Genomic DNA, 144179 nt, shown 5'->3' on the forward strand with positions numbered 1-144179 from the left:
CAGTTGCTTCTCCCCTCACTGGCCGGGCCAAGTATCTCATTTGCATACAGGTGGACAGTGTAGTGCGCTGGAATCATATTGGTTGTCGCCCATGCCATGCCTTTTGTCCTCCCAGCCTCATAATTCCAGAGGTGGACACAAAGCAGCGCTTCGCTTCAAAGAGGCTGGCTTGGTTGCACCTGGAAGTTCACCCAGAATGAGGAGGGAACCTGCCTGCTATGGCCACCGCCACCACAGATGGCCTATCTGGGACAAACACAGTAAGGAGGCCTGTTACGGCCCGGTGTCCAATTTCAACATGAAAGTGTCAGGACCACAATGTAGTTATCTTTCCACACCGGCAACACAAAGTGCATGGTGGGAGAAAGAGGTTGGGGGAGGGTCATTATTAATTTATTAGCAGGGGCTAAAGTGGGACTTGCATTTCAACTTTCCCCCCTCTGGTACGTGCTCGGATGGTGGCCAGCGTGCGACCAGGGTTTGGCGTTACTTTGTGTGACTGTCTGACATTTCTCCATTGATTCGACAGAGCCTTCGACTTTGTTTGTGGAGTAGGGGAGAGAGGGGTAAGTTGAGCCACCTCTTGTTTCTAGGAAACCATACACAAAATGAATCATGTGACCAAATATTTAGGAAGAGGGCTTCATATCAGCATGAAAGTGCATCCTTGTAGCTGTGTGGGCTAATATAGTCAAAATGTTTGTCACTGTACCACTGAGAAAAGGTCATTACAGGGAGCTGCAGCAGAGTTCTCTCTGTATTGCATACAGCAACATCAAAATCACTAGTTTCCCCAATATAGAACTGGAATAAAGTTCAATGTAATTGTCGAACCAGAGAGGACTGCCCAACATTTACTACACCATAACTAATCTCTACCTCTCACCCCAGACCCAACTGTTGTTGTTAGACTTGTGATGTGCAGTTGCCGTGAGGGCAGAGAGGTTGCACTTGGTTAGCTGATGCGTTCACTTGAACTACCCCCCCACCCTAATCGAGTCCACTCTCCTCAAAAGGGTATGTATGACTTTGTCTAATGATTACAATTCCACCTTGAAAAGAAAATACCAACACAAATATTGCCATGACAATTACACTTCACTCCACTGGTGTCAAATATTTAGCATTGGACATGTGAGCGACCAAGAGCACTTTACTACACCTCCCCCTCCCCTCCCCCCACACGAGACACAGCGTGCAATTCAGTATTGTATGAATCTATGTGAGTGTTCAAGAGCCAAGGAGTGAGAGAAAGAAAATTCACCTGATCAGAGCACTTGTCTCCTACTGGACCTTCTATCATTTCTTTCTCCTTGGGTGTGGAAATGGGGCAAAAAACTCAAACACCTTTTTGTGTTTATCAAAAAGAAGGCTGTGAAGTGCTACAGGGTACAAAAGTAAATTGGCAAAATGTAGATTTAAGGTGCTCTGGTTATTGATAATTAAATTTAAAAAACAAGGACAACCAATGCACCCTTAAGTTTAGAATATTCTGTTCCATTGAACATTCCATTGAACGTTCCATTGAACGTGGTTGATTTTTTTTAAATATATCGGAGATACTTCTACCATACTCATGTTATAACCATACTCATGTCATCCTCTACCATACTCTAGTTACAACATATACTCTTGTCATACTGATGTTATACCATAGTCATTCACTTTTGCTGGCTTCTCTGTTCAGCAATACACGGTGGAAGGATAGGTGCGGGTGGAAGGATGTTGTGTGGGATTTTGCATGTTACTGTTGTAAAGAGTTCTCTTGAAGGTCTCATACGGTTAGCCAGAGAAATTAAAGGACAATTGAAAAAAAATACATGATTTAGGCATCAACCCTCTTTTATTTACACTTAATGCAGTTCAATGAAACAGTTAGTGCACATGCAAAATATAATATTTAAATATATATATTTGCACCAAGTGCCATAAGTAGGTTTTTTGAAATTGTGAAATATTTTAAAAAGAACAATTACGAAATCAAGTTAAACATATAAAACATGAAATATTACTCAAACAACACGGACCACAATGAATTCACTCCAAATAAAGCAGAAAAACTCTGATAAGAAACATTGACACTTAACTTTGTCGATATAATTTCTCAGAGAATAAATTCAAAGAAAACACTAATTCCGTGTAAGACACAAAAAAAAATTCACAATTGAACAAATTGCTTTGCAGTATAACCGACAATAAATGCATAAACTAAAATAAATCATGGGCGTTAAATAGAAATTACAATTTAAACTCCCTTTCTTGAGAACATAAGCAACAACTGATATTGTCACAACCTCGTTGCTAGTAATGGATACTGAAAATACTCGTCAAGCATTTAAATTGTCAAATAAAATGAAAAATAGATTTATTTTTTGTCTTGCTCTCATCTATCACAAAACAATATTCCATGCTCTCAGAAAGGTACCGTTGAAAAAAAAAAGATTGCAGTTGCAATTTCAAGACAGAGTACCCAAAAAAGTGGTATCAAACAAGTATGTATTGAAAGGGAGATATAAGATGCATTCTATCCCAAAGAGAACTCCACCGAAATTGACACTTCCGATATTCATGGAACGTTTGATATGTTAGTGCCTTACGGGCATGCCAGCACGCGCGAAATGCAGATTTTTGTTGTTGTTTATTCTTCTTCACATAGTCCATCGATGCTGTATGCGCTACAATGATGCAGCGTGACATGCCTACTTGCCACACGGTGATAGAGGTATAATCGTCGCATGGTGTTAGTATGGTAGTATCCAGCATTGACATGATTGAGAGACCATCAGTGCTGGCAATGTTTTTAAGAAATTTGGACTCTTCACCAAAAAACTGTTGATGGCTTATAGGTTTCAGTTAAAGGCGCAATCTGTATGTTCTGTCTTTCAATGGTAATTCGATTAATGATATGTACCCAACTTGGTACAACTGTCTTACTCCATCATAACCCCAAATCTACAATTTATTAATCCATGATGTATCATCTTTGTCGTAAACAATGCATAGCTACAAAATATTTCCTATAATGATCATGTCGCTCTCACTGACTGTCGCTCCATGCATCTGTAGGTCAGTCTATGAATTTCAGAGGGGTTACTTCGAAGCCCCATCCCTCACTTTTCCAAACAAAGTGACTAGGCTGTTAAAATTACAGATTGGGCCAGTGAAAGGGTTTGATACCTTATGACATAAGGCACCAATGTACTGCTATGTAAACTTATACAGAGTATCAGTCCTTAAACACATGAGTTACAGCTGTACAAATCAAGACCATCCAAAAGGTAGGAGGTAAGCGCCAACAACTTTTGGTGGAGTTCTCAGTTAAGATTTTGTCTTAGCAGGGACAATGCATGGTCAATGAATCTACCAAAATCTAACTCATCTGGATTTGAATGAAGGCAGACATCAAATAAAAGATTGTCTCATAGGAACAAAGGCAGAGGGGACAGTGTGTTCAAGTCTGGGGTTATAGATTTAAAGCTGGACTCCTTAATGGTTAAACAGTCACGTCCGTTTTTGATATTACAACAAGAAGTCACTGCAAACAACGAACACTGTTTTTCCCCTCCGGACATCATTGCACGCACGATAGAACATCAGAATATGTACTGCACTTTTTAAAACCACGTTGGGGCAACGCTCCTCACCTCCACTTAGGCAACAAAACAATAACAACGTCCATGGAGCGGACAGTGGCGGACATCGTTTCCCCTACAGTGGACTCCATCTTTACGGGAGAAACTGTAATGGTTAAGACAACTAAGTTACAATAGTTCCCTGATAACACTTTTAGCCTTCGAAGCCTAACCCAATTTCACTTTAGAAATACTTACCATGATTCAATCAGCGGCGCAAAGGAAGAACAAAACTCATACATGTTAAAGCCTTCAAGAGCGAAAGAAAAATGTGTCTGTTCTGCTATTTGTATAAACTGTAAAACTATCTAGCTAACTAGCATGAGTATAGGGTCATCTTTTTCCCCCTCTAAAATCAATTCTAGCCATTCCAGCAAAAACCATGCAATCCTGATACTTGATTGACGAATGATTCCAAATAGAGGAAGAATAATTTGTGAAAACTACATGCTCAGGGGAAAGGGCCCACCTTGGCTATGGAAGACCGCAGTCAAGTCCTTTTGAGGTCAATAGGACTTTGATCAAGTCCCCCCCCCCCCCTTTACAATGTTATGGTAAGGCAAACACGCCTGGTTAAAACTATTTAACAGTTTACCTTGCTATCTAACAGCATCATCATTACTGATATACTCCATCTATCCACACACCATTATTAGAGAGGTCACTCATTTCAACTTGATATACCTGGGCTTTACTCTGATTTCCCCACAACTTTTCCTACACCCGGAATGTTCTGACCGACATGGATCAAGGTTGAGTTACTGTGACTAAATATTGAGTTTGAACAACGGCTGTGCTACTCACACGGCGAACATAGCAGTGGACTAGAGTGTATTAGTTGCATCTCAAATCTGTCAGGAAATGTATGGTTGATGTAACAGTGCAGTAAGAGCCTTACAGATTAATTGTTCATTCGAAAGAAACTGTGGCTTGTAACAGTTGGACCATCAAACCAGCTGGCTGGGCAAAGAAATACATTATTTTCTAGTGGTAAACTGGTTCTCTGTCTGAGAAGACATCAGATAAAAGGCAATTCCATGGTGACGGAATTACGCCGAGTCTCAGATTTCTCACTTTACAATGTATGCCAAACAAAAACTTTGATATCAAAGTTTAACAAACCATACAACTCTATGCACAATGACTGCTTTGATTAATTTACACAGTACATAAAAAAAGGAAAAACTGCAGATTAAAGTTTGGTAAAAAAATTAGTAAAATCTCCCTCAGTTTTACTCGGTTACCAAAATTTGTATCTGCACAGTTCTTCCTGTGAATGTGTTTTTGTAAAATGTTCAGTGGAAATTATTTAAAGTAGTTGTGTTAAACTTTGAAATCATAGGTTTTTGTTAAGTATACATTTGAAAGTGAAAAATCTGAGTTACCCGTCATCATGGAATTGCCACTAACCAAATATAACTGGCCTCTTTTACAACTCTGGGAAACCGAGCCAGTCTTCCACAAATGTAAACAAAGCTCATGTATAATATTTTGATGTTACATCAACTGCTACGTTAAGACTTACGTGGCTATGGAATGATGACACCCAGAATGCAATTACAGGCCAATTCAGATAAAGCTTAACCCAATGTGATCAAAGTTAAACTAGGTAGCTAGCTGTACAAGTCCAAAACAAGTGAACGACTATGTATTAAGAACTTGCTGTTTCCGTATTCTACCAACTACTAGACCTTGCTGTTAAGCCTTCGGTTAGGAAGCCAAGATAGTTATTTTCAAGCCAATAGTATATTTTCAAATCGTTCTGAAATTGAATTATAATTGCTAACTATTTGGTTTTGATTCTTATATTGCCAACGCTTCATTGATTTTTAACAACTTATTGTGGAAGGAGCCATGAATCCACACACTAATATGTTGCTAAAAGAAAGCTTTTTCATGAGAAGATGTGTCAATTCACCATTTAGGACTTCAACAGGTCATAATATTTGAAAACTATATAGAAATGTTACTACATCACCACCATACACAATGGTTAAAAAGTCTATGGCTAAGACGGTGCAGAATGGTGATCCCTGAATGTTACCTCGTCAAGGGGGGAAACCGTTTGGACCTGAGATGTTAAGCAAGTGCTTTTGAGATTGATTGTTGTCTTAAGCTCCATCTGTCCGAAATAGGGTTGCAAATCCCAGAACCATTCCCAAAATTCTCAGGGTTTTCAGAAATCCCGGTTGGAGGATTTCCAGTAAAACTGAAGGGAATCATCAAGGAGGGAATCCTCCAACCGGGATATCTGAAAAACCTGTGAAAACCTGTTTTTCAACCCTAGTTTCAAACCACCATAAACTTGGATAGCTGCTGTTGTTGATTTCTGTGGAAATGGGGGTGTTTTGAAGAGGTCTGGCCAAAACAGGCATAGGGAAAAGAGGGGTCTGTCTAACTGTTGGGCCATGTCTCTCAGATTCACAGGTTAAAAAGCGCAACCATTTTACTTCAAGCCTCACAGACGGTGCTGGTATCAACAAAACTCTTCCGCCCCTGCCGTCAGGTTCAAAACAACAAGGGAGATCACAAAACACAGCGCTAAGGGCTCCGGGTGCTGTTCCAGGAAGTTGGGTCAAGTAGCATGCTAAACTTCCTCTTACATGTTACAAGCTAGGTTTTCAGTTTCCTAAAACAAAACTCCCATTGACCCTGCTCAAAAACAATGTCTGAGATATACATAACGCTCTTGATCTCGGGCAATATCGGTGAAGCCTTCCTGCTAACACGCACGTATAATTGTGAGAGCAATTGTCCACCAGAGGGTTCTCACAATTAATAATATAGTGGTTACTAGTGTTATCAAAATGCTCAGTATCATGATACTCAGAAGTATCAGGATATTACAATACTTTCGAGTATTGTGATACTGAGTACTATGGTGCTGGTATAGTGACAACATTAGTTGCTGTAATAAATCTCCCCAGTGTAGAGGTAGGTCATATTCCCGTGGTAGTTAAAAGAAGCCTCTATCGAACGTACAATTTAATGTGACCTCGTAGGAGCACACAGTAGTGACACCCCTGGATTCAATGCAATGCTTACAACTTATCTAATCGCCTCTGCTAACTGAAATGTTGGTTTGTTTTAAAATCAGACCATGATCAAACTACCAGCTCTCAAGTATTGCTTAGAGAAGTGTTTCCCAATCCCGGTCCTGGTGGATCCAAAAGGTGAGCAGATTTGTGTTTTAGCCCAGCAATAACCCAACTGACCATCAAGCCATAATAATTAGTGGAATCAGGTATGTTAGTGCTGGGCTGGGATAAAATCGGCACCACTCCAAGACTGGGAAACACTGGCTTCGAGGCTGAGTAGATCGTGAAGAAAGTAAGCAAGGCGCGCCTGGACCAGCTGCAGTAATCAAACAGACTCAGCAACGGCCATCGTATGTAATAAGCCCTGGCACTGACTAAGCAACAACATTTTTGCATTCCTGGAACATGATCCAATCAACGGTAGACGAGCAGCTCCGAACGAGAGCGCTACCATGTAGCCATCTTCGTGAGATTGCACCCTGGACCTCTCAGTGAGGAAAAGGTAATACATTTACAGTGAAAACTAACAACGAAAAGTGCTGCTGGCCATCAGCATATGGCAAGTTTTAGAGGAAAAGTAGTAAAGACCAAGTAAAAATAAAAAGAATGAGACAAACCTCTGAAAAATAACAGTTAGTAACAAGAAAAAACGGTCGCCCTGGGGCCAACATATATGGATATGGGCAAAGGCGAAGGGATTGGGAGTAGATTGAAGTTGTCCCTAACCACTGACAAAGGGTCAGATTTTTCTCTCCATCCCCCTAATTGTATAGATTAGGCTTAGGGGTTAGGGTCATTGATCCCAGATCTGTGGTTAACTGCAACTTCCACCTCAGGCTGAAGGGGGCAGGGACGGGGACAGGTGTTGGGTGGGTTAAACGTTGGTGGAGATCTTGTACTTGGGCGACATGTTGTTGTGGAACCAGATGAAACTGAAGATGACGCCCATGGTCTTGGGGATGCTCTCATCATAGGCAAAGGTCATGGCCTCGTGGAGGGGCACCTTGACCACCTCGATCAGCTCGCCCTCCTGTGGCTCGCCGCCGCCCTCACCCACACAGTTCTCGTCCGACACCTCGGCGTAGAACATGGTCTGCTTGGCACCCGTCACGCCTACACCGGACCTGCAGAGAGAGGTTACACACACGGTCAAAGGACCGTAAGTCTATTTGCACCAGGTTAGCATTTCACACAGCAATGCGAAACAGAGAAGCATGCACAGCTAGGTCACTAGCTCTTCCGACAGCAATAACCCTACAACTAATTGTTTCTTCTCACCACGGCTGTATAAAAATGACCCCTACTATGCTAGTTCCTACTTCGCATACTTTCCCCCCCAGTCTTAGTTTGATAACTGGTAGTTTGATCATGGTCTGATTTACAAAGAAATCAACATTTCACTTAGCAGAGACGATTAGACAAGTTGTAAGCATTGCATTGAATCCAGGGGTGTTGTTGCAGATATGCCATGTCCCTTAATTACAAACTAGTATGGGATCCGTAAATATGAACGTTAAATTATAATAGCCTAGTTTAACCAAGGAGAAAGCGCTGCGCTATATAGGGAGAAAGACAGGGTCCTTCCTGGCTAGCCATGATTGGCTGAGAATGGCAGGGATGGACATGATTTGTCGGTCATGTCTATAACTCCACATGTCACAGGCTTCTGTCGCTCTACTGGCATTGACACTTTCCCCCCATTTTTTTTTTTATATTGACACCATTTACATGTTTTATATTGCTACTGCGCTGTTGAGGAAGTAAGCATTTCACTGTACCGTTTACACCTGCTGTATCCTGGTCATGCGAACAAATAAACATTTTCATTTCATATACAGTGTGTTTACCAGAGACAATAATGTGAAGAAAAACATGACCTGCACCAAAGTCAGGTTAAAGGCTAAGGACTATATAAAGTGTATTTTTTACATGGAGTTATTCCTTATTGTAGGCTACTACTTTAAATCTGGAAATATTTTGGTTGTTTTCTACACTACCTCACTCTTCCTCTGTTTAGCATATAGTCATAGACAGTCACATGTTTTACATGTGCATTCTTAAAAAGATGGGTGGACTAAAGGCATCCATCCGTATGCTTACCATCCGAAACGGTTTGTGCATATATGACGACATCTTTGTTTGTTTTAGTCTATTTTCCCCCAGCTGTTCGCGCACACAACATTTCTCCTCTAGGCAACCCGAAGTTCGGAAGCAGAAGTCTACGCCCCTTCGTCAGTGGTTGGTCAACAGTAGGGATTCTTCAATGAAGTGTTTGTTGTCATTCTTGTTTTCATGCACATTTTCTCACTGGAGAAATAGTGCACCAAATATCTTAGTTAGATTTAAAATGTTGCAACCAAGACCACCTCGGCAAAAACGTAAAAAATAATGACAGACTTCTTGAGTTCCCTTATTAATTCTGACAATTTTGAGGAAGTGTATACTGGCTACGGCGTCAAGATGGGCAAACAGCACTATTAACGCCTTTTTCTTGTTTTTCAAGCGAGGGTCTTTATACTTGCCATTCTAAAGAAGATAGTCTCTCTCCCCAAAAAAATTCTTGTTGGTTTTTCTTTGTATTTTCTCCTACCATATCGTGTTATATTCTCCTATATTATTTTAACATTTATACAAACTTCAAAGTGTTTTCTTAAAGGTGTGAACGATGCTAAATGGGTGTAAACAAAGAAGAGCTCTCTAGCAAGTGTGAAAACACCGCAAACATCTTCTAAGGGCTTTTCCTCAAAACTGGGTTTACAAGTGTATAAACTTTCAACGCAGCATAGCTTCCCAATGGTACACCAATTGTCATGTATTATATAGATATACCATTACAAAGCTCTGGAACTGAAATTTGTAAAATGTATTTTTTTATTTTATTACATAAGCTCACATATAGGTGTGCAGACCATTGAACCCTTTTAACCTTGACAAACATTCAACCTGAATGTGATCAGGATGGCACAGGAAACAATATTATACTGGTTTAGGGGTAATTCAATCTCCATAACGCATAAACAGAGAATGGTGTCAGCATAGCAAGAAAAATCACATCCTTGGAATAAAATAGGGTAAAATATTTATTAAAGCAGTGTTACAAAAAGAAGTGTTACAAATTTAATTTAAATTTTACTACTCTGGAATCAATTGTCCCAGCTTACGGCTGAGACCTCACACACAGACAACATTCGTTTGTCTGGCTCTTGTTTTGCCACTATGGAAGAATTCAAACATCCATTGTTAGCCAGTCGTGCACCCAAAGGGGCTGGGGCCTGTGGGCGCCTGTCACCACGGAAGCACCCAGAGCACAGTGTTTCAAGCTAAGTACTTTTGTCAGGCACTCCCTCATAGGGGGCCATGGGGTTAGCCATGGGGGTTAAGACGATACCCATCTAATAAGACGGGAAGAAACCTACACATAACAATGCCGATAAACACACCGCCACAAGTCGTGGAGCTGGTGGGGTCAAATCAAAGGCATGTTTGGAGAACGGAAGTCTTCACTCTCCAGGTGGGGGAACATAGGTAGGGAGGGAGGAGCGGCTACGTATCTCAGCTGTTTTCCGTTGCCGTGTTCTACAGTGTCAGAGTACAGACCGCCGTTTGTAATTGTTTGAAACCATCTTTGGAAATCATGATGGATGGATAGTTGGTACTCCAAAGGCTCTGGTTTACCATCTCCTTTTCCTGTTAGTCTTACCTACATGAATAAATGAAACTACAACACTACCATTCAAACAATACAACTGAGTGGATTTAAAAAAATAAACTAAGCTTTATATCACTTTATGAACAAGCTGGTGATGGCTCAAACATGCAGTTAAGGTCAAATAGCTGGTTAAGGTTGGTGCTAATGTACAGTGTGTTGTAAATGTCTGTGTTAATGAAAAGCGCGCTACAAAAAACTATTTTATTAAGGCCCAATGCAGTCTTTTTAATTGTATTTTTAAAATCATCACTGTATGTCTAATAGAGCAGTGTGTGTATTTAATGAAAATAACTCCAAATATAGTTATCATTTTTCCATGACCCTCCTTTTGCCATTTACTTGTTTGTTTTTTTGTTGATATTTTTCTTAAAACTTCATTGTTGGTTAGGGGCTTGTAAGTAAGCATTTCACTGTAAGGTCTACTACACCCGTTGTATTCGGCGCATGTGACAAATAGAATTTGATTTGGGCGTGTTGATACAAATTTTTATACACTTACATACCCAGCCCTGATTGGCAGACAGGATCATCTAGACCCCTCAAACTCAACTCTGGACCATGAAGCCAGTTCCACAGGGTACACTAGGTGGGTGCAATTAATTATCAGGTAGAATTTTTTTTAAACCAGCAGGCTCCGGACCTCGTAGGGTAAGAGTTGAATACCCCTGGTCTAGACTCTAGAGCAGGACTGGGCAACCCCGAGGGCCTGATTGGTGTCACACTTTCTCCACCCTAGCAAACACAGCTGATTAATCAAATTGCATTGAAGATCATGATTAGGTGATTATTGGAGTCAGCTGTGCTAGCTGGGGCAAAACTGACACCAATCAGGCCCTCGAGGACTGGAATTGAACACCCCTGCTCTAGAGAGTACCATGTGTACCCTTTCAAAGTAGGAGGATACATATGCAAATAAAAGATGACTGGTCATTGTTCAGAATAATCAGATCAGATTGTCATGCTGTGGGCCAAAAAAAAGTATAATTAAAGCTTACACTAAAAGGGCATTCTCAGAATTTTCACTATTTCATTGTTAATTTCGACCTCATACAAAAACAGGAAAATCACATTTCACTGGACTGCTCCTTTAAATGAGTCAACATGGAGTCACCACTTGTACCGCGATAGACAACAGCGAAGTGGAAGGAGATAAGTGTAAACGAACACCATTGTTATTGACGTAGAAAAGCTATGTTACAGATGCAGATGGGACTTCAGCAGGTTATTTTGCCATAGGTTCGTGGGTGGACAGGGAAATGCAAGCAAATGCTCATGCAAATATCAAGGAGAACGCTTGTCTGTCCTTTAAACTTGATGTGAACACCAAGGTTCCCGTCGTTCCGCTTTGTTTGGGGGGGGTGGTGAAGAGTCACTCTCTTAACGTATTTTAAGTGCTTTATTGACAGATACATGTGAAACTAAGTGGGAGATGGGAGAGGAGAGACAGTCCGAAGGGAGCACACAGGGATTGAACATTGTCTCCAGCGGGGAGCCACACGTGCATGGAGCCAAGAGTGTTACCAACTGACCAAGGTTCCTCACCCCATGGCTCAGTTGATTGGATCGAGGTGCTTAAGCCGGGGTGGTGCCAGTGAATTGTTAGGGTGCGTTCACAACGAGCAACGCAGGGTAAAATGACAGCGCCAACTCAATGTACTTAAATGGGAAGGTGCGTTGGAGTGGTGAAGGGGTAGGGTCTTGCTTGCATGAGATTGCGCTAAACGCACATCAAACTACACATAGCACATACTCCTCCGTCAGCTCTACATGCGACTGCGTCGCCAGTGTGAATGCGTCGCCAGTGTGAATGCGCCCTTACCCAAGATTGAGCTTCAGTTAGTCACATATTTGTCGATTGTGAAGAACATTTGCCACGGAACATCTGGATGCATGCATGACTCCTATCTACGCACACCAAAATTACAATCTGTTTCTCTGAATTGCCCTGTGAAAGCCTAACACTACGATGGTATTTTATAACTGAGCTAGTCATGTTGGAAAAAGAACAAGCATTCAAATTATGCCCTACTGATAATAATGGTGTGGTGTGATGACGGGGATGGAGGGCTGCGTTTCAAACAAAACAACTACAAGTCCCTCAACAGCACAGCTAGGAATGCTCAAAAGAGCATCTTATAGTTGAAATCATAAAAGGAACTGTGCACACTTTGGAGAGGTGTGTGGCCACTTGAAGGCCTCAGTTAGTCCTTGGTCTTATGTTGCATCTACTCCACATTCTTCAGGAATATTCTTATCATGTTACTGAATGTATCAAGAGTATTTTCAGATTTCGTTATCAACAAATACAGTGAAAAGTACAGAATATAAAATGCACACAAAATCTAAAGTGCAATGGATTCAGTCTTATATCAGGTGAACAGCAGTGTCCTCAACCTTGGTCTAATAACTTCTCCACCTCCAAACTGTTCCTTTTCAATTGCTACCATGCGTATGCATTTTTCATAGGCCAATTCCCACGAGTTTAAAGGGTTACTGAGGGTCCTTTGGTCATATCAGAAGGGGTGCCTTCGCTCAAGTAAAAGAAAGATTTTGAATGTTATATAATTTGTGGGCATCTCAGGAGATGTTCAATAGATTCCCGGGGTCATTTCATGTTTCATGTGTATCTGAGCTCTTGCCGTTCACGCAGGCAGAAATACAACCGGTCTGACATAGCATTGTGATGAAGCCACTCTCACTATACCGGAAGTTAATAGGAAGATTACTCTTAGATTGTGAAAACTACTATCATACTGTACATGTCAGGTTTCTGGCCAATGTCATAACGCAGGAGGTTGTCGGCTCTTGAATGAGCCATTGATCATATTTCTGCAATATTTCTACCTCGAGAAATTTGTAATTTAACAGAAGGTCTACCACATTTCTCCTATTTGTCTGCCTCTTCAGTCCAGGGTGCAAAATGCATGGTGCCGTTGCAAATGTCAGACTCAACTTTGAGAAGCACACAATCTGCAGGTTGAACATGGCGAGATTGTAGACTCCTAAATTGATAGTGCAGTTTGTTAGGTGGTTGTACAGCTAACTAGCTACTTCACATGATGATATTGACTTTAGCATTATTGTGTGTAGCTACGTTTGCTAGCTACTTATCTAGCCAGCCAGCCCTTAGAGAGCATTGTGGTTTTTGTAGTCGACTTGAGTGAGCTGCAACAGATTTTCACAACGATTTTCCAGTTGCAACCAACCTTATAATAACAACAAAATTAAACATTTGTAGCTTCCCACAATAAGTTGGGTGAATTTTGGCCTTACTTATGGTGCCATCTATTTTGTGAAGTGCACCAGTCCCTCCTGCAGCAAAGCACCCCCACAAGATGATGCTGCCACCCCCATGCTTCACGGTTGGGATGGTGGTCTTTGGCTTGCAAGCCTCCCCCTTTTTCCTCCAAACATAACGATGGTCATTATGGCCAAACAGTTATATTTTTGTTTCATCAGACCAGAGGACATTTCTCCAAAATGTATAATCTTTGTTCCCATGTGCAGTTGTAAACCGGAGTCTGGCTTTATGGCGGTTTTGGAGCAGTGGTTTCTTCCTTGCTGAGCAGCCTTTCAGGATATGTCGATATAGGACTTGTTTTACTGTGGATATAGATACTTTTGTACCCATTTCCTCTAGCATCTTCACAAGGTCCTTTGTTGTTGTTCTGGGATTAATTTGCACTTTTTCGTACCATGGTACATTCATCTCTAGGAGACAGAACGCATCTCCTTCCTGAGCAGTATGACGGCTGCCTGGTCCCATGGTGTTTATACTCGCGTACTATTGTTTGTACAGATGAACGTGGTACCTTCAGGCATTTAGAAATTGCTCCCAAGGATGAACCAGACTTGAAGGTCTACAAAAAAAAAACTGAGGTCTTGCCTGATTTCTTTTGATTTTCCCATGATGTCAAGCAGAGAGGCACTGAGTTTAAAGGTAGGTCTTGAAATACATCCACAGGAACACCTCCAATTGACTCAAATTATGTCAGTTAGCCTATCAAATTTCTAAAGCCATTACATAATTTTCTGGAATTTTCCAAGCTGTTTAAAGGCACAGTCAACTTAGTGTATGTAAACGTCTGATCAACTGGAATTGTGATAGTGAATTTTAAGTGAAATAATCTGTAAACAATTGTTGTAAAAATGACTTGTGTCATGCACAAAGTAGATGTCCTAACCGACTTGCCAAAACTATAGTTTGTTAACAAGAAATTTGTGAAGTGGTTGAAAAACGAGTTTTAAATGACTCCAACCTAAGCGTATGTAAACTTCCGACTTCAACTGTATGTTGCATAGCCGCACAATGTCTATTGGAATGCGCATGCTCGTATGCATATGTGTGTCTGCTTGTATGCGCCTGTATGAAGTAATGGGTGTGTTGAGCCACACTGTGTAGGATGAACACGGCAATAGACGCTGATCTTGGCTCAGTTTTGCATTTTCCTCACTAACGGTTAACCTCTCTAGGCTAGGGGGCGGTATTTTCACGTCTGGATGAAAAGCGTGCCCAAAGTAAACTGCCTGCTACTCAGGCCCAGAAGCTAGGATATGCATATTATTAGTAGATTTGGATAGAAAACACACTGAAGTTTGTAAAACGGTTTGAATGATGTCTGTAAGTATTACAGAACTTATTTGGCAGGCGAAACCCCGAGGACAAACCATTGAGGATTTTTGTTGAGGTGACAGTGTTTTCAAATGGGTTTTCTATGTGGATCTAGATTTCTAAGGCACTTGCTTGCAGTTCCTATCGCTTCAACGATGTCAACAGTCTTTAGAAATTGGTTGATGTTTGTCCTTTGTGTAATGAAGAAGTAGGGCTGTTCAGACTGAGGGTCGAGTCTAGTGTACTGTTGTGGTTGGGGCGCGCGACCTGAAAGCTCGCTCCACTTTGTTTTTATCCGCTATTAAACGCAGTTTATCCCGTCTTAAATTTTATCGATTATTTTACGTAAAAAAATACTTAAAGTTGTATTAGGAAATTTGTTTGAAATGTTTGGACAAAGATTACAGGTAACTTATTAGATATTTTGTAGTCATGTTGCGCGAGTTGGAACTGGATCAAACGCGCCAAATAAATTGACATTTTGGAGATATAACGATGGAATTAATCGAACAAAAGGACCATTTGTGATGTTTATGGGACATATTGGAGTGCCAACAGAAGAAGCTCTTCAAAGGTAAGGCATGAATTATATCTTTATTTCTGAGTTTTGTGTCACGCCTGGCGGGATGAAATATGATTGTCTGTTTGTTTGATGGGGTGCTGTCTTCAGATAATAGCATGGTTTGCTTTCGCCGTAAAGCCTTTTTGAAATCTGACACGTTGGCTGGATTAACAAGAAGTAAAGCTTTAATTTGGTGTATTGCACTTGTGATTGTATGAAAGTGAAATATTTCGAATAACTTAATTTGAATTTGGCGCTCTGCCATTTCACCGGATGTTGTCAAATCGATCCCGTTAACGGGATTTGATCCCTAAAGTTTTTAAGGTTAAGATTAGGGGAGTGGAAGCTGATCCTAGATGTGTACCTAGGGGAAACTTCACCTCGAAGCCATAGGTACACACACACCTGTACGAGGTGATCCTCCGCAGCTTGGCGACTGGCACGTCGTAGCCGCACTCCTCCAGCACCTCCTGCCTGGCGATCTCTTCCAGCGACAGGTCAGCCTTGTCCACCAGGCCCGCGCATAGCTCGTAGGTCATCCCCACTGAGCCTGGGGGCGTCTCCCCGCCCCCGACCGCAGCCCCCTCTTTCTCCTCCGTCGCCTGCTCGCCCGAGTCAGGTGCCTTGGGCTTGGTCCTCTCCCACTCGCACATGTACACAGCTGCAGGAGGAGAGAGGGAGAGTGGGTGGAGAGAGTGAGAGGGTAGAGCTAGACAGCAACAGATGTTACAGTATAGTGACAGCGACTTGGGAGGCCTATATACCTTTTTCTCAGTGATGTATCGTTCCTTTCACTTCTTGACAATTGAGACTGTGATAGTACGTTCATATCAAAGTCTACGTTTTAATCCTTCAAATAGGCCACAATTGAGATATAATAATTGTCTGAAACGTTGTTTCTGTGAACTGCATGTCTAGTAAAATCCTACCCCTATAAAATCATGAAAAGCATAACCCCTAAACTCATTAAAAAAAACTTACTGGTGGAAGGAAAAACCATAATAAGAGTGCGATAAAAATAGGGTGACACATTTACTTTATTCAAACAAATCAGCTTTCGACCAAAAACGCCTGTGAGCGATTTTGTCGCCTCACAATGGCCTCCAAACAAAGGCTGACCTTTTTAGACACATTGTTTCTCAAGCAAATGGGAAAAAAGTACCTAAATGCATCCCAAATGGCACCCTATTCCCTTCATAGTGCACTACTTTGACCAGAGCCCTAAGTAGTGCACAATACAGGGAATAGGTTGTCATTTGAGACACAGACATTCAATGCGAGGCCTTCCTTCCATTCTGTGGAGCGCACTGTCCCCAGCGCCTTAGCGGCGAACAAAGGACGTTCCCTGCCTCGCATAGTAACGGGGGCCTTTTGGGCACTATTACACAAGGAAGCATTGTGTTCAGAGGTGAGCTGGAGTAAACAAATGCATCCAGTGCTTTTTCATAGAGTGCAGACATGAGGTGTGTTTGTATGAAATTAAACTGGAAGATAAAATCAAATCAAAGTCTTCTGGTCGCGTACACAGTTTAGCAGGTGTTATGACAGTGCAGCGAAATGCTTACGTTGCAAGCTCCTAACAATGCAGTCAAATGTCAAGCAATTCAAATGTAATTAAAAAAAATAATAATAATCAAGAATACTGCACTGTAGCAGTATTAAAATGCAACCTATACATACAGTGCATTCGAAAAGCATTCAGACCCCATAACCTTTTGTTATGTTACAGCCTTATTCTAATTTTTTTTTTTTTTAATACCCCATAATAACAAAGCAAAAATAGATTTTTAGAAATTTGTTCAAATTTATAAAATATAAATAACTAAAATAGCACATTTACATAAGTATTCAGACTCTTTACTCAGTATTTTGTTGAAGCACGATTACATCCTCGAGTTTTCTTGGGTACGATGCTACAAGCTTGGCACACCTACATTTGGGGAGTTTCTCCCATTCTTCTCTGAAGATCCTCTCAAGCTCTGTCAGGTTGGATGGGGAGTGTCGCTGCACAGCTATTTTCAGATCTCTCCAGAGATGTTCGAACGGATTTAAGTCTGGGCTCTGGCTTGGCCACTTAAGGACATGCAGAGACTTGTCCCGAAGCCAATCCTGCGTTGTCTTGTCTGTGTGCTTAGGGTTGTTGTCCTGTTGAAAGGTGAACCTTCGCCCCAGTCTGAGGTCCTGAGCAGGTTTTCATCAATGATCTCTTTTTACATTGCTCTGTTCATCTTTCCCTTGATCCTGACTAGTCTCCCAGTCCCTGCCGCTGAAAAACATCCCCCAGCATGATGCTGTCACCACCATGCTTCACCGTAGGTATGGTATTGGCCAGATGAGAGGTGCCTGGTTTCCTCCAGACATGACACTTGGCATTCAGGCCAAAGAGTTCAATCTTGGCCAGAGAATCTTGTTTCTCATGATCAGAGTCCTTTAGGTGCCTTTCGGCAAACTCTAAGTGGTTTGTCATGTGCATTTTATTGAGAAGTGGCTTCTGTCGGGCCAATCTACCATAAAGGCCTGATTGGTGGAGTGCTGCAGAGACGGGAGTAACTTCCAGTAGGACAACCATCTCCACAAAGGAACTCTGGAGCGCTGTCAGAGTGACCTCCGTGTGTGTGTGCACTGCTCCGCTTATGACACATCAAAAATGGAAGACGGATGAGATCTGCATCTCATTGTAACCTGCACCAAAGACATTACTGATGGGACCGCCATGGCTTTAGCAACCTTCCCTAGAATCAGTTAAGCGGGTGAGATATGGGCCCCATTCCATTTTGGTCCCTATCCCCTACCCTTTGACACAAACTCTTCAGGGTTTGCAGATCTAAGAGGACGGGATACATGTAAGCACCCAATCCTTCTACATAATATGGGGAATTCCCCACAGCCTACCACAAGCAGCCGAAAATAATATATAATTAACCGCCTGTTTTCCCCCCTCATCGGTCCACACCAGGGTTGGGTTAAATTCCATTACAATTCCATTTACATTCACAAAGAAATCGCCCCCAACCCTGGTGAATACCACAGGGGTGGCGGGAGATGAAGGTAGGCGTTAGCTGATGGAATGGAACAGGGCCGCGTGCCATGGGATGACTAATGGCTTTTAAAGCCTTGATGGGGCGGTGCACCAGCCGGGTGGAGAGTCCATCAGCATTTTTCACAGTAGTAGACAAGACTCGACAGTGCCAGACAGATCCCAGGCCACGTGGCAGGGGGCATATTGTTGCACTTGACACGCTCAAGTGGGAGTTCAGCATAATACACAGGTGTTGGGTAAGAAGCTTGGAATGTGACAATAGCAGGGTTTCCCCACAGGGATAAAGCAAGGTTGTGGTGGGTTCCAATCAGACCCACGCCCTTCTAACACACTTTCTCTGCCTTACTTTCCTGCCCCGCTTCACTCTCTTAATAAAAAATATATGGTAAGGGATGTGAATTTCCAGTCCTTAGAAAGAAAGAAAAACTGTCCTTGTGGATGAAAGATGATTTGAGCAAAAAAGGGGGTATTACCTGGGCGGAACTGCTTGACCAAGACGAAGCAGTGCGAGGTGGTGTTGAAGATCAGAACCGAAACACTGGAAAGAAAAGGGAGCAGAGAAAAAGAGCGAATTTATTCAGTTTGATTCACTCATTATGTTTCGGGGATGAATACGTGAGAATCACAAAGGTTTATTGATTCAAAATTATATTGGTTGCTGTACCGGTACCCCCTGTATTAGCATTGATACTGTTATTTTATTGTTGCTCTAATCATTTGTTATTTTTCTATTTTTGTTATTTTTCTTTATTTTTTTACTTCAGTTTATTTTAGTAAATACTTTAAACACTTATTTTTCTTAAAACTGCATTGTTGGTTAAGGGCTTGTAAGTCAGTGTTTCACTGTACACTACTGTAAGGTCTACTACACCTGTTGTATTCGGCGCATGTGACAAATACAACTGATTTGATTAAATAAACTAAATTAACTATATTACATCATCATACGCAGTGGGACAACTTCCTGCTTACAGAAATCAACGAAATACATATCTACCCAGACTGCCCCGATTGCATGTGCCCAATGTAGCCATGTGAGGGCACAAAGTGGGAAGAATATTCGCTACTTGAATTACGTTGTTCTAGTCTCTAAGTAGGTAAGAACCCTGCTATTTTGATGATACTGTTGAGTGTTAACCCTTCACACTCTTACCTGTATACGTGTTGAAAATGGCGCCTAAATTGGAACGTAGTGGTTGTACAGTAACATCCTATACATGAAGCCAGAGCTCGGTCTCTACGATTCACAGCGCTCTATGGGTTTTGACTGACAGCCGTTCTAAACTTGAGCACCATGCGCAACAAGAAGTTACCCCAATCCCTCCCGGTAATTGGGCAACTTTAGCAAATTTCTTGTTGTCCGAGTCAGGGAAATGCTGTAAATGAAGAGGACTCAATGTATTTTGAAAGATGAGATGTTGAGGCGCTGTGATGCCAAACACCCGTGAGTCCAAATGTGCACTTCACAATTCCATATCATAAAACTCATGTCATATACACTTTCAACGTTTATGATCACCATGTTTGATGTACAGTTACAAAATGAAAGGTTATCATACCCTGGGTTGTTATGAACAGAATGAGCCTTTTTGTTTAATGTGAAGAAACGTCACAGCGGCACATGCACCTGAATGCACCCATGTCTCCTTTCTATGTGCCTCAAAATTACGATCTGTTTCTTTAAATTTTCTTATGAAACTCTCACACCAAGATCGTATTTTATAAACTTAGCTAGTCAGGTGTATCTCACTGATCATCCCTAAAGCCAAAACCTCATTTGGACGCCTTTCCTTCCAGTTCTCTGCTGCCTGCGACTGGAACGAATTGCAAAAATCTCTGAAGTTGGAGACTTTTATCTCCCTCAACAACTTTAAAAATCTGCTATCCGAGCAGCTAACCGATCGCTGCAGCTGTACATAGTCCATCTGTAAACTACCCACCCAATTTACCTACCTCACCCCCATACTGCTTTAATTTATTTACTTTTCTGCTCTTTTGCACACCAGCATCTCTTCTTGCACATGATCATCTGATGATTTATCACTCCAGTGTTAATCTGCTAAATTGTAATTATTCGATTTATTGCCTACCTCATGCCTTTTGCACACATTGTATATAGATTCTCTTTTTCTACCATGTTATTGACTTGTCTATTGTTTACTCCATGTGTAACTCTGTGTTGTTGTCTGTTCACACTGCTATGCTTTATCTTGGCCAGGTCGCAGTTGCAAATGAGAACTTGTTCTCAACTAGCCTACCTGGTTAAATAAAGGTGAAATAAAAAATAAAAAAATAAAAATGTTGGCAGTAGTGACGCTTTGAATTCCAATTTCGCCTAAATGGCACCAAAAAATGTATCCCTTTTTATTTTCCTACCACAATCTGTTTTTAAGACGAAACTGAAAAATAACTTGTGTAGAAAGTAAATCATGCCCACCTGACCCAGATTGTGATTATATAACGGACTGTATTTGGATTGCGTAAACAACAGTAATTGTGTGATGGCAGGGTTGTTCCAAACAAAACAACTAAACCCAACAAAAAAAGAACCGGCCCTTTTTCAGGACCCTGTCTTTCAAAGATATTTAGATTTTTACAAATTAACGTCACAGATCTTCATTGTAAAGGGTTTAAACACTGTTCCCATGCTTGTTCAATGAACCATAAATAATTAATGAACATGCACCTGTGGAACGGTCATTAAGACACTAACAGCTTATAGACGGTAGGCAATTAAGGTCACAGTTATGAAAACTTAGGACATTAAGAGGCCTTTCTACTGACTCTGAAAAACACCAGAAGAACGATGCCCAGGGTCCCTGCTCATCTGCGTGAATGTGCCTTAGGCATGCTGCAAGGACGCATGAGGACTGCAGATGTGGCCAGGGCAATAAATTGGTACATCCGAACATCACAACTGTGGGACAGGTACAGGACGGCAACAACTGCCCGAATTAACACCAGGAACGCACAATCCCTCCATCAGTGCTCAAACTGTCTGTAATAGGCTGAGAGAAGCTTGACTGAGGGCTTGTAGGCCTGTTGTAAGGCAGGTCCTCACCAGACATCTCCGGCAACGTCGTCGCCTATGGTCACAAACCCACCGTCGCTGGACCAGATAGGACTGGCAAAAAGTGCCCTTCACTGACGAGTTGCGGTTTTGTCTCACCAGGGGTGATGGTCGGATTCGCATTAATCATCGAAGGAATGAGCGTTACACCGAGGCCTGTACTCTGGAGGGGGATTGATTTGGAGGTGGAGGGTCCGTCACAGCATCATCGGACTGAGCTTGTTGTCATTGCAGGCAATCTCAATGCTGTGCGTTACATGGAAGACATCCTCCTCCCTCATGTGGTACCCTTCCTGCAGGCTCATCCTGACATGACCCTCCAGCATAACAATGACACCAGCCATACTGCTCGTTCTGTGCGTGATTTCCTGCAAGACAGGAATGTCTGTGTTCTGCCATGGCCAGCGAAGAACCCGGATCTCAATCCCATTGACCACGCCTGGGACCTGTTGGATCGGAGGGTGAGGGCCATTCCCCCCAGAAAATGTCTGGGAACTTGCAGGTGCCTTGGTGGAAGAGTGGGGTAACATCTCAAAGCAAGAACTGGCAAATCCGGTGCAGTCTATGAGGAGGTACTTAATGCAGCTGGTGGCCACAGATACTGACTGTTACTTTTGATTTTGATCTCCCCTTTGTTCAGGGACACATTATACTATTTCTGTTAGTCACATGTCTGTGGAACTTGTTCAGTTTATGTCTCAGTTGTTAAAACTTATATTCATACAAATATTTATACATGTTAAGTTTGCTGAAAATAAATGCAGTTGACAGTTTCTTTTTTTGCTGAGTTTACATGTGTGCTTGCTTAGAGTTCCTCAACGGCACAGCTAGGAGAGCGGAAAAAAAGTACCTTCTAGTTGAAGACTCTTCTTTGATTCATGAAAGTGCATTAGAATTGCTTAGGAACTGTGCACACTTTGGAGAGGTGTGTGGCCACTTGGAGACACCAGTTAGTCCTCTCACTCAAATCCTTGTAACTTTTTGGTCTTGTTGCACCTACCCCACATTTTCCAGAAATAGTCTTGTTATGTTATACTGAATGTATCCAGAATATTTTCAGATTTCACTATCAACAAATGCAGCGAAAAGTACAGTAAATGTAAAATGCTCATAAAATCAACAGTGCAATATTTGGATTCAGTCTTGTGTCAGGTGAACTGTTGTGTACTTAACTTTGGTCTAATAATTTCCCCATCTACAAATTGTTCCCTTTCAATTGCTACCATGGTTATGCATACGTATTTCATATTTCTGTAAGAAACATTTCAATTTAGCCCTATCCATATAGGCCAATTTCCACAAGTGTAAAGGCTAGCTGCACAAAATGAAAACGGATTTGAAACCAAAATTGTGTTACATATTTTTTTTTACATCTATAAATTTTGGCAGTGTAAAATGTCCATGGATAGTCCTCAATTCCAAACTAGTTGGTGTGTGTGTGTGTGTCTTCGTGTCAGTGCAGGATTAACACCTGGGCCAGTATCCACAAAGCTTCTCAGAGTAGGAGTGGTGATCGAGGATCTGTCCATATAATCTTATTCATTATTATCTAAAAGGCCAAACTGATCTTAGATCAGCACTCCTACTCCGAGATGCTTTGTGGATAAGGAACACTACCGCTACCTAGCTCTTCAACCAAGGTGCATGAACTGAGGAGTAAACTGAAGAAGAGAGGAGATTCAGCACATCTTGGAGGACAGTGGAAGTTGGTAAAAAATCTTTTTTATTGTTAAATGTAAAATTATTGCGTTTCAGCTCACCCTGATGAAGGCCAAGAACCAAAATCATGTTGGTTTTACCTTAAACAATAATTAATTTCTCTCATCACCTTCCACTGTCCTCCAAGTTGGTGAAGCTCCTCTCTACTAAAGGGATAGTTCACCCAAAATCCATATTGGTTTCATTACCCTTTAACAGGAAGGGAAACTGGTGAGGGCTAAAAAAGGGAAAGAATATGATCTACATGATCAGTCTGTAAAATAAAAAGTGGTTAATGTGAATCTAACTCACAGCTAAAAATGTAAAGAAAATAATCCAATGTTATTTGTTGCCTAGACTTTACTGCAAATGAAACGCAAGTCTTGAGAAAAAACTATACACTGATATTGCAGTTAACCATGACAGTCTTTATAATAGAATGCTTGTGACCACACACATCTAAATATTGCACTTGGGGAAAAAGCATTAAATTATAAATAGAATGAAACAGGCATTCTATTTTTATTCTATTATAGTGGCCACTATAGTAGACATTGATCAAGTGCAAAAGGCTACATGTGTGCAAAAATAACATTCACTGCGTACATTTTTTAAATAATCCACCCTCACTCAGTGTTACTGTCAAGTTCAACACAACAAAAGCAATATCTTTGGCCTACACTGTACATTATTACATTGTACACTTCCTGCCTGTGGACATCTGTTCTACAATGTGCCAGCAGAGTATGATACCCTTGTTGTTTTTTCTTATACTTATTTGTTACAAAAAACACAAGGAAGGGGTTACATTAAAGTATTAGAACATGAAGGACAAACAATACAGCATCAAGACACTATCAAACATGTATCAGTCTTTCCACAACAGAGCCATCCTTATGTGTGAGGGTGCGTGTGCATGATAGTGATATAAAATTATGTCAGTTTCCTTTTTCATGATCACAATCTTGTGAAACCCAAACCCTCCAAGATCTCACCACAGTTCCCCAATAGCTGTCCCTCAACCATTTGAGACCCCTCCCACGGTTTTATTTTATTTTTTAAATACAATTAATTCCATTCCCCACCCCCAAGAACTCCCCAATGCACCAACAACCAAGATAATGAACTAAAGAGAAAAAAGACAGAAAAGAACAGCAAACAACAATTTACCCTTTGTTGGCATAATTGATCTCTTTCAGGCAGCTACACCTGGCATAACCCTTTTTATCCACTGTATTGAAAAAGTGAGAAAGAGGGGAAGTGTGTGGTGTTCCTTTCACCTCAAATAGTTAGGACATTTTTTACAATGCTTTTTTCTGATCAAAAGTAGTTCATTGCATCCAACCTTGGAGCCCAGTTTCATAATATTACCTTATGTCCCAGCTGCTTGCTGTAGTTTCAAAGTAATCACGAAAAATCGGGCCTTATTTTATGGCATTTTTCACCCTGCCAGCTCCTATTAGTTCTATTGAGCACCGTGGCACCAACTCGCCTTCCGAACGTTCTATTCCCAGCCTAATGTTCTACGCCACAATGCCTGCTTGCTATTGTTGGCAATGAGACCTGACCACGTTGCTGGTAATTAAAATGTAAACAACAAATTACCCATGGAGCTCTGAGGTCATCCCACTGTTTCCTATAGGAAAATATAGGTATATTTAGATTTTTTCAAATATTTCACAAAATTTATATTTAGATTTTTTCAAATTGGACACCATCATCAAACGCTAGCCCCGAAATACAGTTTGCCCTTGGAACGATGAGCTCCCCCCATTGCTTTCCTATGGAGTAGCATGCTGGTATATTTCTGCCAAATATCTCGCACTGTGTATATTTAGATTTTTCAAGTCGGACACCATTTTAAAATCAGGATAATCTCCTCTTTCTAATTACATAAGATTGGGCAGGGTACTCTGCTGTCATCGATCGCTAGACCAGAAATAGTCAAAAGTTGCAATTTCTTCCCTACTTCCTCGTTATGCAGACATAAGCACACTTGGCACCACCGAAGGGGGGGATGTTAACTTTCTACACAAGTTGATATTTTTCAGTTTCGTCCTAAGAACAGGTTGTGGTGGTAAAATAAAAAAAGGGATACATTTTTTGGTGCCATTTAGGCAAAATGGAATTCTAAGCATCACTCCAGTCAGAAGAGGCTCTGCAAATGTTTGATTCCATTCATTTGCTATGTGCTCGTGCTAGTGTTCCAGCTTAGCCAACGCTCTTTTGCCATTTTTCAGCCTTGGGTAAATTTTGACTCGTTCTGTCCAGCCTACTATAGTGGCATCCAGCTTATGCCAGGTCCAGCTCCAGCACACTTGATCCCTTAATCCACTTGTTTAACAAGCAATGCCTCATTTTCCCCTAATTATCTCATTCTGAAAAGTAACCTCATACTGTAGAGAGAAAACATTAGTTAACAGATAGTGGTTAGTTCATTAACTAGTTAACATTTCACACAAATTGTTATGGTCCAGTAAGCAACTTTATTAGCAAGCTAATTTTCACACCATAAACTCAATTATTTGATCACATAAGTTGGTTAATGTTGCTCAACATTTCTCAAACTAGCTAACGGAGAACTCGATCCAGCTAGCAAGATACTTAACAATGCTAACAATACTTGTTCCACCACACTTTCTCCCTCACCTCAAACTTTCCAAATGCCAGTTTTTTGGTTACAGCTCATGAAGTACGCTTCATCACCTTCTCACCCCCATCTCCGATGTCAGGCTTATCACCTAACGTTACCTCTTCGTTATCGTTCAGGGGACGCGCTGCTGTAACTGGCAAGCTGCCTTTCCACTCAAGCGTCTTTCCAGAGCGCTCGCTGATGCTGTAACTAGCAAGCTGGTTGTCTCTTCTCTCTTCAGTCGCGTGCTGCGCTGCATTCTGTTTTGTGAACGATTGGCTGAGCCTTGGATACAGCAGGTTTTGCTCCAAACACGCATCACTCGTTTGCTTACAGCCAGTAGTGATCAAAAGCCCCCACCACAAAAAAAACTTCTCATCGGTGCTACACGAATCACGTAGGTCAACCATTTCGGTTTCAAAACTGCGAATTTCGCCTAAAAAAGGTGACTTGTTTGCATCCCTGCTTTAAACATTCTATGAACAAAGAAAGCAATAATCCATGTTTTGGTTTACCAGGCCACAGTTTCTAAAACCATATTTTTTTGCCATTTGTGGCAAAGTCAATATCCCCAAAAGAAGCATTTTCCATCAATGTTCCCTCAAATTTTTTCATGCACCAAGCAAATGTCTGATCTGCTGACCACAAACTTGACCATTGTGAAAATTCTGTGCAACTTCCAGCGCACCTATACTGTGAACACAGAGGCTGTACCCCCTTTAAGTTACAGTTTTAACAGTGGCCATGTAGGCTACTGTGGCTATTTGATCAGAATCTAGGCCTACCAGAGTGGCCTACAATCAAAAACAGTGGAGAAAATCCATCCCATAACATTTTTACATAGAACAGCTATTTCCATCATTCAGCCTACAGTAGGAGCCAATGTGTGGTGTTCAATGTAGGCATACATTACCTTAAACTTTCGGGGATAAACATGCAGGGCTTGTCAGTAACAAATAATGCTGTTGTGTTTGATGCAAGAAACCATAAAATGCATTATTCTCATACCATTATTACAGAGAATCAGAAATTATGCTACCCTCTGCCTATTGGCTACTTAGCTTATTTGAAAATGTCTCAAAATACAACACTGCCCTATTTAAGACCAAAAAAAAACTTTACCCTACTCGCTTTTCAAAGATGTCTAGAAATGTACACGTTTTGTGCTCTTGTAGGACGCAATCCTTCTCCGATTGCTGACTACAAATGATCTATAACTGTGCTAATAAGTCACTAGCTAGCAAAGGATATGAACAAAACAAGCTCATCTACTCACGACTGCTCATGCTGTAAACACAATTCAGTTAAAAGTAAATGGCACAGATCCATATATGGCAATGGTCTATTTGTATATAGGCCTACTGCAGCTCTGATTGTTTATGCCGCACCAGTTTGTGTAGAGTACGGGCCGAGTAGTGAGTGGCAATGATTATAATCTTACTCGGATGCGTTCTGTCTACAAAAGATTGAACTCTGACTTGAATGCCAAGCGTCACGTCTGGAGGAAACCTGGCACCATTCCTACAGTGAAGCATGGTGGTGGCAGCATCATGCTGTGGGGATGTTTTCAGCGGCAGGTACTGGGAGACTAGTCAGGATCGAGGGAAAGATGAACGGAGCAGAGTACAGAGAGATCCTGCTCCAGAATGCTCAGGACCTCAGACTGGTGCGAAGGTTCACCTTCCAACAGGACTACGCCCCTAAGCACACAGCCAAGACAACGCAGGAGTGGCTTCTGGACAAGTCTCTGAATGTCCTTGAGTGGCCCAGCCAGAGCCCGGACTTAAACCTGATCAAACATCTCTGGAGACACCTGAAAATAGCTGTGCTCTGTCCAACCTGACAGAGCTCGAGGGGATCTGCAAAGGGAGAAACTCCCTAAATACAGGTGTGCCAAGATAACTTTAAAAAGCAGTAGGCTACACGCTAATGTTTGTTGCATAATGCAATTAGCGGGAAAACACCAGTCAAAAGCGCACTGCACATGCGAGCGTTCTCATGTGACAGAGATGGAAATATCCGTTAGAAATGTTGAAAGATGGGAGATCTAAAGATGCAACTAGCATGGGTTGCTAATATAACTAAGATTGTGCCTTTGGACAATGAAAGAATATTACATGAGAGAAATATGTTACTTGTTTCACTGGCATTTGGAAGTCTTCGAAAACAATGCAAGACATGCACCATCATACAGATGGGAGAAAATAGTAGCTCTTTAATAGTGACGTCAAAACCGTTTTTAACACACAATTGCATTTAGAATTGTTGCGCAACGATTGCTCCTGGAGTGAAACGTGCATTTATAAACAGGACCTGTAGCAGCAGCAGCTCTCGCGTTCTTACAGATTTCCCACTCAAACTAGACTATCTGTATGCTGTGTGATAAGAATCATAACGACTAATTAAAACACACATACACACTAATTTAATTTCACTCAATTATGCAAATTAACCTATAGACCGATAAGCTTGACCGGTCAAATGTATTTATGTTGACCGGTGGCAATTTGATTTATCGTTTTAATTTTTTAATTTTTTATCGTCCAAAAGCCAGCTGAAGGAAACCCTGCACATACAGTACACACATAACCATTATAAAAAGGAGCCTGGGTGGGGAAAGGTCTTTATCGCCAGACTTGACGATTGATTTTGGCCTCAGGGCACTGATTAAGAAAGGCTATGTTCCATTTTAGGGCCCTCTATCCCTTCCTTCCTGCCTCCTTTCCATCATCCCTGCTCAAGAAGAGGAAGTCACTTCCTAGGAGCTGAGCCCCTCGCCCTCTCCAGTAGGAGGACGGGAGACTGAGGAAATCAATTCCATTTCAATTCAGTGAATTTAGAAAGTAAACTCAAAAGCTGCATGTTTTTTATTTCCAATGTGGATTTCTGATTTTTGTAGATTTTTTACAAACATTAGATCAAAGTTACCCCAGGCTCTCAGTCCAGTGATAGCAAAAGGAGGAAGGGACATAGGGGCAGTGTACGGTATGGCTAGGCCAGATCTGGGCTGAAGCGGGACAAACCAGCCTGCTGCTTTTACCTCACGGCAGGCCCGGGCTTGTCGACTGTTCAACGCCGCTTCCCCCCAAAACCTGTGCTAATGGTTAAACCGTGGGACAGCTAAACGTGCTCTCTGAACATTTCACGCACAGTTATGCTTGTGGCCTTCTCCGTGGGGCTTCTGGCTAGCCAGTAGGGAATAGTATAGGGTGTTGAGGACAATCCTCTATGAAGAGATGCTTCAACTGGCTCAGTTGGAAGGCGCATGGTTGCTTATAACAGTAGTTGTGGGTTTGAATCCCACATATCCTACTGTATATGTGTTAATTGGATGTCCCTACAGATAAAATGCAAAATCCTCTCCTAAACTACCAAAAGAACAAAAATAATTAAGACTCCAAGAAAATATCTTTAAATTAATGAGATGGGAATGGATGCCCACTCCAAACTAAAATTTAAGAGTGTTCTCTCCCTTTCCAAGTCACACCATTACAACTATTCCCCCCATTCCTTCACCCTTCAGATTGACACCAACTCTGGGCTCTCTCCCCTTGCCTTCCCAGGGCCCGTGGTGAGGACTAGTGCAGCACAAAGGACTGCAGTGGGGCCTGCTGTAGTGGTAGTAATGACATGAACAGATGCTACTTCTAATGGCTATACCCTTCACCGCTCCCCCATTAAAAAACACCCAAACACACATGCAAAAGCCCCCACAAATACACTTTAAAAAAAACAGCACAATAAACACGTGCTGTTACACAAATACTCCAATAAACAAATGTGCTAACATAACACTGAGTTATGTAGGTAAATGCAGTGCATTTGGAAAGTATTCATACCTTGACTTTTACCACATTTTGTTATGTTAGAGCCTAAATCAAAAATGTATTGATTTGTTTTCCGCCCTCAATGACAAAGCAACAACTGTTTTTTAGAAAAAAATATTGTTGATAAAATAAAATAAAACTGAAATGTCAAGGAAGTTTATAGTGTTTATACAGGACGTACCGCCCCCACCTTCTGTCAACCAATTATGTCAATGTGGACCTATACGGAGAAATACAGTGCCCTCCGCATTGTTGCAAAATTTGGAAAGCGCACGTCAGTACAGAGCGTGATTTAGCTTCTGCAAGCCTCCGGAGGTTCCGCAATTGCGTCACACCCTCTGTACAGAGCCTCCGGACAGCATTGTTAGATCAAGCATAAATTGTCTTTCAGCTAGCGCTAGTCGGCTGTACCTACGCCAAAACTCACATAATTTTCATCCTATAGCTTGTTCTCCATCTTCTTTTTAAATAGTGAGCCAACACGTTTTCAGCACTTTTATTTCCATGACTGATCAAAACAAATTCTCTCTCATCTCGACATATAGTGAGCAATATGTTTGGAACATCAAAACCGCTATCAAATCGCGATTTAATAAAAATAAAAAATGGGGAGATTCGTGAGAATCGCAATATATATCGTATCCGCACCTACAGTTGAAGTCGGAAGCTTACATACACTTAGGTTGGAGTCATTAAGACTCGTTTTTCAACCACTCCACAAATTTCTAGTTAACAAACTATAGTTTTGGCAAGTCTGTAAGGACATCTACTTTGTCCATGGACACCAGTAATTTTTCCAACAATTGTTTACAGACAGATTATTTCACTTATAATTCCCTGTATCACAATTCCAGTGGGAAATTCCAGAAAATTATGTCATGGCTTTAGAAGCTTCCGATAGGCTAATTGACATCATTTGAGTGAATTGGAGGTGTACCTGTGGATGTCTTTCAAGGCCTACCTTCAAACGTAGTGCCTCTCTACTTGACATCATGGGAAAATCAAAAGAAATCAGCCAAGACCTCAAAAAAATAATTGTAGACCTCCACAAGCCTGGTTCATCCTTGGGAGCAATTTCCAAACGCCTGAAGGTACCATGTTCATCTGTACAAACAATAGTACACAAGTATAAACACCATGGGACCACGCAGCCATCATACCGCTCAGGAGGGAGACGCGTTCTGTCTTCTAGAGATGAACGTACTTTGGTGCGAAAAGTGAAAATCAATCCCAGAACAACAGCAAAGGACCTTGTGAAGATGCTGGAGGAAACGGGTACAAAAGTATCAGTATCCACAGTAAAACAAGTCCTTTATCGACATAACCTGAAAGGCCGCACAGCAAGGAAGAAGCCACTGCTCCAAAACCGTCATAAAAAAGCCAGACACGGTTTACAACTGCACATGGGGACAAAGATCGCATGTTTTGGAGAAATGTCCTCTGGTCTGATGAAACAAAAATAGAACTGTTTTACCATAATGACCATTGTTATGTTTGGAGGAAAAAGAGGGAGGCTTGCAAGCCTAAGAACACCATTCCAACTATGAAGCACGGGGGTGGCAGAATCATGTGGGGGTGCTTTGCTGCAGGAGGGACTGGTGCACTTCACAAAATAGATGGCATGATGAGAGAGAAAAATGTGGCTATATTGAAGCGACATCAGTCAGGAAGTTAAAGCTTGGTCGCAAATGAGTCTTCCAAATGAACAATGACACCAAGCATACTTCCAAAGTTGAGGTAGAATGGCTTAAGGACAACAAAGTCAAGGTATTGGAGTGGCCATCACAAAGCCCTGACCTCAATCCTATAGAAAATTTGTGGGCAAAACTGAAAAAGCGTGTGCGAGCAAGGAGGCCTACAAACCTAACTCAGTTACACCAGCTCTGTCAGGAGGAATGGGCCAAAACTCATCCAACTTATTGTGGGAAGCTTGTGGAAGTCTACCGGAAACATTTGGCCCAAGTTAAGCAATTTAAAGGCAATGCTACCAAATTCACTCAATTAGTATGTAAACGTCTGACCCACTGGGAATGTGATGAAAGAAATAAAACCAGAAAAATCTACTATTATTCTGACATTTCACATTCTTAAAATAAAGTGGTGATCCTAACTGACCTAAGACAGGGAATTTTCACTAGGACTAAATGTCAGGAATTGTGAAAAACTGAGTTTAAATGTATTTGGCTAAGGTCTATGTGAAATGTAAACTTCCGACTTCAACTGTAAGTACTGTGATATCATATCCTGATATCCCTGGCAATTCCCAGCCCTAATGAACTATCAAATACCCTTTTCACATTATTGTGCCGACCCAAACTGCATTTGCTCAGCTTTTTATTTTTACATTGTGCTTTCTAGCATGGTTCCAGCAACTATGGTGGATAAGTAGGCCTAACCAGGCCAGCACAGCAGTACAATTCAGCTTGGCTCAGCTCAGTTTGAAAATAGTTAAAGATACTGATTGCGCAATACAAAGCCCACCCATATAGATTATCCCATGCAGATACATATTCCAAATCTAAACATATCTATCCAGTGTAGGCTATTTGGGGTTTATGAAAGTATGAGACCCACCACCATCAGCCTCCTATTTTAAGATGCTACCATTTTCCGCTCCCTTTACTCCCTTTCTTTCTATTCCATCCCCTCTCCTCATAAATTTGGTCCCTTTCCCTGACCTTTTTTCAGAGAGGAAACCTGAAACAACCTCCACTTTTACCTTCACATCTTTATTGGAACCCACCCATGTCTTGCCTCCACTTTCAACAAGAATTTCCATACCGTTTTTTGAACACTGATTAAAGGTGCAGGCCAATATTTCTCTCTAATTATAAACATCCGTTTACCCTTTACAAAAAGGACCATTACGCAAACCAACTCCTAGAGGTTAACCCCATGGTCGTGTCATCGTCCACTCTGGAAATGTCTGCAGAGGCACTTCGACTGAAGGCCAGATTCGGATGTGCCAGGGGGGCTTTTCACTGGGAAGTAGGCCCGCATTTTTCAGTTTACTGCTCTTTTCTCCAGATCGCCATTCTTTCCCAGTAAAATTATCTCTCAGGGGTTGGTGAGGGGAGATGCAGGAATGAGGGCTTAAACGGCCCATGAAGTACCCCAAGGGCACAACTACTGCTCTCTGAATAGCAGGTGGGAGCCTGGCGATGTGCTTTGACACTAAGGTGCGATATTACCCTTCCACTGGCCTTGTCGTTCGTTAGGATTTTATAGTCATTGTTCAACAGTGTAATAAGTCCACAATTAAGACCACCTTGTTTCACCCAGAATGTTACTGTATTTTGGCAATTTATAGGGTGGCCATTCTATGAGAAGTGATTGCTTCCTGAAAGGTCAACGACAGACAAGGGAGTCATGATTTGTCTGACACCGGGACCCTCAAAGGTGATACTTATTTGGTGAATTAAAGCTTCTTCGGTGGGAGAGTAGTTTCTACCTTCCTCTGTACTGGTAATGTGGATCACACAGACTTTTTACCCTGCAGTGGGTGGTATTACCATGTGCTTACCATCATCCACTTATTCAGACTGATAAGACTTAAACGAAGCAAAGAGCCCCTTTCAGATATGCATAAGAGACTGACAGCATGCGACCAAAGCTGTGGTGATGAGACTGGAGTGACTTTACTCTGATATAGAAAAATAGTGTCAACACACCTCAGTTTTTAAATCTCCACGATAAATACCCAGAGCTTATATCGACTGAAGGAAGAAATTGTCAGGATGTTTGCTCTTTCCCAAGCTCATTGAAATGGCATTAATATTATATTTTTGAGGTTACTAGGTAACATGTCAAAGTGAACGGTATGGGAAGGCATTGGGAAAAGCGACAGAGGGGAGCCATGTGGGAATTTAAAAGTCTTCACTTCTTGACCACTGACCATTAGGGACTCCTCTCAGCTGACAGCGAGGGCGATGAAACAATTGAAGAGTGTGTGTGTGTCAAGCTCTGGCACAGAATTTTCTCTTACCAACAATGAAACAGGTCAAAGGCAGATAGAAGCTCACCTGTCATGAGTTCGCATGAAGTCCCACGATTTCTTTGTCCCATTCTGTGAACGAAACAAAAACAGAAAACAACAAATGACATTCACATTCTGAAACCATTGTGCTAGGACTAGCTGTCCTACACGTCGGTGGGCTCGGATGGATATCAAATCATCCGTGAACGCATATAAAAGGCTCTTTTGTAAATCCAGGTGTAGACTGGGGAAAGGAACTAAACAAATAAAAACAATGGCTTCACACAAGACATCGGCCTCCTCTTCAGTGCGTCAAACATAGCTACCACATCAATAAACACACTAGCCTACTCCCACAGAAAACATCTTGACGGACAAACAGAAACCAGCATAGCACCTGCACCAAAAAAAGTGCCTATTTACAAAGTCCTTTGGGCTATTGATGAGTCGACTTTGGCGATTGGCAATGCCAAGACTAATCAGAATTAATTTCCTCTCTTGCTATCAGTTTCTGGCTTGGACAGTGTTAAAGCTTGGCACTTGGGAGCCAGGTCCACCAACTGTAGAGCCAGGCCCAGCCAATCAGAATGAGTCTTTCCCCACAAAAAGCCACTCCGCAGGTGAAAAAGCAGGATGTGGAGGTCCTGGGCTGGCGTGGTTGCACGCAGTCTGCAGTTGTGAAGCCGTTTGGACACAATGCCAAATTCTCTAAAACAACATTGCAGGCGGCTTATGGTAGAGAAATTAACATTCAATTCTCTGGACACCGTTCTGTTGGACATTCCTGCAGTAAGCATGCCAATTGCACACTCCCTCAAGACTTGAGACATTAGTGGCATTGTGTTGCCTGACAAAATGGCACATTTTAGAGTGGCCTTTTACGGTCCCTAGTAGAAGGTGCACCCGTGTAATGATTATGTTCAATCAGCTTCTTGATAAGCCACACCTTTTAAGTGGATGGATTATCTTGACAAAGGATAAAATGCCCACTAACAGGGATGGCACAACATTTGAGAGAAACACGTTTTGTGCGTATGGAACATTTCTGGGATATTGTATTTCAGCTCATGAAACATGGGACCAGGACTTTACGTGTTGCATCTATATTTTTGTTCAGTGTGCATATTCTGCCATTGAGCTGAGAGAAAATGTTTTAAAGTAAATTTCTTGCAATTCTATGCATTTTGCCATGGCTTATGCTCTGTTATTTTTCTCAAACATAATAAATACTGCTAAATTAAATAGTTTTGGGAATTTTAAATTCTCCCCGTCTAGCTTTTATTTTGTTGATTGATAGTTGGCAAAGATGATATTATAAAACAAAATAGGTCCATTATCTATTCTACATACTTTATATCTGGTTTCAGTCCTTTTAAGTTTACACAAAGTGTTTTTCTTTCATCCCGAAAATGTATATATTTTTTTTACACTGCTTGGACTTATGAAGCCTGAAAAAACACTTAGGTGGCTCGCCTAAGGATTTCAATCCCTGCCTCTCTCCGCTACAGTTATGTAAACCTCTACGACACACATACACACAGTCCCTTCTTAGGTAAATCTCTGGCATGTTTGATTACTTTGACGCCTGGGGATAGGAATTAAGCAGAGCAGAGCAGCACAAGATGGGGCATGTAGGAGAACACTACTATAATACTAGGCGGAAGGCATGAGTCTTGTATGTACATAAATGCTATTGTATAGCAACACACACCTAAAAACATACTGCAAAACATTGTCACCTAGCACCGGCTCACAATGAACTGTAGCCTACTATGTGAGCGAAAGGGGCTTACTAGTGGGTGAGTATGGAAATTAAAACCCCAGCGGAGGGAGGGCTGTGGGCCTTCACACCTGCAGACTGACAAAATGTCTGTCTGTGTATGTATTTTTTTGTCTCAATAGAAAAATCTATGACAAACTGGCTCAGTGGCTTGCATCATGTCAAATTTGAAATATCTAAAATACTAATTGCAAGATATTGTGATGCTAGTTAAACTCCGCTGTGTAAGAATGGTAGACTGGATATATAGGGGTTGGGTTGCACGATAAGCATTTTGCCCATATTTGGGCTTAGCAGATGCCCATCCTGCCACACCCATCTCAGACTGGACAGGCCCCAACAGAGAGTAGGAGGGTTGGAGGGAGGAAGAAACCCCTGTTAGCTCAGATGACAGGAGTTTACTAGAAAAACTGAAGTAAATGCCAAAGATGCCTCATGTGGGTGTATGCTGGCACTGGATTCAGAACCACCCAGGTTTTTTAAGGACTTTGCAGTGCCAGCACAGGGCAAAATTAAAGGCCACATTCCTTCCCTATGTTGACTCAGATGACAGGCCATCATGGACTTACCCAGCATCCAAGGGCTCCATGCTACTAGTCCTGCTGTTATATGGCGCTATGGCAACCTACTGGACACACTGCTTTTCCTATGCAAGCTTGTTGTTTTATCTATAGGATTCTGTTAGTTATTGATTATCCATCTACCCACACTCTTCTGCTATACAGGAAACAAGCCTATGGCTGGCTAGTCAACTCTTCTGCTCCCGAGTGGCGCAGCAGTCTAAGGCGCTGCATTTCAGTGCTAGAGGCGTCACTACAGACCCTGGTTAGAGTCCAGGCTGTATCACACCTGGCTGTGATTGGGAGGCCGTCAATGTAAATAAGAATTTGTTCTTAACTGACTTGCCTATTTAAATAAAGTTACATTTAAAAAATAATAATAAAAAACACTTGTGATGTTCATTTCATCACAAGTTATAAAAAAATATATCCACAATTTTGATTTTGACAGGACAGGGCCTTTAATGCAAGTCGGGTAACTGACCAGGCAATCTGATGGTTGGTTGGACGGATGGTCGATCCAGGCTGGTTTGGTCATTAGGTGATGATTACAGAAGTTAATTCTCGAGACAGAGACAGTTGACAGGCCATCGGCTCACTGAGCCAAACGAAGCTTTGCAATTTCAGAAACTTATCCCCATGTTATGGTTAAACAACTTCGGCATGACCTAACAAGTCCTTGGTCGTCAACATAAGAGGCTTGATCTGTTAATAAGAAGCTTGCATAATGGCCAATGTGCATCATTAACTGCTGGCTCTAGCGTAAAATGAGAGTGTGGAAAGTGAGTTTGCATACTGCTCCAGCAACCGAAGCGCAGCAAGAGAGGCCATCCGGGTCATGTTTGCTTTAGGGCCCCTTCCGTCATCCCCGATAATGAGTATTTTGGCTCCAAAATGTGGCGGGAATTGCCGTTCGTGCCAGCGAGAAGCACGTCCAAGAGTTATTACCCCAGAGAGCCAACAAATGGCTGAAGACAAACAAAATCTTCTGGCCATCACAACCTTGCGGCGCAATCACAAACCGAGAACGTGTTAAGGTGAACTAGTTCCTAGCGAGGCGCACTCAATGAGTGGTTCAACATCAGCCCTCACCTTTCTGAAAATAAAGTCCTAATCAATTTCATGAGGGAAATTAGAAAGCACATTATAGGCCTGTCTTAGATTATACAGTACCAGTCAAAAGTTTGAACACACCCACTCATTCAAGGGTTTCTTAATTTTGACTATTTTCTATCTTGTAGAATAATAGTGAAGACAACAAAACTATGAAAACACACATATGGAATCATATAGTAACCAAACAAAGTGTTAAAGAAAACTAAATACAATTGAGATTCTTTAAAGTAGCCACCTTACGCCTTGACAGCTTTGCACACTTGGCAGTCTCTCAACCAGCTTCATGAGGAAGGAGTTCCCACATATTCTGAGCACTTGTTGGCTGCTTCTCCTTCACTCTGCAATCCAACTCATCCCAAACCAACTTAATTGGGTTGAGGTTGGGTGATTGTGAAGGCCCAGTCATCTGATGCACTCCATCACTCTCCTTGGTCAAATAGCTCTTACACAGCCTGGAGGTGTGTTTTGAGTCATTGTCCCATTGAAAAACAAATGATACTAAGCACAAACTAGATGGGATGGCGTATCGCTGCAAAATGCTGTGGTAGCCATGCTAGTTAAGTGTGCCTTGAATTCTAAATAAATCAGACCGTTTCACCAGCAAAGCACCCCCACATCACACCACCTCCTCTATGCTTCACTGTGGGAACTCCACATGCGGAGATCATCCGTTCACCTACTCTGCGTGGTGTCCTTTAGTAGTGGTTTCTTTGCAGCAATTCGACCATGAAGGCCTGATTCACGCAGTCTCCTCTGAACAGTTGATGTTGCGATGTGTCTGTTACTTGAACTCTGTGAAGCATTTATTTGGGCTGCAATTTCTGAGGCTGGTAACTCTAATGAACTTATTCTCTGCAGCAGAGGTAACTCTGGGTCTTTTTTTCCTGTGGTGGTCCTCATGAGAGCCAGTTTCATCATAGCGCTTGAGGGTTTTTGCGACTGCACTTGAAGTAAACTTAAGTTCTTGGAATTTTCCGGACAGGCTTATCTTTGTCTCACAATAATGATGGACTGTCGTTTCTCTTCAGTTATTTTAGCTGTTCTTGCCATAATATGGACTTGGTCTTTTACCAAACAGGGCTATCTTCTGTATCCTACCCCTACCTTGTTGTTACAACACAACTTATTGGCTCAAACACATTAAGAAGGAAAGAAAATTCCACAAAATTAACTTTCAACAAGGCACACCTGTTAATTGAGAATAAACACCTCAGTATCATACAATTGCATTTTTTACTTAAATTTAACTAGGCAAGTGAGTTAAGAACAAATTCTTATTTACAATGACGGCCTACCCCGGCCAAACCCGGATGATGCTGGGCCAATTGTGCGCCGCCCTATGGGACTCCCAATCACAGCCAGATGTGATGCAGCCTGGATTCAAACCAGGGACTGCAGTGACACCTCTTGCACGGAGATGCAGTGCCATCGACCGCTGCGCCACTCGGAAGCCCCACAATGGACAAGGGAAGTAAACACAAAAGCCAAGCTGAAGCAACGCGGTTGAGTCTTTTGGAAATGGATAATCAGTATAGTTGACTAAGAAAGCCAGGCTATCAGGTGTGTGCACACCTCAAAGGAATCTACACATATTTGTATAGGTGTGGAAATATATTTTCTCCTGTATGAGACTGGAAAGGGGGAAAGGTTCAAAAGGCATCATTTCACTACAAGCACGTGCTTGCGTGCATAGTTGTGGAGGTGGGCATGTTTAGATCTGCGGGCCTGTTTGGAAGTGAGAAACTGGGAAATTAAAATGGTGACTGGCCCACATAATGACCTGCCTCAGAGGTCATGGTACAAAGCATGATCCATCAAAGCACACTTTTCCAGCTTCTCTACCCAATACAACTGAGCAAATTATTGCATACGCATGTACAAACCAATTACAAAGAAGGGGAAGAATCAGGTTTCTGGAGCATCAATGTCAGACTTAGCTTTTACTGTAAATGACAGTAAATACCCCAGCCCAAATTCAAGGGGAAATGAGAGTCCCGCAGAGAAGCTACAAGTTCAAGCAGAACAGACATGCCAAACGCATGAAAAGCGATGACGAGCACTGAAAGTGAAAGCAGGGTAAATCCACCGCCTCTGTACATGCGCCCTGACATGCTTACGGGAAACGCAGGTATTGACACGAGTTCCCGATACAGTGGAGGCATGTAATTATTGACACAAAATCCTGCAGTGTCAACTAACAGCGCGAGTGTCTGACACGCTTGCTGCGGTTCCTCCCTGGGGCCAAGCCAACTGCACCCTTCTCACTTTCCCTTGGCGAGAGCAAACTACTGATGAGGGAGCCAATGATAGAGCACCTGTCACCATTAAGGTTGAATACGCTTTGCACTTGGGGGCTTTGCAAACATAGTAGGTGGGTGATCACGCAACATTTTAGCATCATTTTTGTAGTATACATTTGATTATGATCTTTTAGTAGCCTCAAGAGTCCAGGAAAGGAACGAGTCAACTCAAAAGATAGAGAGCTGCCAAAGTGTAGGAAACACCAGGTGAAGCTATTTTAGTTCAAGGCATTATGCTGAGAAATTCATCAACCATTAATGATGGGTAACACTGCAATGACAATGCCCCACTGATGCATCTTCAAAAGGCTTGTTCAAATCATGTCAAATGTGGGAATTAGGCTTGTTCTGTAAAAGCCCTTTTATGGCAATGATGTGCAAGAAGCCGTAAGGCAGCTTGTAGAAGTGGGTTTTCTAAGCGACCCTCAGCAAAAGCTATCAAGGCACAGCCAAAGCAATCATCCCTGACCGTACACACTTCCAAGTGTTTGGTGCGCCACGTGCTGTTCCAACTCCTCTTGTCTCCTTCAGTGCCTCTCTGAGGGTTTTCTTTGGCGATGAGGGGACAGCTGGCAAGCTGAGAGGGGTGCGAAAGTGGCACTGTGGGAAGGGTCTTGGCTCAACTGCATGGGGCAACCAGTGGAAGTCGCACGGTGCTGGGAGGCAGGGGGAGGGTATCCGGGTATCAAAGAATGAGCCATGGTGACACAATGAGCTCTTTTGAGAGGCGCAATGGGCCTCTAGGAAGATCAAAGGCGACAGAGTCGAGACCTATGTCAGCTCCAAGACAAATAGGCCAGGTCCATTGGGTGCCTCACACACACACGACAGCCATGTGTTCGATTCAGTGTAGAAATTAGATACTGTCTATTAATAAAAGTGCTTACCTTTGAAATATGTAAGCAGCATAAAAGCAATGAGCCTGTGTCTATACTGCAGTCAGAGTAACCCACCCTACTACAGATTCTAAATGTGCAGTATTGAGGACAACAAAATATAGCTTGGCCTACAGCAAAACTATCATTGTATTCAGAAACAAAAGAATACAGAGCAAGCATCGTTTTCAGACAATCTTCACCTGCATCAACTCCACGTTCCCTCTTTTTATGACTGGTCTCAAGGTGAGGAACTGATGTTCACCTATGAGGGACAACCTGTTCGGGGCCCGCCTGCCTGTCACCCCCCTCCTCTGGTACCCTGTCACTACACCCAGATGGTGGCGGTCCCTCATTAACAGAGGCCACTTACTAGGGCAGCTTGAATAGCCCTTGGGGACCCCGAGAATCACCGGTGACACAGATTGCAATACAGATCACAGGGAAGAGGGGAGCGCAGGGAAGCTGCAGGAACCTTGAAGTTAATGTGGTCCCCCTGACTCAGGGCGCAATAAAGACAGATCCTCGTGTGAATGGGTATTGAAGGGAGGGGGAGCCTTGTTCTTTTAGGTGCTTAAAGTCTAATTACCATCGTTCCCCTAGTTTATAGTGCTTCGACCCCGGCAGCTGCCGAAAATTTCAATTGCTGTCACGCTGCCGGGTACAATGGCAGTCTTTAATTCCAACCATGTGCCATTCAATTTCCCAGGATTTAGGCCCCGCTCCTTGCCGGGCTCCCTGCGAGTGACAGTGGGTGTGTCATGTTTTGAAGCGCTTCTGACACCATTCATGTGTATTCTCATAGTGTGCATCAAGTTTCACACTGGCAAAGAGTGGCATGGTTCCTCACAACTTAATTGGGGACTCAAGCAAGAGGACACCGCAGCCCCTTGTGGCACTCAACCACAAGTAGCCTAACATGGGCAACAGCCTTAGTAACCATCTACATAAAAACTCCCTGCTTCTTATAAAGTCCAGCAAAATTAGAGATGACGACCTGAAAGAGGTTGTCACTTTGTGGAGTGACTACCTGAAAAAGAAAAACATACACCCCCCTCCGTATTCATTTGTACAGTGAAGCCCAAACTTTTTAATTTAGCTCTATACTCTTTTGGATTTGAGATCAAATGTTTTATGGAGGCAACAGTACAGAATGTCACCTTTAATTTCATACATATGTTTTATGTTTAAAAACTAAAGCACTTTATGTATCTAGTCCCCCCATCTGAAGGAATCATAAGTATTTGGACAAATTCCCTTGGTGTATTACATTCTGTCAAAAGTTTAGTATTCCTAGCACGCAATGCCTACATCAAGCTTGTGACTCTACAAACTTGATGGATGCATTTACAGTTTGTTTTGGTTGTGTTACAGATTACATTGTGCCAAATAGAATTTAATGGTAAATAATGTACTGTATAATTTGTCACTTTTATTGTAAATAAGAATAGAAAATGTTTCTGGAAAATAATATGTTTTATTTTATTTCACCTTTATTTAACCAGGTAGGCCAGTTGAGAACAAGTTCTCATTTACAACTGCGACCTGGCCAAGATAAAGTGCGACAAAAACAGAGTTACACACGGAATAAACAAAAGTACCGTCAATAACACAATAGAAAAATATATGTTACAGTGTGTGCAAATGCAAATGGAGGTAAGGCAAAAAAATAGGCCATAGTGGCGAAATAATTACAATTTAGCATTAACACTGGAGTGATAGATGTGTACAGATACTGGGGTGCATAAGAGCAAAAAATTATAATATGGGGATGAGGTAGTTGGGTAGTGCTATATACAGATGGCTGTATACAGGTACAGTGATCGGTAAGCTGCTCTGACAGCTGATGCTTAAAGTTAGAGAGTGAGATACAAGACTCCAGCTTCAGTGATTTTTGCAATTCGTTCCAGTCATTGGCAGCAGAGAACTGGAAGGAAAAGCAGCAAAAGGAGGTGTTGGCTTTGGGGATGACGAGTGAAATATACCTGCTGGAGCGCGTGCTACGGGTGGGTGCTGCTATGGTAACCAGTGAGCTGAGAAGGCGGGGCTTTACCAAGCATTTATAGATGACCTGGAGCCAGTGGGTTTGGCGAAGTATATGTAGCAAGGGCCAGCAAACGAGAGCATACAGGTTGCAGTGGTGGATAGTATATGGGGATTTGGTGACAAAACGCATGGCACTGTGATAGACTGCATCCAATTTGCAAATGACATCACCGAAGTCAAGGATCGGTAGGATAATCAGTTTTACGAGGGTATGTTTGGCAGCATGAGTGAAGGAGGCTTTGAGAAATAGGAAGCCGATTCTAGATTTAATTTTGGATTGGAGATAATTAATGTGAGTCTGGAAGGAGAGTTTACAGTCTAACCAGACACCTAGGTATTTGCAGTTGTCCACATATTCTAAGTCAGAACCGTCCAGAGTAGTGATACTAGGCGGGCGGGCAGCAATCGGTTGAAGAGCATGCATTTAGTTTTACTAGCATTTAAGAGCAGTTGGAGGCCACGGAAAGAGTGTTGTAAGCATTGAAGCTCGTTTGGAGGTTTGTTAACACAGTGTCCAAGGAAGGGCCAGATGTATACAAAATGGTGTCATCTGCGTAGAGGTGGATCAGAGAATCACCAGCAGCAAGAACGACGACATTGATATATTCAGAGAAAAGAGTTGACCCGAGAACTGAACCCTGTGGCATCCCCATTGTGGCGGCCAGAGGTCCAGATAACAAGCCCTCCGATTTAACAAACTGAACTCGCTGAGAAGTAGTTGGTGAACCAGGTGGTGAATCGGGTGAGGCAGTCACTTGAGAAACCAAGGCTATTGAGTCTGCCGATAAGAATGTGGTGATTGACAGAGTCGAAAGCCTTGGATGGTTGATAAAAATGGCTGCACAGTACTGTCTTTCATCTATGGCAGTTATGATATCGTTTAGGACCTTAAGCGGCTGAGGTGCACCCATGGCCAGCTCGGAAACCAGATTGCATAGCGGAGAAGGTACAGTGGGATTCGAAATGGTAGGTGATCTGTTTGTTGACTTGGCTTTCGAAGACTTTAGAAAAGGCAGGGCAGGATGGATATAGGTCTGTAACAGTTTGGGTCTAGAGTGTCTCCCCCTTTGAAGATGGGATGACCGCAGCAGCTTTCCAATCTTTGGGGATATCAGACAATACGAAACAGAGGTTACGAAACAGAAGTTGAACAGGCTAGCAATAGGGGTTGCAATAATTTTAGAAAGAGAGGGTCCAGATTGTCTAGCACAGCTGATTTGTAGGGATCCAGATTTTGCAACTCTTTCCGCACATCAGCTATCTGGATTTTTGTGAAGGAGAAGCAGGGGGGCTGGGCAAGTTGCTGCGGGGGATGCAGAGCCGTTGGCCAGGGTAGGGGTAGCCAGGTGGAAAGCAATTATCGTAGATTTAAATCGGTGATGACCGTGTTTCCTAGCCTCAGAGCAGTTGGGAGGAGGTGCTCTTATTCTCCAAGGACTTTATGGTGTCCCAAAACTTTTTGGAATTAGTGCTACAGGACACAAATTTATTTTTGAGAAAGCTAGCCTTCGCTTTTCCTAACTGACTGTGTATATTGGTTCCTGACGTCCCTGAAAAGTTGCATATCGCGGGGGCTCTTCGTTGCTAATGCAGTAAGCCACAGAATGTTTTTGTGCTGGTCAAGGGCAGTGAAATCTGGAGTGAACCAAGGGCTAGATATGTTCTTAGTTCTACGTTTTTTGAATGGGGCATGCTTATTTAAGATGAGGAAAGCAGTGTTGAAGAACAACCAGGCATCCTCTACTAACGAGATGAGGTCAATATCCTTTCAGGATACCAGGGCCAGGTCGATTAGAAAGGCCTGGTCGCTGAAGTGTTTTAGGGAGCATTTGACAGTGATGAGGGGAGGTCGTTTGACCGCGGGCCCATTACGGACACAGGCAATGAGGCAGTGATCGCTGAGATCCTGGTTGAAGACAGCAGAGGTGTATTTGGAGGGCAAGTTGGTCAGGATGATATCTAAGAGGGCGCCCATGTTTACGGATTTAGGGTTGTACCTGGTAGGTTCCTTGATAATTTGTGTGAAATTGAGGGCATCTAGCTTAGATTTTAGGATGACCGGGGTGCTAAGCATATCCCAGTTTAGGTCACCTAACAGTACGAACTCTGAAGCTAGATGGGGGGCAATTAATTCACATATGGTGTCCAGGGCACAGCTGGGGGCTGAAGGGGGTCTATAACACACAGCAACAGTGAGAGACTTATTTCTGGAAAGGTGGATTTTTAAAAGTAGAAGCTCGAACTGTTTGGGCACAGACCTGGATAGTATCACTCTGCAGTAGATTGCAACTCCGCCCCTTTTGGCAGTTCTATCCTGACAGAAAATGTTGTATTTGGGGATGGAAATTTCTGAAAGTTTGGTGGCCTTCCTAAGGCAGGATTCAGACACAGCTAGGACATCAGGGTTGGCGGAGTTTGCCAAAGAAGTGAATAAAACATTTAGGGAGGAGGCTTCTGATGTTAACATGCATGAAACCAAGGCTTTTACAGTTACAGAAGTCAACAAATGAGAGCACCTGGGGAATAGGTGTAATGCTGGGGGCTACAGGGCCTGGGTTAACCTCTACATCACCAGAGAAACAGAGGAGGAGTAGGATAAGGGTAGAGCTAAAGGCTATAAGAACTTGTCGTCTAGTGCGTTGGGAACTGAGAATAAAAGGAGCCGATTTCTGGGGGTGGTAGAATAGATTCAGGGCATAATGTACAGACAAGGGTATGGTAGGATGTGAGTACAGTGGGGGTAAACATAGGCATTCAGTGACAATGAGTGAACTTGCATCTCTGGAGACACCAGTTAAGCCAGGTGAGGTCTCCCCAATATATTGTAACCTTTATCGTAAATACGAATAGAATATGTTTCTGAACAGTTGTGCATTAATGTGGATGATACCATGATTACGGATAATCATGAATGCATCGTGACTAATAATGAGAGAAAAAAAGACACACAAATATCATACCCCCCAACAATGCTAACCTCCCCTGTTATTGGTAATGGTGAGAGGTTAGCATGATCTTCGTGCATCTGTAACTTTCTCATCATTATTCAAGATTAATTTATGATTATCTGTAATCATGGTAGCATCCACATTAATGTGTTCAGAAACATATTCTACTCGTATTCATGATAAAGGTGAGAATATTATTTACCATAAATGTATATATTGGGCACAATATAATCCAAAACACAACCAAAATAGACTACAAATGCATCCAACAAGTCACTAGCTTTATGTAGTCATTGATTGCATGCTATGAACATGGGACCAAATACCAAACTTTTGCCTAAATGTAATACTCTAAGTGTATTTGTCAAAATACTTCTGACACCTTCAAATACAGATACAAAGTTAATAAACAGTAAAACAGATATGTATGAAAATACTTTAAAATAAAAAGGTGACATTCTGTACTTTCGCCTCATAGAAGTTCTAGCTTTACTGTCCAAATAAATACATAGGGGAATGTACATTTAAGCCTAGGCTATATGAAATAACCGAAGATTAGGCTACCCAAGTAAAACATTTTAATAGGTTCTGGAAATACAGCCTCCACACTGCATTTTTGGGCCTGCTGAGAATATAAACTATGTGGATTGTCGAAATCTCTCGGTGTGCATTGCAAATATTGGGAAATTTGCGATAATGATAATACACATTATAAACTGGGTGGTTCGAGGCCTGAATGTTGATTAGCTGAAGGGCGTGGAATATTAGACCGTATACCAGAGGGTATGACAAAACATTTATTTTTACTGTTCTAATTATGTTGGTAACCAGTTTATAATAGCAATAAGGCACCTCTGGAATTTGTGGTATATTGGCCATATACCACACGTCCTCATGCCTTATTGCTTGAATATAAAATCATCCAGCCAGTCCCTTTAGTTCTGATGGCACACAGGGCATAATATAATAGGGACTACTTTATTAAAGAATTCAGATTAAAATGGTTAATTGGAACACAATGAACAATTAAGCACAGTAGCACCACCTGACAAGAGACGAGAGGGGGTTTCTCAAATAGTCCACGGAGACAATCGGCTGCTTTGTGACGAAGAACTAAGGCGGCGACAAAACAAGCCATAAACACTAATTAAGGAGAGAGCCTCTTAGATTTGTCATTAGCTTCCTTTTTTTGTGAGGGAGAGGGGGAAGAGGGAAGGGAGTAAAACAGAATAAGTGTTTGTGTGTGTATGTTACAGGGGGGAGGCATGGAGGGAAGGATGCAGATGCACTGTGGAGAGAGGGAAGCCTGGGAAGAGATGCCAGCTCCTTTCAATTGAAAGGGGTCCCCCCCTTCGCGCTCCAGAAGACAGAGCTAGGATGAAAGAAATAAGAAAACAGAGGGAGCCTTCCATCCTCTTTTGTCTTCCATCTGCTGTCTTTTGCAACAGTAGGCCTAGCTCCCAAAAATTACCCCCCTGGTCATTCTCTATGCCCTACTTCAGCCTCTTAAGGGGACCTGAGGATAAGGCTACCCCAGGAGAGTTCAACCTCACACCACCACTGCTGGGCCTACCTTCAAACCTTCAATTACTCACCCAACAGGGTCCTCAATTACACAGCTGCTTGATGGGGACAGTCAGAACAAAAGCTTATCTCCTTTCCCACTGGAACAATGTGATGCATTATAAAACAAGTTCTGAGAAATCTGCAATCTGATTGGATGGAATTGGGTTCTATACCTTTAACAATTCCCCGTTATCTGCACTGTCTGAAGTAGCCTAATGACTCGCTGAATTAGTATGTTACGTCAAAGTATCAATACACTCCAAGCCTTGACCCCCCCAAAAATACTGACAATTTCTTTCGCCTCAGATCTGTAACCAGTAGTAACTACAAACGTCAACGAAGGTCATCTTAAAAGAAATCTAATCTAACGTTCCCATCCTCCTCCCCCCCAAATAACATTGTGCCGAGGTGGCATTGCTAGCCAGCGATAGGATTGGAGATCTCAGCCGTTTAAAAAAAAAAACTCAACTAGCAAAATAATTCACAATAGCTAGCTGTACTCGGAGCTTACAGGTATGCAGCTGGTTAGCTAGCTATGATTACACCATGGTCATGTATGTGACAAATAACCATCTAACTAGTGACTAGTTATTTTTCTGTAAACTATGTTCAATGGGGCTTTCTCCATTCTGATTGTTTTATACTGTTCAATCAAACTTCAACCAAACGTTAATGTCATTTGCGATCATTTCCACACTGTCACATAGGGCTGGACAATATGGACAAAAAAATCTAGACCTTATTTTAACCAAATATTGCAAATTACTTATCATTTAGATCTAAACACGTAGGTGAACTGTTGGAATCATGGAAATAGAATGATTATTCTAATTCTATAGTTAGTGTTGTTTGACATGACAACTAATGAAAAGGCCAGGAAGGCTTTCATAGAAATAGGAATTAGAACACTAATAGGATCTCTATGGAGGCATTATTGTGACAAAGTAGTAACCAAAGTGTTGGTGAGCATTTCCCAGGGGAGTGGGACCCTATAGTCTTTGGCTACATTATAAATGTTCTCTCTTACTTCATGTATCTAATATATTCATGCTTATTCATCTCTGATTTAGAAGACACTGTTGTACTAAAAACATGCTGATTTAAGCCTACACCAGCACTGGTGCGCTAACTCACTACATGTATTAGCTAGCTAGCGATTAACATTAGCAGCTTACACAATTTATTTTAGCCACAACTTGATAAGAAAAGAAACTAGCTGTTTGCAGACAGTAAGATACAAAATCTAAGTGTTAATATAGCTTGTGGATTTATATTAAAAAGCAAGGTGGAAAGCAACATCATTGACATGAACATATTGTTGTATCTGCTGCATTGACCATGCAGAGTGAAGAGTGAACGGTCTGCAATTGATCTTGTGGTCGCGCAATAACAACTGCGCTGCGCTCATTGAGTGACAGGGCTTGGTGAGGAGGGAGAGAGACGACTCAAGTAGACTATAAAAACGGAGGGGCGTATCACATTTAAGAAACCAAACATTGAAACACTGCTATAGAAGCTAGTGAAAACCCAACCCGGTCCATGCATCAAAACCAGTATATAGTAAAATACGGTATACAGCCCAGCCCTACTTTTTGGTGGTCTGAGCATCATTGTTTACTGGAACAATCCAGTCTCGCAGGGAAGTGCTAGACAGGATGTAGACACAATGCCCCCAAATGGCGGGCGCAGGAGGAAAAATGGCCCGTCGTCAGCAACATGTCTCCGTCGTACAGTGAGAAAATGTTCCTGCACTGCAGCCTCGTCACCCCTGCAGACAGGTCCTACAGTATGGGAGGCGGCGAGAGCTGGCCTGAGTGTGTGTGGGTGCGTGTGTGAATGGGTGCAACAGTGCTTCACAATGTTGGGAAACATTCATGCTGAACAAAAACAAAACGCAACATGGTCCCATGTTTCATGAGCGGAAATAAATGATCCCAGAAATGCTCCATACGCACAAAAGCTTATTTCTCTAAAATGTTGCTCTATTTTGTTTACATCCCTGTTAGTGAGCATTTCTCCTTCGCCAAGACAATCCATCCACCTGACATGCGTGGCATATCAATAAGCTGATTAAACAGTATGATCATTACACAAGTGCACCTTCTGCTGGGGACAATAAAAGGCCACTAAAATGTGAAAGACAAAGTCGATATTATGTCAAGAGCAACTCAAATAAGCAAAGAGAAATGACAATCCATCATCACTTTAAGACACCAGTCAGTCAGTCAATCCAGAACATTTCAAGAACTTTGAAAGTTTCTTCAAGTGCAGTCGCAAAAACTATCAAGCGCTACCCTCTTAGACCCCGAGTTACCTCTGCTGCAGAGGATAAGTTCATTAGAGTTACCAGCCTAGGAGAGTTGAAATAACATACATCAACATCTGGGTGAACCAGGCCTTCATGGTTGAATTGCTGCAAATAAACCACTACTAAAGGACACCAATGAGAAGAAGAGAAGTGCTTTGTCCAAGAAACATGAGCAATGAAAAGACCGGTGGAAATCTGTCCTTTGGTCAGAATTTTTGGTTCCAACTGCCGTGTCTTTTTGAGAGGCAGAGTAGGTGAACGGATGGTCTCCGCATGTGTAGTTCCCACCGTGAAGCATGGAGGTGGTGGTGTGATGATGTGGGGGTGCTTTGCTGGTGACACTGTCAGTGATTTATTTAGAATTCAAGGCACACTTAACTAGCATGGCTACCACAGAATTCTGCAGTGATATGCCATCCTATCTGGTTTGCGCTTAGGACAATGACCCAACACACCTCCAGGCTGCGTATGGGCTATTTGACCAAGGAGAGTGATGAAGTGCCGCATCAGATGACCTGGCCTCCACAATCCCCCAAACTCAACCAAATTGAGATGGTTTGGGATGAGTCGGTCCGCAGAGTGAAGGAAAAGCAGCCAACAAGTGCACAGCATATGTATCCTTCAAAAGCATTCCAGGAGAAGCTGGTTGAGAGAGTGCCAAGAGTGTGCAAAGCTGTCATCAAGGATATTTGAAGAATATCAAATATATTTAGATTTGTTAAACAGTTTTTTGGTCACTACATGATTCCATGTGTTATTTCATAGTTTTGTTGTCTTCACTATTATAGAAAAGGGTACAAATAAAGAAAAACCCTTGAATGAGTACCGGTAGGTGTTCTAAAACTTTTGACCGGTAGAGCGCGTATGTATAATATATGTATATGTATAATATATATATATATAAATAAAATGATCAGGGACCCAAGGGGATCAATGCACGCACATACACACACATTGACAGGGTCAGAGGTCAACCCTACGGACCACCTGTCTATCAGAGAGGAACCCTCCTGTGCAAACTTAACGAGGCCCACTGCCAGCCACGATGCAGTCTGGTAGTAGCACCCCAGGACTGCACTGGGGCTTACTATCACCCCATTTCCTCCAACTTATCCAGTCTCCACATGGTCTTAAAGGCCCAATGCAGCTGTGTTTATATCAATATCAAATAATTTCTGGGTAACAGTGAAGTGCCTTACTGCAATAGATTTTCAATAAAATGGGCAAAAAGTGGGGAGGGGAAAACTGAAGGTTTGGAACTCTTTGTTATTGGTCTATTAGCGAATTTACCGCAAGGTGATGTAACCATGGAAAGAAAACTTCCGCCCATGCAAACCTACTGATTAGAAGGTCCTGTGTAGTTTGTATTTTTAACCAGCAACTATCAGAAAATAACACTAATCAAATTTTTTGGTTTCATCTGTTGATTGCACTGGGCCTTTAACCATAAGCTACCTCTAATGAGCTCATTGGTAGACGAACGGTGTGGGAAAGAAAGCGTTTCATGGGAAGCGCCACCTTATCTCACTCATTGAGCCCCCATGCATTCATCACCTCCCGCCTGCCACATCTGCCTCCCCTCCCCGCAAATCCCATTTCCTGGGCGTCTATTGAGCGTGCTCAGTGGTGAGGGTCGCCACACGTTTTCCCATGGCCTTCTCACCCCTGTGCCTACCGCCCCAGCCCTCCCCCAGATGAAAAAACACACACTACCCCCACTCACCATTGTCAGTGCCTCAACTGTTGTGCTTCCCCATACACTGATGGATGCACACTGCGGTCCGCTCACCGGCCTTGCCTTAATCCAGCCCCCCACCCTATTTTCCACACACACATACTTGACATCCTAAATTCCAACACACACACAATCTTGAGAGCCTAAACCCCTTCGATAACCCCACTCCACAACACACACCCTTGCTCAGCTTTGATACCACCCCCCCACTCCCCCCAAGAACACCACTGCTGAAGCAGTAGCTGGGGCAGCCTAATCGCTGGGATATGTCGCCTCACGAGACGTAGGTAGTGTCTAACAGCTCCAAACGACCTAACCCACTGGCCGAGCCTCAGAGCTGTGGACTGGGTTTCATTATTCCACTGGTTGCCTAATTAATGGAGTCTTAATCTGGCAGGCCCAACAGTGCCGGCGACTGATCAGGCTACCTGTGCCGAGATGGGCAGGGCGCACCGCGTGTGTGAGAGAGTGAGGTGGAGAAGGAAAAAGTAAAAGAAATAGGGAGAGAGGGTGTCATCATGAATATGTTTAGAATTCAGGATGGCACAAAGGCAGCATAAATTTAGACACGTATTTCACCTTGCTACTGTAGGCAATTCTAACCAAGCATTTAAGCATATTTTTGCTGCTAAACTAAACATTGATCCAAGATTGCTGCATTCTTACTCTAAAAAATATCATACAAAGAGACACAGAATTCCTAGAATGGGTCAGAATCTATACAATTTTACCATATCAACAATGTAGCACGTTCCATTTCACATTATCCATTCTGTAGACCTAGAATAAGTTTTGTACTCCATCACATTGATATAAACATAGTTAGGTTACTCTTTCAATATTTCTATCCAAGAGTTTCGGCACAACACTTCTAAAGTCTCAAGGACCAAGTCAGTGAGGACTAAGCTCTACATGCTTTCCACATGTTTCTCAACTGCCTAAATGGCACCCAGAAATAGCAGGATGATGTTGGTTTACTCTAACAAGGAAACTAGCAAGTCATCCTGGATTCCAGCATCTGTACGGCTTGGTAACGCTTCCTCACTGCGAAATTCAGCAAAAATCTTAGAGCGCGGAATTGGATCACGGAAAGCACCTGATGATGATGCTACCTGACAGGGGACACACAAGGGGGCAGAGGACCTATCTAGGGCTCCTGAAGAGAGAGGGTGCCTACAGGTGGTGAGGAGTGTGAGTGTGGGCAGGAAGGCGGGGTGGGGGAGGCTTCTCAGTGGCAGTGCCAGCAAAGAGTGGGTGGCAGAGCGCTGTGACTCAGTGCTGCGGCTGTTGCTATTGAGACTTAGACTCCTTGGAAGGAAGGAAGCTGGAGAGAAATTGATAAGGGCCCCCTTGAAGCTTTGGTGCCGACTGCCAACAAAAGGAGTAAAACCCCATAGGCCTACATGACTCTCTAGGTAAGCCTCGCGTCCCACCAAGGCCACATAGCCGTCACACTAGCAGCAGTGTGAAGCACACCGCATCCGTGCATACACACACACTCAACACAAAAAACATGATTTTTGGTTCTCTCAAAATGTGATCAATGGAAGGAGGATTATTGACATATATCTCAAAGCAAAATTGAGAAAAGAAATTGAATATGTGGGCCTTACCCAGGCCTCCATGTTTCATCTGTAGGTGCTCTACAGCAACAACAAAAATGGTCATATGAAGCTTTGCCGCTTGCTCTGTAATATGAGTAGCAGGCCTATTTCGTTAAAAAAATACAAAATAGAGATATTGTTGAACATAATATGTGCTAGTTCCAAAGTTATGATGAAATTTGTAAGCAGTGAATGGGAAAACGGATCAGTTATTGATCACTACTTGGAAATAACCAGTTTTTGGATGGACATTAAATAGTGGAAGTCCTCAATGGCAAAGTAGTCAACTGGGTAGGACATCCTATGGGTAAAGGAAAGCTCACACAATGCCATCCAGGTCATCAGGAGGGATCAGCCAATGAATTATACTCATGCGCCAACATTCCACAAGCTCAGTTGGCAGTGGCAATATGCACCCTTTCAGTTTGTTTACCAACACAAAGTAGAAGGGGAAAAATGTACTACTTCAAAATGGAGATGACCTCAATGGCGCTGCCCATGCCCTCAGACGCCATAAGAGAGAGTACCACAGCATTAGTCATAATGCCCTTGAAACCTAGCGGTCCAACAAAGAAATTCTTTCCACCATTTTTCCCATAAGGTATTTTAGAAATACTTGCCTAGTTAAATAAATATTTCATGTAAGTTAAGAACAAATTCTTATTAACAATGTCAACCTACCAAAAGGGAAAAGGGATTAAAAAGAAATACAATATAAAATATAGGACAAAAACACACACCACGACAAGAGTGACAACACTACATATAGAGACCTAAAACAACATAGCAAGGAAGCAACACATGACATCACAGCATGGTAGCAACACAACATTACAAAATGGTAGCAGCACAACATGGTACAAACGTTATTGGGGACAGACAACAGCGCAAAGTAGAAACTGACAGTTGTGGCTGCTTTGTGTGATGTAAGAGTGTCCATGATTGAGTCTTTGAATGAAGAGATTTAGATAATACTGTCCAGTTTGAGTGTTTGTTGCAGCTCGTTCCAGTCGCTAGCTGCAGCGAACTGAAGACGAGTGACACAAGGATGTGTGTGCTTTGGGGACCTTTAACAGAATGTGATTGGCAGAACAGTGTTGTATGCGGAGGATGAGGGCTGCCGTAGATATCGCAGATAGTGGGGAAGTGAGGCCTAAGACGGTTTTATAAATAAGCATCAACCAGTGGGTCTTGCGACAGGTAAACAGATATGACGAATTTACAGAGGAATATAGAGTGCACTGATGTGTCCTATAAGGAGCATTGGTGGCAAATCTGATGGCCGAATGGTAAAAAACATTGAGGTAGTATGTACATGAATGTATAGTTAAAGTGACTATGCATATATAATAAACAGAGATTAGCAGCAGCGTAAGAGAGGGGTTGGGGGGGACGACAACAATGAAAATAATCCGGGTAGCCATTTGATTATAGGTGTTCAGGAGTCTTATGACCTGGAGGTAAAAGCTGTTGAGAAGCCTTTTGGTCCTAGACTTGACGCTCCGGTACCGCCTGCCATGCGGTAGCAGAGAGAACATTCTATGACTGGGGAGGATGGGGACTTTGACAATTTTTAGGTCCTTCCTCTGACACCGCCTGGTGAAGAGGTCCTGGATGGCAGGCAGCTTAGCCCCAGTGATGTACTGGGCCGTACGCAGTACACTCTGTAGTGCCTTGAGGTCGGAGGCCGAGCAGTTGCCGTACCAGGCAGTGACGCAATCAGTCAGGAAGCTCTCGATGTTGCAGCTGTAGAACCTTATGACGATCTGAGGACCAATGCCAAATCTTTTTAGTTTCTTGAGGGGGAACAGGCTTTGTTGTGCCCTCTTCACAACTGCCTTGGTGTGTTTGAACCATTCTAGTTTGTTGGTGATGTGGACACCAACAAACTTGAAGCTCTCAACTAGAGGTCGACCGATTAATCGGAATGGCCGATTAATTAGGGCCCATTTCAAGTTTATAATATTTTTGGACACAGATTTTTTTTTTTTTTTACACCTTTATTTAACTAGGCAAGTCAGTTAAGAACACATTCTTATTTTCAATGACGGCCTAGGAACGGTGGGTTAACTGCCTTGTTCAGGGGCAGAACGACAGATTTTTACCTTGTCAGCTCGGGGATTCAATCTTGCAACCTTACAGTTAACTAGTCCAATGCTCTAACCACCTGCCTTACATTGCACTCCATGAGGAGCCTGCCTGTTACGTGAATGCAGTAAGAAGCCAAGGTAAGTTGCTAGCTAGGATTAAACGTATCTTATAAAAAACAATCAATCAATCATAATCACTAGTTAACTACACATGGTTGATGATATTACTAGTTTATCTAGCGTGTCCTGCGTTGCATATAATCGATGCGGTGCGCATTCACGAAAAAGGACTGTCGTTGCTCCAATGTGTACCTAACCATAAACATCAATGCCTTTCTTAAAATCAATATACAAGTTTATATTTTTAAACCTGCATATTTAGCTAAAATAAATCCAGGTTAGCAGGCAATATTAACCAGGTGAAATTGTGTCACTTCTCTTGCATTCATTGCACGCAGAGTCAGGGTATATGCAACAGTTTGGGCCACCTGGCTCGTTGCTAACTAATTTGCAAGAATTTTACGTAATTATGACATAACATTGAAGGTTGTGCAATGTAACAGAAATATTTAGACTTATGGATGCCACCCGCTAGATAAAATACGGAACGGTTCCGTATTTCACTGAAAGAATAAACGTTTTGTTTTCGAGATGATAGTTTGGACCATATTAATGACCTAAGGCTTGTATTTCTGTGTGTTATTATGTTATAAATAAGTCTATGATTTGATAGAGCAGTCTGCCTGAGCGATGGTAGGCACCAGCAGGCTCGTAAGCATTCATTCAAACAGCACTTTCGTGCATTTTGCCAGCAGCTCTTCGCAATGCTTCAAGCATTGCGCTGTTTATGACTTCAAGCCTATCAACTTCCGAGATTAGGCTGGAGTAACTGATGTGCTAGTTAGTTAGTTAGCGGGGTGCGCGCTAATAGCGTTTCAAACGTCACTCGCTCTGAGACTTGGAGTAGTTGTTCCCCTTGCTCTGCATGGGTAACGCTGCTTCGAGGGTGGCTGGTGTCGATGTGTTCCTGGTTCAAGCCCAGGTAGGAGCGAGGAGACGGACGGAAGCTATACTGTTACACTGGCAATACTAAAGTGCCTATAAGAACATCCAATAGTCAACGGTATATGAAATACAAATCGTATAGACAGAAATAGTCCTTTAATTCCTATAATAACTACAACCTAAAACTTCTTACCTGAGAATATTGAAGACTCATGTTAAAAGGAACCACCATCTTTCATATGTTCTCATGTTCTGAGCAAGGAACTTAAACGTTAGCTTTCTTACATGGCACATATTGCACTTTTACTTTGTTCAACACTTTGTTTGCATTATTTAAACCAAATTGAACATGTTTCATTATTTATTTAAGGCTAAATTGATTTTATTGATGTATTAAGTTCAAATAAGTGTTCATTCAGTATTGTTGTAATTGTCATTATTACAAATAAAAATATATATATTTTATATTTGTTTTAAATCGGCATCGGCTTTTTTGGTCCTCCAATAATCGGTATCGGCGTTGAAAAATAATAAGTCGACCTCTTGTATGCGTGTGCCGCCACTTTCTCCAAATGGAATTCTCGAACCAGGGTTTGAACCTGTTTTTAATTCTCAATTTGTTTATGGGGTGTGTTTGTTAACAATACCACAGAAAATAAGATTCTATACCAATTTACAGAGGCCAGGTCATGAAGGAAGGCTTGCTCATTAAAGTTTTTTTAGCAAGCGTCTATGACAAATCAGGAAAGGTCATGTCACTGAGCAGCCATTACGAATTCAAGGACGTAGAATTGAATCCAAAGCGATTCAACTGCGACATGAAGCATGAAAGATGTATTCCTTTGTCGAATCTTAACCAAAAGCATCAGCCACTAATTAGGCTAATACAAAGAATACAGATCCCATTACAATTATTAGTTTGATTACAACTAAAACATGTCATACAGTAGTTTTTGTATTTGTCATGATTTTAGGTTGATCCCTTCCATTCTGTAGTGTTTGATGCATTCTGAGAAATGTATTTTGTTTCATATTTAACATGTAAGTGAATTATACATTTTAAACCTACAAAGGGATCTTAGAAAATGTCCAGAGAACTGTAATTATTTAAAAAATCCCTTTAAGGCTTGCTTTAAAAAAAAAAAGTTTTTAAATATCTGAACAGCTCTGAGATTGTGAGGAAGGGAGTTCCAAAGGCGTGGTGCATAAAAAAAAAATACTACTCAAATGACACCCATTTTTGCTTTGTAGCACCTTCAGATGAAACATTATGGAGTCTTACAGGCCCAGTGCAGTCAAAATTCAAGTTTTCCTGTGTTTTGTATAACCGATGATTTTTTGATCAGTGTTATTTCCTGATAGTTGCTGGTTGAAAATACAATCTACACAGGACTTCTAATCAGCAGGTTTGCATGGGCGGGAGTTTCGGCTTTCAATGGTGACAACACCATGTGGTAAATTGGTTAATAGACCAATCGCAAAGGGAGTTACAAACCTCTCTGCCAATAACCATTAGTTCAGTTTGACCCTCCCCACTCAGACCACTCCCAGACGTTCCTAGAAAAATTCTTGCTTGAGAAAGGTTATTTTTTTAAAGCAATTTTTGCCCATTTTAATGGAACAATTACAGTAGCTAGGTTTCCATCCAATTGGCGACAAATCCATCATTGGGAAATTGAAAAAAATATGGAACTACCCAGACTTTGCCTAGAGCTGGCCATCTGACCAAACTGAGTAACCGGGCTAGAAGGACCTTGGTCAGGGAGGTGACCAAGAACTCAATGACAGAACTCATTGGCTGAGATGGGAGAACCTGCCAGAAGGTCAACAGTCTCTATAGCACTTCTCCAATCTGGCCTTTCTGGGAGTGGCCAGACAGAAACCACTCCTGAGAAAAAAAAGGTACATGACAGCACAGCTGGAGTTTGCAAAAATGGTACTTGAAAGACTCAGAGAATAAGGCAAAATATTCTGTGGTCTGATGAGTAGGCTTGGGCAACATACCGTATACCAGCTTATTTCGAAATACCGACGGTATGATTTTCAATACCGTTTAAAAATATAGATTATTTTGTGCAGTGCTACGCCACTGCTTATAACTATACATTAAGTATTAGTACTCGAAAATATGTCCAATAAATGATAATCCAGATTAGGGCTCCTGCTAGGCATTTGGTTAGCTAACTTGTTGGCTAAGGGGCTAGATGGCAAGATCAAGCTTTTTGGTTACAACAGAGACATTAAATCCCCTCCTGGATCAAGATCCCTGTTGTCTAAATTGTTTTGTGCGTAAAACAATATACAAATATTTAATAGCCCCCCTTGTGCGCACATTCGTCAATACAATATACCCTGGTGTGGTACAGAAACTGTATGAAAATCTCGATACTGTCCAACTCAATTGATTTCACATTTGGCCTGAATGCAAAGCACTTTTGTCTGGAGACAGACAGGTGGTGAGCTGTGCCTGGTTAACACCATCCCTACCATAAAACATGGTGGTGGCAGCATTATGCTATGGGGATGCGTTTCAGTGGCAGCGACTGGTTGACTGGTAAAGATAGAGGGAACAATAAATGGAGCCAAATACAGGCAAGTCCTTGATGAGAACCTCCCTCAGAGTGCAAACGCCTGATTTACATTCCAACAGGACAATGAGTATGGTTACATGCACACACTAATGTGATTAGTCAGATTAATAACAGTTCAGGCCTAATAATCCTGTTTACATGCACACATTTGAAAATCAGGCTACCTGATGGCACTGATAACTGCTGAAAATCGGCATTCAAAATAAATGTTCTACCACAGCGACCATGTTATTTTTGGGAAGCATATTTGTTCGGACATATACAGTTTGTATGCGAAAACTATTTCTAAGAGGCATAGATTCAGTTGTTTCCGAACTCTCACGTCACTCACACTAAAGAGGGAGGCTCGCTCAGCTGGTGCTAGAACATGCAGATCAAATGAAGGTGCTTACATGTCCAAATCATTTGAAAGATTTGAAAACAGGTGTTTTAAATCTGTATGCTTACTTTAATCTTACACGATTAAGATAAGCAGACAGGTGTTTACATGACTATTGCATAATCTGCCAACATTACAGCATTACGACCAGGAATACGACATTCCCGAAGCGGATGCTTTGTTCGCACCACCCAGGGGAATTGAACTGATTCCAGAGGCAGACCCAAAACAACACCGGCGGAGAAGAGGGATTCGGAGCGGTCTTCTGGTCAGACTTAGGAGGCGCACACACCACCCACCGCTTCCAAATATATTACTTGCTAAATGTTCAGTCCCTGAATAACAAAGTTGACGAGATCAGGGCAATGGTTTCTTTCATCGGGGATTGTTACATACTCCGTTTCACGGAAAGATGGCTCACTCGGGATATACTGTCAGAGTCGGTCCAGCCATCTGGTTCTCAATTTATCGTGCCAACAGGAATAAACATCTCTCCGGGAAGAAGGGCGGGGGTGTATGTTTCATTATTCACGACTCATGGTGTAATTGTAATTAGAAGTTGACTGATTCTGATTTTTCAACACCGATACCGATTATTGGAGGACCAAAAAAAGCCGATGCCGATTTTTACACACACACACATATATTTGTAATAATGACAATTACAACAATAATTAATGCGCAATGAACACTTATTTTAAAATAATACATCAAATCTATTTAGTCTCAAATAAATAATGAAACATGTTCAATTTGGTTTAAATAATGCAAAAACAGTGTTGGAGAAGTAAAAGTGCAATATGTGCCATGTAAAAAAGCTAACGTTCCTTGCTCAGAACATATGAAAGCTGGTGGTTCAATATTCCCAGTTATTCAATATTCCCCGTTAAGAAGTTTTAGGTTGTAGTTATAGGAATTATGACACGTCGACTATTTCTCTCCATTCCATTTGCATTTCATATACCCTTTGACTATTGGATATTCTTATAGGCACTTTAGTATTGCCAGCCTAATCTCGGGAGTTGATAGGCTTGAAGTCATAAACAGTGCTGTGTCAAGCATTGCTAAGAGCTGCTGGCAAAACGCAGTAAAGTGCTGTTTGAATGAATGCTATGAGTCTGCTGCTGCCTACCACCGCTCAGTCAGACTGCTCTATCAAATCAGACTTAATTATAATAAACACAGAAATACAAGCCTTTGGTCATCAATATGGTCAAATCCGGAAACTATCATTTCGAAAAAACATTTTAATCTTTCAGTGAAATACGGAACAGTTCCGTATTTTATAGAACGGGTGGCAACCCTAAGTCTAAATATTGCTGTTACATTGCACAACCTTCAATGTTATGTCATAATTACGTAAAATTCTGGCAAATTAGCTCACAACGAGCCAGGCGGTCCAAACTGTTGCATATACCCAGACTCTGCATTCACTGAACGCAAGAGAAGTGACACAATTTCCCTAGTTAATATTGCCTGCGAACATGAATTTCTTTTAACTAAATATGCAGGTTTAAAAAATATACTTCTGTGTATAGATTTTAAGAACAGGCATTGATGTTTATGGTTAGGTACATTTTTCACGAATGCACTATTGTTAAATCATCATCACCCGTTTGGCGAAGTAGGCTGTGATTCGATGATAAATTAACAGTCACCGCATTGATTATTTGCAACGCAGAACAAGCTAGTTAACCTAGTAACATCATCAACCATGTGTAGTTAAAATTAAATGTTCTAAACAAACTTTGCAGTTGCATCCAAGGCTTATTTCCATGTAAAAATCCCCATGAGCAGTAACATGTGAAGTTTATAGGAGCACATCAAATTGTGTTAAATTAATCTTTAGGAAATTTGTGGTCAGTTCACAAAAATGGTTCGCTCCTACAGAAAGTGAGTCACATGGCAGTGGCTTGCTATATAAAGCAGGTAGACAGGCATCAAGGCATTCATTTACTGTTCGATTGAACATTGGGCAAAACGAGTGGGCAAAGCGAGTGACCTAAGTGACTGAGGGTGTTCGTCGGTGCCAGTCACGCCGGTTCCAGCATCTCAAAAATGGCCGGCCTACTGTGCTTTTCACGCACCGAGAATGGCGCGACAAACAAAAAACATCCAGTCAGCAGCAGCCCAACAGTGGTGTGTAGAACGGCATCTCAGAACGCACAACTTGTTGGTCCTTGTCACGGATGGGCTATTGCAGCAGATGACCATACCGGGTTCCACTCATATCAGCTAAAAACAAGAAGAAGTGTCTCCAGTGGGCACGCAATCACCAACACTGGACAATTGAGGAGTGGAAAAACATTGCCTGCTCCAAGAAATCCCGGTTCCTGTTGCGTCATGCTGATGGCAGTCAGGATTTGGCGTAAGAGGCATGAGTTCATGACCCCATCCTGCCTGATGTCAACGGTACAGGCTGGCGGCAGTGTAATGGTGTGTGGAATGTTTTCCTGGCACACGTTAGGTTCTTGGATACCAATTCAGTAATGTTTGAAGCCACACCTCGTAAAATCCACGCCCTGAAGAATTCAGGCTGTTCTGGAGGTACCGACCTGGTACTAGATTGGTGTACCTAAAACCGGCCACTGAGTGTATATAAATGTTACAACCATTTTACATCCTAAAAATGAGCAACAAACAAAGCCTTTGATTTCTGGTCAAATGGATGGAAAAGGGGTCTTAGAAAACATCTAGCAGAAAAAGTTAAGGAATTAGAAACACTTCAAGTAAAGACCCCTGCCAACTAATATGAATATTCATATTTAGCTTTGCAGAAATGTTTTGCTTTGTGTACGTTTAAGAAATATAGCCTAGTGTCTTGCCATTGTTACCAAAAACCCACATATCTTTAAGACACTACATTTTCTAAATGTTGTTCACAGAAGTAACAAGTTACACCTACCAATCAGTTATAGGCCTTGTGTTTTTACTGATAATTTGGTTTGGGTCACCAGCTACTGTCTTCCCTTCCACTGGAATAGTGTTATGTTCAGGTCATTTGCTTTCTGCTGTGTGGTGGCAAAAGTTCTCTCCCATGAGCCCCCTCTTTCCATTTACTGTAGCCAGCCCCCTCACCCACTAAGCATCGACAATCACTGGACGTCCATGGATGTTGAAAAGTAGGCCTATTTGAAATTTGGTCAGTCCAAATTTTTACCAATCATGGACGTCTCTTTCACAAGTTAAGACAGGACAGTGGAGCACAGTATAGAAAAGTAGAGATATGTCCGTACAACACTGTAGAGTTCAGTACAGTAGAGCACACTAGACTACAGCGTTATTGAATGTATTGTACTTTACAGGACTATACTGTGTTGTCAAAATTTGTGAAACATAGAAGTCCATGATTGGTACAGATTTGGTCCGGTTCAACAAAATGTGGTATTGCTCGGGGCAGAGCTCATTAAAATAATAGCCAGTGTGTAGAATAATACCCAACATGCATTTTTCTACCTTTGCGTACCTAGTAAGGATGCATCACCATGAAAAGAATTACAATAATTCTGCATTTTTGTATAGTACAGATCAGGGACCCATGATGTCATTCTGTTACCTGGTGTTAATCCACTTAACTTACTGTAGTTCAATAACCAAAATAAATTCTTCAAACTCAAGGTGTAATATTTCACATTAAATGTATCCTAGCTGACACCCCGTTCTTTCTACAGACATCTTTGAATCTTAAATTTTGAGTTCTTTGTAAAACGTGGTCACAAAAAACTGAGGGAGATTTTACCATTGCCATTCTGTTACCAAAAACGTGTTAACTTCTTTGGGATAGGGGGGGCTGTTTTCACTTTGGGAAAAAATCGTGCCCAATTTAAACGGCCTCGTACTCCATTCTAGATCGTACAATATGCATAGTATTATTACTATTGGATAGAAAACACTCTCAAATTTCTAAAACCGTTTGAATTATATCTGTGAGTAAAACAGAACTCATTTTGCAGCAAACTTCCTGTCGGGAAGTGAAAAATCTGAACTCGAGGCTCTGTTCCAGGGCCTTCCTATTCATTTGCTTGAAATCTATGGATATACATGCACTTCATACGCCTTCCACTAGATGTCAATAGGCAGTGAGAGAAGAAATGGAGTGTATAGCTTGATCTGAGGTCGAACAAGAGCTCTTGGAATGACGTGACCCCAAATTTCCTTTGTTCAGCAAGGCGCGGGAAGGAACCCTGGATTGCCTTCTGAAAAGCTTTCGTTATAGACGGCTAATATCTCCGGCTTTGATTTTATTTGATACATGTGATAATATCATCGTAAAGTATGTTTTTTCAATATAGTTTTATCAGATTATTAAACGTTTTTCGGGAGTTTTGGCATTTTCCGTTCTCTGCGGTTGGTGAAGATGGACAGCTTCGCGCCACTTGGCTAGCTTTGGTTGCTAATTCGACAGGAGAAAAGGACATTCTAAAACCAAACAACGATTATTCTGGACAAAGGACCCCTTGTACAACATTCTGATGGAAGCTCAGCAAAAGTAGGAACCATTTATGATGTCATTTCATATTTCTGTGGAAAATGTTTAGTACAATTTTCCGCCCTCATTGCAGGCGCTGTCTCGCTATAACGTAAGCTGTATGTCGTACTAAAGTTATTTTTAGAATTCTAACACGGCGATTGCATTAAGAACTAGTGTATCTTTCATTTGCTGTACAACATGTATTTTTTAGTAAAGTTTATGATGAGTTATTTGATTAGATTAGGTGAGTGTCAGAAATATATCCGGATAATTTTGTGCAGTTTGGCTCCGTATTCACATTGAAAAACCACGAGTTGTACCGCTAAATATGCACATTTTCGAACAAAACACATATGTATTGTGTAATATGATGTTATAGGACTGTCATCTGATGATGTTTGTCAAGGTTAGTGAATAGATTTATATCTTTTGCTGTTTTTTTCGCTATCGCTACCTTTGCGGTGAATGAATGTGGTTGTGTGGTTGGCTATTGTAGCAAGCTAATATAATGCTATATAGTGTTTTCGCTGTAAAACACTTTAAAAAAAACAGAAATATTGGCTGGATTCACAAGATGTTTGTCTTTCATTTGCTGTACACCATGTATTTTTCATAAATGTTTTATGATGAGTATTTAGGTATTTCATGTTGGTCTCTGTAATTGTTCTAGCTGCTTTGGTGATATTTGTGATTGTAGCTGCAATGTTAAACTATGATTTATACCTGAAATATGCACATTTTTCTAACAAAACATATGCTATACAATAAATATGTTATCAGACTGTCATCTGATGAAGTTGTTTCTTGGTTAGTGACTAATTCTATCTCTATTTGGGGGTTTTGTGCAAGCTACCTGTGCTGTGAAAGAAATGTCTGTGCTTTTTTGTATTTGGTGGTGAGCTAACAAATATACGTGGTGTTTTCGCTGTAAATCATTTTTTTTAAATCGGACATGTTGGCTGGATTCACAAGATGTTTATCTTTCATTTGCTGTATTGGAATTGTTAATGTGTTAAAGTTAAATATTTAAAAAAATATTTTTTGAATTTCACGCGCTGCCTTTTCAGTGGAATGTGGGGGGGGTTCGGCTAGACAGGTTAAATCCAAATATATTTTATCATTTGAGATTCTCCCAAGTAGCCACCCTTTGCCTTGACAGCTTTTCACAATCTTGGCATTCTCTCAACCAGCTTCATGAGGTAATCATCTGGAATGCATTTCAATTAACAGGTGTGCCTTAACTGTTAATTTGTGGAATTTCTTTCCTTCTTAATGCGTTTGAGCCAACCAGTTGTGTTGTGATATGGTAGAGGTTGTATATAGAAGTTAGCCCTATTTAGTAAAAGACCAAGTCCACATTATGGCAAGAACTGCTAAAGTAAGCTAAGAGAAACGACAGTCCATCTTTACTTCATGACATGAAGGTCAGTCAATCAGGAACAGTTCAAGTACTTCTAAAGTTTATTCAAGTGCAGTCGCAAAAACCATCAAGCACTATGATGAAACTGCCTCTAAATGGGGACTGCCACAGGAAAGAAAGACCCAGAGTTACCTCTGCTGCAGAGGATACGTTCATTAAAGTTTCCAGCCTCAGAAATCGGCAATTAACTCCACCTCAGATTGCAGCCCCAAAGAGTTCAAGTAACAGATACATCTCAACATCAACTGTTCAGAAGAGACTGCGTGAACCAGGCCTTCATGGTTGAATTGCTGCAAAGAAACCACTACTAAAGGACACCAATAAGACTTGCTTTGACCAAGAAACACAAGCAATGGACATTAGACTGGTGGAAATCTGTCCTTTGGTCTGATGAGTACAAATGTTTGATTTGGCCATGGCGGCGAGGTAAATACAATATAGCAAGTAAAACATTGGAATGGTAGATTTGCAGTGGCAGAATGTGCAAAGTAGAAATAATGGGGTGCAAAGGAGCAAAATAAATAAATACAGTATGGGAAGAGGTAGTTGTTTGGGCTAAATTATAGATGGGCTATGTACAGCTGCAGTAATCTGTGAGCTGCTCTGACAGCTGGTGCTTAAAGCTAGTGAGGGAGATAAGTGTTTCCAGTTTCAGAGATTTTTGTAGTTCATTCCAGTCATTGGCAGCAGAGAACTGGAGAAGGAGGAATTGGCTTTGGGGGTGACCAGTGAGTAATACCTGCTGGAGCCCGTGCTACAGGTGGGTGCTGCTATGGTGACCAGCGAGCTGAGATAAGGGGGGACTTTACCTAGCAGGGTCTTGTAGATGACCTGGAGCACACTATTGATTGGACTCGTAACAATACGTGTGATGACCACAAAGTCTGAAGCCCATGTGAAGAACAAGGAAAAGCACCATGTTAGCCAGAGCATGCCTCTTGAAAACGACCATTACTAGTGCAAGCGCATCAGCAGATTCAAGACGAGAATTTATTCAGGACTTTGTGTCTGTGCACGCCGAGTCTGACATCCCCTTAGAAAAACTAAAAGAAAGCTACGGACGTTTCTAGTGAAGCATTGCAAACAGGATGGAGCGTTGCCCGAAAATGAGAGCAGCCGCCATCAAACTCACCTGCCCCGTGTGTTCGACTAACATGACTGCCGTTCTACAAAAGATCAGTGGGAAGAAGTTTGTGGTGTTTGTTGACGAGACAGATGCAAGGGATTGCAGCGTTCTAAACATCATCATTGGTGAGTTAATTTAAGAGCCTATTAATATACCATTGCAATAGCCTACATTTATATTCTGAAATGTGAATTGTCCGCATGCAAATTGTGATATTCCAAACGATGAGCTATCGTGGTGAAATATAGCGATGCATAATGTCAGCAGCTGTTTGCCTCTCCATCTAGCTAACTATCGCTGTATCTGTATTGTGTTTACACTTGAAATGTAAATAACACTTGTCGCAATATTATTTTAGGTTAATACATCATTAAAATTTCCTTATCTTTCATTGCAGGTGATGAAAACCAGTACTTTCTGGTGGATGTCATTGTCATGGACAGATGCAACTACTCAACGTTTTCCCAAGATATACTAGCCTCCCTCCACAGCAACCATCTGAACCTGAATGATGCCTGGGCAGTGGTCACAGATAATGCCTCCTACTGCCTGAAGACATACAAGGAGGATCTGAAAGGAGTGATGCCCAACAGTGTCCATGTAACCGGTCTCTGCCATGTCAATCTGCTGGGTGAGAAATGGCAGCACTACAAATACTTCTCTGAAGTTGCATCACTTGTGACATGGATGAGATCTGTCTTCTTCAAGAAGCCTGCCAGAAAGAGAAGCCTGCCAGAAAGAGAAGATGGGTGAGCTTCCTCATTATGAACGAGTTTGTGCAGACCAAGGCTCATCCTGAAGCAGTGATCTCCAGATGGAATAGCTGGTTTGAGGCAGTGAAGTACCATGTAGGGCATGTTCATCTGTACAGAGTTTTTGTTGGCAGAAAAGTAATCATCCCAGGCAGTCACTAACATCCTCAGCCAGCTGGAAACAGAGAAGGTTGCTGCATCGTTGCATTACTTTTTTTCCCCCATTTAAATTGAAATACTTAGAACTTTTTATTGAAGCACTCGCCTTGATAAAAAAAAAAGTGTAATGTGCTGCATCATTACAAATGTACCTGTTATATCTTATTAAATTGTTGACGTCAATTCATTCACATTATTAGACACTCTTTCTGATAAAAAAGTTATCTTATATCGTAAAAAACACAAAATTCAGGAAAATTCAAACGAAAAAAAAATTATTTGGGAAGGGGAAAAAAATCGAATGGCTTTCATAGGGCCCTACGTACAGTTGAAGTCGGAAGTTTACATACACTTAGGTTGGAGTCATTAAAACTCGTTTTTCAACCACTCCACAAATTTCTTGTTAACAAACTGTAGCTTTTGCAAGTCTGTTAGGACATCTACTTTGCGCATGACGCAAGTAATTCTTCCAACAATTGTTTATAGACTGATTATTTCACTGTATCACAATTCCAGTCGGTCAGAAGTTTACATACACTAAGTTGACTGTGTATTTCAACAGCTTGGAAAATTCCAGAAAATGATTTCATAGCTTTCGAAGCTTCTAATAAGCTAATTTACATAATTTGAGTAAATTGAAGGTGTACCTGTGGATGTCTTTCAAGGCCTACCTTCAAACTCAGTGCCTCTTTGCTTGACATCATGGGAAAATCAAAAGAAATCAGCCAAGATCTCAGAAATAAATGGTAGACCTCCACAAGTCTGGTTCATCCTTGGGAGCAATTTCCAAAACGCCTGAAGGTACCACATTCATCTGTACAAACAATGGTACGCAAGTATAAACACCATGGGACCACAGAGCCATCATCCCGCTCAGGAGGGAGACGCGTTCTGTCTCCTCGAGATGAACGTACTTTGGTGCGAAAAGTGCAAATCAATCCCAGAACAACAGCAAAGGACCTTGTGAAGATGCTGGAGGAAACAGGTACAAAAGTATCTGTATCCACAGTAAAACGAGTCCTATATAGACATAACCTGAAAGGCCGCTCGGCAAGGAAGAAGCCACTGCTCCAAAATCGCCACAAAAAAAGCTAGACAATGGTTTGCAACTGCACATGGGGACAAAGATCGTACTTTTTGGAGAAATGTCCTCTGGTCTGATGAAACAAAAATAGAACTGTTTAGACATAACGACCATCGTTATGTTTGGGGGAAAAAGGGGCTTGCAAGCTGAAGAACATCATTCCAACCGTGAAGCACGGGGGTGGCAGCATCATATTGTGGGGGTGCTTTGCTGCAGGAGGGACTGGTGCACTTCACAAAATAGATGGCATGATGAGGAAGGATAATTATGTGGATATATTGAAGCAGCATCTCAAGACATCAGTCAGGAAGTTAAAGCTTGGTCGCAAATGGGTTTTCCAAATGGACAATGACCCCAAGCATACTTCCAAAGTTGTGGCAAAATGGCTTAAGGACAACAAAGCCAAGGTATTGGAGTGGCCATCACAAAGCCCTGACCTCAATCTCATAGAACAATTGTGGGCTGTCCTGAAAAAGCGTGAGCGAGCAAGGAGGCCTACAACCCTGACTCAGTTACATCAGCTCTGTCAGGAGTAATGGGCCAAAATTCACCAAACTTATAGTGGGAAGCTTGTGGAAGGCTACCTGAATCATTTGACCCAAGTTAAACCATTTAACGGCAATGCTACCAAATACACTCAATTAGTATGTAAACTTCTGACCCACTGGGAATGTATGAAAGAAATAAAAGCTGAAATAAATCATGCCAGGAAATGTGAAAAACTGAGTTGAAATGTATTTGGCTTAGGTGTATGTAAACCTCCAACTTCAACTGTATATGGATGACTTATAAGCCAGGCACATTTAACAGTTTGGATATTGAGTATAGACGGAATTATGTTGGGGTTTCCTCTCCTCAATTTTCTTTGACAATTAGGCTAAGGAAAGGGCTGTTTCCTCATCTCTGCTGCTGCCTCCGCCACATCGTTCTCAATACCAATGTGCTGGTTAACTTTGCTATTATTCACATAGCAACATAGGGAAAGGCGCCAATTCTACATCGCACTTTAGATCATGTTTCAGAACTGCGGACTGAGACCGTATCCAACCCGGGAGAAAGCACATTTGTTATAAAATAACACTAGATGTATTAGTGTTGCACCATTGTATTACATAATATAACCATATTCAAATTTCAGTTTCAAGTCTTAGAGTGGACTGTGCCATTCCTGTGGCCTCCGCAATGGATTAGTCCACTGAGACAGGGGCGAAACAGACAGGTGTCTTGTGCACCATAAAAACATATTGTTTATATGCGACTGCTCAACTAAAGAAATCTTGGGTCGACCAAAAGCCTATGGACCAAACAATCGACCAGTCAACTAAATGGGGTCAGCCCTAGTAAATGTATTATAATGCTTGCATAAATGTCATGCTGAATATATGTTCATGTCATTATCACCAATCAACTGCAATACACAAAAACAATGAATTTAGATGCTAACTAGCTACAGTAACCATAACAGAGTTACTGTATTTAGTTAGTAAGCTAGCTAGCCCGACAGCTACATCCAAAATAATAGTGCTTGTAACAATAACAGCCGAGCTTCGTCTTATCGACTGTGTTAAACATTCCGAACAACATGTAGGCCTGTTATAAGAACAACATTTATTATGAAATGTACAGGCAAATCATTATGGAATCGTGGTCTCTCAGCCTGTATCTTTGGTGCAACTTTAGCAATGCTAGCTAGCTAAGTAGCTAAACCTGCTGCATCTGAAATAAAGCGTTCCCCGATAACAGAAATATAAAGCCTCAGCAACTGTCCATGCAACCATCCAACACTGGAGGCCTATTGGAACTAAAAAAAAGTAAGATGTTTACAAGTAATTCAATACGGAAATATAGGCTATTTGGAAAAGGCACAATAGCTGGTGGGAGTGGTTTTGCTGAATAGAATCATGAGAGTTTGAACATATTTCATAATAACAACCCAAATGTTAAGTGGGCAGAATTGTTCTTTAACTTTTTAGGGCTGCAGGGGCAGTATTGAGTAGCTTGGATGAAAGGTGCCCATTTCAAACGGCCTCGTACTCAATTCTTGCTCGTACAATATGCATATTATTATTACTATTGGATAGAAAACACTCTAGTTTCTAAAACCGTTTGAATTATATCTGTGAGTAAAACAGAACTCATTTTGTAGCAAACTTCCTGAGAGGAAGTGGAAAATCTGAAATCGATGCTCTGTTCCAGGGCATCCCTATTAATTTGCTTGATATGTATTAGTATACATGCACTTCATACACGTTCCACTAGATGTCAATAGGCAGTGAGAGAAGAAATGGAGTGTATAGCTTGATCTGAGGTCGAATAAGAGCTCTTGGCATGACGTGACCCCAATTTCCTGTTTTCAGGAAGGCGCGAGAAGGAACCGGGGATTGCCTTCTGAAAAGCTGTCGTTATAGACGGCTACTATCTCCGGCTTTGATTTTATTTGATAAATGTGACAATATCATCGTAAAGTATGTTTTTTCAATATAGTTTTATCATATTATTGAAATTTTTTCGGAAGGTTAGGCGTGTTGCGTTCGTTCACGAAGGAGAGCTTCGCGCCACTTGGCTAGTCTGCTTGCTAATTCAAGAGGGAAAAAGGCCATTCTAAAACCAAACGATTGTTCCCGACAAAGGACCCCTTTGATCATCAAAAGTAGGACCCATTTATGATGTTATTTCATATATCTGTCGAACATGTTTACTATTAGTTTGCGCCCAGATTTTGTGCGCTCTCTCGCTTATAGCGACGCAAACTAAGCTGGATGTCGTACTGAAGTTATTTTTAGAATTCTAACACGGCAATTGCATTAAGAACTAGTGTATCTATCATTTCCTATACATGTATTTTTTAGTAAAGTTTATGAATAGTTATTTGGTCAGAATAGGTGAGTGTCATAAATATACCCGGACATTCTGGGAAAAAGCTGCTACGTTAGCACAATGTATAACCACGGATTTCAGCTCTAAATATGCACATTTTCGAACAAACCATATATGTATTGTGTAATATGATGTTATAGGACTGTCATTTGATGAAGTTTATGAAGGTTAGTGAAATAATTAATATCTTTTGCTGGTTTTGTCGCTATCGCTACCGATTGCCTTGAATCAATGCTGTTGTGTGGTTGGCTATTGTAGTAAGCTAATTTAACGCTATATTGTGTTTTCGATGTAAAACACTTTTTAAAAAAACGGAAATATTGGCTGGATTCACAAGATGTTTGTCTTTCATTTGCTGTACACCATGTATTTTTCAGAAATGTTTTATGATGAGTATTTAGGTATTTCACGTTGGTGTCTGTAATTACTCTGGCTGCTTCGGTGCTATTTGTGACGGTAGCTGTGATGGTAGCTGCAATGTAAAACTGATTTATACCTCAAATATGCACATTTTTCGAACAAAACATAGATTTATTGTATAACATGTTATAAGACTGTCATCTGATGAAGTTGTTTCTTGGTTAGTTTGGTTGGTTCTTGGTTAGTTTGGTTTTTTGTATTTGGTGGCGAGCTAACATAAATATACGTGGTTTTTTCGCTGTAAAACATTTTAAAAATCGGACATGTTGGCTGGATTCACAAGATGTTTATCTTTCATTTGCTGTATTGGACTTGTTAATGTGTGAAAGTTAAATATTTCTAAAAAATATCTTTTGAATTTCGCACCCTGCACTTGAGCTGGCTGTTGTCATAAGTGTACCGACATCGGGCTTGCAGCCATAAGAATTAAGGTACTTTGCATTGGGCAACTACTGCACCTTGTCAACAAGGACCTCAAATACTAATCTGCACTATACTGTATTCAGTGTTTCCCCTATATTCCCACTGTAATCAGCATGTACTGTTCAGATATTGTAATTCAGTATGATGTCTATGTCTGTATTTTGTTTGTAAACTCAGCAAAAAATAAACTTCCCATTTTCAGGACCCTGTCTTTCAAAGAGGATTTGTAAAGATCCAAATAATTTCACAGATCTTCATTGTAAATGGTTTAAACACTGTTTCCCATGCTTGTTCAATGAACCATAAACAATTACTGAACAATGCACCTGTGGAACGGTCGTTAAGACACTAACAGCTTACAGACGGTAGGCAATTAAGGTCACAGTTATGAAAACTTAGGACACTAAAGAGGCCTTTCTACTGACTCTGAAAAACACCAAAAGAAAGCTGCCCAGGGTCCCTGCTCATCTGCGTGAATGTGCCTTAGGCATGCTGCAAGGAGGCATGAGGACTGCAGATGTGGCCAGGGCAATATATTGCAATGTCCGGACTGTGAGATGCCTAAGACAGCACTACAAGGAGACAGGATGGACAGCTGATCGTACTCGCAGTGGCAGACCATGCGTAACAACACCTGCACAGGATCGGTACATCGAACATCACACCTGCGGGACAGATACAGGACGACAACAACAACTGCCTGAGTTACACCAGGAACGCACAATCCCTCCATCAGTGCTCAGACTGTCCGCAAAAGGCTGAGAGAGGCTGGACTGGGGGCTTGAAGGCCTGTTTTAAGGCAGGTCCTCACCAGACATCACCGGCAACAATGTCGCCTATGGGCACAAACCTACCGTAGCTGGACCAGACAGGACTGGCAAAAAGTGCTCTTCACTGACGAGTCGCGGTTTTGTCTCACCAGGGGTGATGGTCGGATTCGCATTTATCGTCGAAGGAATGAGCGTTACACCGAGGCCTGTACTCTGGAGCGGGATCAATTTGGAGGCGGAGGGTCCGTCATTGTCTGGGGCGGTGGGTCACAGCATCCTCGGACTGAGCTTGTTGTCATTGCAGGCAATCTCAACGCTGTGCGTTACAGGGAAGACCTCCCTCATGTGGTACCCTTCCTGCAGGCTCATCCTGACATGACCCTCCAGCATAACAATGCCACCAGCCATACTGCTCGTTCTGTGAGTGACTTTCTGCAAGACAGGAATGTCAGTGTCCTGCCATGGCCAGCGAAGAGCCCGGTTCTCAATCCCATTGACCACGTCTGGGATGTTGGATCGGAGGGTGAGGATTCAGGCCATTCTCACCAGAAATGTTCGGGAACTCGCAGGTGCCTTGGTGGAAGAGTGGGGTAACATCTCACAGCAAGAACTGGCAAATCTGGTGCAGTCCATGAGGAGGAGATGCACTGCAGTACTTAATGCAGCTGGTGGCCACACCAGATACTGACTGTTACTTTTGATGTTGACCCCCCTTTGTTCAATTTCTGTTAGTCACATGTCTGTGGAACTTGTTCAGTTTATGTCTCAGTTGTTGAATCTTATGTTCATACAAATATTTACATAAGTTTGCTGAAAATAAAACGCAGTTGACAGTGAGAGGACGTTTCTTTTTTTTGCTGAGTTTATATTGTCTATTGCATGCTGGCAGCACATTCTCACTAGGGAAAATTCTGGGTATGTGTAAATGTACTTGGCAGAATGAGGGTGATTCTGATCTCAGAAAAGGTTGAGTGAATGTGATGAAACATTGCCCACCCCAAAGGTAATCACTGCTAAAGAAATCACAGCAGAAAAATGTAGCATTCCTAGAAAGGTCAAAGTAGAGGCTAGAGGCCAGACACTGTAATCCTACATGTCATTGACCTGAGTATAGCTTTCAATTCAGTGTTAACTGCCTAGTCAAAGAATGGCAACCATGCAAAATCTGGTTCCAATAGGGTTATTATAAGTAACTAAATATGCATAATTGCCTGTGACCAGAACTATAGCCTAATCAATGAACACACAGTCAACCACAAAGATAGTCATCTTGAACATCACATGGTCGTTTAAGTGTAGCCAATCCATCTTCCAAACGATGTAGCTAGCTACCCAAATAGTGCAGTTACTAGTGGAATCAATATACCCTAACATGCATTTTAATACACGAGGGAATTTAGCTAACTACAGTAGCTACATAGGTAGCTGCCCTTTAGATTTAATATTTAGGGAGATCAACATTTGAACATCATTTGTGGGCAATAAAATACTGGTGGGTTCGATTCATAAAAGTGGACTTGTGGGTTTCCTGGTTATATCCAAATCAATCACTGGAAGTCGAATATGTTTGCATGCTCAGCATAGCACCCAAATGCTGCATAAACATCCGACCTCAGTCCCACAACAAGCTAGCTAGTTGACTAGCCAGGCTAGCCATCTCTCCGTTTGACACATCTCAAGGTCTTGCCCAACTAGCACCAGAGCTACTGTGCCACTCAACCTACAACAACCATCACCAACAGGGGAAATTCAGATATTGTAGTGGTCAGGTTGTAAATTTCCAGCAAGCTAGCCAGCTAGCTAACTAGCCTGATGTAAAGCATGTGCTCGACATGAGACAGCAACTGATATGTTAGCTAACTACTATACTTGCTTGAATATTTACATTTCATGCAATTGATTTGAGTAAATATTTGGTGGCAGTGGTGATGCATAGTTAATAAAGACGTTAAGTATGGTCATTTAAATATGGTGTACCATCTTTTTATGAAGGTTACGACGTTGATGCTGCACAATAAGGCAAATGCAAAATGAATGGGGGTTGGGCAACTAGCAATAAAAATACATGGTGTCCGCAATTCATGCTGGATGATATAACGCGAGTGGGCTATTTGGACTCACCTGGCTATAGTGCACCCTGAATGGTTTTAGATAATTGGAGCTGGTGCACGGAACGACCTGGATATCATTTATCTGCTCCATAGTTCAGACTGCTAGCTGCCCACCGGTGTTTCTCACCACAACAGAAAGCACAAACCGCAGGTCGTAGTGGAGAATGAGACAAATGCCTACGGATGCCTAGTAAGGACAAAATACTATTTTTTTACATAATTAATTTTTTTAAAGTCGCATAACAGGTTAATGAAAACTCATTGGGTGATGATGAATATTGCATAAACCAAAGTAATACAAATAAATATTATAATTTATGACAAGTGAGTGGGATTAAAACGATATGCAGTGCTTCATATAGTATAATAGAAATTAACCTCACTAGCACAGTGGTGCCTCTACCTATTGTTGGCTGGTGTCCCTTTCCCGCCGACTCAAGTTCTTCGCGCACTTTGCATGCAGAATGTTTGCCGCGCGCGCCTGGCAAGTGCAAGTGTCCTCAACGCGTGCAGCTATACCGCAACCTTCCCGCCGTGACCGAAGGATTATAGATTAATTTCACTTGACTCACCTCCACCTACGCTTTATGTCTGAAATCATCTCATAGGAATTTGTAGAGAACTTCGAAAGCTGTTCAATTTAAGTCACGGGTAGCACACCTGGCTACCGCTGCTTGATTGCACAGCGTTTAACCTCTTGGCTGTGGCAGCTATCAATGGTTATGTTCTTTGGCATGGTCTAAAGTGTAGGAGGCTTTGTTTCACCATAGAGACATTTTGCCCAGGGGAATTTTTATTCAATTGCTAAAGTAGCCTAACAAGTGATAGAAAACAAACCAGACTGATGCACAAATCTGTCCCATCCAAACAGAATTAAGATAGTGACTTAATGGAGGGGTTTAGCGGGGCTGAAGCCCCTGGGCCCAGGCCCGTGGGGTGCCCAAGAGACAGTAAAAGAAGTATATATATTAGGGAAATATATACTGTATATATTATATATACAGTATATATTATATATGTAGTATATATTGTATATTTTTTCACTGCAACCATCAACCACAGGAAGAGTGTAGACAGCCTGCTGCTGCAGCTCTGCTAATCTTCAGACGGGAGGTAGGGGGTTCACGTGGGTAATTGGAGGGCCCTGCCTTAATTGGGTAACTGATTAATAAAACATTTGTGTCTGGTCAATTGTGTGAGCCAGGGGCTAGGCCAAAGCCCGTAGTGGCCCAAGAGGCCCCCCCCCCCCCCCCCCCCCCCCCACCCACTCGACCACAGGAATCTGCTCTCAATGTTCAAAATACATCAGAGAGCATAGTTTAGCCACAAAGGATAAAAGTGTATAAAAAAGTTCTCTGGATTAAGTTTTATCACAAGCGCATACAGGTAACACTTATTTTTCTTAAAACTGAATTGTTGGTTAAGGGCTTGTAAGTAAGCATTTCACTGTAAGGTCTCCTACACCTGTTGTATTCGGGCACATGTGACAAATACAATTTGATTTGTTTTGATTTAAAAGGGTGTTTCGCCACCACGAGCTGTCAGAACAGGTTCAATACGCCCTGCAATAGATTCTTCAAGTGGACCTAAACCATGCCAGGAAAATGCACCCCACACCATAACATATACTTTGTATCCCTTGTTTACTCAAGTATTTCCTTTATGTTGGCAGTTACTGGTACGACCACAGTAGGAAGGCCTCAGTTTGGGCAGAATGTGTGCCAAATATAGGCCACTGCTTGTTGCATTGTGGCCATAGGGATATAATACATAGAAAGGTTTTGTAACCTCTTACCCTAGCAATTTCACTGATAAACTCATTGGTACACTATCAATGGATGCCAGTCCTGACTTGAATGAGAACTGCCATCTATTTATTATATTTATAATGTTGGTTGCTGCTGTCGGTTTGCCTTTTTGAAATTTCAAAATAAAATTGTAGGAAAAAAGCACAGTTTGGAAAGCAAATGTCTACTGCTGAAAAGAGAAGATTAATCTGTCTGTAGAACAATTTTTTGTTCTCAACAACTCCCTATTTGTATCGAAATTCAGCACTGTTTTTCAAAGTAGATAATCTTGAGATAGGCTATTGCCACGACGAGCGCATCGGCCATCACCGTGAGTAACCTATAGCCGTTTTCTTCATCCTTAGGTGTGTCAATGTGCCACTGGAAATGTTATTTAGTAGTCTACTGTAGCAAGGGTTTTTCTTTATTTTTACTATTTTCTACATTGTAGAATAATAGTGAAGACATCAAAACTATTAAATAACACATATGGAATCATGTAGTAACCAAAAAAAGTGTTAAACAAATCAAAATAGATTTTAGATTTTAGATTTTTCAAATAGCCACCCTTTGCCTTGATGACAGCTTTGCAAACTCTTGGCATTCTCTCAACCAGCTTCAACTGGAATGCTTTTCCAACAGTCTTGAAGGAGTTCTCACATATGCTGAGCACTTGTTTGATGTTTTTCCTTCACTCTGCGGTCCAACTCATCCCAAACCATCTCAATTGGGTTGAGGTCGGGTGATTGTGGAGGCCAGGTCTTCTGAAGCAGCACTCCATTACTCTCCTTCTTTGTCAAATAGCCCTTACACAGCCTGGAGGTGTGTTGAGTTACTGTCCTGTTGAAAAACAAATGATTGTCCCACTAAGCGCAAACCAAATTTGGACTCATCAGACCAAAGGACAGATTTTCACTGGTCTGATGTCCATTGCTCGTGTTTCTTGGCCCAAGCAAGTCTCTTCTTCATATTTGTGTCCTTTAGTAGTGGTTTCTTTGCAGCAATTCGACCAGGAAGGCCTGATTCACGCATTCTCCTCTGAACAGATGATATTGAGATGTGTCTGTTACTTGAACTCTGTGAAGCATTTATTTGGGCTGCAATTTCTGAGGCTGGTAACTCTAATGAACTTATTCTCTGCAGCAGAGGTAACTCTGGGTCTTCTTTTCCTGTGGCGGTCCTCATGAGAGCCAGTTTCATCATAGCGCTTGATGGATTTAGCGACTGCACTTGACATTCTCCGGTTTGACTGAACTTCATGTCATAAGTAATGATGGACTGTCGTTTCTCTTTGCTTATTTGAGCGGTTCTTGCCTTAATATGGACTTGGTCTATAGGGCTATCTTCTGTAGACCACCCCTACCTTGTCACAACACAACTGATTGGCTGAAACGCATGAAGGAAAGAAATTTCACAAATTAACTTTTAACAAGGCACACCTGTTAATTGAAATACATTCCAGGTGACTACTTCATGAAGCTGGTTGAGATAATGCCAAGAGTGTGCAAAGCTATCATCAAGGCAAAGGGTGGCTACTTGTAAGAATCTCAAATATAAAATACTTTTTTGGTTACTTCTTGATTCCATATGTGTAATTTCATAGTTTTGACGTCTTCACGATTGTTCTACAATGTAGAAAATAGTAAAACAATAAAGAAAAATCCTTGAATGAGTAGGTGTGTCCAAAATTTTGACTGGTACTGTGCCTTCGGAAAGTATTCAGACCCTTTGACTTTTTCCACATTTGTTGCATTACAGCCTTATTCTAAAATGGATGAAACAATTAAAATAATCCTCAGCAATCTACACACAATACCCCATAGTGACAAAGTTAAAACAGGTGTGTATAATTTTTTTCAATTTTACAAAAAATAAAACACAGAAATACATTATTTACATAAGTATTCAGATACTTTGCTATGAGACTCGAAATTGAGCTCAGGTGCATCCTGTTCCATTGATCATCCTTGAGATTTTTCTACAACTTGATTGAGGTGCACCTATGGTAAATTCAATTGATTGGACATGATTTGGAAAGGCACACACCTGTCTATATAAGGTCCCACAGTTCACAGTGTATGTCAGAGCAAGGATTGTGTCGAGTCACAGATCTGAGGAAGGGTAACAAAATATTTATGCATCATTGAAGGTCCCCAAGAACACAGTGGCCTTCATCATTCTTAAATGGAAGAAGTTTGGAATCACAAAGACTCTTCCTAGAGCTGGCCACTCGGCCAAATTGAGCTATCGGGGGTGAAAGGCCTTGGTCAGGGAGGTGACCAAGAACCCGATGGTCACTCTAACAGAGCTATAGTTCCTCTGTGGAGATGGGAGAACCTTCCAGAAGGACAACCTTCTTGTCAGCACATCACCAATCAGGTCTTTATGGTAGAGTGGCTAGACGGAAGTCACTCCTCAGTAAAAGGCACATGACAGCCCGCTTGGTGTTTGCCAAAAGGCACCTAAAGACTCTCAGACCATGAGAAACAAGATTCGCTGCTCTGATGAAACCAAGACCGAACTCTTTCACCTGAATGCCAAGCGTCATGCCCTACAGTGAAGCTTGGTGTTGGTGGCAGCACCATGCTGTCGGAATGTTTTTCAGCGGTAGGGACTGGGTGACTAGTCAGGATTGAGGGAAAGATGAACGGAGCAAAGTGCAGAGAGATCCTTGATGAAAACCTGCTCCAGAGTACTCAGGACCTCAGACTGGGGCGAAGGTTCACCTTCCAAAAGGACAACGACCCTAAGCACACAGCCAAGACAATGCAGGAGTGGCTTTGAGACAAACCTCTGAATGTCCTTGAGTGGCCCAGCAGGAGCCCGGACTTGAACCCGATCGAACATCTCTGGAGAGACCTGAAAATAGATGTGCAGCAACGCTCCCCATCCAACCTGACATAGCTTGAGAGGATCTGCAGAGAAGAATGGGAGAAAATCCCCAAATATAGGTGTGCCAAGCTTGTAGCATCATACCCAAGAAGACTTGATGCTGTAATCACTGCCAAAGGTGCTTCAACACAGTACTGAGTAAAGGGTCTGAATACGTATGTAAATGTGATCTTTTTTAATAATTTTTTTATTTTACATTTTCCAAAAAAAATCTAAAAACCTGTGTTTGCTTTGTAGATTGATGAGGGGCAAAAAATATTTCTTTAATTTTAGAATAAGGCTTCATTTGGCTATTGTTTTAATTCAAGACCAGATTGATCTCAATTTGTCAGTGCCAGAGTAGCCACTCATTTTGGTCATATGTGTCATATTAGAAAATATTCAACTAATGTCTTCTGTCATGTCAATTAAGTTGTTTTGCATGAAATGTGTTTTTAAAGGACTGGGGAGGGGCCTATAAATAATCCAAAGGTGCATGGATTTGTTTACAGTGGAGAGGTGCTATAAAAAAACAAGGCCCCGGGGCCTATGATTTCTTAATCTGGCCCTGGGGTAGCCTAGAGGTTAAGAGCGTTGGGCCAGTCTTTAAAAAGTCACTGGTTCGAATCCCCGAGCCGATTAGGGGAAATATCTGTGGACGTACACTTGAGCAAGGCTCTTAACCCTAATTCCTTATGTAAGTCACTCTGGATAAGAGCATCTACTAAATGACTAAAATGTACAATTATGTAGCCTATATAAACCCTGGATTGCTGATGCTATGTATTGGCCATTGAGAAGCTTTGAAGCCACCTGTCGGCCATATTGGCACTCCCCAGTATGAGCAGTCCTCCATAGGAATGAATGGAATTTTGCAGTATTTCAAATAAATGTTTCAAGAACAAAATTACATGTCTTTAAGTAAGTTTTGTTGTAGTGGGGGCAGTAACATTAGTAATCGAAAAAAAAATCTACTTCAAGAAAATGTTTTAATATACAGTAGGACATTTTCTATCTATTATTTGTGTGTTTGGCCCACATAATATAAATAGTTGAAAGTATGCATTAAGGTGTCTGTAATATAATAAATGTAGCAAAAACGAATGTAGACATTAATAAATGCATTTCTATAGCTTCCAAAATATATTTTATTACAACAGTGAGGGAATGCCAAGATGAATGCACAGTGGCTTCAACACAGAAGTCACACATAAGTCATCTAGTGTATAGACAAATCATTGGCAGGGTATAGGCCCTTACTTACTACCATACTGTAGACTGTATAGCCTACAACCAGTCTACTGTTTTATTTTGTTGTTGTCTACTGAGTAGGCATACTGTAGTTTCTATATGGTTTGTCATTACTTTAGCATATAGATAATATGGATCCGTCAGTGAAAATCCCACTTTTAAAAGTTCATATATGTATGTTAACTCATACCCAAATAATGTTGTTGACTCATCCTAAAATTGTATTTGTGGCAAAAGCATAAATTGGAGGAAAAACATTTAATAAAAAACAACTCAAACTTGTATCTCAAACAGACCGTTTAAAAAATGGTTGCTATTTCCTCATAGAGGCTGACGTCATCCTCCTGAGGAGGATGAGCTGGCCAATCAGCGGGCTACTTGGATTAATATTTTTTATGACCGGTATAGGCCCACACCATTCTGTTGTTAGGGTACGCCCTCACCATTCCAACACAGAAAAGCTGATTTTTAACATATTTAATTACCATTTTTGGAAGGAAAATTATTTCATTCATATTGTAATTAATAATAGGTCATATTTAATAGAAATCTGGAAGCACTGGACAGCTACTTTAATAGTAATACATAATAGTTGCATTTGTGTGATTGTTATTTTGGTCCTGGCCATAATGAGCTCATACTAAACTGTAATTAATTAGGCCTATTATCATTATGCCAATGCAGCCAATAATCTATAATGCAGGCACGTCTAAACAAAAAATTAACAACTACCCCTTTATAAATCCTATAGTATACCTTATTGTAAAGTGTAGCTTAGATCAGAATGTGCCTAATGCCTCTACCTGACTGAAAAAAAACAAAATTCCGATATTTACAGCACCACACAGGCACACTGGTAGGCCTATCCTACATAAGTCACACTATCCTGCAGCACTTTTGAATCACGCAACCAAAATAAAGTCTCTCTGTTTCCAGCTGATCTGAGCACGTAATTTGCAGCCGGGCAGTCTGAGATATCTCTGACTTCAAAAATACAGAACGATAACGACAATACTGTCAGAGGCCACTAAAGAGATTACTGCTGCGTGAAACCATCCCTGCGATAGATGAAGATGTTATCCCAAATGCTGTTAATTAAAATGGGGGAATATCTTCACATTTTATCACCACACTTGTTCTCTCCACTTCAAGACCCAATAGCATCAACTGTGCTCTCTCGTGCCAGCTCTCTCTCTCTCTCTCTCTCAAAATATAATAAAATAACAGAATATAGTTATCTGATGCTTGTATTACCGTTCAAATAACATATTTCTGTGATGTTCAGTTCAAAGGCAATACATCTGGTTTAAATCGATCTGAGAGGAAGGAAGCCATTAAGTTGTGTGTTTTATCTGACTTTGGGGGTAAGCTGGGGTGTTTAATGGTGACCTCTATTCTCTTATCTGGCCATGCACCTCAGCTTATAATATATTCAAACCAGCTGAAGAAGCTTACTGACTTTCACTGTCTTTCTATTACCCTTACTCTTTCTCTCTCTGTCTCTCTCTTTCCCTCTGTCTCTCTGTTGGTCTTTTTCTTCAGAACAGTGATTGACTTCTGTAGATCGTGAGTGTATGTCCTTCGTTCTACACCAAGGTCAAAGGTGAAAACCATCTCTCATTGTTAAACAACATTTTTTTGTGTGCTCAGACTCGGCATTTGAGGCTTTGCAGCATTGCGATGCACTCTAATAGGTGCCTAAATTTGACTGTCACTGCGTGCTTAGGTACTCTGTGGACCACCTCTCAGAGGGAGCGACAGAAATAGGCGGTAAATGTCCCAGTTTATCTTTGCGGAAATTAAAGCTAAAAATGAGAATGTGATTGGCTCAAATGCCTGGTATGCTGAAGGGCACTTAGTTTGTCTGTTCTCTTCTTGTACTTATCCAACCTAAAATATTTTAGAAATACCATCAGGAAAATTATTTTTGGGGGGGAAATCCCTACAATGGGAAGTCAAACATTGTAAGTTATACCGTGATGTAAACTATCACTGTTATTGACATCATCTGCGCCAATGGTCTAAATCTCCCGGGTGTTTGATTGAGATTGACATATTTTCAGATTTAAGATTCAGAAGTAGAGCGTCAAGCTAAATTGCTCGGTGAAGACGCTGCTGTTAAGAGACAGTTTTTCTCTCAGGTCAAGGTCACATACAGAGAGTATGTAATTGCCCCCTGATCCCTAGAGCATTGTGAGAAATCGGAAATCCCTTCCTCTCCTGAAGCAGGGGTAGGGCAGACTCCGGACTTTTCTCATTTGGGCAAAAGTCTGTCCTCCGTCCTCTCTCCTCTCTCCTCTCTCCTCTCTCCTCCGTGACCCGGAAACCGATAAGTGGTCGAGGAGATTTCAATTCGTTAGTAGACAAACGGAACAGTGTCCTCTACTTGATAGCCACCTTTCATCGAGGCTAGTAATGTGTATCCTACCTGAGTCCTTTGTGGAAGAATTTTGAAATCTGCCACACTCCATTTGAATTAGCTTTTGTTTTGTCAAAGGAGAAAAGAATGCAGACATTTAAAACGATAAGTAGCACATTGGTTTTATCTATAAAATGTATTGCACAACTAACTTAATTCCTTTGATCAGTTTACACATTTATTTTGGGTACCACACCTGTAAACGTAATATACCTGATGACGCTCGAGTGGAGAAGGAAGTCTCATTGCATACAAGCGCATTATGTCTATGTTCCCTCTCCTCACCGCCTTTCCTCAATGACTTTTGACCTTCTTTCAAAAGGAAGCAAAGAAAAGATTGAATAGAGAGGACCCAGCAGTTAAGCAAATCCAATTGAGAAAACGCATCCATCCCCGTCAAACCCAGGGCATATCTCTTATTTTTTTTCCTGAGTGGCAGACCAAAGATATAACAGAGATATATATACGTATATGGAAAATAATAAATGAAAATGTGATATGAACTGAACATATGAAAATACATACATTTTAAGATTGTACCTGTAACAGCCCCCCCCCCTATGAAAAAATGACAAATAATTAAACATTTGCTCACCAAAAAAATAAACAAATAATACTGTATTAACCAACGTGTGTATTTTGTTGTCTTTGTCTTTTGTAGTCTCTGTAAACAAGGAAGATGTTGGCCATTACACGTCAAAAGAAAGATGTCTTCTATGTCTACCAGGTGCCAATTTCACACTTAGAGCTGTCTCTCCATGCCCTTGCTGTACCAGTAGTACTCCCATTTGGATGTATTCTCCCAAAATAACACACAGTACTTCCCAAGGGTCCCTGCTCTATTTTATAAATGGCTATTTTTTATGCCATGCTCTGTCTCAAGCCAAAGCCAAGTACCAGCCCTTCCTTTAAATATTCATCTTCACGCCAGCCATTTTATCCAAAGGGGTTCACAGACTGATAGTATAGTAAAGAGTATAAACAAACCCGTCAACACCCCACACTTTGTCAACTCTCTTCAGTCTCAGCAAAACAATCACACTTTTGAGTAACCACCCAGCCAAGGCACTTAATCCTAATTCGTTCATGTAAATTGCTCTGGATAACAGCGTCTGCAAAATGACTAAAATGCAAATGTAGAGTTACAAGATGACATGGACTCACACCCTGGGTTGTTTTGAACAGAATAAGCCTGTGTTTGTCTATTGTGAAGATCATTTTCTACGGAACGTGCACCTGAATGTACGCATGACTCCTTTCTACTGAGATTGGTTTCTATTTCAAATGATACCCACCTGACCCAGATTGCGATTTATTATGGGTAATTTTTTTATTGCGTAAACACCAACTACAAGTGTGCTTTCTCTAGTCCCTCAACGGCACAGCCTGGAGAGCTCAAAAAAGCACCGTCTTTGAGTCATAAAAGTGCAATGAATTTACTTTGGAACTGTGCACACTTTGTAGAGGTGTGTGGCCACTTGGAGACACCAGTTAGCCCTCTCACTCAAACCCTTGTCATTTTCGTGGCTTATTTTGCACCTACCCCACATTTTCCAGGAATATTCTTATCATGTCACTGAATGTATCCAGATTATTTTCAGATTTCAATATCAACAAATGCGGCGAAAAGTACAGTAAAGGTAAAATTGATAAAAAATCAACAGTGTAATGTTTGGATTCAGTCTTGTGTCAGGTGAACTGTTGTGTCCTCAACTTTGGTCTAATGATTTCTCTATAATCTCCAAACTTTTCCCTTTCAATTGATACCATGCTTATGCATATGCTTTTCATATTTCTTCTGTAAGAGACATTTCCAATATAGCCCTATCCATATAGGCTAATTCCCACAATCGTAAAGGGTTAGCACATGAAACCAAACATGCCGAGAGAAAACAGTGATGTTTCGAAAACATGTCTACTGGCTTGGTTTGAATATGGCAAGGGATCTATCTTTATGGACTAATTCAGTGTTCCCCAACTGGCGGCCCGCCGGCTGAATTTAACCCACGGGTGGTACCCCCCCTCTGTTCCCAAGTATTCCCACGCATAATAGAGATACACGTGGTGGTTATTATTGTCTTAGTCAAATGTTATATCTGTTTGGGCTTCTTGTGGTCTATTTGTCGACAAATGATTTGTAATTATGTTCTGGCCTCCCGACATCCATGCAACAAAAATATCGTCCTGCGGCTGAATCTAGCTGATGATTCCTGCACTAACTGATCTATCATACTGTAGTAAGATGCAGTGTTGGTTCACTCAGAGATGGCAAGGTTGTAGTATTGCACAGTGGTGTAAAGTACTTAAGTAAATATTACTTTAAAGTACTACTTAAGTCGTTTTTTGTGGTATCTGTACTGTACTATTTATGTTTTTGACAACTTTTACTTTTACTTCACTACTTAAGTATATTTAAAACCAAATACTTTTAGACTTTTACTCAAGTTGTCACGCCCTTGTCACGACTTCCGCCGAAGTCGTTGCCTCTCCTTGTTCGGGCGGTGTTCGGCGGACGACGTCACCGGTCTTCTAGCCATCATCGATCTATTTTTCATTTTCCATTGCTTTTGTCTTGTCTTCCCACACACCTGTTTTCAATCCCATCCATTACCTCTTGTGTATTTAACCCTCTGTTTCCCCTCATGTCTTTGTCAGGGATTGTTTTATGTCAACTGTTGTTTATTGGTGTATAGGTGCGCGACGGGTCCTCGTACCCATGTTTATTTTATGTATGTACATTTTCGTGTTTGGAGCATTGTTAAGTGGACATTTATTAAAAGTCTCCATTTACACTCAGTTTAACTCTCCTGCGCCTGACTTCCCTGCCACCTATACACACGGCTCTGACAGCCCTGGCCTTAGTTATCTTTGTTTTCTTTATTATTTTGGTTAGGTCAGGGTGTGACATGGGGGATGTATGTGTTTTGTGTCGTCAGGGGTTTTGTATGTTTATGGGGTGTTTACTAGTCTAGGTGTTTGTATGTCTATGGTTGCCTAGATTGGTTCTCAATTAGAGGCAGCTGTTTATCGTTGTCTCTGATTGGGAACCATATTTAGGCAGCCATATTCCGTTGGGTATTTTGTGGGTTATTGTCTATGTATTTGTTGCTTGTGTCTGCACTCTATATAAATAGCTTCACGTTGTTTTGATTAGTTTGTTTAAGTGTTCTTCGTTTCGTTATTAATAAATAGAAGAATGTATTCGTATCACGCTGCGCATTGGTCCTCCTCTCTTCCTCCATACAACGAACGTGACACAAGTAGCATTTTACTGGGTGACTTTCAATTTTTCTTGAGTCATTTTTACTTTACTTTACTTTTACTCAAGAATGACAATAGGGTACTTTTTCCACCACTGATATTGCGTAGTAAATGGGCAGTATTAATGATAATGTCTTCCACAATGAATGACATACGCAAAGTCTGAGTTGCGTTCTCTTATCTCAACTCTGACTCAAGCCACAAGTGTTCAGGTAATACAGTTTTAATGACATTTGGACAATAACAAATTATTCTAAAAACTCTATCATACATGATCTTAATTTAGCCTCAATTTGGCCTTTCCCACCGTTTTTCCAGAGCTGACACCATATAGCGTGGCCAGCTCGGTGTTCGTGCTAACAATAATACTAATCAGCGTAATCACAACAGTGTTAAGTTGGGCCCGTTCCGAACGTGTTGAGTAACGAGGCAGGAGAGGTGGCCAACCCAACCTTGGGATGCGGACGGATGATGTCACCTGTCCGAACATTCCCAATCTCGGCTAGGCCGGTTTCCTCCTCCTCTGGCGGAGCCCGGGACTCCCACCCTCCATATGGGGACAGGATGTAACACTTTTGCTGGCTGATTTACATCTAAACAAACACAGGCAGACCAAACAATGTTCAGACTGAAAGGGAACGCATGCCTTTCTCCTCGGCCCGGGCCATTTGATATTGGCATATAGGGCCCAGCTGGGAAGGCTGATAAGCGGGGTGGGAGGGGAATCGCTGGTCCAAAAGGATAGCATTGTCCTGGCGCCGCACTGGGCCAACGTAGTGTGAAAGGAGGACCCTTCAAGTTCAAGGAGTATTCACATAAGGATGGAGGGTAGAAGTAGCAAGCGTGCCAGCAATCTGAGAGGTTTGCCAGTTTGAGTCCTAAGTCCGGCAGGAAGAATCTGGTGGATATTTTTTTATTTTATCTTTATTTCACTAGGCAAGTCAGTTAAGATCACATTTTTATTTACAATGACAGCCTACCGGGGAACAGTGGGTTAACTGCCTTGTTCAGGGATAGAACGACATATTTTTACCTTATCAGCTCGGGGATTCAATCCAGCAACCTTTCGGTTACTGGCCCAATGCTCTAACCACTAGGCTACCCCACCTGCCGCCCCGGATATCGTAGATGCCGTCTCCTCCTGTTCTGCTCCAGGGGTGCGGCAACGTGGCAGTTCTCTGAAAAGGAATATGGGGCAATCAAGTATCTTTTTTCAGATCTTCAGAAGATGGCAGGAGGAGAGAGTTATTCACTGTCTGACGCAGTCCCCTGAATTGGCCTTTGAATATGCCTTGCGCAATAGTTTTGAGGATGTTACATAGTTTCACAATCAAAACATACAAAAAGATATCCATTGACGTGTTAATATGCCTGTCTTACACTAGAATTTTTCTGTTAGGAAGAATATGTGCAGAACGTTTATGTACATTTATTTACAAAACCTAATTCCATATTTATTTACATGTACAATTTAATCATTTTCGACAATACATTTCTCAAGAGTGACAGTCAGTGCAGTATAGCCTTTATTAAGAGGACTGAACGAGCAAAGAGCATAGAGAAAGCAGTCTACTTCATGTGCAGTGTAAATGTGTTTAAGCGTTGATATTAGGAGCATGTGAGAGGGTGTGTGTTCTATGTTATAGTCATATGGTATGTGTCTCCGTGTGTCGAGATATTTGCTATCTCAGGGTAGCAGTTGATTGACGCACCCAGACATACTCGTGATACCTGGAGTGACCCTGAGATTGGCACTCATTGGTGGGTGTGAGGGATTGAGATTTATAAACTGGGTAGTTTGAGCCCTGAATGCTGATTGGCTGACAGCCATGGTATAGCCTGGTATAACCGTATACCACGGGTATGACAAAACATTTATTTTTTTACTGTTTTTATTTATTATTTTTTCTCTTTGTTGCCTCTTTGATTAATGCCCTCCTTGCCTGGTCTGTGCGTTTTGGTGGGTGGCACTCTCTTGTCAGGTTTGTTGTGGTGCCATATTCTTTCCACTTTTTAATAGTGGATTTAATGGTGCTCCGTGGTATGTTCAAAGTTTCGGATATTTTTTTATAACCCAACCCTGATCTGTACTTCTCCACAACTTTGTCCCTGACCTGTTTGGAGAGCACCTTGGTGCCACTTGCTTGCTGGTGCCCCTTGCTTAGTGGTGTTGCAGACTCTGGCGCCTTTCAGAACAGGTGTATATATACTGAGATCATGTGACAGATCATGTGACACTTAGATTGCACACAGGTGGACTTTATTTAACTAATTATGTGACTTCTGAAGGTAATTGGTTGCACCAGATCTTATTTAGGGGCTTCATAGCAAAGGGGGTGTCACGATCGTGTGGCGGATTGATGGACCAAAACGCAGCTTTTGGAAAGTAAGCCATCTTCTTTTATTTTTTAAAGATGACGAAAAATAAACACGACACACTTTAACAAAACGAACAAAACAACAAACGACCGTGAAGCTAAATAACGTTGTGCACTTACACACACAGGCTACAAACGTTCTGACATAGACAATTACTCACAACCAATGAGAGCCTATGGCTACCCTAAATAAGGCTCCCAATCAGAGACAACCGAAATCAGCTGTCTCTAATTGGGAACTCATTCAGGCAACCATAGACTCTCCTAGACAACTAAACATACATAGACAACACTAGACACATGTACTCCACACAAACCCATATACTATACCCAACAACCCCTTTACCATAAAAACACCCAAAACCAACAAAACACAAACATTCCCCATGTCACACCCTGACCTAACTAAAATAATAAAGAAAACAAAGAATACTAAGGCCAGGGTGTGACATAACCCCCCCCTTAAGGTGCGAACTCCGGGCGCACCATTACACAGTCTAGGGGAGGGTCTGGGTGGGCTTCCATCCACGGTGGCGGCTCCGGCTCCGGTCGTGGTCCCCACGTCACCACAGTCCCCAAACACCTCCTAGGCTTCCTCCAAATGACCCCCCTCCACATTAACCCCATTGCATTAAGGGGCAGTTCCGGACTAAGGGGCAGCTCCGGACTAAGGGGCAGTACCAGGGTAAGGGGCAGTACCAGGGTAAGGGGCAGCACCAGGGTAAGGGGCAGCACCAGGGTAAGGGGCAGCACCAGGGTAAGGGGCAGCACCAGGGTAAGGGGCAGCTCCGGACTGAGGAATGGCAGCTCCGGACTGAGGAATGGCAGCTCCGGACTGAGGGACTGCAGCTCCGGACTGAAGGACGGCCCATGGCTGGCTGACAGATCTGGCTGCTCATGGCTGGCTAACGGATCTGGCTGCTCATGGCTGGCTGACGGATCTGGCTGCTCATGGCTGGCTGACGGATCTGGCTGCTCATGGCTGGCTGACGGATCTGGCTGCTCATGGCTAGCTGACGGATCTGGCTGCTCATGGCTAGCTGACGGATCTGGCTGCTCATGGCTGGCTGACGGATCTGGCTGCTCATGGCTGGCTGACGGATCTGGCTGCTCATGGCTGGCTGACGGATCTGGCTGCTCATGGCTGGCTGACGGATCTGGCTGCTCATGGCTGGCTGACTGATCTGGCTGCTCCTGTCTGATTGGCGGCTCTGGCAGATCCTGTCTGGTTGGCGGCTCTGGCAGATCCTGTCTGGTTGGCGGCTCTGGCAGATCCTGTCTGACGGACGGCTCTAGCGGCTCCTGTCTGGCTGGCGGCTCTAGCGGCTCCTGTCTGGCTGGCGGCTCAGTGGGCTCATGGCAGACGGGCGGCTTTGCAGGCTCATGGCAGACGGGCGGCTTTGCAGGCTCATTGCAGACGGATGGCTCAGATGGCGCTGGGGAGACGGATGGCTCAGATGGCGCTGGGGAGACGGATGGCTCAGATGGCGCTTGGCAGACGGGCAGTTCAGTCATCGCTGTGCAGACGGCAGACTCCTGCCGGCTGAGGCGCACTGTAGGCCTGGTGCGTGGTGCCGGGACTGGTGGCACCGGGCTGGGGACACGCATCTCAGGGCTAGTGCGGGGAGCAGCAACAGGACGCACAGGACTCTGGGGACACACAGGAGGCTTGGTGCGTGGTTTAGACACTGGTGGTAAAGGGCTGGAGACACGCACCATATAGCTAGTGCGTGGAGGAGGCACTGGTGGTACTGGGTTGGGGCGGGGAGGTGGCGCCGGAAATACCGGACCGTGCAGGCGTACTGGCTCCCTTGAACGCCGAGCCTGCCCAACCTTACCTGGTTGTATGCTCCCCGTCGCCTGACCAGTGCGGGGAGGTGGAATAACCCGCACCGGCCTATGTAGGCGAACCGGGGACACCATGCGTAAGGCTGGTGCCATGTACGCCGGCCCGAGGAGACGCACTGGTGACCAGATGCGTTGGGCCGGCTTCATGACATACGGCTCAACGCTCAGTCTAGCCCGGCCGATACGTGGAGCTGAAATGTACCGAACCGGGCTATGCACGCGTACAGGAGACACCGTGCGCTCTACTGCGTAACACGGTGTCTGCCCGTACTCTCGCTCTCCACGGTAAGTACAGGGAGTAGGCGCAGGTTTCCTACCTGACTTCGCCACACTCCCTTTAAGGCCCCCCCCAAGAAATTTTTGGGTTGTACTCACGGGTTTCCAGCCTTGTCTCCGTGCTGCCTCCTCATATCGCCTCCTCTCGGCTTTAGCTGCCTCCAGCTCTTCACGAGGAAGGCGATATTCTCCCGGTTGAGCCCACGGCCCCTTACCATCCAGTATCTCCTCCCATGTCCATGAATCCTGTGTAGGTAGGTCCTGTTGCCGCTTTCCATGCCGCTTGGTCCTATAATGGTGAGTAATTCTGTCACGATCGTGTGGCGGATTGATGGACCAAAACGCAGCTTTTGGAAAGTAAGCCATCTTCTTTTATTTTTTTAAAGATGACGAAAAATAAACACGACACACTTTAACAAAACGAACAAAACAACAAACGACCGTGAAGCTAAATAACGTTGTGCACTTACACACACAGGCTACAAACGTTCTGACATAGACAATTACTCACAACCAATGAGAGCCTATGGCTACCCTAAATAAGGCTCCCAATCAGAGACAACCGAAATCAGCTGTCTCTAATTGGGAACTCATTCAGGCAACCATAGACTCTCCTAGACAACTAAACATACATAGACAACACTAGACACATGTACTCCACACAAACCCATATACTATACCCAACAACCCCTTTACCATAAAAACACCCAAAACCAACAAAACACAAACATTCCCCATGTCACACCCTGACCTAACTAAAATAATAAAGAAAACAAAGAATACTAAGGCCAGGGTGTGACATAACCCCCCCCTTAAGGTGCGAACTCCGGGCGCACCATTACACAGTCTAGGGGAGGGTCTGGGTGGGCTTCCATCCACGGTGGCGGCTCCGGCTCCGGTCGTGGTCCCCACGTCACCACAGTCCCCAACCACCTCCTAGGCTTCCTCCAAATGACCCCCCTCCACATTAACCCCATTGCATTAAGGGGCAGTTCCGGACTAAGGGGCAGCTCCGGACTAAGGGGCAGTACCAGGGTAAGGGGCAGTACCAGGGTAAGGGGCAGCACCAGGGTAAGGGGCAGCACCAGGGTAAGGGGCAGCACCAGGGTAAGGGGCAGCACCAGGGTAAGGGGCAGCTCCGGACTGAGGAATGGCAGCTCCGGACTGAGGAATGGCAGCTCCGGACTGAGGGACTGCAGCTCCGGACTGAAGGACGGCCCATGGCTGGCTGACAGATCTGGCTGCTCATGGCTGGCTAACGGATCTGGCTGCTCATGGCTGGCTGACGGATCTGGCTGCTCATGGCTGGCTGACGGATCTGGCTGCTCATGGCTGGCTGACGGATCTGGCTGCTCATGGCTGGCTGACGGATCTGGCTGCTCATGGCTAGCTGACGGATCTGGCTGCTCATGGCTAGCTGACGGATCTGGCTGCTCATGGCTAGCTGACGGATCTGGCTGCTCATGGCTAGCTGACGGATCTGGCTGCTCATGGCTAGCTGACGGATCTGGCTGCTCATGGCTGGCTGACGGATCTGGCTGCTCATGGCTGGCTGACGGATCTGGCTGCTCATGGCTGGCTGACTGATCTGGCTGCTCCTGTCTGATTGGCGGCTCTGGCAGATCCTGTCTGGTTGGCGGCTCTGGCAGATCCTGTCTGGTTGGCGGCTCTGGCAGATCCTGTCTGGCTGGCGGCTCTAGCGGCTCCTGTCTGGCTGGCGGCTCTAGCGGCTCCTGTCTGGCTGGCGGCTCTAGCGGCTCCTGTCTGGCTGGCGGCTCAGTGGGCTCATGGCAGACGGGCGGCTTTGCAGGCTCATGGCAGACGGGCGGCTTTGCAGGCTCATTGCAGACGGATGGCTCAGATGGCGCTGGGGAGACGGATGGCTCAGATGGCGCTGGGGAGACGGATGGCTCAGATGGCGCTTGGCAGACGGGCAGTTCAGTCATCGCTGTGCAGACGGCAGACTCCTGCCGGCTGAGGCGCACTGTAGGCCTGGTGCGTGGTGCCGGGACTGGTGGCACCGGGCTGGGGACACGCATCTCAGGGCTAGTGCGGGGAGCAGCAACAGGACGCACAGGACTCTGGGGACACACAGGAGGCTTGGTGCGTGGTTTAGACACTGGTGGTAAAGGGCTGGAGACACGCACCATATAGCTAGTGCGTGGAGGAGGCACTGGTGGTACTGGGTTGGGGCGGGGAGGTGGCGCCGGAAATACCGGACCGTGCAGGCGTACTGGCTCCCTTGAACGCTGAGCCTGCCCAACCTTACCTGGTTGTATGCTCCCCGTCGCCTGACCAGTGCGGGGAGGTGGAATAACCCGCACCGGCCTATGTAGGCGAACCGGGGACACCATGCGTAAGGCTGGTGCCATGTACGCCGGCCCGAGGAGACGCACTGGTGACCAGATGCGTTGGGCCGGCTTCATGACATACGGCTCAACACTCAGTCTAGCCCGGCCGATACGTGGAGCTGAAATGTACCGAACCGGGCTATGCACGCGTACAGGAGACACCGTGCGCTCTACTGCGTAACACGGTGTCTGCCCGTACTCTCGCTCTCCACGGTAAGTACAGGGAGTAGGCGCAGGTTTCCTACCTGACTTCGCCACACTCCCTTTAAGGCCCCCCCCAAGAAATTTTTGGGTTGTACTCACGGGTTTCCAGCCTTGTCTCCGTGCTGCCTCCTCATATCGCCTCCTCTCGGCTTTAGCTGCCTCCAGCTCTTCACGAGGAAGGCGATATTCTCCCGGTTGAGCCCACGGCCCCTTACCATCCAGTATCTCCTCCCATGTCCATGAATCCTGTGTAGGTAGGTCCTGTTGCCGCTTTCCATGCCGCTTGGTCCTATAATGGTGAGTAATTCTGTCACGATCGTGTGGCGGATTGATGGACCAAAACGCAGCTTTTGGAAAGTAAGCCATCTTCTTTTATTTTTTTAAAGATGACGAAAAATAAACACGACACACTTTAACAAAACGAACAAAACAACAAACGACCGTGAAGCTAAATAACGTTGTGCACTTACACACACAGGCTACAAACGTTCTGACATAGACAATTACTCACAACCAATGAGAGCCTATGGCTACCCTAAATAAGGCTCCCAATCAGAGACAACCGAAATCAGCTGTCTCTAATTGGGAACTCATTCAGGCAACCATAGACTCTCCTAGACAACTAAACATACATAGACAACACTAGACACATGTACTCCACACAAACCCATATACTATACCCAACAACCCCTTTACCATAAAAACACCCAAAACCAACAAAACACAAACATTCCCCATGTCACACCCTGACCTAACTAAAATAATAAAGAAAACAAAGAATACTAAGGCCAGGGTGTGACAGGGGGTGAATACATATGCACGCACCACTTTCCGTTTTTATTTTGTATAATTTTTTGAAACATGTTATTTTTTTCATTTCACTTCACCAATTTGGACTATTTTGTGTATGTCCATTGCATGAAATCCAAATAAAAATCAATTTAAATTACAGGTTGTAATGCAACAAAATAGGAAAAACACCAAGGGGGATGAATACTTTTGCAAGGCACTGTACCACACCCCCCCGTGCCTTATTGCTTAAGTATAGCGCTGGAACAGAGCAAAGTGAATAACTCCTGAAAGTAACAGGGTGGTAAACTTGCTTTCACCTATCCAATTACTTACTTACAGTGCTTACTTCAAGGAAGGAAGGATGCAATTCTGTGCGGAGCATACTTTGCAGAGCCATACCCTTTACTTCTCCTGGAAGGCATATTTAGTAGTAGTGCCTAGTGGTTCTACAACATTTTATAACATGGTTAGAGTGGAATCGTTTACCATGCAATGCACTGATCTTTAAAGGGCCCCATTTGGACAGTCCCCACAGGGGCCCAACGCCTTATCTTCTTGCTGGTTCGACCCTGGGACACCCTTCAATGTGCCAATCCCTCAAGCGAGCATCCTGGTTTGAGACCCTTTTCAGGGCCCTTTCCATCACCCCAAATTAGGGCCTGCGGCCGCCTGACGCTAGCCAGGTCCCGACAGGCTTAGCCAGCATGCCAGACATGGAGCCTGCCCGCATCCCATAAACTCACACCTTATTCCTTTCTCTTCTATCCTGTTTTTCTCCTTTTGTTCTTTCTCTCGTTATAAAGCGCCAAGCGTAGTTGGTAGCGTAGTTTATCAGCAAGGGGTCAAGCAGGGGGATTTGAGCTGGGCCCTGGATGAGAGAGCCAGGGCCCCTGGGAATGCACTTAGTAGAGGTGCCTGCTGCACCTCTTGTTAAGAGGCCCGGGGTGTGGAGCTGGACAGTCCGAATCGCTTCAACCTATAGTCTGGACACTCGGTCACCAGTCGCCGCCGCCGGCACAGGAGATGCTCCAGAATCCCAAATAGCACTGTGTGTCATCAGTTGCGATAACATATAATCGAATCCCCATGTTCACTTTCTGTGGTGTAGGGTATTTCAAGAAAGACTGGACTGAAATCATATCTGACTATTTTTGTGTGTGCAAATGTGATCACTTAAAGGCAAGGAATGTTTGAGGACAGGTCCACCATCGTCCAAATTCCAAAATGACACCTGACTAGATGCCTCTATGTGATATAGGATACAAAAAATTATGTAATATATTTTATGTTTGATGGCACTGTAGAGGAACCATGGTGAATATTCACAGTTTATTTTGAGCGGAAGTGGTTATTGGCAGAATAGATTGTGTGGTTGTACCAAGCAGTCTGCCGCCACCTCTCACTTCAAACATGCCTTTCCCTCTCTCTTCTTGTCCGTTTCCAGGTAGGGCTTAAAATAAAGGGAACCTGATCCGTGTGTGTAACTCGTGTTTCGTGGATAGAGGCCCCCAAAGAGCCAGCCCCCATCCCCACTCCCCCACTTTCAACCAGAGGCCTTTGTAATGGAAAACCTCCACTGTTATTTCAACCCTCATATTTTTAGGCAAGGCTACTATTGTTCTCCCTATAGCCTAAGCCAGGATGTGTTAGCCGGAAAGTTCTGAATTCTTGTTTTGTCGTCTTTATTATACTGGAGAATGGCCGCCACACCCACAACCCTTTTGGCCCCCCTGGGTTCTGGGGGGAGAGGAGCAAGGACCCTACAGAGGCTTGTGGGGATTACTAAGCCCTAAGGCTGACGGGACCAATGATCCTTGATCTCTCTATCAATTTACTGGAGGACAGCTGCCCACGTCCAGTCCCCCCTGCGGAGAGAGAATGGCTATTTTATCTGCCCCCACCCCCTAACCCACCCCAGTCCTATTGTCTCTACCCTGAGCTGGTTAAGGAATGTTAGGTAGTACCACACACATTCCGCCTCTCTAGGGTTTGAGGTCTTCATTTGTGTGTGTGTGTGTGTGTGTATATATGAGTGCACATGCGTGACTATGTATCTCTATGTGCCTGTGTGTGAGTGCGTATGCGTGACTGTGTGTGTGTGTACATGCGTGTCTGTTCATCGTAATGGGAACCCATGTCGCCCCTCATCGTTATGGGAACGCATGCCTGCTTGAAAAGTCAAATTGAGAGCTCTCTCTGTAATGTCACGTAACTCAATCTCTGAACTGGGCGCACAGTGGGGGCGTGGCTTGGGGGTGGTTTGGGGGGGTACGGAAAAAGTGACGGATGGGAAAGTTAAGTGTGACACGCGTAACCAACTGAGCAAATGAGATGGCTCTATGGATGAATGTCCCCTACAACTCCAATTCAAGAGGCCACACAGCCACACGCACGAACGCATGCATGCACACACACCACCCAAAACCCAGCCCCTAGTGCATCTCTGAGATCCACTGCGTGAATAGGCACTTGGAGCTCCTAAAGTTATTTGTGTTGGAACTGCAAGCTGATTTGGCAAGTGTTGGGACTGAGGAAGTGTGTGTGTGTGTGTGTGTGTGTGTGTGTGTGTGTGTGTGTGTGTGTGTGTGTGTGTGTGTGTGTGTGTGTGTGTGTGAGTGTGTGTGTGTGTGTGTGTGTGTGTGTGTGTGTGTGGGGGGGTGGGGGTGGGGGTGGGGGTGGGGGTTGAGGTGTAATGACATAGGGGCCTAGCTGCAGCTGGGGTCTTTTACCCTAGCTGTAGAATAATAATTAGTGCTTTGTCTTGTCACCACAGAAGTACGTTAATAACATACCCAGCTAAGGTTGCCTGTTCAGTGTGTGTGTGTGTGTGTGTGTGTGTGTGTGTGTGTGTGTGTGTGTGTGTGTGTGTGTGTGTGTGCATACAGGCCCGTGTGAGATATAGGGAGAACGAGAGTTCATGCTTACTACATTGAGGATTGGGTAGAAGTCACTGTATTGCCCCATCTACAGTAAATTATAAACTGGGTGGTTCGAGCCCTGAATGCTGATTGGCTGACAGTCGTGGTATATCAGACCGTATACAACGGGTATGGCAAAACATGTATTTTTACTGCTCTAATTACATTAATAAACATTGTATAATAGCAATAAGGCACCTCGGGGGTTTGTGGTATATTGCCAATACACGGCTAAGAGCTGGACAGGCACTCCGCGTTGCGTCGTGGAGAAGAACAGCCTTTGGTCGTGATATATTGGCCATATACCACACCCCCTCGTGTCTTATTGCTTAAGTATATCATTCATGGCACACACACACACAGCCTCCTCTTTTTTTGTCTACCCTCTCAACAGTATATGAGCTGACACTAAAAAGAGGAAAAGAAAATAGAACCATGAGCAGCTGGTGGGCCTTCGCACTGACTGTGTGAGACACTTCTTCAGTAAGAGGGAGAGAGGAGGAGAGAGAGAGAAGAAGAGGATGGATCATTTGTTTCCAGTGTGTTTAAAGGTCATGAACAGCCAAAATCATGTTTTTCATGAAATTGGATGATATTTGAAGGAAACCAGATCCTTTGGAAGATTACCCGTAGCTCTTCTGATGAGACATCCATACATCCATAAGCCAATTACAGTGTTTCAAAATATTGTGGGCTATTACATCCCTGTCTCTTGGTTTGTCGCTCATTTTGGGTGTGTAGACTAAAATGTTAGATTTTTCTATTCTTATTATACAGTACTTATTGTGTGAAGGAGTTAAACTATTCCCGTCTGCCAACGCATTATTTGCATTTTCATGTTGTCGAGAAATAAATGGCAACCACATTCTCAATCCTTTTACTGACCTGTGAAAATATACAATCAAACAATTATGTGTGCAATTATATTTATTTTCATGGCTGAAGCAGATGCGTCTGGCCTATGGGACGCACCTTTCATTTGGAACAAATCAGACATTACAGCCCAATCCCCTTGAGTAATTGCAGTCCTCATCACTCATCATACACACCGACACGCACGCTGAATGTGAAGCTGCTACCACGCACGCACGCACGCACGCACGCACGCACACACACACATACACACACACACCAGAGGAGGCTGGTGTGTGGCTAGAATGAATGGAATAAATGGAACGGTATCAAACACATGAAAATCACATGTTTGATACTATGCGTTGGATACCCTTCTATCCATTCCAGCCATTACAATGAGCACGTCCTCCTATATCTCTGCCCATCAGCCTCCTCTGATGCACACACACACACAATACGAGGACTGCAGACAGCAGGTGCAATGAAATCCTTTTGCTCCTAAAGTGAAGAGGCTATGAATGCCATTCATGTGTGATTATTTTTAATGGGAACCCAATTCAAAAATAGACTCTCTCTTACCAAAACAGATTCCCCCTGCCCCCACATTGTGCTACCAACTCCACCTCTTCTCCCTCTTATTCCAGGCTGGCTTGGCGTCACTACAGTGCAAGTCCTAGGCCCGTGTGTTTCCACAGAACTGTGTGAGACTCAGTAATCCCAGTGACATCACTTGCATGTTCTCAAAACATAGGGTGAGAGTGATTTCATGTGTCGTAGTGGTGACTAACAACTATGTTACACTTTTTTTTCAATCGCTCTTGTGCTATTTTTACAAGTATGTGGTGAGTTATTGTCACGGTCGTCGTATGGTGGAAGAGAGGAGGACCAAGGCGCAGTGTGATAACAATACATCTTCTTTTAATTATAACGAAGACGAAACGAAGAACACTGACAAACTATACAAAACAACAAACGAACGTGAAGCTATAAAACGAAAGTGCAGACACAAGCGACTAACGTATGGACATAGACAATCACCCACGAACTACCTAATGAATATGGCTGCCTAAATATGGTTCCCAATCAGAGACAACGATAGACAGCTGTCTCTCATTGAGAACCAATCTAGGCAACCATAGACATACATACACCTAGACTATACACTGCCCCATAAACATACAAACCACTAGACAATACAAAAACACATACATCCCCCATGTCACACCCTGACCTAACTAAAATAATAAAGAAAACAAAGATAACTAAGGCCAGGGCGTGACAGTTATCAAAAGTCTTTGTACAAAATTACAAACTGGTAACACTTGTAACGCAGCAAGTATTGTATTCAAAACACTTTATTGAGCATTCAATTTGTTTGGAGAAATCTTTCACCACACAACCATTGATCCAAAATATACATTTACTGTGGAATACCATGAGAACAATGATTTAAACACTAATACACAACATAATGATACACAATTTATTTATTTTAGAATCTAGATTAATCCAATAGCAAATAAATGCAAAATAAGTGTTTCAAAGTTGCCCATTTAATGTAATATGCTGAGTAAAATACAGACATTGCACTGTTTTTTTACATTAGGTAATACACTTTCCACCTGTATTGTCAACATGTATTGTATTGTTGTGGTCGTGCATGGCTTAGTTAGTAAAATCCTGGCACAAGAAACACCAGAGTTGTGGGTTCTATTCCCACTGGGGTCACATATGAAAATGTGTGGACTCATTGTTGCAACTTAATAGTAATGTAACACCTGTGGTATTACAGCACTGCATTGGTCCATCAAAAAGAGCCCAGCAACTGGATGCAAGTTTACTGTATAGGGGAGGCATTTTTTATAGTACTTTCTTTTTACTTACTGTGAAGTAAAATCATAATAGTACATTACAGTATATATCATACTTAACGTGTTTATACTTTACAAACATACAGTTGAAGTCGGAAGTTTACATACACCTTAGCCAAATACATTTAAACTCAGTTTTTCACAATTCCTGACATTTAATCATAGTAACAATTCCCTGTCTTAGGTCAGTTAGGATCACCACTTTATTTTAAGAATGTGAAATGTCAGAATAATAATAGAGAGAATGATTTATTTGAGCTTTAATTTCTTTCATCACATTCCCAGTGGGTCAGAAGTTTACATACACTCAATTAGTATTTGGTAGCATTGCCTTTAAATTGTTTAACTTGGGTCAAACATTTCGTGTAGCCTTCCACAAGCTTCCCACAATAAGTTGGGTGAATTTTGACCCATTCCTCCTGACAGAGCTGGTGTAACTGAGACAGGTTTGTAGGCCTCCTTGCTTGCACACGCTTTTTCAGTTCTGCCCACAAATTTTCTATAGGATTGAGGTCAGGGCTTTGTGATGATGGCCAGTCCAATACCTTGACTTTGTTGTTCTTAAGCCATTTTGTCACAACTTTGGAAGTATGCTTGGGGTCATTGTCCATTTGGAAGATCCATTTGCGACCAAGCTGTAACTTCCTGACTGATGTCTTGAGATGTTGCTTCAATATATCCACATACTTTCCCTACCTCGTGATGCCATCTATTTTGTGAAGTGCACCAGTCCCTCCTGCAGCAAAGCACCCCCACAACATGATGCTGCCACCCCTGTGCTTCACGGTTGGGATGGTGGTCTTTGGCTTGCAAGCCTCCCCCTTTATCCTCCAAACATAACATTGGTCATTATGGCCAAACAGTTCTATTTTTGTTTCATCAGACCAGAGGATATTTCTCCAAAAAGTACAATCTTTGTCCCCATGTGCAATTGTAAACCGTTGTCTGGCTTTTTTGTGGCGGTTTTGGAGCAGTGGCTTCTTCCTTGCTGAGCAACCTTTCAGGTTATGTCACTACAGGACTCGTTTTACTGTGGATACTGATACTTTTGTACCTGTTTCCTCCAGGATCTTCACAAGGTCCTTTGCTGTTGTTCTGGGATTGATTTGCACTTTTCAAACCAAAGTACGTTCATCTCTAGGAGACAGAACGCGTCTCCCTCCTGAGCGGTATAACGGCTGCGTGGTCCCATTTGTTTATACTTGCATACTATTGCTGGTACAGATGAACGCGGTACCATCAGGCGTTTGGAAATTGCTCCCAAGAATGAACCAGACTTGTGGAGGTCTACCATTGTGGAGGTCTTGGCTGATTTCTTTTGATTTTCCCATGATGTCAAGCAAAGAGGCACTGAGTTTGAAGGTAGGCCTTGAAATACATCCACAGGTACACCTCCAATGAGTCAAATTATGTCAATTAGCCTATCAGAAGCTTCTAAAGCCATGACATCATATTCTGTAATTTTCCAAGCTGTTTAAAGGCACAGTCAACTTAGTGTATTAATTATAAGTGAAATAATCTGTCTGTAAACAATTGTTGGAAAAATGACTTGTGTCATGCACAAAGTAGATGTCCTAACCGACTTGCCAAAACTATAGTTTGTTAACAAAAAATTTGTGGAGTGGTTGAAAAACTAGTTTTAATGACTCCAACCTAAGTGTATGTAAACCCCCGACTTCAACTGTATACTGTCATGTAGTACTCCAAATCCATAGAAGACAAACCAATTTAAAATCCATAGGTTTACCAAATGTTTAAGTGACTATCAATTATGAGCAGTCGGATTAAGTAATAGTAAAATGTATTTAAAAATGAAAAGATAATCATATCAAAAGTAATGTGAGCATTACATTGTGAAAAGCAATTACTTTACTTTTTTTTACTTTATATGAAGAAGTATTGCAATGTGTGTCTAGATGAAACACTTACCAAGTTTGGCGAAAAAAGGGACTGTATGATTTTGCAAGTATTATACTTAGTCAATTGAAAATGTGCTTAGTGTTTTGAAACAACTGCCTTTTAATGATCTGCTTTGAGTTTTGTACTAAGCGTTGTGAAATGTACCACATACTTGTGAAAATTGCACCAAGGCGATAGAAAAAAACTGTAATCTCTCTCTCTCCCTCTCGCTCGCTAACTCTCTCTCGCGCTCTCTCTCTCGCGCTTTCGCTCTCTCACACATACAAACACACACACACACTAATGCACACGCATGTGTATTCACACTGACACATCAAGCAAATGCACACGTAGGACCATTGTTTTCTCTCACGCCATCGACAATTAGTAATAGACTCCAGAGTTAAAACCCAGGCTTTAGCTAATAAATAATAGCACACTATGAAACGGATCTTCAGAAAGCATTGCTCTTTGACTAAGCCGAAGAAGAGAGAACTAAATTGATGCATTATATTTAGTAATGCTTGGTTGTGAGACAATTGTTTATTTGATATTCTTGATGAAAATACTATTTGTTTTGATTGAAAATATGAGCTGGCCATTTTTACATGTTTTTGTTAGTGCCGCTTTGTTTGACATGTTTTCAAGGCAGATACTGGCCTCCACGCTCTCAAAATATCACTCAATGTGGTACAGTTTATTGTTGAATACTGAAAACATAATAACAACCTACTATAAACAACTACTATGAAAAGGGATTACTTTGGTTTCCAATAAGTAGGCATCAACAAATATCAAGTATTGCTGAAAGACAGATTGTGACTGCGATGAAGAAGACACTGCACCTTTTGCTTATTGAATCAACACAATACATTGCCATTGTTCTAAAAGTCTAACATTGTCAAGAAGGACATTGGGCAATAAAAACCTAATGTTCCACATCTCTGTCTGATAGATGAGCATTGGAAGCAATGTTTGAATGTGTCAGGCACAAATGTGTTTACCGGTGGTTCCAGGTGCTGTATTTTACAGCAGTAATGACATCAGCGGGCCCTCTGACTACGGCCGCAAGGACAGCGGCGTCCATCAACCGCAGGTGTTAACACTTCCTGGGATTCAAAACAACAACAAAGCCGACACACACGACCACTTTTTTGATAAACAGCTGAGGGATGGGCCTGGAGAAAATGTATTGTAACCACTGAAATGTATAGATGGCACTACGGATGAAGGACTGAAAACCCATGAGATCAAAATGATAGTTGTAACCATGTTTTGAAGCTATACAATATTTGTTTACAATTACATCGTTTACAAACCATGAAGTAAAACAAGCTTATATTTTGGGTTATGTACACTGAGTGTACAAAACATTAGGAACACCTTCCTAATATTGAGTTGTGTTCCACAGGGATGCTGGCCCATGTTGACTCCAATGCTTCCCACAGTTATATCAAGTTGGCTGGGTGTACTTTGGGTGGCGGACCATTCTTGAAACACACGGGAAACTGTTGAGCGTGAAAAGCCCAGCAATGTTGCAGTTCTAAACACAAACTGGTGCGCCTGGCACCTACTACCATACCCCGTTCAAATGCACTTAAATCACCATCTTAATGGGAAAGGAAAGGGAAAGGGGGATACCTAGTCAGTTGTACAACTGAATGCATTCAGCACACACAATCCATTTCTCAAATTGACTCAAGGCTTAAAAATCCTTCTTTAACCTGTTTCCTCTCCTTCATCTACACTGACTGACGTGGATTTAACTAGTGACACCTATAAGGGATCATAGCTTTCACCTGGATTCACCTTGTCAGTCTATGTCATGAGATGTTTTGTACACTCAACTTATATTTTCTATGAAAACGTAAGCAGTTAGAAGTTGGCAGATATCAGATCCAATTTTGGCCAGTTTATTGGCTGGGAGGTCAAAAAATGTTGGGCCAGTTGACCCTCACCTTTGACCCTCACATCAGACTGGCACTGTGTGTGAGCATCTGCTTGAGTCACGGCAAATATGACCCTGTGAACAAACAATTTGCGCTGACACTTCTCACAAGTATAAACCAGAATTACACTTGTTACGAAATCAATTAAAGAGATAATTAATAATTCACTTTTTTATTACTTATTTGTTTCCTTGCCCTGAAAGTAGTCTATGGATAAGGAAGGATTAGGAAACACATACTGTAAGTAATTATGTAATTTGGGTCAACTATCCCTTTGAGAGGGGTAATGTATATTATATTTTGATATAATGTGGATGTCCTTTGGTCCACCACCCAAAGGACATCCAGACAACTTAACACAACTGTGAGAATCATTGGAGTCAACATTGGCCAGCATCCCTGTGGAACATTCCTGGCATTTACTACAAATTCGACCAGAAAACCATTTGATTCTGTTCACTGCCATTTCCGTTTCATGAGGTCCTCTGCCAGGAGTAGAATGTGATTATTCTCAGTCCAGCAACAATGACACAGCACAACCGCAGCACCAATTCATATGGTCATCTGTATTGTGCGACAGCAAGACCCAAAGACCAAGAAACATAGCCCTTGCACAGGATATATGATCTGAAAATGACATGTTGGGCTTTATGTTTCTTTTGGGAAAAGGATTACACAGATTGACAGTCATACCAAAGACTAAAGAAATGGGAACCAATGCCTCTCTGCTTGATACTTAGCATTAAGGAGATTGATTGGGAATAAGTGACCGACTAGCGTCCTGTCCAGGGGGTGTACATGTACATCATTTTTCATTTTCATTACTGTACAACGGTTTGATTTGTTTGATCTTAGCTAGCTACATAGCCGTCTTTGTATCAAACATAATTGTGTAGTTATTGAGGTTCGCTAGCCAGCTATTTTCGTCGTAACGTAACGTAGCCAACACTGCTAGCTAGCCAGCTAGCCACCGAATAGCAGCATTGTAGAAACGAGTGCATTACAACGGAACGACTTGATTAGTGTAGTGTTAGCTGGCTACACAGTTGTCTTTGCTATCTTTGATTTGTTTGATCTTAGCTAGCTACTTAGCTAGCTACATAGCCGTCTTTGTATCAAGATAATTGTGTAGTTATTGAGGTTCGCTGAGGTTCGCTAGCCAGGTATTCTCGTCCTAACGTAACGTAACGTAGTCAACCCTGCTAGCTAGCCAGCTAGCCACCGAATAGCAGCACTATAGAAACGATTGCATTACAACGGAACGACTCGATTAGTGTAGTGTTAGCTAGCTACATAGCTGTCTTTGCTATCTTTGTATCTAAGATAATTGTGTAGTTTTGAGTAATTATCGGTTAGCTAGCCAGCTATTTTCGCCTGCCGCGCTGCCGTCCTCCTACCTAGCCAACACTGCTAGCTAACACTGCTAGCTAGCCAACTTCTACCGAATAGCAGCACTGTAGAAACTTACATTACACCGGAACGACTTGATTAGCGTAGTGTTAGCTAGCTACATAGCTGTCTTTGCTGTCCTTGTATCCAAGATAATTGTGTAGTTTAGAGAAACTTAGAGAAATTGTCGAGGTTACCTAGCCAGCTTCACTTTCAACAACGCAGCCACTGCTAGCCAGCCTACTTCACCAGCCAGCAGTACTATATTATTTTAGTCAATAAGATCTTTTATTTTATTTTTTTGCAACGTAAGCTTAACTTTCTGAACATTCGAGACGTGTAGTCCACTTGTCATTCTAATCTCCTTTGCATTAGCGTAGCCTCTTCTGTAGCCTGTCAACTATGTGTCTGTCTATCCCTGTTCTCTCCTCTCTGCACAGACCATACAAACGCTTGACACCGCGTGGCCGCGGCCACCCTAACCTGGTGGTCCCAGCCCGCACGACCCACGTGGAGTTCCAGGTCTCCGGTAGCCTCTGGAACTGCCGATCTGCGGCCAACAAGGCAGAGCTCATCTCAGCCTATGCTTCCCTCCAGTCCCTCGACTTCTTGGCACTGACGGAAACATGGCTCACCACAGATAACACTGCTACTCCTACTGCTCTCTCTTCGTCTGCCCACGTGTTCTCGCACACCCCGAGAGCTTCTGGTCAGCGGGGTGGTGGCACCGGGATCCTCATCTCTCCCAAGTGGTCATTCTCTCTTTCTCCCCTTACCCATCTGTCTATCGCCTCCTTTGAATTCCATGCTGTCACAGTTACCAGCCCTTTCAAGCTTAACATCCTTATCATTTATCGCCCTCCAGGTTCCCTCGGAGAGTTCATCAATGAGCTTGATGCCTTGATAAGCTCCTTTCCTGAGGACGGCTCACCTCTCACAGTTCTGGGTGACTTTAACCTCCCCACGTCTACCTTTGACTCATTCCTCTCTGCCTCCTTCTTTCCACTCCTCTCCTCTTTTGACCTCACCCTCTCACCTCCCCCCCCTACTCACAAGGCAGGCAATACGCTTGACCTCATCTTTACTAGATGCTGTTCTTCCACTAACCTCATTGCAACTCCCCTCCAAGTCTCCGACCACTACCTTGTATCCTTTTCCCTCTCGCTCTCATCCAACACTTCCCACACTGCCCCTACTCGGATGGTATCGCGCCGTCCCAACCTTCGCTCTCTCTCCCCCGCTACTCTCTCCTCTTCCATCCTATCATCTCTTCCCTCTGCTCAAACCTTCTCCAACCTATCTCCTGATTCTGCCTCCTCAACCCTCCTCTCCTCCCTTTCTGCATCCTTTGACTCTCTATGTCCCCTATCCTCCAGGCCGGCTCGGTCCTCCCCTCCCGCTCCGTGGCTCGACGACTCATTGCGAGCTCACAGAACAGGACTCCGGGCAGCCGAGCGGAAATGGAGGAAAACTCGCCTCCCTGCGGACCTGGCATCCTTTCACTCCCTCCTCTCTACATTTTCCTCTTCTGTCTCTGCTGCTAAAGCCACTTTCTACCACTCTAAATTCCAAGCATCTGCCTCTAACCCTAGGAAGCTCTTTGCCACCTTCTCCTCCCTCCTGAATCCTCCCCCCCCCCCCCTCCTCCCTCTCTGCAGACGACTTCGTCAACCATTTCGAAAAGAAGGTCGACGACATCCGATCCTCGTTTGCTAAGTCTAACGACACCGCTGGTTCTGCTCACACTGCCCTACCCTGTGCTCTGACCTCTTTCTCCCCTCTCTCTCCAGATGAAATCTCGCGTCTTGTGACGGCCGGCCGCCCAACAACCTGCCCGCTTGACCCTATCCCCTCCTCTCTTCTCCAGACCATTTCCGGAGACCTTCTCCCTTACCTCACCTCGCTCATCAACTCATCCTTGACCGCTGGCTACGTCCCTTCCGTCTTCAAGAGAGCGAGAGTTGCACCCCTTCTGAAAAAACCTACACTCGATCCCTCCGATGTCAACAACTACAGACCAGTATCCCTTCTTTCTTTTCTCTCCAAAACTCTTGAACGTGCCGTCCTTGGCCAGCTCTCCTGCTATCTCTCTCAGAATGACCTTCTTGATCCAAATCAGTCAGGTTTCAAGACTAGTCACTCAACTGAGACTGCTCTTCTCTGTATCACGGAGGCGCTCCGCACTGCTAAAGCTAACTCTCTCTCCTCTGCTCTCATCCTTCTAGACCTATCGGCTGCCTTCGACACCGTGAACCATCAGATCCTCCTCTCCACCCTCTCCGAGTTGGGCATCTCCGGCGTGGCCCACGCTTGGATTGCGTCCTACCTGACAGGTCGCTCCTACCAGGTGGCGTGGCGAGAATCTGTCTCCTCACCACGCGCTCTCACCACTGGTGTCCCCCAGGGCTCTGTTCTAGGCCCTCTCCTATTCTCGCTATACACCAAGTCACTTGGCTCTGTCATATCCTCACATGGTCTCTCCTATCATTGCTATGCAGACGACACACAATTAATCTTCTCCTTTCCCCCTTCTGATGACCAGGTGGCGAATCGCATCTCTGCATGTCTGGCAGACATATCAGTGTGGATGACGGATCACCACCTCAAGCTGAACCTCGGCAAGACGGAGCTGCTCTTCCTCCCGGGGAAGGACTGCCCGTTCCATGATCTCGCCATCACGGTTGACAACTCCATTGTGTCCTCCTCCCAGAGCGCTAAGAACCTTGGCGTGATCCTGGACAACACCCTGTCGTTCTCAACTAACATCAAGGCGGTGGCCCGTTCCTGTAGGTTCATGCTCTACAACATCCGCAGAGTACGACCCTGCCTCACACAGGAAGCGGCGCAGGTCCTAATCCAGGCACTTGTCATCTCCCGTCTGGATTACTGCAACTCGCTGTTGGCTGGGCTCCCTGCCTGTGCCATTAAACCCCTACAACTCATCCAGAACGCCGCAGCCTGTCTGGTGTTCAACCTTCCCAAGTTCTCTCACGTCACCCCGCTCCTCCGCTCTCTCCACTGGCTTCCAGTTGAAGCTCGCATCCGCTACAAGACCATGGTGCTTGCCTACGGAGCTGTGAGGGGAACGGCACCTCAGTACCTTCAGGCTCTGATCAGGCCCTACACCCAAACAAGGGCACTGCGTTCATCCACCTCTGGCCTGCTCGCCTCCCTACCACTGAGGAAGTACAGTTCCCGCTCAGCCCAGTCAAAACTGTTCGCTGCTCTGGCACCCCAATGGTGGAACAAACTCCCTCACGACGCCAGGACAGCGGAGTCAATCACCACCTTCCGGAGACACCTGAAACCCCACCTCTTCAAGGAATACCTAGTATAGGATAAAGCAATCCTTCTGACCCCCCCCCCTTAAAATATTTAGATGCACTATTGTAAAGTGGCTGTTCCACTGGATGTCATAAGGTGAATGCACCAATTTGTAAGTCGCTCTGGATAAGAGCGTCTGCTAAATGACTTAAATGTAAATGTAAAATCAAGCTGCCTCACGCTACAGAAACAGGAGATAGGCTCCTGCCCTATGGGCCGTTCTGGCTCGGACAAGGCTATACTTATTGCTTACTTTACAGATCAACTTGACCAAAAGGGTTGTGTAGCAGTTTTAAAAAGCTGTTGTTTAGACATCTTTTCACTCTGTAAAAAATCTACAGCCTTCATTCACCCTGGTCTTTTATTCATTATTCATGTATTTCATCCGTATTCCTTTGCGTGAATCTTTTCCTGAAAGTCAGCATCTTTACTTGAGTTGTGGTTTCAAGAACCCCTTACCAGTTCATGACTTTGTATGATGGGATATCTTTTACAGATGGTTTGGGGGAGATCATTAACAGGCCCTGTGGTTACAGTAAGTGTCTGTTTAATCAGTATGTGTGCATGTGTGTGTGCGTGTGTGTGCGTGTGTGTGCGTGCGTGCGTGCGTGAGTATCTCTGTTACACCTAGGAAACACAAAAACATGCCTTTCTTTATTCTGGTTGTGGTATTATCATGTGCTGTGGGTTGATTAGCTTAAGAATGCTGGGCAGGCATAGACTGGCTCTTTGACCTCCCACTGACTCCTGTAGGCGCAGGCACTGTAACACATGCACACACACACACACACACACACACACACACACACACACACACACACACACACACACACACACACACACACACACACACACACACACACACACACACACACACACACACACACACACACACACACACACACACACACACACACATTAACACAAACAGTGGTGTAAAGTTCTTAAATTAAAAATACTTTAAAGTTGGGGTATCTGTACTTTACTACTTTACTAACTTTTATACTTTTAATAAAATATGTACTTTTTACTGCCATACATTTTCCCTGATGCCAAAAAGTATCTCTTACATTTTGAATGCTCAGGCAGAACAGAATTATGGTCTAATTCACGGATCTATCAATATAACATGTTGTTATCCCTCGAGGTTCTGCTCACCTGAGTTAGAATACCACATGATAAACTGTAGACCATATTATTTAGCAAGAGAGTTTTCATCTATCTTTTTCATAGCTCTCTACTTACCACCACAAACCGATGCTGGCACTAAGACCTTTGTCCCCTCCTGTACTCCATGTTCACCCACAACCGTGCATGTCTCCAACACCATCATTAAGTTTGCTGACGACACGATGGTGGTAGGCCTGATCACTGATGGTGATGAGACAGCCTATAGGGAGGAGGTCAGAGATCTGGCAGAGTGGTACCAGGACAACAACCTCTCCCTCAATGTGGGCAAGACAAAGGAGATGATCGTAGACTACAGGAAACGCAGGGCCGAGCACTCCCCCATTCACATCGACGGGGCTGAAGTGGGGCGGGTCGAGAGCTTTAAGTTCCTCGGTGTCCACATCACTAAGGACCTATCATAGTCCAAACACACCAACACATTCGTGAAGAGGGCACGACAACGCCTTTTCCCCCTCAGGAGGCTGAAAAGATTTGGCATGGGCCCTCAGATCCTCAAGATGTTCTACAGCTGCTCCATTGAGAGCATTATTATTTAGTTTTTCTCCCCAATTTTGGAGTCATGCGTCCTCCGAAACATGACCCGCATAACTCTCTCCTTAACACCCGCCAGCCAGACTCACCAATGTGATGGAGGAAACAAGATTCAACTGGCGACCGGGGTTAGCCTGCAGGCACCCAGCCCACCACAAGGAGTCTCTAGGGCGCGATGAGCCAAGTAAAGCCCCTTCGGCCAAACCCTCCCCTAACCTGGACGACACTGGCCGTCCTATGGGACTCCCGCCCAATGAACTTGGGTCTGTAGTAACGCCTCTAGCACTGCGATACAGTGCCTTAGACCGCTGCTTCACTCAGGAGGCACCATTGAGAGCATCTTGACTGGCTGCATCACCGCTTGGTATGGCAACTGCTTGGCATCTGACCGTAAGGCGCTATAAAGGGTAATGTGTGGCCCAGTACATCACTGGGGCCGAGCTTCCTGCCATCCAGGATCTCTATACCAGGCGGTGTCAGAGGCAGGCTTTAAAAATTGTATAAGACTCCAGTCAACAAGTCTGGGAACAAAAGACTCCTGAATAGCTTCTACCCCCAAGCCATAAGACTGCTGAACAGTTAATCAAATGGCTACCATGACTATTATTATTGATCCCCTTTATATTTGCAATGACTCTCTTGCACTGGCTCTATGCTCACCCACACACTCACACATACTACACTGACACTACAACACACACATACACACACACACACTACATGTGCACACACACACACAAAATACACATACATGCATATTGATGCCACACACACACATACTCACACATATTACCTCAATTACCGCAACTACCTCGTACCCCTGCATATTGACTCTGTACCGGCACTCCTTGTATATAGTCTCGTTATTGTTAATTTCTGTTACTATTTCCTTTTTTATTTTTTGCAAATATTTCATACTTTTTAACTCTGTGTTGTTGTAAAAGGGCTCGTAAGTGAGCATTTCACTGTAAAGTCACCACCTGTATTCAGCGCATGTGACAAATAAAATAGTATTTAATTTTCCTCTGATTTGGTGGACTGACTAAATAAGATTACTGCATTTATAAATTATGTCTGAGTGTTGGAGTTTGCCCCTGTCTGTCCGTAACAATAAAATCACCCCATCGGGTTTGCTTTATATAAGGAATTTAATGCATAGCAATTACTTTTTACCTTTACTCAAGTATGACAATTGCTGGCATTCGTGCTCATGTTGATTTTGTCCATCCACACCAGACGTGATCATGTTGATTTTGTCCATCCACACCAGACGTGATCATGTTGATTTTGTCCATCCACACCAGACGTGATCATGTTGATTTTGTCCATCCACACCAGACGTGATCATGTTGATTTTGTCCATCCACACCAGACGTGATCATGTTGATTTTGTCCATCCACACCAGACGTGATCATGACATGCAGGTTAAAAATATAAAAACCAACTGTGAACCAACTATATTAATTTGGGGGGCAGGTCGAAACACAAAATATTCATGAACATTTAGCTAGTGTTCCTAGACCTCAGTTCAACCTCTAGGTTTGATTTACATTTGGTTGAGTTGTCAACTGGTTCTTTGTAGAATTGTGTGTTTCTCTACTCTGACGATGAATCCACAGAAAAAGGGAAACCTGGTTAGTTTTTAGTTAGTTATCTTTAATTAATCTCTCCTTATTTGTCTTTCAAGAATCCACGTGGATTCGTATCTTCTTAAACCAAGTTCTATTTTAACGCTTGGCTACGCAGATGCTCGTTCACTCGCGTGAGCGGTATGGATGAAATGACTGAATAACACGTATGTGTGCATTTATTTTGCAAAGCTCACGCACACAACAGGGCAAGTGACATTTGCATGTTAGGCTTGAAATGATTGAAATGCTTTCTAAATATAGTAACAAACAAATTCTAAATGGCTTACTATAATTACTTAATATAATATTTCACCTTTATTATAACTGTAAAATAAATATGATCATACTTTGTAACATGGGCACCATTTCACATAACTGATGACATGTAACTTTAGCTTTAAGCACAAGTTGATGTCGTCCCTCTGACCAAGAGAAAGGGGTGTTATTTCAATTCTAAGAAATTATTTTCTATTTTTGAGAACATCACAGAGAGATGAGACTGAGTTTGCTGCAATCACTGGAGTCTCCCGTTCTATATGCCATATTGAAAGCGGAGCTGCGAGGTTCACAGACAGGGGAGTTCAATGCTTTGTCGCTCCCTATGCAACATCTCATATGAGAGCAGAGAACGGCATGTGAAGCGGGACAACCAGAGCTGTTGCGGACTTTGATGTTGCGCTGTTCACAGAGGGCTCTGTATACAAAAAGGTTGGTCGGAACAGGTCCAGAACTGCTCAAAGACACCTAAATAGGGGACTAACGTTTAAGACATTTAAGAGGTTTAGACTTTTACTCAAGTAGTATTCTACTGGGTTACTTTTACTTGAGTTATTTTCCATCAAATATGACAATTGAGTACTTTTTCACCACAGCACACAGGTGTGTTGGATTACAAGAACTAGCCCTGCTTTGTTCCCAGGCCAATGCTACCGTTATAGCGAACTAAAACAACATACAAGCAAAAGGCCATACAGAGTGTAGCTCTTTACTAAAGAGTAAATGAACCTATTGAACCTGTGATGTGTGTGTGCGTGTGTGCGTGTGTGCGTGTGTGGATTTGGGGTAGCTCTATCTTACTTCAGGTATCCAATCCTCTCAGAACTACCTAGGGGCTCAGGGACTAGGTGTTGATTTGAGATTAGAGGGTTAGTAATGGAGGAAGCTTGGACGTCGGCCATTTTTGGCCAAGTGACAGTTTCTGTGATTGTCACAAGGAAAAACTGCCAAAGCGGCCAGCCTTTTTTAATACCTCTCCATTGTAGACTCCACTTCCCCTGGCTTCCCTGTCCTTTGAGAAAACTGCCTGGCCTACCCCTCTTTTCATTTTCTACTGTATCTGACAGTATTGGCAGGGTCCGACTTGTACAACCCTGCGAGTACAGTAAGACCAAGATAAAGTGGGCGCTGTTTAAATAAAGCTGAGGAAAGGACGCATTGTAGCCCCAGCACAATGGACTAATTCATCAGGACCAGTGTGCACAATAACATTGACCCTCTAGTGGGCGGGTGGCACAGGAAAAATAACTTTGAGAAAACCCCTGTCAGTGCACACATACATGCACACACAATAAGCACGAGCATACACAAATACAAACTTTCTATCTCACACACACATGCAAACACAGCTCGCAAGGGAGTTACCCGAAACATGTGCTTTATTTACAGTAATCCGTTGCTTTCTTAGGGGCCCCAAAGGGAATAAAACACTCAATAACTCCATCGCACCACCCACAAGCATAACAGACTTCCATCACTCTGTGCCAGAAGTCCCAAGGCCTTGTCAGTAACACTGTCATTTGACTTGATTGTTCTGCCCCCAGCCGGCGTCTCTCATTGGGGCGTTTTCATGCAAGATATCAAGGTATTTTTAGTCAGTGGAAAGTGTTAGTGGGTATGGACAAACTTGTTTTGTGTTTGCGGTGTGTTGTTGCAGTAGTATATGAATGTGCTGAGGTATGTCAATGACATCATAGAGTTCATTCTTTGTCAGAGGTCACCTACGTCACACTGGAAAAAGCAAGGATATGATACCATCTAGTAACTACCCCTCACAAGCCTGTTCTTGAACCATGTCTATCTGGGATCAATTGAGGGTATTTTTATCCATATAGGGTGAATTGTACTTTTTGTACATAGTCTCCCCATTTTCTCTACACGCAATGACTATTATTATTTGTGACCCGTTTCAAGAAGCTAGGCGTATGTCGCACGTCACTACTTCACAGGAGAGGAATTTGAACTTAAAACATGTTTTTTTATTAAAATGCGTTTTGGGGCAGAATTACCTTCTAGAACATGTGAACTTCCATGTGCCTTAATAACAAACCTCTATGCCATCTGTAAATATGAATACAATTGTTAAATTACGAGCATAGTTGGCTTAGCCAAGGAAAAAGTCAAGAACCTTCCCGTTAGCCATGATTGACTGAGATAATGGATGGGCTGGACATGCCGAGAGAAGAGTTTGGATTGGTCTGCCATGTAGCGGGCTTCTGTCTATAACATCAGCTGCTCAGTATGTGTAGATAATTCTTGCTATTGCGGCTTTTTTGAAAGATATTGTAACGTTCCTGACCTGTTTTCTGTTGTTTTTGTATGTGTATAATGGTCAGGGCGTGAGTTTTGGGTGGGCAGTCTATGTTTTCTGTTTCTATGTTGGTTTTGGGTTGCCTGGTATGGCTCTTAATTAGAGGCAGGTGTTTTGCGTTTTCCTCTAATTGAGAGTCATATTTAGGTAGGGTGTTCTCACTGTTTGTTTGTGGGTGATTGTCTCCTGTTTCGTCCATGTCTGTACCATACGGGACTGTTTGGCTGTTCGTTCGTTTTGATGTAGTCTGTTCCTGTCCGTGAGTTCTACGTTTAGTTATGTAAGTTCATGTTCAGGTTTCGTCTACGTCGTTTTCTTGTTTTGTAATTTTGTAAGTGTTTTGTTTTCGTGTTGCCGTCGTATTCAAATAAAGAGATGGCTTATTTCCCTACTGCTGCGTATTGGTCCACTGATCCTTCTCTCCTCTCCTCATCTGAGGAAGAGGAGGACAACAGCCTTTACAGAATCACCCACCAAACTAGGACCAAGCGGCAAGGGAAAGCTCAACAGAACAACCAGGACTCCTGGACTTGGGAGGAGATCCTGGACGGTAAAGGACCCTGGGCTCAGCCAGGGGAATATCGCCGTCCCAAGGCGGAGTTGGAAGCAGCGAAGGCAGAGAGGCGCTGGTATGAGGAGGCAGCGCGGCGACGCGGTTGGAAGCCCGTGAGTCAGACCCAAAAATTTCTTGGGGGGGGGCACACGAGGAGTGTGGCAAAGCCGGGTAGGATACCTGAGCCAACTCCCCGTGCTTACCGTGGAGTGAGAGGACGTCGTACTGGTAAGACACCGTGTTATGCGGTAAAGCGCACGGTGTCCCCAGTACGCGTGCTTAGTCCAGTGTGGGATATTCCACCTCGCTGCACTGGGAGGGCTAAGTTGGGCATCGAGCCGGATGTCATGAAGCCGGTCCAACGCATCTGGCCACCAGTGCGTCTCCTCGGGCCGGCATACATGGCACCAGCCTTACGAATGGTGTCCCCGGTTTGCCAGTATAGCCCAGTGCGGGCTATTCCACCTCGCCGCACTGGCAGGGCTACGGGCACCATTCAACCTGGTAAGGTTGGGCAGGCTCGGTGCTCAAGAGCACGTGTCCTCCTTCACGGTCCGGTATACCCGGTGCCACCTCCATGTACCAGTCCTCCGGTGGCAGCCCCCCGTACCAGGCTGTCTCTCCGGGTTCTCTCTCCAGCTGTTTCTTCCTCTCCAGCGCAGCCAGTGCCCATACCACGCACCAGGCTGTCTCTCCGTCTCCTCCCTACAGAGCCGTCCTGCCATGACCAGCCAGAGCCGTCCTGCCATGACCAGCCAGAGCCGTCCTGCCATGACCAGCCAGAGCCGTCCTGCCATGACCAGCCAGAGCCGTCCTGCCATGACCAGCCAGAGCCGTCCTGCCATGACCTGCCAGAGCCGTCCAGCCAGGACCTGCCAGAGCCGTCCAGCCAGGACCTGCCAGAGCCGTCCAGCCAGGACCTGCCAGAGCCGTCCAGCCAGGACCTGCCAGAGCCGTCCAGCCAGGACCTGCCAGAGCCGTCCAGCCAGGACCTGCCAGAGTCCGTCAGCCAGGACCTGCCAGAGTCCGTCAGCCAGGACCTGCCAGAGTCCGTCAGCCAGGACCTGCCAGAGTCCCTCAGCCAGGACCTGCCAGAGTCCCTCAGCCAGGACCTGCCAGAGTCCCTCAGCCAGGACCTGCCAGAGTCCCTCAGCCAGGACCTGCCAGAGTCCCTCAGCCAGGACCTGCCAGAGTCCCTCAGCCAGGACCTGCCAGAGTCCCTCAGCCCGGACCTGCCAGAGTCCCTCAGCCCGGACCTGCCAGAGTCCCTCAGCCCGGACCTGCCAGGGTCCCTCAGCCCGGACCTGCCAGGGTCCCTCAGCCCGGACCTGCCAGGGTCCCTCAGCCCGGACCTGCCAGGGTCCCTCAGCCCGGACCTGCCAGGGTCCCTCAGCCCGGACCTGCCAGAGTCCCTCAGCCGGGACCTGCCAGAGTCTCTCAGCCGGGACCTGCCGCCCCTTATCCCGGTGCTGCCCCTTGTCCCGGTGCTGCCCCTTGTCCCGGTGCTGCCCCTTGTCCCGGTGCTGCCCCTTGTCCCGGTGCTGCCCCTTGTCCCGGTGCTGCCCCTTGTCCCGGTGCTGCCCCTTGTCCCGGTGCTGCCCCTTATCCCGGTGCTGCCCCTTATCCCGGTGCTGCCCCTTATCCTGGTGCTGCCCCTTATCCTGGTGCTGCCCCTTATCCTGGTGCTGCCCCTTGTCCCGGTGCTGCCCCTTGTCCCGGTGCTGCCCCTTCTCCCGGTGCTGCCCCTTATCCCGGTGCTGGCCGTTCATTTAGGGGGTTTTAGTTGGAGGGTGGTCATTGGGAGGGGAATACAGAAGCGGGGAGTGACTATGGTGGTGTGGGGACAGCGTCCGGAGCCTGAGCCACCACCGTGGTCAACTGCCCACCCAGACCCTCCCCTGGACTTTGTGCTGGTGCGCCCGGCGTTCGCACCTTGAGGGGGGGGTTCTGTAACGTTCCTGACCTGTTTTCTGTTGTTTTTGTATGTGTATAATGGTCAGGGCGTGTGTTTTGGGTGGGCAGTCTATGTTTTCTGTTTCTATGTTGGTTTTGGGTTGCCTGGTATGGCTCTTAATTAGAGGCAGGTGTTTTGCGTTTTCCTCTAATTGAGAGTCATATTTAGGTAGGGTGTTCTCACTGTTTGTTTGTGGGTGATTGTCTCCTGTTTCGTCCATGTCTGTACCATACGGGACTGTTTGGCTGTTCGTTCGTTTTGATGTAGTCTGTTCCTGTCCGTGAGTTCTACGTTTAGTTATGTAAGTTCATGTTCAGGTTTCGTCTACGTCGTTTTGTAATTTTGTAAGTGTTTTGTTTTCGTGTTGCCGTCGTATTCAAATAAAGAGATGGCTTATTTCCCTACTGCTGCGTATTGGTCCACTGATCCTTCTCTCCTCTCCTCATCTGAGGAAGAGGAGGACAACAGCCTTTACAGATATCAGTGGAATATCATAGAAAACTGCAAAAGTGTTGCTACTGCTCTCAACATTGCTGCCCTGAATTTAACAGGCACTGGGGACAAAGATCAGTGGGAAAAAGTTGTGATGGACTACTTTCTGTAGGATGATCGTGCCATGCTGACTCTCTCTGACTTGATGAGGAAGTGCCTGATTTAGGTAAAAACATTTTCATTGAACCAGACATTGTAAAGTCTTCTCATGACAGTGATGGTGAAGAAACGGTGATCCAGTGTTGTTGTCACAAAAGGATTTGACAGAGTTTTGGTATCAGTGGAATGCCCCGGTAAAAGCGGAGTATGATTGTAAACGCAGAGGGAGTCGAAAAGAAAACACAGAAGGCTGTTGTATAAAACACCTGTCTCCGGATTACATCTTCAAACTAAGGGCAACCATGGCATCCATGACAGAGAGGGATAAGTTCATCCATGTACTGTATACGGGTAAGAGTCTAGCTACATTTTCAGATATTATGCATTTCAAATTTTGTCAGAAAGTTGTTTCCATTCCAAGTTAAAGCGTACTGTTAGCTAGCTAGCTAACGTTAGCTGGCTCGCTAGCTAATGTTACGTGTATGATCTGTGCAGTAATATTATTTGTATCTCAGAATGCCATTTGCATTGCTATTTATAGCCTAATGTTAGTTATCTAGCTAACATTGAAACTAGTTTGTTAGCTTTAGCTACCAGCAGACTCATGCATGGTGGCTAGCTATGACAATCAGTTTGTATTGCTAGTACTATGGGTTGGGATCATGGTTCATTGTTTAGCACATGGCCTCACATGTGAATCCTTAAAGAGATGGGTGATACTAAGGCTTAAGGGTGTGTGCATGATGCTGAATGGGTGTAGACAAAGAAGAGCTCTCCAGTAGGTGTACCAAAACATTCAAGGGCCATTTTATCAAAAGTGGGGTTAGAAGTTTATCAACTTTCAAAGCAGAATTACTTTCCTATTGTTCCTCAACTGCAGTGTATGATATACAATTTTCCAACTCAGAGTCTCTACTTTTATCAAATGTGAAAAACATCATTTTAAATGTTGCTACTTAAGACCGAATCGAGGTGGTGGGTCACATTTACCATTCATTTCTATTGGGCACAAAATAATCTGAAACACAACCAAAACCAACAGCGAATGCATCTTACAAGTTTGTAGAGTCACAAGATTGATGTAATCATTGTGTGCTAGGAATATGGGACCAATTAATACACTTTCGACTACTTTAATACACATATAAGGGATTTTGTCCCAATACTTTTGGTCCCTTAAAATGGGGGGAGTATGGAATTTCTAAATGGTTCACCTGATATGGATGAAAAGACCCTCAAACTAAAGCTGGCAGTCTGCACTTTAACCTCATAATCATTGTATTCTTTCAAAGTTCTGAAGTACAGATCCAAAACAACAAACATTTGTCAACGTCTCAATACTTTTGGAGCTCACTGTATTTGGACAGTGATGCACATTGTTTTTAAATGTGGCTCTATACTCCAGCATGTTGGATTTCCGATCAAATGTTTCATATGAGGTGAAAGTACAGAATGTCATATTTTATTTTTTTCACATATCTAATTTATCGTTTAGAAATCAAAAGCACTTTATATATCACTTATAGTGTATTAAAGTAGTCTAAAGTTTAGTATTTGGTCCCATATTCCTTGCACACAATTACTACATCAAGCTTGTGACTTGTTGTATGCATTTACACCTTGTTTTGGCTGTGTTTCTGATTATGGTTTGTCCAATAGGAAGTGAATAGTGAATAATTTCTTGTAATGTGTCCCTCAGTTTTAAGCCCCTCATAGTGTATGCTTGCACACTCACACACACACACAAAGGACAGGAAAATACCTTGTTCCTGATCTCTTGTTCCTTTCTGATCTTTTTAGATTCACATAAAAAGTCTAGAGGTTGGGGAAAGGGGTCATTTTGGAATTCCTCAGTAAGCTGGAGCCCTCTGCAATATAATGATTATCCTGATGTTCTGACATCAGGCTATTTCCCTCCTGAGTTCGAGGTGCTTTCTAGGGACCCGCTCAAGGATGACAGGGTGGAAAGTAGGGTGTGACCGCTGGGACACTCCAGCGTGGGAGTTTGCTCCATCCTCCCCGTCCCTGTCCGCGTCTTAGTCTCCGGCCATTTAACTCCTGGTGACCCCCAGGCACTGTTGACGTCAATCAACCCAAAAGGCCCTGTGGGCCCTGGACAACAACAACAAAAATAGTGATGAAGACAGATTTTTGGGCAGGACAGGGGGACATCGAGACGAGCTTAAAACCTTGGCAAAGGTCAGGGTCCTTATTTATCAATCGTCTCAGAGTAGGAGTGCTGATCTAGGATCATAATGAAGGAGATTATTATAGACAGGGGGGACCTGATCCTAAATCAGCCCTCCTACTCTGATACGCTTGATAAATATAAACTCTGGTTAGGTTATAAGGCAGTTTTATCGTATCAATTGATTTTGCACTGAAATGGATGTCCTTGTGGGCAGATTGCGATTCAAGATTCACAGGGGAAATCTGGTAAAAAAGGCACCTGACTCTTGGTCAGACTGCTACTAACTGTAATTCACATACAACAGCCAACAAGTGCTCAGCATATGTGGGAACTCCTTCAAGACTGTTGGAAAAGCATTCCTCATGAAGCTGGTTGAGAGAATGCCAAGAGTGTGCAAAGCTGTCATCAAGGCAAAGTGTAGCTACTTAGAAGTCTAAAATATAACATATATTTGTTGGTTACTACATGATTCCTTATGTTATATTTCAGAGATTTGATGTCTTAGCTTCACCTGGAATGCTTTTCCAAAAGTCTTGGAGTTTCCATGTATGTTGAGCACTTTTCCTTCACTCTGCGGTCCTACTCATCCCAAAACATCTCAATTGGGTTGAGGTCGGGTGATTGTGGAGGCCAGGTCATCTGATGCAGCACTCCATCACTCTCCTTCTTGGTCAAATAGCCCTTACACAGCCTGGAGGTGTGTTGGGTCATTGTCCTGTTGAAAAACAAATGATAGACCCACTAAGCGCGAACAAGGTCAAATCAAATTTTATTTGTCCTAATATAACAGGTGTAGACCTGCATCGAATACAACTGGTATTACAACCTTACAGTGAAATGCTTACTTACAAGCCCTTAACCAACAATGCTTTAAGACATTTCATGAAAAATAAGTGTTAAGTAAAAATAGAAGATTTATTTTAAAAGTAAATAATTAAACAGCAGCAGTAAAATAACAATAGTGAGGCTATATACAGGGGGTACCGGTACAGAGTCAATGTGCGGGGGCTACGGTTATACAGGGGCGGCAGGTAGCCTAGTGGTTAGGGTGTTGGCCAAGTAACTGAAAGGTTGTTAGATCGAATCGCTTAGCTGACAAGTTAAAAATCTGTCGTTCTGCCCCTGAACAAGGCAGTTAACCCACTGTTCCTAAGCCATCATTGTTGGTAGAGTTAAAGTGACTATGCATCGATAACAAACAGAGAGTAGCAGCAGTGTAAAAGAGGGAGAGAGAAGAGAGAACAGTCTATGACCAGCGTGGCTGGAGTCTTTGGCAATTTTTAGGGCCTTCCTCTGATACCGCCTGGTATAGAGGCCCTGGATGGCAGGAAGCTTGTCCCCAGTGATGTACTGGGCCGTACGCATTACCCTCTGTAGTGCCTTGCGGTCGGAGGCCGAACAGTTGCCATACCAGGCAGTGATGCAACCAGTCAGGATGCTCTCGATGGTGCAGCTGTAGATCCTTTTGAGGATCTGAGGACCCATGTCAAATATTTGTCGTGCCCTCTTCACGACTGTCTTAGTGTGTTTGGACCATGGTAGTTTGTTGGTGATGTGGATGCCAAGGAACTTGAAGCTCTCAACCTGCTCCACTACAGCCCCGTCGATGAGAATGGGGGCGTGCTCAGTCCTCCTTTCCCTGTAGTCCATGTTGAGATGTGTCTGTTACTTGAACTCTGTGAAGCATTTATTTGGGCTGCAATTTCTGAGGCTGGTAACTCTAATGAACTTATCATGTGCAGCAGAAGTAACTCTGGGTCTTCCTTTCCTGTGGCTGTCCTCATAGGAGCCAGTTTCATCATAGCGCTTGATGTTTTCTGTAACTGAACTTGAAGAAACTTTCAAAGTTCTTGAAATGTTCTGGATTGACTGACCTTCATGTCTTAAAGTAAAGATGTCATTCTCTTTGCTTATTTGAGCTGTTCTTGCCATAATATGGACTTGGTATTTTACCAAACAGGGCTGTCTTGTATACCAACCCTACCTTGTCTCAACACAACTGATTGGCTCAAAACATTAAAAAGGAAAGAAATTCCACAAATGAACTTTCAACAAGGCACACCTGTTAATTGAAATACATTCCAGGTGACTACCTCATGAAGCTGGTTGAGAGAAAGCCAAGAGAGTGCAAAGCTGTCATCAAGGCAAAGGGTGGCTACTTTGAATAATCTCAAATATAAAATATATTTTGATTTGTTTAACACTTTTTTAGTTACTACATGATTCCATATGTGTTATTTCATAGTTTTGATGTCTTCACTATTATTCTACAATGTAGATAAAAGTAAAAATAAAGAAAAACTCTTGAATGAGTCGGTGTGTCCAAACTTTTGACTGGTACTGTATATGGAGACCATTTAGTGCAAAAAAATACATGTAAAAAAAGTACAAACGTTTCCTCATCTTTTTTATATCTCTCAGATATGGGACAGACACTTCAGAACAAACTTTGTTTTGATTTGTTTTTGGGGACTATCTGTTCTTCCATGTAGTGAATCTGTTATTCAGTGCATTTGTATGGGCTAATAGCAGTAAGGCCAAATAAAATGTTTCATCAAATCATTTACAAATATTTGGGGGGGATACTTCAAGGTGTCTTAAAATTCTGAATCAAATAGCAAGTTGGATGAAGTCCCTGAAAGCTGGTCCAGGGTCAGGTGTTTTTTCTTTGGTCAGTGACAATTTACAGCTCAAGCTTTCTGACACGGTCATTCTGTCTCAGTCAGAGTCTTTGTTTGCATTTGTTGTCAAAATCTGTCACCTGCTGGTCAAAAAGAGAAGAACACATCAATGTCAGGGCCTTTTGTATTTTTTTCACCCAATGTTTTACCTAAATACAATGACATAGTGACATTTTCTGTTGATTTCACGTTAGTTGAAAACTCAACCAAATGTAAATCAAAACTAGACGTTGAACTGATGTCTGTGCCCAGTGGGAATTAACTGGTGTACCCTTGGCCAAGGAGCTTCACACAGCTATGCACAATACAATTCAACAAGCACGGAACATACAACCAATAAGAAACACAGGCTATTCGGGTAACACTTTATTTGACACCTAGCGTCTGGTAACACTTTATTTGACGCCTAGCGTCATAACATGTTATGACACAGTCATAACAATGTCAAATATGTCATAACACTGTCATGACACATATATTTAGACCAGTTGTGACATAATACTCAGTGCCCAGTGTATTAAGTACACCCATCAAGTACCAGGTCTGACCCCCATTTGCCTCCAGAACAGCCTGAATTATTTTGGGGTTAAAAAAGTGTTGCTCTACTGGTATCAAGGGACCTATATGGACTCATGCTGCTTACGCCAAATAAAGACCTCCTCCATTCCTGTCATTATTGAAAGAGATTGTGATATCTCACATCGCAAAATAGGGCTACTTAATGTTAGATCCCTCACTTCCAAGGCAGTTATAGTCAATTAACTAATCACTCACTGATCATAATCTTGATGTGATTGCCCTGACTGAAACATGGCTTAAGCTTGATGCATTTACTTTGTTAAATGAGGCCTCTCCTCCTGGTTACACTAGTGACCAAAGGCGGAGATAGCAAATTTTAATTTACAAAAACAAATGACTGCGTTTTCGTCTTTTGAGCTTCTAGTCAGGAAATCTATGTAGCCTACTCAATTACTTTTCATAGCTACTGTTTAGAAGCCTCCTGGGCCATATACAGCGTTCCTCACGGAGTTCCCTGAATTCTTATCGGACCTTGTAGTCATGGCAGATAATATTCTAATTGTTGGTGACTTTAATATTTACATGGAAAAGTCCACAGACCCACTCCAAAAGGCTTTTGGAGACTTCATCGACTCAGTGGGTTTTGTCCAACATGTCTCCGGACCTACTCACTGCCACAGTCATACTCTGGACCTAGTTTTGTCCCATGGAATAAATATTGTGGATTTTAATGTTTTTCCTCATAATCCTGGACTATCGGACCACCATCTTATTACGTTCGCAATCTCAACAAATAATCTGCTCAGACCTCAACCAAGAATCAAAGATTCCTTGATGCCCTTCCAGACTCCCTCCACCTACCCAAAGACGTCAGAATACAAAAATTGGTTAAACACCTAACTGAGGAACTAAATTTAACCTTGCGTAATACCCTATATGCAGTCGCACACCTAAAAACGAAAAACATTTGTCATAAGAAACTAGCTCCCTGGTATACAGAAAATACCCGAGTCCTGAAGCAATCTTTCAGAAAATTTCAATGGAAATGGTGCTACACCAAACGTGAAGTCTTCCAACTAGATTGGAAAGATAGTACCATGCAGTATCAAAGAGCCCTCACTGCTGCTCGATCATCCTATTTTTCCAACTTAACTGAGGAGAGTAAGAACAATCCAAAATGTATTTTTGATACTGTCGCAAAGCTAACTAAAAAGCAGCATTCCCCAAGAAAGGATGGCTTTCACTTCAGCAGTGATAAATTCATGAACTTCTTTGACTAAAAGATCATGATCATTAGAAAGCAAATTACGGACTCCTCTTTAAATCTGCATATTTCTCCAAAGCTCAGTTGTCCTGAGTCTGCACAACTCGGCCAGGACCTAGGATCAAGGGAGACATTCAAGTTTTTTAATCCTGTATCTCTTGACACATTCATGAAAATAGCAATGGCCTCTAAACCTTCAAGCTGCATACTGGACCCTATTCCAACTAAACTACTGAAAGAGCTGCTTCCTGTGCTTGGTACTCCCATGCTGAACATAATAAATGGCTCCCTATCCACCGGATGTGTACCAAACTCACTAAAAGTGGCAGTAATAAAGCCTCTCTCGAAAAAGCCAAACCTTGACCCAGAAAATATAAAAAACTATTGGCCTATATCGAATCTCCCATTCCTCTCAATTTAAAAAAAAATCTGTTGCTCAGCAACTCACTGCCTTCCTGAAGACAAACACTGTATATACGAAACACTTCTGTCTGGTTTTAGACCCCATCATACCACTGAGCCCGCACTCGTGAAGGTGGTAAATTACCTTTTAATGGCATCAGACGAAGGCTCTGCATCTGTGCTCGTGCTCCTAGACCTTAGTGCTGCTTTTGACACCATCGATCACCACATTCTTTTGGAGAGATTGGAAACCCAAAATTGGTCTATACGGACAAGTTCTGGCCTGGTTTAGATCTATTTGTCGGAAAGATATCAGTTTGTCTCTGTGGATGGTTTGTCCTCTGACACATTTGGTTTGACACATTTGTCCTCTGACACCTCTGACACAAGTTTCAGTGTTCCTCAAGGTTCCGTTTTAGGACCACTATTGTTTTCACTATACATTTTACCTCTTGGTGATGTCATTCGGACACATAATGTTAACTTTCACTGCTATGCGGACGATACACAGCTGTACATTTCAAGGAAATATGGTGAAGCCCCAAAATTGCCTTCCCTGGAAGCTTGTGTTTCTGTCACGTTCCTGACCTGTTTTCTGTTGTTTTGTATGTGTGTGATGGTCAGGGCGTGAGTTTTGGGTGGGCAGTCTATGTTTTCCGTTTCTATGTTGGTTTTGGGTTGCCTGGTATGGCTCTTAATTAGAGGCAGGTGTTTTGCGTTTTCCTCTAATTGAGAGTCATATTAAGGTAGGAGGTTCTCACTGTTTGTTTGTGGGTGATTGTCACTGTGTCTGTGTTTGTTGCACCACACGGTACTGTCTCGTCTCGTTCGTTCGGTCGTTCCTGTTTATGTGTTCCTCGTTTCATGTAAGTTCATAGTTTAGGTCTGTCTAGTTCGTTCTGTTGTTTTGTAAGATTATTCAAGTGTTCTTCGTGTGTTTAGTTTCGTCTTGTTAAATAAAGTTCATTATGTATTCACAACCCGCTGCGCCTTGGTCAACTCACTCACCGAAAGAGAGCCGTTACAGAATCACCCACAAAACCCAGATCAAGCAGCGGGTTAACGGACAGCAACGACAGCAGCAGTGGGAAAAGGAGGATTGGACATGGGAAGAGATCCTGGACGGTAAAGGACCCTGGGCAGAACCAGAGGAGTGTCGCCGTTCCAAGGCGGAGCTGGAGGCATCGAAAGCGGAGAGGCGACGTTATGAGGAGGCAGCACGGAAGCAAGGCTGGAAGCCCGCAAGTACTACCCTAAAATTTCTTGGGGGGGGGGGGGGCTAAGAGGTAGTGGGCCGAGGGCAGGTAGGAGACCTGCGCCCACTGCGCCCTCAGCCAGGACCTGCCAGAGTCCCTCAGCCAGGACCTGCCAGAGTCCCTCAGCCAGGACCTGCCAGAGTCCCTCAGCCAGGACCTGCCAGAGTCCCTCAGCCCGGACCTGCCAGAGTCCCTCAGCCCGGACCTGCCAGAGTCCCTCAGCCCGGACCTGCCAGAGTCCCTCAGCCCGGACCTGCCAGAGTCCCTCAGCCCGGACCTGCCAGAGTCCCTCAGCCCGGACCTGCCAGAGTCCCTCATCCCGGTGCTGCCCCTCATCCCGGTGCTGCCCCTTATCCCGGTGCTGCCCCTTATCCCGGTGCTGCCCCTTATCCCGGTGCTGCCCCTTATCCCGGTGCTGCCCCTTATCCCGGTGCTGGCCCTTATCCCGGTGCTGCCCCTTCATTTAGGTGGTTTTAGTTGGAGGGTGGTCATTGGGAGGGGAATACAGAAGCGGGGAGTGACTATGGTGGTGTGGGGACAGCGTCCGGAGCCTGAGCCACCACCGTGGTCAGATGCCCACCCAGACCCTCCCCTGGACTTTGTGCTGGTGCGCCCGGCGTTCGCACCTTGAGGGGGGGGGGGGGGGGTTCTGTCACGTTCCTGACCTGTTTTCTGTTGTTTTGTATGTGTGTGATGGTCAGGGCGTGAGTTTTGGGTGGGCAGTCTATGTTTTCCGTTTCTATGTTAGTTTTGGGTTGCCTGGTATGGCTCTTAATTAGAGGCAGGTGTTTTGCGTTTTCCTCTAATTGAGAGTCATATTAAGGTAGGAGGTTCTCACTGTTTGTTTGTGGGTGATTGTCACTGTGTCTGTGTTTGTTGCACCATACGGTACTGTCTCGTCTCGTTCGTTCGGTCGTTCCTGTTTATGTGTTCCTCGTTTCATGTAAGTTCATAGTTTAGGTAGGTCTAGTTCGTTCTGTTGTTTTGTAAGATTATTCAAGTGTTCTTCGTGTGTTTAGTTTCGTCTTGTTAAATAAAGATCATTATGTATTCACAACCCGCTGCGCCTTGGTCAACTCACTCACCGAAAGAGAGCCGTTACAGTTTCAGCCATAAGGAAGTGGATGAATGCAAATGTTTTACTTTTAAAATCGGCCAAAACAGAGATGCTAGTTCTAGGTCCCAAGAAACAAAGAGATCTTCTGTTGGATCTTGATGGTTGTACAGTTGTCTCAAATAAAACAGTGAAGGACCTCGGACCCTGATCTCTCTTTTGACAAACATATCAAGACTATTTCAAGGACAGCTTTATTCTATCTTCGTAACATTGCAAAAATCTGAAACTTTCTGTACAAAAAGGATGCAGAAAAGTTAATCCATACTTTTGTCACTTCTAGATTAGACTACTGCAATGCTCTACTTTCTGGCTACCGGGATAAAGCACTAAATAAACTTCAGTTAGTGCTAAACACGGCTGCTAGAATCTTGACTAGAACCAAAAAATGTGATCATATTACTCCAGTGCTAGCCTCTCTACACTGGCTTCCTGTTAAGGCTAGGGCTGATTTCAAGGTGTTACTGCTAACCTACAAAGCATTACATGGGCTTGCTCCTACCTATCTCTCCCATTTGGTCCTGCCGTACATACCTACACGTACGCTACTGTCAAAAGATGCAGGCCTTCTTTTTGTACCTAGAATTTCAAAGCAAACAGCTGGAGGCAGGGCTTTCTCCTTTAGAGCTCTATTTTCCTGGAATGGTCTGCCTATCCATGTGAGAGACGCAGACTCTGTCTCGACATTTAAGTCTTTATTGAAGACTCATCTCTTCAGTAGGTCCTATGATTGAGTGTAGTCTGGCCCAGAGGTGTGAAGGTGAACGGAAAGGCACTGGAGCAACGAACCACCCTTGCTGTCTCTGCCTGGCCGGTTCCCCTCACTCCACCGTGATTTTCTGCCTCTAACCCTATTACGGGGGCTGAGTCACTGGCTTACTGGTGCTCTTCCATCCCGTCCCTGGGAGGGGTGCATGACTTAAGTGGGTTGAGTCACTGACGTGATCTTCCTGTCCAGGTTTGGCGCCCCCCTCGGGTTCGTGCCGTAGGGGAGATCTTTGTGGGCTTTGGCAAAGTGGGTGGGGTTATATCCTGCCTGGTTGGTTCTGTCCGGGGGTATTGTCGGACGGGGCCACAGTGTCTCCCGACCCCTCTTGTCTCACCCTCCAGTATTTATGCTGCATTAGTTTATGTGTTGGGGGGCTAGGGTCAGTCTGTTATATCTGGAGTATTTCTCCTGCGTTATCCGGTGTCCTGTGTGAATTTAAGTATGTTTCCTCCTAATTCTCTCTCTCTTTCTCTCTCTCTCTCTTTCTCTCTTCTCTCGGAGGACCTGAGCCCTAGGACCATGCCTCAGGACTACATGGCCTGATTACTCCTTGCTGTCCCCAGGCCACCAGGTCATGCTGCCTCTCCAGTTTCAACTGTTCTGCCTGCAGCTATGGAACCCTGACCTGTTCACCGGACTTGCTACCTTGTCCCGGACCTGCTGTTTTCGACTCTTTCTCCCTACCGCACCTGCTGTCTCTAACTCTGAATGATCGGCTATGAAAAGCCAACCGACAAGGACTCCTGCGGTGCTGACCTGTTGCACCCTCTACAACCAATGTGATTATTATTATTTGACCCTGCTGAACATTTTGGCCATGTACTGTTATAATCTCCACCCGGCAAAGCCAGTAGAGGACTGGCCACCCCTCAGAGCCTGGTTCCTCTCTAGGTTTCTTCCTAGGTTCCTGCCTTTCTAGCAAGTTTTTCCTAGCCACCGTGCTGCTACATCTGCATTGCTTGCTGTTTGGTGTTTTAGTCTGGGTTTCTGTATAGCACTTTCTGACATCGGCTGATGTAAAAAGCGCTTCATAAATACATTTGATTGATTGAATAAGAAATCATTTATCCTCTAAGATAGGCCTTAAGTGATTCCCATAAGAGAGAATGAGAGGTTGAGCTTGTCTGATTTGAAAAAAGAAAATTATCAATAGAAGTGGGGATACCGTTAGAAAAGTCTGCATCAGACAGGAGAAGAGAATTGAATCTCCAGAGAGGAGTACGAGTCCTGATAGGACTATGTCGAGGGCTAAAGGTCCATGGTCAGAAATTACAATGGGTAAATATTCAGAAGAGGTGACATTTGGAAGTAACTTATGATCAATAAAGAAATAGTCAATATGAGAAAAAGAATGGTGTACATGTGAAAAGAAAGAATATTCTCTTGCCTGGGGATTCTGAAATCTCCAGTGATCTGTACACCCATTCTGAACCATAAAACCTTTAAGACTTTGACATAGCAGAAGGAGACATGGTTCTGGGGTTGGAGCGGTCTAAAGCCGGGCTAATAACACAATTCAGATCCCTGCCAAATATCAAAAGATGGGTGTTCAGAGAAGGGATTTTCCCCAGCAACTCATTGGCAAATACAACATCATCAAAATTGGGTGTATATACACTGACCAATACTACAGGTGTGTGCCAAATCGTGCCAGTTACGATTAAATATCTCCCATTACTGTCTGAAATAACATTAGTAGAAAAGAAATGTATTAATTTACTAACTCAAATTGCAACCCCTCTGGCTTTGGAGTTAAAGTCTGAATGGAAAACCTGACTAAACCTGAAGTTTTGTAGCCTTGAGTGATCTTTAATGCGTAAATGGGTCTCTTGTAAAAATACCACATCTGCTTTTAGCTTTTTCAAATGGGAGAAGATCCTAGACCCCTTGACAGGATTGTTCATTGCCTTAGTATTCCAAGATAAAAACTTTATAGGATTAGGCCTACCTATTCCAATATTACTATTATTGGCATTGTTAGCTGCCTAAAATATTGAAAGGAAAAAGGTGTGGAAACAGACCAAGCGTTTGCAAAGATAACAGAGAGAACGGATGAAAAAAGCAAAGAAAACAAAACAAAAAACAAAACAAATAGGACCAAAAAAGGTTACTTACCCTCCCCTCCCACTCAAACCCAAAGTCTCCTTCCCCAGCGAATGAAGGCAGCAGGTTGAAGTTTGAGCAGCTTCGGTGCATATTAACAGAAAACCTTCCTATCCTAACACGGAGAGGCTCCATAGCACGAGTAATAAAACACATTTGAAAAGGCATTCACAAAACAGTAAAATAGGTCTACAGAAAACAAAGACAGAAAACCCCGAAACAGTAAAACGTAACTGTCCTGACTCAGGGAGTCTTCAACCAATGCAACACGTACAATGTGTCTTAAGGATGGCCAAATAATTGTCTCTCAGTATGTTCCCCTGTTACAAAAAAGAAAAGGGGCCGAGTGTCTGTCTGTACATGTACGAATGATCAATAGAGCGTAATAAAGTGGTGAAAAGTCCTTCAGTAAGTAACTAGATGAAAAAACAAAAAAGGAAAGCTCTACAAAAGCCTGGCTAAATAAAAATAACCGTGTAGCTTAAATAACAACCATACAAGACAATATTAGTTATTTTTTATCAGAGTTCAATAACGTTAATGTTTCTGCCGTAGACCCTGCCGTAAAAGTAAAAACATACCTAGGCTAGGCTATACATGCTACCTGGCAAAAGAGTAGGTCATAGATCCAAGATACGGCTCAGAAGTGATGAACCAACGCTGGGCGTCGAACTGTAGCTTCCCCTGGCATGTTCAATGTGGAGACGAGCGGGGAAGCAAAGTGAGAATTTAACTTTCTGCTCATTAAGGTTGTGTTTCACATCGAAGAATTTAGCTCTTTTCTTGGTGACATTCGAGCTGAGGTCAGGAAAGATGAACACCTTGCTTCCGCAGAAGTGTAGCTGGTCTCTGTCCTGCCTCTGGAGGATGCGCTTCTTGTCACGGTAGTAGTGAAAATGGACGATAAACACTCTAGTCTTGGAGTTGTCATCTCTGCCCGCTGGGGAGGGGCCAATGCGTTGGACTCTATCCAGCTTCGGGGGTGATCGAACCATGGCTGGACCCAGTACCTCCGCAAAGAATTCTGACATGAACTTTACTGAGTCCCCGGCGAGAACGCCGAGAACGGGATTCCAGGTCATCGGTCTATCGGTCTTGTCAATCAGCTTTTGGTTTTCGGAGCTCAGACGGGCGACCGTTTTCTCAAGGGCTACTATGCGGTCACTGTAGTCACACAGGTCATGTTCAAAGCCGTCAAGTCGAAGGCCTTGTTCATCCGCAGCGGCTCGGACACCATCCAGGACGGCAGAGAAGGGGGCCAGAGTAGCATTGATGGCAGTTTTGAGCTGAGTGGCAATAGTAGCTGTAATTTACGAGACCAGAACCGTACGTAGGTCCCAAAGATCTCTGGGGAGTGTGATCGCATGAGGCTCTGTAACGGTTGGACTGGAGTTGGCGCCATTACCATTCACATTTGCCATCGCTGTTGAAACGTTAGTTACAGGTCTCCTGCTCCTCAGGTCGTGTGACATTTGAATCGAAAAGGTAACTTAGGAACTTACCAATCAAATATGATATGTAAGAAAGTCGAATGCAAAGTACAAATTTGGCAAAAATTAACTAATGCGTAGGAGCCTCATCCACGAGCTTCTTCTCCATTCACATGCTAAACCGGAAGCCATGTGCCTTGAATTCTAAATAAACCACTGACAGTGTCACCAACAAAGCACCCCCACACCATCACACTACCTCCTCCATGCTTCATGGTGGGAACCACACATGCGGAGATCATCCCTTCACCTACACCGAATCTCATAAAGAGAACGGCGGTTGGAACCAAAAACCTCCAATTTGGACTCAATAGACCAAAGGACAGATTTCCACCGGTCTAATGTCCATTGCCCGTGTCTCTTGGCCCAAACAAGTCACTTCTTCTTATTGATGTCGTTTAGTAGTGGTTTCTTTCCAGCAATTTGACCATGAAGGCCTGATCCAAAATCAATCAAATCAAATCACATTTTATTAGTCACATGCGCAGAATGCAACAGAATGCAACCTTACAGTGAAATGCTTACTTACGAGCCCCTAACCAAAAATGCAGTTTAAAAATGCGGATAACAACAAGAAAAGTAACAAGTAATTAAAGAGCAGCAGGAAAATAACAATAGCGTGACTATATACAGGGGGTACCGGTACAGAGTCAATGCACGGGGGCACCGGTTAGTTGAGGTAATATGTGCATGTAGGTAGAGTTATTAAAGTGACTATGCATGGATGATAACAACAGAGAGTAGCAGTGGTGTAACAGAGGGGGGCAATGCAAATAGTCTGGGTAACCATTTGATTAGGTGTTCAGGAGTCTTATGGCTTGGGGGTAGAAGCTGTTTAGAAGCCTCTTGGACCTAGACTTGGTACCCCGGTACCGCTTGCCATGAGGTAGCAGAGAGAAGAGTCTATGACTAGGGTAGCTGGAGTCTTTGACAATTTTTAGGGCCTTCCTCTGACACCGCCTGGTATAGAGGTCCTGGATGGCAGGAAGCTTGGCCCCAGTGGGACACTGGGCCGTTCGCACTACCCTCTGTAGTGCCTTGTGGTCGGAGGCCGAGCAGTTGCCATAGCAGGCGGTGATGCAACCAGTCAGGATGCTCTTAATGGTGCAGCTGTAGAAACTTTTGAGGATCTGAGGACCCATGCCAAATCTTTTCAGTCTCCTGAGGGGGAATAGATTTTGTCGTGCCCTCTTCACGGCTGTCTTGATGTGCTTCGACCATGTTAGTTTGTTGGTGATGTGGACACCAAGGAACTTGAAGCTCTCACGATGATCCACTGCACCCTGTCGATGAGAATGGGGGCGTGCTCTGTCCTAATTTTCCTGTAGTCCACAATCTTCTCCATTGTCTTGATCACATTGAGGGAGAGGTTGTTATCCTGGCACCACACGGTCAGGTCTCTGACCTCCTGTCTGTCTCGTTAATGTCGGTGATCAGGCTGTTGTATCATCTGCAAACTTAATGAGATGGTGTTGGAGTTGTGCCTGGCCGTGCAGTCATGAGTGAACAGGGAGTACAGGAGGGGACTGAGCACGCACCCCTGAGGGGCCCCTGTGTTGCGTATCAGCATGGCGGATGTGTTGTTACCTACCCTTACCACCTGGGGTCGGCCCGTCAGGAAGTTCAGGATCCAGTTGCAGAGGAAGGTGTTAGTCCCAGGGTCCTTAGCTTATTGATGAGCTTTGAGGGTGCTATGGTGTTGAACACTGAGCTGTAGTCAATGAATAGCATTCTCACATAGGTGTTCCTTTTGTCCAGGTGGGAAAGGGCAGTGTGGAGTGCAATAAAGATAGCATCATCTATGGATCTGTTGGGGTGGTATGCAAATTGGAGTGGGTCTAGTGTTTCCGGGATAATGGTGTTGATGTGAGCCATGACCAGCCTTTCAAAGCACTTCATGGCTACAGACGTAAGTGCTACGGTTCGGTAGTCATTTTTGGCAGGTTACCTTAGTGTTCTTGGGCACAGGCACTATGGTGGTCTGCTTAAAACATGTTGGTATTACAGACTCAGACAGGGAGAGGCTAAAAATGTCAGTGAAAACACTTGCCAGTTGGTCAGCGTATGCTTGCAGTACACGTCCTGGTAATCTGACTGGCATTGCGGCCTTGTGAATGTTGACCTGTTTAAAGGTCTTACTCACATCGGCTGCGGAGAGCGTGATCACACAAAACAGTCCTGTAGCTTAGCATCTGCTTCATCTGACAGCTTATTTATTGATCTAGTCACTGTTGATTCCTGCTTTCATTTTTGCTTGTAAGCAAGAATCAGGAGGATATAGTTATTGTCAGATTTGCCATATTGAGGGCGAGGGAGAGCTTTGTATGCGTCTCTGTGTGTGGAGTAAAGGTGGTCCAGAGTTTTTTTCCCCTCTGGTTGCACATTTAACAGATTTAAGTTTCCCTGCATTAAAGTCCCCGGCTACTAAGAGCACCGCCTCTGGTTGAGCGTTTTCTTGTTTGCTTATGGCGAAATACCGCTCATTCAATGTTGTCTTAGTGCCAGCCTCTGACTGCTGTCATGTAAACAGCTATGAAAAATACAGACGAAAACTCTCTAGGTAGATAGTGTGGTCTATCTCATGTGAGCAATAGCTCGAGACTTCCTTAGATATTGCGCACCAGCTGTTATTTACAAAAATACGTAGTCACGCAGTCTCCTCTGAACAGTTGATGTTGAGATGTGTCTGTTACTCGAACTCTGTGAAGCATTTATTTGGGCTGCAATATAAGGTGCAGTTAACTCTAATTAACTTATCCTCTGCATCAGAGGTATTTCTGGGTCTTCCTTCCCTGTGGCGGTCCTAATGAGAGCCAGTTTCATCATAGCGCTTGATGGGTTATGTGACTGCGCTTGAAGAAAATGTCAAAGTTCTTGAAATGTTCCGGATTAACTGACCTTCATGCCTTAAAGTAACGATGGACTGTTTCTCTTTGCATATTTGAGCTGTTCTTGCCATAATATGGACTTCGTGTTTTACCAAATATGGCTGTCTTCTGTATACCACCCCTAGCTAGTTACAACACAACTGATGCTCAAACGCATTAAGAAAGAAAGAAACTCCACAAATTAACTTTTAACAAGGCTCACCTGTTAATTGAAATGCATTCCTGGTTGAGAGTTGAGAGAATGCCAAAAGTGTGCAAAGCTGTCATCAAGGCAAAGGGTGAGTACTTTGAATAATCTCAAATATAACATGTATTTTGATTTGTCTAACACTTTCTTGGTTACTACATGATTTCATGTGTTATTTCATAGTTTTGATGTCTTCACTATTATTCACCAATGTCAAAACTTGTAAAAATGAAGAAAAATCCTTGAATGAGTAGGTGTCCAAACTTTTGACTGGTACAGTATGTACAATAACATATATATAATCATCAGTGGCGACCCCGTCATTCAGGGCAAGTGAGGCAGAGCACCACCTGTTTTGAGCCCCACATTTTTAGCAAACCCCCCCCATAAAGAGCATTAATACGTGTCACATGTCAGTTTGCAAACAATGTAAAAAAAAATATATATATATATATATATCATTGTGTTAATAAAGCTGCATACAAACATGGTCTCTTTTTTGTTTCCTTGAGTAAGGCAGCTCCAAAATGCAGGTGTTTCAGCCCAGCTCAGCGCTCTTTGTGGTGGTGGGGCAAGCCAGCAGAAAATTTAAGATTGTTGCGCTGTGATTGGCTCAGTGTTCTGTCAGTCATCGGGAAACTATGTCACCGCGAAGTCTAAGGGACGACCTCGAGAATTCAAGCCCTTTGGGTATTGACAAAGAGATACATTAGAAGTGCCCATCCAAGATGGCTCAAGGTCATTGGCCACAGATAAAATGACGTCAAATCACGTTATATGTACAGTAGCTTTGATTGGATTGATCATGTCAACATCATACTTTCAAAATCTTAGCTAGCTGTCATCATCAGGAAGTGAGCACAACAAGGGGAGTCCAAAAATGTCTTGTATGCTGCTACATAAATGATGTAATATGCCAGGGAGATATGTATACTGTAGCTAAGAAAGTAATACTAATTGTATGTTGTGTAGTAAGCTGTTAGTAGCCCATGTACCTCACGCTAATAATTTGGTCCCTTTTCCCCTCTTTCGCCTACTATTCTGACTTGGTGGTGCACATGCACATGTAGCCTATAGCCTGTTTTAGAGAAATGTAATCATTGAATATTGTAAGAGCTTTCATTGTCTGCTTATATGGTCCCGTTATTTATCCTATGGTTCTGACTTGATGTACAGGGAGAATACTGTAAGACCGGCCCATGTTTTGAATTCTGTCGCTGTACCTTTCAAAAGTGCTGAACAAATAGTTACATTGCCAACATCCGTCCTAGCTCACTCATTAATGTCTTAATCGAAATTACGGATCGCCTCTTATCCGCTCGTCGTTCCCTTATGCCATCTCAATTGTCAGTAGAAACCACATTTGTTTAAACAAGTCAGCCATATCAGCTATGTTTTTAAAAAAGGCAGTAAATGAGGCTGAATGAACTGTTTCGCTGCCATACAAGGCTCCGCTGATAGCAAGGTGTAGCAGTGGTAAGGTGTTGGGACCGCTGTTGGGACTGTGCTGTTGGGAAAGCTTTATGTAGGCCCTAACAGTTGGTGGGCACCGTTTGTCACCGTTATAGTTCAATTAATGTATTGTTTCGTGTTGTGTTGCGTAGTGGCTTTTCTGGCATGCATCATTATATACATATGTATTTTTTGCCCCAGCAGGATTTACAAGCTAAAATCACCACTGAAGCGCACACAGGTGTGTACTCAGAAAACCTTCCCAGGATATTAGCTAACATTCCTATTAAAACCTCTTGACGCAAGGGGACAGTATTTTGATGTTTGGATAAATAACGTTCCCAAAGTAAACTGCCTATTTCTCAGGCCCAGATGCTAGAATATGCATATAATTGGCAGATTGTGTCACGATCGTCAAAGGGAGAGAGAGAGGACCAAGGCGCAGCGCGTGAAAAATACATCTTCTCTTTATTATAAGTGTAAGGGCTGTCGTTCTCCTCTTCCTCGGACGAGGAGAGGAGAGAAGGATCATCAGACCAAAATGCAGCATTCGGGAAATAAGCCATCCTTTATTTGACACGATGATGGCAACACGAAAAACAAAACACTTTCAAAATTACAAAACAAGAAAACGACGTAGACGAAAAAACCTGAACAATAACTTACTTAACTAAAACGTAAAACTCACGGACAGGAACAGACTACATCGAAACGAAACGAACAACCGAACAGTCCCGTATGGTGCAAGACATAACACAGATACGGAAGACAATCACCCACAAACAAACAGTGAGAACACCCTACCTAAATATGACTCTCAATTAGAGGAAAACGCAAACCACCTGCCTCTAATTAAGAGCCATACCAGGCAACCCAAAACCAACATAGAAACAGATAACATAGACTGCCCACCCAAAACACATGCCCTGACCTAAACACATACAAAAACAACATAAAACAGGTCAGGACCGTTACAGAACCCCCCCCTCAAGGTGCGAACGCTGGGCGCACCAGCACAAAGTCCAGGGGAGGGTCTGGGTGGGCAGTTGACCACGGTGGTGGCTCCGGCTCTGGACGCTGTCCCCACACCACCATAGTCACTCCCCGCTTCTGTCTTCCCCTCCCAATGACCACCCTAAAACTAACATCCCCTAAATGAACGGCTATCACCGGGACAAGGAGCAGCACCGGGAGAAGGGGCAGCACCGGGACAAGGGGCAGCACCGGGACAAGGGGCAGCACCAGGATAAGGGGCAGCACCAGGATAAGGACCAGCACCGGGATAAGGGGCATCACTGGGATAAGGGGCAGCACCGGGACAAGGGGCAGCACCGGGATAAGGGGCAGCACCGGGATAAGGGGCATCACCGGGACAAGGGGCAGCACCGGGACAAGGGGCAGGTCCCGGCTGATATACTCTGGCAGATCCTGGCTGAGGGACTCTGGCAGGTCTTGGCTGAGGGACTCTGGCAGGTCTTGGCTGAGGGACTCTGGCAGGTCTTGGCTGAGGGACTCTGGCAGGTCTTGGCTGAGGGACTCTGGCAGGTCTTGGCTGAGGGACTCTGGCAGGTCTTGGCTGAGGGACTCTGGCAGGTCCTGGCTGAGGAACTCTGGCAGGTCCTGGCTGGACGGCTCTGGCAGGTCCTGGCTGGACGGCTCTGGCAGGTCCTGGCTGGACGGCTCTGGCAGGTCCTGGCTGGACGGCTCTGGCAGGTCCTGGCTGGACGGCTCTGGCAGGTCCTGGCTGGACGGCTCTGGCAGATCCTGTCTGGTTGGCGGCTCTGGCAGATCCTGTCTGGTTGGCGGCTCTGGCAGATCCTGTCTGGTTGGCGGCTCTGGCAGATCCTGTCTGGTTGGCGGCTCTGGCAGATCCTGTCTGGTTGGCGGCTCTGGCAGATCCTGTCTGGTTGGCGGCTCTGGCAGATCCTGTCTGGCGGGCGGCTCTAGCGGCTCCTGTCTGGCGTGCGGCTCTAGCGGCTCCTGTCTGGCAGACGGCTCTGTAGGCTCATGGCAGACGGGCGGCTTTGCAGGCTCATGGCAGACGGATGGCTCAGACGGCGCTGGGGAGACGGATGGCTCAGATGGCGCTGGGGAGACGGATGGCTCAGATGGCGCTGGGGAGACGGATGGCTCAGATGGCGCTGGGGAGACGGATGGCTCAGATGGCGCTGGTGAGACGGATGGCTCTGGCCGGATACGGCGCACTGTAGACCTGGTGCGTGGTGCCGGAACTGGAGGCACCGGCCTAAGGATAAGCACCTTCCTACTAGTGCAGGGAGCAGGGACAGGGCACACTGTACTCTCAAAGCCCACTCTATAACTGATGCGAGGTACCGGCACTGGTGACACCGGGCTGAGGACAAGCACATCAGGATTAGTAGGGGGAGAAGATACAGTGTGTACAGGGCTCTGGAGACGCACAGGAGGCTTAGTGCGTGGTGCCGGAACTGGAGGCACCGAACTGGATACACGCACTACAGAGAGAGTGCGTGGAGGAGGAACAGGGCTCAGGAGACGCACTGGTAGCCTAGTGCGTAGTGTAGGCACTGTAGGTACTAGGCTGGGGCGGGGAGGTGGCGCCGGAAATACCGGACCGTGGAGGCGTACTGGCACTCTTGAGCATTGAGCCTGCCCAACCTTACCTAGTTGAATGCTCCCGGTCGCCCGACCAGTGCGGGGAGGTGGAATAACCCGCACCGGCCTATGTAGACGAACCGGGGAAACCATGCGTAAGGCAGGTGCCATGTATGCCGGCCCGAGGAGACGCACTGGAGACCAGATGCGTTGAGCCGGCCTCATGACACCTGGCTCAATACCCAATCTAGCCCTGCCAGTGCGGGGAGGTGGAATAACCCGCACTGGCCTATGCACTCGTACAGGAGACACCGTGCGCTCTACTGCGTAACACGGCGCCTGCCCGTACTCCCGCTCTCCACGGTAAGCCTGGGAAGGGGGCGCAGGTCTCCTACCTGCCCTTGGCCCACTACCTCTTAGCCCCCCCCCAAGAAATTTTTGGGTGTTACTTACGGGCTTTTTGGGCTTCCGTGCCAGACGCGTTCCCTCATAACTCAGGTTCCTCTCTCCGGTAGCCTCTGCTCTCCTCAGTGCCTCCAGCTGCTCCCATGGGAGGCGATCCCTACCAGCCAGGATCTCCTCCCATGTGTAGCAACCTTTTCCGTCCAAGATATCGTCCCAAGTCCATTGCTCCTTCTTTTCCTGTCCCTTACTCCGTTGAGTTTTCCCTTGCCGCTTGGTCCTAGCGTGGTGGGTGATTCTGTAAGGGCTGTCGTTCTCCTCTTCCTCGGACGAGGAGAGGAGGATCATCAGACCAAAATGCAGCATTCGGGAAATAAGCCATCCTTTATTTGACACGATGATGGCAACACGAAAAACAAAACACTTTCAAAATTACAAAACAAGAAAACGACGTAGACGAAAAAACCTGAACAATAACTTACTTAACTAAAACGTAAAACTCACGGACAGGAACAGACTACATCGAAACGAAACGAACAACCGAACAGTCCCGTATGGTGCAAGACATAACACAGATACGGAAGACAATCACCCACAAACAAACAGTGAGAACACCCTACCTAAATATGACTCTTAATTAGAGGAAAACGCAAACCACCTGCCTCTAATTAAGAGCCATACCAGGCAACCCAAAACCAACATAGAAACAGATAACATAGACTGCCCACCCAAAACACATGCCCTGACCTAAACACATACAAAAACAACATAAAACAGGTCAGGACCGTTACAATAAGAAGGAAAACTAAACAAAAAAACCAAACTGACGACCGTGAAGCTATATAAACAGAAATGGTGTTGACACTGACCACTACACACTGACATAGACAATTCCCCACAAAACAGCTAAAGCCTATGGTTGCCTTAAATATGGCTCCCAATCAGAGACAACAATAACCAGCTGTCTCTAATTGAGACCCAATTCAGGCAACCATAGACTTTCCTAGATACCTACACTGAACACTAAACCATCTACTCTACTAAACCCCCTAAAACATACAACACCCTAGACAATACAAAAACACACAAACTTCCCCATGTCACACCCTGACCTAACTAAAATAATAATGAAAACAAAGATTACTAAGGCCAGGGTGTGACATTATGATGGAAAACACTCTAAAGTTTCCAAAACGGTCAAAATATTGTCTGTGAGTGTTAAGGCTGTCGCTTTCCTCATCCTCAGATGAGGTGAGGAGAGAAGGATCTTCTGACCAAAATGCGGGTTCAGGGAAATATGCCATCTTTATTATATATTTGACAGCAACACGAAACAAAACAAAACACTTTCAAAACTACAAAATAACAAAACGACGTAGAACGGAACCTGAACATAAACTCACATCACAAACGTAAACTCACGGACAGGAACGTTACATCGAAACACACGAACAGCCAAACAGTCCCGTAAGTGAAAAACACATCGACAACGACGAAAGACATCACAGGAGACAATCACCCACCAACAAACAGTGAGAATGCCCTACCTAAATATGACTCTTGATTAGAGGAAAACGCAAACCACCTGCCTCTAATCAAGAGCCATACCAGGCAAACCAAAACCAACATAGAAACAGATAACATAGACTGCCCACCCAAAACACATGCCCTGACCATAAACACATAAAAAACAACATAAAACAGGTCAGGACTGTTACAGAACCCCCCCCTCAAGGTGCGAACGCCGGGCGCACCAGCACAAAGTCCAGGGGAGGGTCCGGGTGGGCAGTTGACCACGGTGGTGGTTCCGGCTCAGGACGCTGTCCCCATACCACCATAGTCACTCCCCTCTTCTGTCTACCCCTTCTAATGACCACCCTAACACTACCCTCCCCTAAATGAACGGCCAGCACCGGAACAAGGGGCAGCACCGGGACAAGGGGCAGCACCGGGACAAGGGGTAGCACCGGGACAAGGGGCAGCACCGGAACAAGGGGCAGCACCAGGATAAGGGGCAGCACCGGGACAAGGGGCAGCACCGGGACAAGGGGCAGCACCGGGACAAGGGGCAGCACCGGGACAAGGGGCAGCACCGGGACAAGGGGCAGATCCCGGCTGAAGGACTCTGGCAGGTCCTGTTTAGACGGCTCTAGCAGGTCCTGACTGGACGGCTCTGGCAGGTCCATGCAGGCTGACGGCTCTCGACGCTCATGGCAGACTGACGGCTCTCTACGCTCATGACAGGCTGACGGCTCTCTACGCTCATGGCAGGCTGACGGCTCTCGACGCTCATGGCAGACTGACGGCTCTCGACGCTCATGGCAGGCTGACGGCTCTCGACGCTCATGGCTCTCTGACGGCTCTGGCTGCTCATGGCTCTCTGACGGCTCTGGCTGCTCATGGCTCTCTGACGGCTCTGGCTGCTCATGGCTCTCTGACGGCTCTGGCTGCTCATGGCTCGCTGGCGGCTCTGGCAGATCCTGTCTGGTTGGCGGCTCTGGCAGATCCTGTCTGGTTGGCGGCTCTGGCAGATCCTGTCTGGTTGGCGGCTCTGGCAGATCCTGTCTGGTTGGCGGCTCTGGCAGATCCTGTCTGGTTGGCGGCTCTGGCAGATCCTGTCTGGCGGGCGGCTCTAGCGGCTCCTGTCTGGCTGACGGCTCTAGCGGCTCCTGTCTGGCGGATGGCTCTGTAGGCTCATGGCAGACGGGCGGCTTTGCAGGCTCATGGCAGACGGGCGGCTTTGCAGGCTCCTGGCAGACGGATGACTCAGATGGCGCTGGGGAGACGGATGGCTCAGATGGCGCTGGGGAGACGGATGGCTCAGATGACGCTGGGGAGACGGATGGCTCAGATGGCGCTGGGAAGACGGATGGCTCAGATGGCGCTGGGGAGACGGATAGCTCTGTAGGGAGGAGAAGGAGAGACAGCCTGGTGCGTGGTCTAGGCACCGGCTGCGCTGGAGAGGAGGAAACAGCAGGAGAGAGAACCCGGAGAGACAGCCTGGTACGGGGGGCTGCCACCGGAGGACTGGTACATGGAGGTGGCACCGGGTCTACCGGACCGTGAAGGAGGACACGTGCTCTTGAGCACCGAGCCTCCCCAACCCTACCAGGTTGAATGGACCCCGTAGCCCTGCCAGTGCGGCGAGGTGGAGTAACCCGCACTGGGCTATGCAGGCGAACCGGGGACACCACCTGTAAGGCTGGTGCCATGTACACCGGCCCGAGGAGACGTACTGGAGACCAGATACGTTGGGCCGGCTTCACGGCACTCGGCTCGATGCCCAACCTAGCCCTCCCAGTGCGGCAAGGTGGAATAGCCCGCACTGGGCTAAGCACGCGTACTGGGGACACCGTGCGCTCTACCGCATAACACGGTCTCTTACCAGTACGACGCCTTCTACCTCCACGGTAAGCACGGGGAGTTTGCTCGGGTATCCTACCCGGCTTTGCCACACTCCTCGTGTGCCCCCCCCCAAGAAATTTTTTGGTCTGACTCACGGGCTCCCAACCGCGTCGTCGCGCTGCCTCCTCATACCAGCGCCGCTCAGCCTTCGCTGCTTCCAATTCCTCCTTTGGACGGCGATATTCCCCTGGTTGAGCCCAAGGTCCTCTACCGTCCAAGATCTCCTCCCAAGTCCAGAAGTTCTTGTTGCTCCGTCGAGCATTCCCATACCGCTTGGTCTCTGTTTGTTGGTGGGTGATTCTGTTAAGGCTGTCGCTTTCCTCATCCTCAGATGAGGTGAGGAGAGAAGGATCTTCTGACCAAAATGCGGGTTCAGGGAAATATGCCATCTTTATTATATATTTGACAGCAACACGAAACAAAACAAAACACTTTCAAAACTACAAAATAACAAAACGACGTAGAACGGAACCTGAACATAAACTCACATCACAAACGTAAACTCACGGACAGGAACGTTACATCGAAACACACGAACAGCCAAACAGTCCCGTAAGTGAAAAACACATCGACAACGACGAAAGACATCACAGGAGACAATCACCCACCAACAAACAGTGAGAATGCCCTACCTAAATATGACTCTTGATTAGAGGAAAACGCAAACCACCTGCCTCTAATCAAGAGCCATACCAGGCAAACCAAAACCAACATAGAAACAGATAACATAGACTGCCCACCCAAAACACATGCCCTGACCATAAACACATAAAAAACAACATAAAACAGGTCAGGACTGTTACAGTGAGTATAACAGAACTGATATTACAGGCGAAAACGTGAGGAAAATCCAACCAGGAAGTGCTGTTTTTCTGAACCTCATCTGTTCCATTGCCTGCCTATCCTCCATTTAAAGGGATATCAACCATATTCATTTTCTATGGCTTCCACGGGGTGTGAACAGTCTTTAGACATAGTTTCAAGCTTTTATTCTGAAAAATTAGCGAGAATGATCACATTGCGTCAGTGGACAGCCAGATGTCCTTAGATTTGTTCATGGGCGCGACACAATACCGAGACATTTTCTTACTATCTTGTATTGAAAAGTTTACCGTCCGGTTGAAATATTTTTGAGTATTTATGTTAAAAACAACCTGAGGATTGATTATAAAAAAAGTTTGACATGTTTCTACGACCTTTACGGATACTATTTGGAATTTTCGTCTGCCCGTCGTGACCTGCACGAGCCTGTGGATTACTCAACAAAACGCACCAACCAAATGGAGGTTTTTGGATATAAAAATAATCTTTATCGAACAAACCAAACATTTATTGTGTAACTAGGAGTCTCGTGAGTGCAAACATCCGAAGATCAAAGGTAAGAGATTAATTTTATTGCTTTTCTGACTTTCGTGACCAAGCTACTTTGCTGCTAGCTGTTTGTAATGTTTTGTCTACTGATCGATGTCCTCACACAAACGCTTGGTTTGCTTTCTCTGTAAAGCTTTTTTTCTAAATCTGACACGCCAGTTGGATTAACATCAAGCTAAACTGTGTTTTGGTATATTGCACTTGTGATTTCATGAAAATTAAATATTTTTAGTATTGAATTTGAATTTGGCGCTCTGCAATTCAGCGGATGTTGACGAAAATGATCCCGCTAAAGGGATCGGTGTCACGGTTTTCTAAAGTTGAACCTAGAAGCAGACCAGGACAAGGAGAGTAAGACGAAGGTGAGTATTTATTTACAAGTTTGAATGTAGTGATAGAAAAATCCAAGTGATGGAGCGGGCAGCGGAGGTGAGTTGATGGGATTGAATAGGAAGATCCAATGAAGTAACTGAAGTCACAGACGACCAGGTAGGGATGAGATGAGTGTTCCGGGTGAATGACTGTAGACAGAAAAAATGGAGGTGAGTTCAAGGCAAGCAAAACGTACAAAACAACAAAACAAACTCTATCAAACTGGAGGCTGATACACTGGCACAACATACTGTTCATGGCTAACGATCCGGCAGGGAATGGATGTCAGGTCAGTGCTTATGAAGTGGAGGGGTGATGATCAGGACCAGGTGTGCAGATAGCTGATGGGATACAGGTGCAGGTACTCAGAGATACCGGGTGCGTTCCAGGACACCGGAAAAAACACTCCAGGACAGAACACAGGCAAAAACAGACTCAGGAAGCGGGATTCGTGACAATCGGTGCGCCAAGAGGTTTTAAGTTATAGTTTGAGCTAACATTAGGATTATAATGTACCACAAACATTCAAGCAAAGTTTTTGATAACCAAATATTTTTTAGAAGAAAACATTTCAAATGAAATATCCTTGGAAATAACATTCATTAAAATCTTGTTCACAACATCTGTAATAACTATTGCGGAAAACATTTCTCCAATGTTTTTATTTGGTTGCCAGGGAATGTAATAACACAATGTTCCTGTAATGTTCTTAGAACATACTGCCACAACAAAATGTGGGTGCAAT

General features: G+C 43.7%; 1 protein-coding gene across 1 annotated transcript; it reads right to left on the bottom strand.

The window, feature by feature from the left end:
• Nucleotides 1-1824: 1824 nt before the first annotated feature.
• On the bottom strand, nucleotides 1825-74492 carry nudt14 (nudix (nucleoside diphosphate linked moiety X)-type motif 14). Its single transcript, XM_055872483.1, has 5 exons — nucleotides 74323-74492; nucleotides 33843-33886; nucleotides 19067-19131; nucleotides 15959-16214; nucleotides 1825-7794 (listed from the first exon to the last, which is right to left on the bottom strand). The coding sequence occupies exons 1-5, from the start codon at nucleotides 74401-74403 to the stop codon at nucleotides 7545-7547; spliced, it is 696 nt and encodes a 231-aa protein (XP_055728458.1). The 5' UTR covers nucleotides 74404-74492; the 3' UTR covers nucleotides 1825-7544.
• Nucleotides 74493-144179: the final 69687 nt, after the last annotated feature.

The sequence above is a fragment of the Salvelinus fontinalis genome, chromosome 20 (assembly GCF_029448725.1).
Source record: "Salvelinus fontinalis isolate EN_2023a chromosome 20, ASM2944872v1, whole genome shotgun sequence".
NCBI lineage: Eukaryota > Metazoa > Chordata > Actinopteri > Salmoniformes > Salmonidae > Salvelinus > Salvelinus fontinalis.

What these genes read in the sequence shown, in the direction of transcription:
- nudt14 (XM_055872483.1), bottom strand. Translation starts at nt 74,403, where the DNA reads ATGGAGCAGATAAATGATATCCAGGTCGTTCCGTGCACCAGCTCCAAT. An exon ending in TTCATGCGAACTCATGACAG is followed by an intron (nt 19,132 to 33,842) that starts GTGAGCTTCTAT and finishes TTTTCTTTCCAG; the next exon opens with TGTTTCGGTTCTGATCTTCA. An exon ending in GGTCAAGCAGTTCCGCCCAG is followed by an intron (nt 16,215 to 19,066) that starts GTAATACCCCCT and finishes CTCCTCCTGCAG; the next exon opens with CTGTGTACATGTGCGAGTGG.